General features: G+C 36.5%; 4 protein-coding genes and 2 long non-coding RNA genes across 7 annotated transcripts; 4 read left to right on the forward strand and 2 right to left on the reverse strand.

Annotated features, from left to right (window-relative positions):
- Positions 1–11644: 11644 nt before the first annotated feature.
- LOC145582075 (uncharacterized) lies at positions 11645–12659 on the reverse strand. The gene is made up of 2 exons (XR_014099744.1): positions 12445–12659; positions 11645–11998 (listed from the first exon to the last, which is right to left on the reverse strand). It is a non-coding gene; the product is annotated as an uncharacterized LOC145582075 (long non-coding RNA).
- Positions 12660–16812: 4153 nt separating this feature from the next.
- On the forward strand, positions 16813–18442 carry LOC145582076 (non-specific lipid transfer protein GPI-anchored 21-like). The gene is made up of 4 exons (XM_081639106.1): positions 16813–17237; positions 17721–17750; positions 17889–17948; positions 18029–18442. Exons 1-4 carry the CDS (start codon positions 16907–16909, stop codon positions 18265–18267), a joined length of 660 nt encoding a protein of 219 aa, XP_081495232.1. The 5' UTR covers positions 16813–16906; the 3' UTR covers positions 18268–18442.
- Positions 18443–39667: 21225 nt separating this feature from the next.
- LOC145582077 (proteasome subunit beta type-2-A-like) lies at positions 39668–45720 on the forward strand. Its single transcript, XM_081639107.1, has 3 exons — positions 39668–39974; positions 40085–40208; positions 45182–45720. Exons 1-3 carry the CDS (start codon positions 39817–39819, stop codon positions 45539–45541), a joined length of 642 nt encoding a protein of 213 aa, XP_081495233.1. The 5' UTR covers positions 39668–39816; the 3' UTR covers positions 45542–45720.
- Positions 45721–48921: 3201 nt separating this feature from the next.
- Positions 48922–50040, forward strand: LOC145580976 (F-box protein At5g07610-like). The gene has a single exon (XM_081638054.1). It carries the CDS (start codon positions 48922–48924, stop codon positions 50038–50040), a length of 1119 nt encoding a protein of 372 aa, XP_081494180.1.
- Positions 50041–54222: 4182 nt separating this feature from the next.
- On the reverse strand, positions 54223–60952 carry LOC145582078 (vicilin Cor a 11.0101-like). The gene is made up of 7 exons (XM_081639109.1): positions 60507–60952; positions 55773–56194; positions 55487–55662; positions 55315–55395; positions 54973–55230; positions 54602–54887; positions 54223–54526 (listed from the first exon to the last, which is right to left on the reverse strand). The coding sequence occupies exons 1-7, from the start codon at positions 60950–60952 to the stop codon at positions 54354–54356; spliced, it is 1842 nt and encodes a 613-aa protein (XP_081495235.1). The 3' UTR covers positions 54223–54353.
- Positions 60953–123217: 62265 nt separating this feature from the next.
- On the forward strand, positions 123218–125661 carry LOC145582079 (uncharacterized). 2 transcript variants are annotated; one of them, XR_014099746.1, is made up of 5 exons: positions 123218–123408; positions 123928–124039; positions 124732–124802; positions 124893–124951; positions 125430–125661. It is a non-coding gene; the product is annotated as an uncharacterized LOC145582079 (long non-coding RNA). The 2 variants fall into 2 exon arrangements; XR_014099745.1 differs by having other exon boundaries at positions 123928–124802.
- The last annotated feature ends 18518 nt before the right edge of the window (positions 125662–144179 follow it).

Here is a 144179-nt window from a genome sequence, read left to right on the forward strand (position 1 = left end):
AATTAAGCTAGGATAAACCCGGACCGGACCTAAAGAATCGGTCCAAAACCAGAACTGGACCGCTTTGGACCGATTTAAGAATTTTTTAAAAAAAAATTCTAATTTTTTACTCCCTCAGTCCCTATTTGATAGTCACTTATTCCATTTTTGGTGCTCCAAAATGTTTGTCACATTTACTTTTTCAAGTACCATTAATATTAATTTTCACCAAAATTCTCTCCAATTTGCAAAAATATTTGTGCAAATATAACTTTCCCATGTAAATTTTGCTTTCCCATGTACTTTAATTACTTTTTCTCTCTACTTTTTTGCATACCCAATGTAAATTTACTTTTTCAATGTACTTTTGCTACTTCTTATTCATGTTTATTAATTCTCGTGAAAATTACCCAAAAGTGACTATCAAATAGGGACGGAGGGAGTAATAATTTAATGGAAAACTCGAAAAAAGTAAAGGAAAATCTACACTTTAACGTCTTTTTTTTGTATATTTAGTACAAAAAATCTCATAAATTTAAAGTTTTCTAAGCTTATTAAGGATAATCAACCATTATTTAAGGTTTCACACATATTTTTAATAAAAAAATTAGTCCAGTCCAAGACCGGTTTTTACAGGGTTTTGGACCGAACCGGATCGAAGTTCGGGAAAATAAATTTCTAGACCCAAAGACCGGACCGATTAATTCGGTCTGGTTCGGGGTCGGTCCGAGGTGGTCCGATCCACTTTTTCGGACCGAACTGATTTATGAACACCCCTAGATACGAGTGTTATATGGGTCAATGTTATTCTTGCAGTTTCGATTTTGCATTGGTTGAATATAAAAAAAAATTTATGTACACCCTAATAGACGTGTCAATTCGGATAACCGAATGGAGTTTGGGTTGGGTCTATTCGGTCGGGTCAGTTCAGATCGGATATATTCGGTTCAAAGTTACCTTTTTAACCCGCTTTGGTCGGATCAGATCACTTTCGGGTCGTGTCAAATTTGGGTCAAGATCTGTCGAGTCCAGATCAGGTTTGGGTCGGGTCAATTTCAGTTCGATTCATATTCAGTTTGGATACAATCGGATCGGGTTCAAAATGGGTTTGATCGGGTAACTTGGTCGGATGACTTTAGATCAGGTTGGTTTCGGTTCGATTGATTTATAGTTCTGTTAAGTTTGGTTTGATTACTAAAATTAATTCAGTATTCAGTCAACTCTGATTTAATATTTTTTGTATTTGGATTAATTTTGGTTGGGTTGACCAAATTTATTATTCAAATAAGTACATTTTTAAAATTAGAGTAATTATTGAGTTTTTTTTGTTTTTTTTTTGTATTTTGTCTGGTTAATGAGTCAATATCAAGTTATTCATGTGTAATTTTTCCATATCGTGGCATTAATATATGTTTAAGTAAAAAAATAAGGTAAATGATAAGTTAGGTTCAAAATTATGGTTAGTTTGAAATCATATCAATTCAAAATCAAGTCGGGTTAAATTGGGTCGGGTTAATATTAGTTCGGATAAAAAAAATGGATCTGATTGAATCGGATGTTTGTCGAGTCAATTACGGTTCGGATTGAGTTCGAGTCGGGTCAAATTGGTTTTGTTTAAGTTCAATTCGGGTCAAATCGGTTTCGGGTTGAGTTCAAGTCGGGTCAAATCGGTGCCGGGTTAAGTTCAAATCGGGTCAAATTCGGATTCGGGTTGCGTTCAGTTCAGTTACTAATCGGGTTGAGTTCAGTTCGGTTACTAATCGGGTTTGGGCGTTCAATCTCTCATATCAAATCGGATCGGTTACAGTTCGAAACGGATAATTTTTTTTCGATTTGGTTCGGTTTTGACACCTCTACACCCCAACACGGCAACACCTATTGAATCAAGATGGTAGCTTGCAGTTTTCTGGGTTGTGTCAAAATGTGAGAACATATATTTATTTATTTATTATTTTACTTTTTTTCTGAAACCAATATATATTTATTTAATCAACAAGAATGAGAATGGGTACAAACTTTTACGAGAAACAATTAATTTTCCATAGTAACTAATTTTTTATATTACATTTGTGAAGTAATTTAATAACAGTTGCGGGGATAGCCCAGTTGGGAGAGCGTCAGACTGAAGATCTAAAGGTCGTGTCTCCGATCCACGCTCACCGCATTTTTAAATTCCTTTCATTTTGAGTGCATTGTTTTTAATCCATATTGCATTTTTAAAGCCTTTTATGAATAAAGGCTTTATGTATGTTTTACTTACGACAAAAAAAATTAAGTTTGAAACTAACTCTATTTTTTTATTAGCTGCAACTAAGAAATTTTTTATATCCCATAAATAATACCCCCTTGTTACAACTTGCAAGTAAAAGAAGCGGGGGTAATATTAAAAACAAATATGTTGAACATTAGTATGATTCATATAAATTTTAGAATATGTTCACTCAAGTACCTAGCCAACCCTAGTACATGCTACTCATCATGTCTTTTTTTTTTCAATAAAATTTCTATTTTTAGACCCCGCATGATACCCGTTTTGTATTACCTCGGGAATGAGAATGAACACACACACACATACACACACACACAAATATAGATTCACAATAATGACCAGGCCATGGGATTAAAAAATGACAATGCAAATAATATTTTACATTCCCGTCAAATGTAAAATAAAATTTTAAGTTATTCTCATTTCTAATTTATTTTCAATTAGCTCTAATTGTTCAAATTAATTATAAACACCCTAATAAAACATTTTTTTCCTTATGATAAAGGTTTTATATAGGTTTTACTGTACACAAAAATTTAAGTTTGACTTTTAAAAACTAATACTAAGGCCCTGTTCACTTCACCTTAAAAAAATAATATTAAGTAAAAATAATTTCAATTCAATAAAAATAAGTTCAATTTAGTAAAATTAATTTTAGTTCAGTAAAAATAATTTCTGTTCAGTAAAATTCAGTTATCTTAAAGAAGAATTATAGTAGAAATTTAGTAAAAATAATTTCAGTTCAGCAAAAATAATTTCAGTTCTGTAAAATTAATTTAAGTTCAGTAAAAATAATTTATGTTCAGCAAATATAATTTTGTTTCAGTAAAAATAATTTCAGTTCAGCTAAAATAAGGTGAAGTGAATGGGGCCTAACTCCGTTTTTTTATTAGTTGCAACTAAGAAATTTTTTTATATCCCATAAATAATATCCCTTTGTTGCAAGTAATATGAAGCAGGTATAGTATCTTTTAAAAAATATGTTGAACGTAGTATGTTCATATAAATTTTAGAATAGGTTCAGTCAAGTACAACCCTAGTACAGGGTACTCATCATGTCTATTTTTTCAAAAAATATCATTTTTAGACTCTGGATATATCTTTTATGCATTAGCCCCGGAACTACCCTAAAATAAACTAAAAAGACGAAGATAATGAAATAGAGTAATGATCAATTAAAAAGGTAAAAGTGAAAAAGATAAATGATTGCACAACGTGAATAAGTGTAGTATAATTGAGAAAAAGATTACATATAATGGCAAAGTTGATAACAAATATTATTATTCCCAAATTAATTATATATACTATGAAAAAAGATAATATGTATTATAGTTATAATAAAATTATATATATAATATACATATATATGTTAGATTTGAATCAATCATTTCAAAAAATTGTTTACATATTAGCATAAATTCAATAAATATAAGTTGCCATAAATTAAATTATTTCCAAATAGTTTAAATTCTATCAAATTTTATTAACAATATTCTGAATCAAAATGATTTATACAATAAATTTTAACCAAAATTATTGTTCTAAGATTTCTTTAAATTATTTTTTACCATTATAAGACAAGCAAGTCATAGAGCGACATGTGTCAACCTCATATATTGATTGATAGAGTTTACAAAAAAAAAAATTTAAAAAATTGTATAAACTTTATAATGTTCTTTGTACTTTCAAGACTTACAAAGAGGCTAGCCAGCCAAAACATAATGAAACAATACTATATATAAAGTATAAACAGGTAAGATTATCAAAATATAATGTGACAAAGTGTACATAAGAAATTTCCTGTAAAATCTAAAATGTGAAAAAGTAATACTTATGTTGTATACTTGTATGTACTTAATTAAATATGGAGTGTATATGATGCTACTAATGTGAAGAAGATAGCAAGCATCAATGGTATCTTTAGTATGGATCCTCCAGAGTATGCACCATTTCCACTATCACCCATATCTTGAGAGCCCAATCCTGCAAACAATTTATAAACTTTATTTGTTATTTTTTTTAATATATGAAAAGATAAATTAAAGTTATTACAATGTAAGAAAGATTAATGAATAAAAAAAACACACGCATTATAACCGTAAGTTATTTTTTTTATTTTTTTTAAGGAAAAAAGGTAGCCTGAGCATATTATTAAGGCAAATCGATTCCGTCTCTTAGGAAACAGCCTAGTATAAACAAGTTCATCAAAAACTGATTCGGTATCTCACCTTGTTATATGATGGGCAACCATATTATATGCTCGTCTAAAAAAATAAATAAACTCATACCTAGTATCTTCATAGATAGATAAAAGGAAATTGTGAGTTTTGCCACCACCAAAACAACCTCTATTGACTTTTGCTACATGTCTAAAATTTTATTTTATTTTGCTACCTTCAAAAGTCACATAATATAATTTTCGCCACCACTTAACAGAATTCGTTAAGAGTTCCATTAAGTGGGCCCAATATCTCATTAAATCATGACTTAATTTATTTAAAAAAAAAACTTTAAAAAAAAAAAAAATCTCAGCCACTTGCCATCCCGTCAGCCACCCCTCCCCCTCCCCATGCCGGCTGCCGGTGCCCAAACGAACCCCGGCGCCGGTAACCCCACCCCCTCCCTTTCCCACATCCCCTCTTAATTACTCCCTCTTGAATTAGGCGAACAAAGCTTCTTCTTATTGCTATTCTCATCCATCAAAATTTGAGAATTCACCCCCAAAAATGAATTGGAGTTATCATTGTTAACTGGTTTCTTAACATCACCTCCACCAAAACTCAAAATCTCTCCAGATTTGACCCACTTCCATTAAAACCACCGTACTCTGAAAAATTCAACTCTGGTAAAAAAAACCCAGGTTTCCGAAAGCCTCACCAGCGTTGTTGAGATTTTTGTTGTATCGTCGGCGGTAGTGGCGGCGGCGTAGGAGTTTTTCTCGTCTCCTTCACTTTCGGCGGGTTCGGGTCTTGATCCACATCGCAGTTAAATCACTGTCACCGGAAAGAGCAGGAGAAAAACCCAAAACAGAAACCAGAACAGGCCACGAACAACCTGGGTCGGGCAGCGTAGCTGGGGGAAGGGAGGGGGTGGGGTCACCGGCGCCGGGGGTTCATGTGGGCGCCGGTAGCCGACACGGGTGGCCGATGGATCGCTGACGGGATGGCAGATGGCTGGGATTTATTTTTATTTTTATAAAAGTTTTTTTTTTAATTTTTTTTAATAAATTAAATTATTATTTAATGTGATATTGTGCCCCATTTAACAGAACCCTAACGGATTCTGTTAAGTGATAACGAAAATTATATTTTATAAATTTTGGTGGGAGCAAAATAAAATAAAATTTTAGATGGGTAGCAAAAGTCAAAGTAGGGTGTTTTAGTGGTAGCAAAACACAAAATTTCCTAGATAAAATGATGTTTTTATGGGACTCGAGGAAATGAGAAATTACATAATATTCCACATATTTACCCTTAGCTACTAACCTTATATACTACTCCAAATATTGAAACATGTAAGGCCCTCAAAATAGGCTCGAGTAGAAAACTACTTCCTCTATTTTATTTTATTTTATCTTTTTTTTTTTGGGGGCAACACGATCTTTTAATTTGGACATGCTCTTTTAGGAGTTGATTAGTGTAGGTAAATGAGTGACTTCATAAAAAGAATTTTCTCACCAACAAAAGAGAAGGGTTAGGTACTACGTGCATAGATGTTGATTAATTTTTCTATTTACATCATCTAATCTATTCCTTAAAATGCATGGCATGAAGACATTTGCAAATAAAAGAAAACGAATAAAGTATAACCTAGTATAACAAACATTGTTATGAACTCAAATTTTATTGTAAATGAAAAATCATGCAAATAAAAATAGGGTTTTGTTATACATAGTTATAATACCCTGTATTTTTATACATATTTTATTTTAAATAAGTATTTTGTGGGGTATTTAAATAATTTGAAATGAATTATTTATGACATTTTAATAATTTATTTTAAATAAGTTTGAAAATACTTTATAAAAGGAAAGTTTTATTTAATAAATTATTTTATTAAGTTGGGATTTAATTTAGAAAAGTTTTATTTTAGTAAAGTTTAATTAGGAAAGGGATTAGGAAAGAGTAAAAAGGAAAAGTTTAGGTAAGAAGGGTTTCTAGAGAAAGGGGTATAAATATTCAACAGTTGGGCAAATTAAACTTTGTCCGGAGTGGAGAATACCCAAGGTAAACTTTCTCTCCTTTCTCCTTTATTTTTCTTTCTTTCTTTTTCCCCTTCCCCTTTTCGATTCACCACCGCCAGTCACCACCACCCTGGCAACCGGCTGCTGTCCGGCCACCCCCTTTTCGAAAAAAAAATTAATCTTTTTATTTTTCTTTTGTTTAAATCCTAGATCTAATTATAAATTATGAGTTTTGTGTTAATTTTATGATGATTGATATTAAGTATGGTGCAAATTAACTTTCAGATTTTAATTCTAATTAAAAAGCCCCAATTTTGAAACCTTAAATTCATAAATAATTGATTATTGAAGGAATATGATTTAGGGTGGTTTAAACCTTTAATTTAAGGGTTTTAAAGCATAATTACAGCAAGTTTTTATTAATATATATTGTTGGAATTTTCGGTAGTATGTTATAAATTAAGTTTCTTGAAAGAATTTTAGTTACCCATTAATTGGGATTAAAGTATGAGGTTTTAAATAAATTTTCAGCTTGTTTTAATTAAATTACGAGTGGTTCAATAAGAGTATATATTGCTGAAAATTTGTGTAGAGTGGATTTTAATGCCCTATTATGATTTTGGTTTGTAGAAGACTTTGAAGTAAGCGATTTCTATTAGTCGTGGCGATTTTAAGATCGTATTCAAGGTACGTTCGCGTACTTAGCATATTTTTGATGATGTAGTAGCATGCTAGACTTGATTAATTAATTCCAAGTAATATCATGCTAGATTTGTGATTGGAAATTGTGATTTGGTGGATATTGGTGATTGAATTATGAAGCATGATTTATTTGTGACGGATTAATGATTTGAAAATAATCGTTTGACATGTTGAATATGAACCACACTTTTATTTATGCCATGATAGATAGCATGTTTAATTAAACTAAATGTTTAATTTGGTCTGGAATATTAAAAGGGAATTTTATTATGGTTTATATAATTTTTATTGATGCTATAAGCATGGGAAAGGAGCTATGTAAGTGTCTATGTACATGAGGAATAAATTGTATGTTGGTGCCTTAGTGCACTTAAGGTGTTTCTAACACCCAGGGATAGGAATTTTGGCACATTATGCGTTTAAGGTGTCTTTGACACCGAGGTAGATTTTAAAAAGGTTCAACATTAAATATTATGTGGTCACTAATTATTCAAGAATTAATTGGAATGTTTGATTGTTTGAATAATTATTATGATTAATAATATGTAAATAATGTAAAGTGAAAGAGATTACGTACCAAAACTCTTGTAACGTATATACCTTGAGTATGAACATATGGGGGGAGTTATGGGGTTTTATATTTAACTAATAACTTCTACCGGGAGTACAGGACGCTGTATTTTCCTTTTATTATTATGCGCAGGAATTTCGCCACTTACGAGTGGTTCTTTTATATTGGCACGGTTAGCTCCCGTGTTAGTACCCCTTTATTGGGGTAGGTTAGGGGGAAAACCCGTTCGATGCGTAATCAATACTAAATAAATTATTTAGTTACTTAGTTGAAAAGTTTTGTCGTATGTTGCGTGATTATAAACAGGTGCAACGAGGTAAGTTGTGTGTTGATAGGTGGAAGCATGTTATTGTGTTTAAATACGCTTATATACTCAGCTTTGCTGATTATGTATTTGTGTGTTTGTTGGCCTTGTCTTTACCTTGACTCTATGGTGACCCATTTTTAATGGAGAGTAGTGGAAACAAGTGGAGTGAAGTTTTTCAGGTGATGAAGCATATTCATGATGGGCATGAGTGAAGAGCGAATCATGCTAGTTTCCATAAGTTTATGATATGTTATTCGCTTTAATTATTTTATGGTATTATTGCTTGTGAGACTAACACGAAGATTTTGAATTTGGTTCAGTTTTGTTAAGGGCTTACAATGGTTCCAAGTTATAGATTGACTTGTTTTACTTTGATTTGAATTTACTTTCGTTGGTTGACTTTTTAAGTCGAGTCGTTTTAAATATTTTAAAGGAGAGTCTTCCGCTGTGTGTCTTTGATAGTTACCTTAGCCGTTTTCAAGGTGGCGGTAATATCTTAGATTTTCCTATTTTGAGTTTTAAACAGAGCAAAACAGATATTTTAAAATAAAGGAATTTCTAGGGTGTTACAATAACCCTTAGGGTTATGCATAAAAAAAACAACAATTTCATGTTATTAATGTCTTTTTTCTTGTTTCAATGGAATCTAATTTATTATTGATTTAAAAAGCTTATTTAATTAAGGCATTACAATTAAGGCTATATAAAGACTTTAATGACAGCTTATAATTCTCTTATATTTTCTAGAAAACAAAGAATTAACTGATAAATTCACCCAGATATGTACAATTAATTCCTTCCACACCTATACTAGTAATTACCATGAGAATGCACTTTCCAAAGAAAAAAAAAAAAAGAAACTTAATTGTCATCTTCCAATTCATCTTCCCAAAAGTATAGAGCATAACATTCATTCTTCTAGGCAATAACATTTATTCAAGATATTACTTGCATAATTTTTTTTTTCTTCTTTTGCATGGTTGTTCAGATTCAATTATAGAATTCTTTTTAATGAGCATTATAATTTTAAAAATATATCCCAATGAATGATACTCACATGAATTTGGGATTCGATAACAAGTTATTGGTTTGGAGTTAAAATTGGGACGAAAATGGGACGAGATGGAGTTTTTGATTAGCTTCTGCTAAAATAAAAAGATACCAACATGATATCTCACATGAAATTGGGATGATATATTTTGGGTTTATTAATTTGGGTTGATTTATTTTTGGGTTCATTATATATATATATATATATATATATATATATATATATATATATATGCAGATGTTAATTAGCTCTAGATGCACAACTTTTGTTTGAAATGTTCTAATTTATATATGCAGTAGTTATGTTTTGTTTGTAAGACGCTAATAATTAATATGCAGTAAATTTTTGTTTTTAGATAGATTGTATTTTACCTTTTTTTTTTTTTTTTTTTTTTTTTTTTTTTTTTTTTTTTTACGTATTTTACCTATTAGTTCTACTGCGAAACAAAAGGTAATTTTAATATCCTAAAAAAAAATTGATGAAAAATTACTTCTTGTTGTATTGCCTGTGTGTCTGATAATGTGTAATTTTATCTACTTTAATGGGCTAATACAGTACAATAGTAGTTATAATGGACTGATAAATATGCACTTTGATGAAAAATTATCCCATCAGCAATGCTATATAATTAAATAAGCTTTTTAAATCAATAATAAATTAGATTGCTTTGAAACAAGAAAAAGGGCATTAATAACATGAAATTGTTGAACCCATAAAAATATACGGAGTACAAATTTAATTAGAATTTGATTAAAAAAATAGTAGTACTTACCATCACATTGACTCGTAGATTGAGTTTGCATATCGCAAGCGCTAGGAAGAGCATTAGCAAGTGTCCGATCAAGGAAACCTTCAAGTAACTCCCCACCAACACCATTAAGCACGTTACAAAGACACATTGGAGCCGTTTGAAGCATATTAGCAAGCTCCGAGCAACAAGAAGAAGACGGTGTAGATGAATTTCGGACGCTAAAGCTCAAGCAAGGAGTTAACGATGTTAACGCCGCAGGGCAGCTAGGTTGAGCACTAACCCCTGCCCAAAACATCGATACGATCAACATAATAACCATAGTCGTCATCCCCATCTTTCTCATCAAAGCCATTTAATTTTTGATACACAAACCTTATTTCGTTTTTGCAATTTTTTTGAGGTATCAAATATAAGAAGTGCATGTTATGTAGTTTTGGGCACGTACTAGGTGAACAAAGTAGGGGTTTATTTTGACTAGCAAGAACAAAAAATTAGAGAGCAGTTAACAACTTTAAAGAAAATTTTACACTTTTGGGTCATTTTCAGGTTAGTCCATCTATCTAAATTTGTGGTTTAAAATTGTCGTGCTTTGTGTTTATATATGAATTTAACTAATTGTACGACTTTTGTCATATGTTCAGTGCATGCAATACTTCGCATACAAGTATTATTTTTATCATAATATGTTAGCCGTTATAATACACCTGGCGAAGGATTAGCTGAATGATCATAAGATTCAGGTAATCAGGTTACCTAACATAAAAACTAATACCATAAGATATGATTTTGTTCAGGAAAATTTTGGCATGGTTGAGTGTAATCTTTGGACACTTAATTTTCGAACATTAACAACAATTATAACCTTTATGGTAAAAATAATACTATATGTTATTATTTTGGAAAAATTGAATTTATAAATCCCAATTTTAGGCGGTTTACTATGAAAAATCCTTAACTATGCGTTATCCCTCAAAAATCTCAACTTTGATACTCATCTTCTTTTAAAGATCCCAAATGACCGGTTACCTAAAGAGGAAGTTAACTTTTAAAAAAAAAAAAAAATTTGCCACTTGTCAGAATTTTAGTGGTCAAAAAAATAAAATTAATTATTTTTTTAAAATCTGATTTATTCAAAAATAAAAAAAAATAAAAAAAAAATAAAAAAAAAATAAAAATTAAATTTTATTTTTAAAAAACCAACCTAGCCCCCACCCTAACCCCCACCCCACCTTGCAGGAAAATCGCCCCCCCACCCTCGAAAACCCCTCTCCTATTGCCGCCGAAAAACGGCGCCCACCCCTCCCCTACCCTCGAAACCCACCCTTTTCCCTCCCCCCACCCTCGCAAAACCCTACCACCCTAAAACCCTACATCGGAAAACACCCCTCGGTAGCACATCTCTTGGGCGTGGGTCGAATTTAAGGGTGGGGGAAGGGAGCGGGGGCGATTTCGAGGGTGGGGGTTTTAGGAGGGTGTGTTTTCCGAATTAGGGTTTAGGGTGGAAGGGTTTCGTGAGGGTGGGGGAGGGTAGGGGTGAAAGTTCGGTGTTCGGTTTGGTTTTTGGCCCAAACCGAAACCGAACCACCTTAATTTGTTTTCTTGATTTTAGAAACCAAACCGCACCACTTTACTTTAGAAACCGAACCAAACCAAACCATATTTATTTCGGTTTCACAATCAAAAACCGAACCAAACCGAATTTTTTAGGCCTCTTTTATTTGGGCCAATAATCTGCAAATTGGGCCTCATTAATCAACACACTAAGTCACTAACATAGCAAGTGCAAATTAACAAAATAACAGTAAACAAATTTAGTCCAATTCATACAAAGTACAAACCAATCTAAATCATACAAACTTAAGTTTTCAGTTTAAACAACAAACTAACAAAGTATCAAATCAAACCAATCAATCCATACAAACTTAAATTAAACAAGTTTTAACATAACTACTTAAACATAACATGATCAACAACATTAGAAGCAGCAGGCAGCAGCTGAAGCAGATGAAGCTGGCAGCAGATGCAGCAGAACAGCAGAGCAGTAGCAGCAGAACAGCAAAGCAATAGCAGCAGAACAGCAACACTGAGCAGCAGATCAACAAAGCAGTAGCAGCACAGAGCAATCACTCGAGTATTTCGACCACTTCATCAATTTTAGCATCACCAATTGCCATATTCTTCATTTCTATCATAATTCAATAAAATTCACAAGATAAGGAACCAAAATAAATATATATACATAATGAAAAATAATTAACTTTGATTAAATGAACATGCAGTAGCAGGGAAAGTAAGCAAACTAAAATTCCCACAAATTAATTCCCACAAATTAGCACAAACTAAAATTCCCACAAATTAGCACAAACTAAAATTCCCACAAATTAATTCCCACAAATTCGCAATTCACAAATTAAAATCGCAGTAGCAACGATTTAAGCAAGTAAAATCGCAAGTTCAAATTGCAAATAACAATCGCAAGTTAAAATCGCAATTTAGCAAATCAGCAGAGCAAATCAGCAAATTAAAGTTGCAAATCAGCAGAGCAAATCGCATACATGCAGTAGCAACGATTAGCAATTAGCAAATAGCAGAGCAAATCAGCAAATTAAAATCGCAAGTAGTAGAGCATACCTTAATGTGGAGAGAGAGAAGCAGGTGGACCGTGGTCGGTGGTCGCCTGGTGTACTGGACGGTGGTCGGAGATAGGGTGAAAGTGAATGTGGAGATAGAGGAGACAGGAGGGGACGAAAGAGTGGAGAAAGAGACTGAGAGAAAGGCTGAGAGGAATTAGGGTTTTCATATTTTTCTTTATATACCTAGGGTAATTAGTTTTGGGCCAGGGGTTTTTTAGGATTGGGCTTATAATTCGGTTTGGTTCGGTTTTGTTCGGTTTTTCAAATTCCCGAACCGAAACCGAACCGAAAACCGAATTTCTTAAAATTTTGACACTGAAACCGAACCACCCTCCCAAAAAACCGAACCACATTCCTTATTCGGTTCGGTTTTTCGGTTCGGTTCGGTTTTACACCACTTCACTTTCACCCCTAGGGGAGGGAAAGGGGTGGGTTTCGAGGGAGAGGGAGAGGGAGGGTAGGTCATCGGATTCCAGCGGCGGGGGAGGGGTTCTCGGGGGTAGGGGGCGATAAGCCGACGGGGTTGAGGTGGGGGTAGGGTGTTTTCCAGGATGGGGGTGGGGGCTGCTTTTTTTTTTTTTTTTTTTTTTTTAATTTTTTAGTTTTTTTTTTTTAATTTTTTTTAAAAGTTTTTTATTTTTATTTTTATTTTTTGAATTATTGTTTAGACCAATCCCGTGTTGACACGTGGATTGTAATCTGAAGTAATAGGTTTGGTGACCTATTGGGATCTTTAAAAGAAGATGGGTATCAAAGTTAGGATTTTTGGGGGATAACGCATAGTTGGGATTTTTTATAGTAAACCGCCTAAAGTTGGGATTTATAAACTCAATTTTTCCTATTATTTTTTACGTTTCCTTACCTTTTTATGTGTTATTATTATTATTTTTTTTTTAAAGAAATTGATGTTCTAATTGTTTACTATAAGTCTATAAGTATGTAGTTATTGAAAATAGTTAATGGGTGTAATATAAATCTATAAAAAAAATATAGGATTTTTTTGTTAAAAATTACCTTATATACATCAAATTGTGTTTAAAATTACATAATAAAAAAATTGTTGTAAGAAACTATCTTATAAAAACAAAATGTTTACTTGATTTAACAATGAATAAACATCCCTTATTCACTGCAATGATTGGACAAAAGGTAGCTTCTTACAACATTAAATGTTTTATAAGGTGCTTTCTTACAACATCTAGTGTTTATAAGATAGTTTCTTACAACATGCCACAAATTTTAGAAAATTTGATTAGGTTTTAGGAGTTTTTCTTTTCTTTTTTTTTTTTTTTTTGTTTTTTTTTTTGTTTTTAATTTTTGTTGTTATTTTTATTTTTCATTTTTTTAAAACCAAAGACGTATTGACACGTGTCTATTGTGGGTCCCTTTAACGGATTCCATCCAAAAAATCGTTAGATGGTGGTGAAATCAAATTTTTTTGATTTTTTGTGGTCTTATAATTAAAGTTTTAGAAAATGTAGTGTTATAATCAAAATTTTCTAAAATTTGTGTTGATATTTTCAAAAAAAAACCCAACATTTATCTAGAAATATAGTTTATTTTACAAAAATTAAAATATATAAGGTAATTCGATCTTCACAAAAGTCCTAAAATATATTCTGTATAGAAAAAATGGTAGATTTGGTAATTTTTTTTTTTAGTTTTCTTTAATTTGATAGAAAACTTGATCGGACTTTTATAAAATAATATCCATTTCCGCCAAAGAAAAATTTGCGAAAAAGAACCAATTCAATACAAACATATGGAGTATGTTTGTATACTTGTATCTATACTGGACTCCCACCATGCCACCATGTGAGAGACCATATTACAACTTTACAAGTCCTAGCATGTGATATGTAACATATTTTAAGTAAAGTAAGAAATGGGGTAACAAAAGATAATTATGGTATAAGAAGGTAAGTTGGTACAGGTACTACAGGAGGGCAAGCTTAAAAATAAAAAAATTAAAAATTAAAACCAATACCGGGTAGAGCAAAAATTAAGAAGTACTCCGTACTTCGTACAGGCATTCAATTAAAGTTTAACTGTAATTGCATTTATATAGTAAGTAGAAGATGGAGTAACGATTAAAATTATAATGATGTACAAGTATGTTATAAAACGATCTGTTTTTTCTGCTATTTTATTGTATGTCAAGTACAGTTTTAGTGTTGCATTGACATTGTAAAATCACTATAACATTGAGTTAAAACAATTTGACTTAAATGACCAATATTTTGGATTGAAGTTGTCAATATTTTTATAAGCTTTTTGATTGGTTTCACATACTCGCATTCCGGATTGTGTTTTTTTGGATGGTTTCAAAATACTTCCTCTGTTTTTTTAGTTGACACATTTCTATCATCACGTTTGTCAACGTATATTTTTAGCGATTAATATCTCTAATTATCAACATTTTAAAATTATAAAAAGTGGATATTAATAAAATATACATTGAAATGCATGATTCAAACAAGATCCCCCATGAACATGTTTTATCGTATCTATAAACAACAAAAGCGAGTCAAAGCATATGTGTAAATAGTGTAAAAGTCAAACGGTGTCAATTAAAAAAACGGAGAAAGTAAATTTCATGTTTCTTAGACCTAGAAACCATTTTTATGAGGAGCGGTCACTCAGCTCTCTTTTCAAGTTCTCGGTCTTTCTTAGAATAAAACTTTGAATTGCGTATTTTCCAATGAAAGTTCATGTACAATAAAGTACTCCGGAATAACAATTGCAAATCATGTAGTGTTTTAAACTTTTAACTACCGTGAAAAACTCACAATATGAAACAGAAGTAGTAGTAAATGATATTTTCTTATATATTGGAACTTTAGAAGATCTTAATTCATGTAGTTTTACTTTCTAAGAAGTGGTAAAAGTCATTTGATTGAGTATCTGAAGTTTTTGTTCCAATTAAAAGTTTCACTTACCCATAATACCTCAAATAAGCAACTTATTTCTATACGAAATAGTCTTAAGATTGAAAGTACAACATTCTATATTATTATTGCAATATTGCCAGTTTGCCACCCATGTACTTCCCATAAATTATTGTACCAAAATTGCACGATTTGTGTTAATAAATACTTTCAAAATATAAAGTTTTTACGGACTGTAATTAGAGACATAATAGCATTGATTTGATATGCAATACAATCCTTTGAATACGACACAAACTTAAACATCCAAAAGAAAATTTTGCCAAGTATTTTGACCTTTGTTTTGCTTTGCTTTCTTTAAACTCTTCTTTTGCTGACTAACTAGATTAGGTCTTATGCCATGTACGGTAATTTTTACTATTTAATTAATTTAATATTATATTTATTTATAATAATTATCAAATTGTAAAATAAGATAAAAATTCGTTATTACAAAAATAAACAATTAATTATATCATACTAACAAAAATAGTGTGAGTATTACATGCAGGACTAATATAATAATAATGGATTACGTCACAAAGTTATATGTAGGAAAATATTACTCCATATTGATAAATAAACAAATAATATTTTGTTGTTATAAATGAAATATGATTACCAAATAGTAAGGATATTATTGCATGCATAATATAAAATATTGTCTAAGAAGAAGGTTTGGCAAAAAAAAAAAAAAAAAGGCGCGGAATTATTTATAAAAGAGATAATACATGTCATTCCCGATTTCACCTTCATTATAATACATAGTTATAGTTATAGAATTATATGCTAAAGTCAATATGATGCAATATAAAGTGTTTTTTTTTTTCATACTATAAATAAAATTCATGTGATTGTAATGTATAAGGAAAAAAAAATTGCATATAATATTAATATTAGTAATTAGAATATTTAATTTTGATTATAATATATAAATAAAATATATACATAGTATAATTTTATTAACTTAAATAAGTTGTCAATCAATAAGATATAAAAAGAAAAATGAAGTTAGAAAATATTTATTTTTAGAAAATGGTTTTTGGAGGGAAAAAACGACACCAGCAAGTGACATGTGTCATCCCGGTGTCTGTTTTAGTATTATGTTATTATTATTGATTCAATAGTTTAGGTTACTTTTAAAACCAAAAACAGTTATAAGTGTTCCAATTGATAATAACTGTGACTTAAGCTGATGACCAATCATTAAAATTAGTAAGATCCAAAGTCAGATGGCTAACCCCAAAAACAGGCCAAACCCACCTAACCCTAGTCCTATTTTAGTATTTATAAATTAGTTAAAAGTAGTTGAGCTCCTAACCCACTTTAAAACTACCAAATATTCCATATTTCAACTATTATTACCTCAATATTGTCTATAAATTGTTGCATACTAAACCTTCTCAAATCACCAACTTACCAATTCAATTATATATATTTCATTGCTACTTTAGAAAAAACACTCATTAATCAACAATTTTACCCTTGTTACTAACACCAAGCACTAAAGTTTGCAAAAAAATTAAACTCCTCATGGAAATGATGAAAGGTGTCATAGTATTAGCAATTTCTTTGATGGTGCTAGATTTAGGAGCTTATGCACAAGTTCCTACTTCCCCTTGCACATCCTCGATGCTTTCGAGCTTTACTCCTTGCGTAAACTACCTTACCAACAGCAGTGGCACCGGATCTTCACCAACAGCCGATTGTTGCAACTCATTAAGGAATCATATGAGCAATGGCACTGACTGTATTTGCCAAATTGTGACCGGGGGTGTTCCTTTCCGTCTTCCTATCAACCGGACCACGGCTATTTCCCTCCCTAGGGCCTGCAATCAACCTGGTGTTCCACTTCAGTGCAAAGGTGAAATCATTATAACAATTTAACCTCCTCTGCTTTATAGGTTTGTTAGTACCCTGTCAATCTGTCATGTTTTATTATGATAAATTTATCGCTCTTTGAATTTTCGTCCATAAATAATAAGCCACTTTCTAAATTTAGTAACATAAACATCGAAATACTTTATATTATTCATAATGATGTCATTGGCTAAAATACAAAAGATTGACTACACTGATAAGGTGAATATAATACTAATGGTATCCTTGTTTAATTTCTAACAATTATGTATGATCTGTGGTACGAAGTTATATTTAAGTATATACTTCATCATTTATATGTATACATTGTATTTCATAACTTATTAATCAAAGCTTGTAAACTTTGACTAAATTCAGAACTAAAAAAAAGAAAGGACTGTTTAAGTCATTTTATCATTTTTTTTGTTTTTTTTTTGTTTTCTTATCTTGTGCTTGATATTAAAGTTGTATTTTTCTCTGATTTCAGCTTCTCCTGGTGCTCCAGTTCCTGCTCCAGGTATAATTATATGTTTTCCTTTCTTTTTTCCAATAATTTTACCTCATTAATAAACCAAATTGATCAGAATTTCATTATATTAGTATCTGTTCTCGACATAGTAGTTATTAATTTGCTAATTTTTCTTGATACTTGCAGGTCCGGTTGCCTTTGGCCCATCTGCCTCCCCTGCATCATCCATCTCTCCTAGTCCCGTCGGTTAGTATAAATTTCATTACATGAGAAAGCTTATGAAAGTATTCAGACTGATTCTGATCTGTTATGTAACTATGCATCAGGTACAGTTCCAACATCTGATACACCAGCACTAGCTCCAGTTTCAGACGCGAATCCAACATTGACTCCACCAGCTACAGTAGAAGGTGGTTCTCTTCCACCAACATCGACAAGTACAGGAACAGGTTCGGGTTCAGGTTCTTCTCTCAATCCTTCGGATTCAGCTGCAATGCCTTCTCTGAGCATTTCACCTGCTGTCCTGCTTTCGGCAGTTGCTGTCATGATGATGAAGTACTTCTAGATTATTTTCTGATTTATCCACTGTTATGTAATATATGGATGATGATTATTCTTTTGAGAGTTGTGATTATTTGTTTCGGGTGTGTTTTCTTTTTCTTGTATTGTAAGGTTGATTGTTTATCAGGAAATATTTATGTACATGTTTTTGTGAAATAAAATTTTATTTTGTGTCCTTATACTGTGTAGAGTTTGATATCGAAATTATTTAATGATCTTGATTATTTAGATAATTTACACATATTTTAGGTGTGATCAGAATGCACATGAATGTTTATCAGTTCATAACCTAGTTTTCTTCCCTATTGCTCATACAGTCAATGCTTTGATTGTGGGATAAGTCATTCATCTAAAGCATCCCTCATAGTTGGTACCCTTCACATTTACATGATTTCGTTTACCATTCGTGTGACTCGTCTTAAATTACTGATCTGCCCCATCATTTTAATGAAACAATGAAATTTAGCATAACAAATTGATACAGAAAAGGGCAATTTTGGAATCATGAAAACAGAATGAGGAAGTACAAACTGCCCTCCAAAAGCTCTAAGCACATATATAGTTTAGACTGATCAACTCTAGGAAACTGCTGAAAACATAATGGTTTTGAGAGTCATGATTCGCGTAAAATTAGCTCTAGTAATAACCTTAATCTCGTGTGTTTTACCTCTTGGGATAGAATCTCAAAGCCCGGGTTGTTCGTTACAAGGCCTACAGCTTGATAAGTGCTTAAACCAAGAAGGACAATATATTTTCTTAGAGCCTTGTTGCAGAGCCCTTAACCAAGCTCTTCGAGTTGGGTTCCACTGTTTTTGCTCGGTTTTCATGACTGATGCTCCTCAATTAACCACCATTTTCTCTTTGTCCTTTTCAAGCTGCTACATTACTGTCCCTCCTTTCACCATGTGCCGAGGTAAATACATTCTAATCATATTCATACAATGATACAATACATTATTTACTCATAATCTTTGCTGAATATGAATGAGTTTCATTTATTGTTGAAGATTTAGGTGCAATGCCAATATCTCTTCCAATTCCTCCCAACAGTTCAGCCAAGGATATTCGGACTGCCCAACAAACTCCCCTACTGCCGCAACCTCCTCCTCCTCAGGCAATTGGCGGTCAATTAGGCCTTAGTACCACGACTGCCAATTCTACTGCGGTGGAGCAGCAGTCGCATCCAACCAAAATGCTACAAGTAGTAGAGAATGGAAGCAATGTACCTTCATCTGGTAGTAAAGAGGATTATATTTTCTGCTTCAACTGTTGGTTAATTTTTATAGCTCTTTATGCCTTGGTTTTTATATAGCCTAAATTTTCTATGTTGTGTTTTAATCCTTCTTATTGTAGATTTGTACTCCGACCATGAGAAAGTTAATTGAGCATTGATGGTTGCCTAAAAAGAGAATTTGTTTTATGAATTTGATGTTCATGTGACCAAGGAATTTGTCTTGGCGTCCAAGATTTAATTTAATACTAAACCTAACCTTTCTAGCTAGCTTAAAGTTACATTGGAAGACGGGAAGTATATGTTTAATTTTAGGAAAATTTGTTTAGAAAAGCCTTCAAGTGAACTTTTTGTTCATAAAAACCTTTTAAAATGTTTTTGGCTAGGAGAAATGTGTTATGAATTTTTTTTTTTTGAAGACAGCCAAGTGGGACTTTCCGACGCTAACTCTCATTTTCCCGGCGTTGACCACCGTTTTTCCCACATGTGCGTGTCATGTGCTTCCTAATTTTCTAATCACACCCCTCTTTTCCTAATTCCACTCTCTTTTCCCTCCAAATTAAACACTCTCTCTCCTACTCTCTCTCATCTCTGTGAACAAGCATCGAGGCAATTACTCTCTTCTATGCCATGGCTACAACATCATCAATGACGAATTGAACCTGCATTCAATTTACACCAACTCAACAATAGTAATTTACACCTGCTGGAACCATAATTGCTTCATATTTGAGAAAGTTTAAAAAGGGGGGAAAACCCCTATTTTCTAATCATCTTTCAAAAACTCGAGAGATGGACAAATTAAGCACTTACCTTTTGTTTCGGGGTTTTTTTATGTCTCTCGGGAGAGTTACAGCTCTAGACTGGATTCCACAAGGACGCCTGTACCTGCAAAGCAAACGGAGCACCGAATGATCGGTGGTCCGCCTCCAAAGATTAAGTTAGTACGGTATTCGGAGTAAAACATGCGGAAATTAAGTTATCTGCTCGGATTCCAAGCTCAGGTGCTGTCTGTTTCTTGAAAACGACAGCTCTGTAATTAATGTCAATGTAACCTCCCATCATAAATGAGGGAAGTGTCCATATTTATAGGGTCGTTGGGAAGTGTACCCTCCCTAGGGTTTGATGACCTAGGGATTTGGGCCTTGAAGGCCGTCTTTTCAGAAGAGATATCTGAGTGACACGTGTCACGCATCTGGAGAGGCGCTTTGGGGCACCTCCCAGGGCGACATGTGTCGCTCTCTCATTGGTCCACTTGGATTATTAAATACCCCAAATTAGGAGCTATATCTGCCTGAAACGTGTCACCATCTGGAAGGTCCAAGCTGGCGCCCCTTCCAGTGACACATGTCAGACTCTAGTTGGGCCACTTGGCAGGGTATAAAATACCCAAAACATTTGCCCCCCACAGGGGTCACGTGCTTGGCACATGACGCCTGTGACAGGTGTCAGGCTATGAATGGCCAAAAATTTACTTTTACTGTTCACTTAGTTCTAGGGTTTTACCCTGGAACATTTTACCCCCTCTATAAATAGAGGGGTTGACCTCCCTTGGATTCACATTTGCGTGAATCTTCGGGAGAATCTTTGAATTTTGACTTGCAAAGACTTTTGACTTCTTCAGCATCCGACAGTCGGCCAGCATAGTTCGCCTGCTCAAACAGACGCCCGAGACCGACGCCTCTTGTTACCTTCTTCTAAGGTAACCACCTGATACTTTCTTTACTTATTTCTTTGCATTTTTCTTTTATCAAAAATGGTTTCCCAAACGCACCCGGCACAGCCTGGGTTAGCGATCAACCGGTCACCAGGGACGGTTGAATCCAGAACTAGGAGTGTCGAATGCTCATTCGAGAACTTTCCTTTGAGTACATCTCCAAATCCGACAGTGTCTGTGCCCCTGTAGGACACGATGGCTAGAACAAAGCAGACGACGAGGAGATATAGGACGGATGGTTCTTGGTACCATTCGGAAAGTGAGACTGTTTTTTCAGACAGTTTCATTAGGGCGCCTGTCTCCGAAATTAGTAAGGAACCTCCTAGCAACGTCAGCACTCCTAGCGACTTATTTTTGGAGGAGTGTGATGAAGAATATGAGAACCCCGAGCCGAGTGGATCGGTGCCGGATTCTGAGTTGGGGGAGGACACTGCTGGCACCAGCCGGCAGGCCCCCGGCTCTGAAGAGAACTCTGATGATGACTCTGCGTCATCATCCTCCAACTGCGTCTCCGTTGACTCGGAGGAGGCGCAGTCAAATCTTAAGGCTGCCCGGGAGTCCTTCTCCGTTGAGAAAGGAGAGGGCTGGGAAGAGCCGTCTGCTTCCAAGCGGCATGAGCGTGCTCCTTATTATCTGCACGTTGCCGAAGGCAGGCGGAAGATCATGAAAGATGATCTTGGAAAGTTTCTTTCTACCCATGTCATGGGAAATGGGTTCATTTTGTCCGTGCCGGATGCTATAGACACGGTCACCTGGCCTGAGATGGCCTGCTATGGTGACTAATGCTTCGGCTGCTACGAGGCGGCCATCCAGGCAGGACTACGCTTCCCTCTCCATCCGGTTGTGGAGAGGATCTTGGACGGATACCAGCTGGGTATCTGGCAACTAGCCCCCAATTCTTGGGTCAACATTTTGGGCTACGTTGCCGCCTGTGAGATGCTGGAGGTGGAGCCCAGCTTCGAGGCGTTTGATCACATGCACTATATGAGCAGAACTCCAAATTCAAGCGGGATCGGCTGGTTTACTCTGACCAGCCATACCCGTTATATGATGACCCTGGGGAAGGAGAACAAATGGAAGGATTGGAGAACAAAGTTTTACATAGTCTCTTCCCCAAATTTCCAAAAGAACAAGAGATACAACCGCTGGACTCAGTATCCGCCCCTCCTGGCTGGGAAAAAAGCCCTTCCACCTGTTCCCAAGCGAGCCCAGGAGGAAATTTTTTATCAGGGCCTTTTTATTGTGGCCGTCCGAACGAATAATGAGACGGGGGTCAAGGAAGTTACCCCCCAAAGTTACATTCCCCGATTCGAGTGGCTCTCGGACGAGACGTACTTGGCCGCCTATGGCCTTAGTATAGAGAAGCCGAGAGGTAGATGGCCGCTTGAATTTATCAGCTTTGTTACTCGCATTGTTTTTATTTTTCATTTCATTGCTAACTCTTTTTGTCGTTTGTTGCAGACATAGCAATGGCCAAGCTTCCCTCTCATAAAAAGCCGGTTGCCTCTGCAGCCTTCTACCGCTCGAACCTCAAACGAGCGGATGAGCAGCCGCCAAGCGGAACTCCTCAGGTAACAAGCTGCTCAACCTTGAGATTTCTTTAATGTTACTTGGTGTAATTTTTCTCAGTCTCACATTAGAGTTTTTTGCAGGGTGGCTCATCAAAGCCTGCCCCCTCTTCTCAGCCGGATCCCAAACAGCGCAAGCAGTCGGCTGGCGACATTTCCCAGAGTCGCAGGAAACACATTGCCTCCAAGCCAAAGAAGGGAACGGGCGCCTCCTCCCCCACTCACACTACCACAAAGCCGGACGCTCAGTATCGAGCATCGAAGAGTGGCAAGCAGCCACTCACCACTGCTGGCGGCACAGCAGGCGGCAGCGAAGCCGGAGGGGGAGAAGGAGGTAAGCAATCCGACCATCCGACCACACGTTTCAAAAAATGCAACTATCTTTAAAAATCCCAACTTATTGTATTTGTATTGACAGATGCTCCAGTGAGGCCAACTATCCTTCATATGGCCAGGCGGATGCTCAGGACGCTTGATCCTGAGGATAAAGCTGCCGTCAAAGGAGTCGGCACCCTTGACCTCGACGCCATACTGGCGCTTCTTTGTGAGGTAAGACTTTATTTTATGACTTGGTTGATATTTTCTGCCGAATGGTTTATGATGAATTATCTTGCTTTGGACGACTGCAGGCTATGCTGCGAGTGAGTGGTCTTAAAGGGCCACTCAACGAAAAGACCAAGGAGGTAAAGGCAGCGAATGCTCGGGCCGCCTCTACCCTGGACAAAGCTCAGTTTGAGATTACCCAAAATGAGATTCTGGCACTTGATATGTTGTATTCCCAAGCGTCAGCAAATCTGCATGTCCAACAGAACTTGGACGCGGCAAAGCAACGGGTGCTGGAGCTCCAAGGCGAGGTCAAGGGCCTTAAGGAGAAGCTGGAGACCCTCTAGGAGGCGGAAACCAAGGCGACTAACCTTGGGGAGGCGGTCAAGAGACTCCGAGGGCGGCTGCAAAACCAAGAGAACCAACTCCAGACCAAGTATAGGTCCTTTATGGAGGAGGAAAAACAGGCCCTAGTCAAACAAATGATGGACGACAACGAGGCCATCATGCGTGCGGCCTAGGCAGCTGTGCAGCCGTCAGCCGATTATCAGACTTTGAAGGTCCAGTTTGATAAGGCAAATGACGAGTTCAATGACCGACTCCTTAGGGAAGCTCAAGAGGCGGCCGAGAAGGAGACGGCTGCCAAGGATGCCCCCGAGGAGTCCAGCTCGTTAGGCGACTCGTCTTCTAGGGACAAGGAGGATGATCAGGAGGAGAATGAGGAGTCTAAGGAGCATGCGCTAGAGAAGAGGGCGGATGCAGATGCTGAGAAGCTCCCCTGATCTTTAAGCAGACAGTCGTACTCATGTTGGAGCAGACGGTAGTTTAAATAATGTTCATCCGGCCATTGGCCTCACTTAACGAATAAATAGCCACCAAGTCATTGACTTAGCTTTAAATAAAGAATAATTAGCTGCCAAGTTATTAACTTGGCTCAAGGATAGGTTTTAGGACGACTGTTTTGGTGCAGTCGGGTCCTTTCTTGGGCGTCAGTTGTTGGGGAAAACGGTCCCTAGATTATATTAAGTTTAAAAGTGTGCTTAGCCGTCTGCATATTGTGCAAGCGGTAGCTCGTAAAATCTCGACGTTGGCTATCTGCATATTGTGCAGGCGATACTCCAACGTAGTCATTAGTAAAAAATTTAGTCCGCCTGCACGTTGTACAGGCGGTACCATAGAGGGTAAGTAGGATCTGCTAGCACATAGTGCAAGCAGCATCCTTCATTGCTATGAGCATGGTCTTTCTGCACTTCGTGCATTCGGTGCTCAAAATAAAGAAAATAAAGACAATTAGGAAATGAAGACAAAATTTCATTAACAAGTCAAAAAACTTTACAAAACTTCAGAAGTAATACTTCTTCAGGTTATCTACATTCCAAGTTCTGGGTAGCCTCCTGCCGTCTGGTGTTTCCAAGCGGTAGGTGCCGCCTCTTACTTCTTCATAGATTCGGTAGGGGCCTTCCCAATTTGGGGTAACTTCCCTTGCTCATTCGCCCTACCGACCGCCTCCATTTTCCGTAACACAAAGTCCCCAACTTTTAAAGGGCGCTTGTGTACTCTTTTATTGTAAGCTCGAGTCATTCTCAGGCGGTAGATCTCATGGCGCAAGGCAGCATTGCCCCTGCGCTCTGGGAGTGAGTCCAATGCCAGGCGCATGGCCTCCCACTTTGCATCTTCATCATATATCATAATCCGAAGAGTCGGCTCATAGTGTTCAATGGGCAAGACAGCTTCTGCCCCATACACCATGAGGAATGGGGTTTCTCCAGTTGCCCCTTTTGCTGTTGTTCTGATGGCCCATAGGACGTGTGGTAATTCATCCGCCCATAGACCGCCAGCTCTCTCAATTTTCTTTTTTATGCCGTCTGAGATTAACTTGTTGAAGGTTTCAACTTGGCCGTTTGCTTGGGGTCGGCCGACTGATGCGAAGTAATTGGAGATCCCTTGATCTCCCAACCAAGTCTTCAGGTGAGGGGTCTTAAATTGAGAACCATTGTCAAAAACCATAGACATAGGCACCCCAAAGCGGGTGATGATATTCTTCCAGATGAAGGAAATGACGTCCTTTGTCTTGATGTTTTTGACCGCCTCCGCTCTACCCATTTGGTAAAGTAATCCACAACCACTAAAATGTAACGCCTGCCACCTGGAGCAGTCGTATATGGGCCCGTGGATGGCCGTCAGGTCAGTGGCCGGACGATGGATTAGCTTGCCAAATTTTTGACACTTGTCACATTTTTTAACCATCTCCATAGCATCCGACTCCAAGGTAGGCCAAAAGTAATGTCGCCTGGCCCTGACAGCTAAGGATATGCCGCCTACATGAGAGGCACAGTATCCGGCATGCAATTCTTCAAGGATTTCTTGCCCCTTTTATGGGGTCACACACTTCAAAAGAGGCTTCAAAAAACCTGCTTTGAAGAGCTATCCTTGCCTTATCTCAAAGCTTGCAGCCCGTTTCTTCAGCACGGCCGCATCCTGAGGTGAATCTGGGAGGATGCCGTCTGTTAGGTATGCCCGGATGTCGTCCATCCAGGTAGAGTTTCGGTCAAGTATTCCAATGGGGTCTTCATCAGATATACTTCTTTTTTCCATGACTTCCCAAAAGACTGACCGAGGCGTTTCACAGGAGGCGGATGAGGCCAGTTTGGACAGAGCATCCGCCTGATTGTTTGCTGATTTGGGCACTTGGCTTAAATTAAAGTCTTCAAGTGTCCCAGCTTCATCTTTGACCGCCTGTAAGTATTTGATCATAACCGAATAGGTGGCTTCATAGACACCATTGTACTGCCTTACGGCCAATTGTGAGTCAGAGCAGGCGTCAATTCTCGTTTCCCCTGCCGCCTTGCACATCCGGATGCCGGCTAGCAGGGCTTCATACTCGGCCTCATTGTTTGAGGCCTGGAACTTGAACCGTAGTGCATATTCAAATTTGTCCCCCTCAGGAGACTGACAAATTACGCCTGCACCACAACCGTTCATCGTGGAGCTTCCGTCCACATACACTTTCCAAACCTGATTGATATAGTCCGGCTCAGCCGGCCTTGTCATTTCAACAATAAAGTCAGCGAATGCTTGCCCCTTTATTACCTTCCTTGGTTTGAAAGTGATTTCCAATCCTTGTAACTCAATAGCTCATTTGAGCATTCGAACAAAAGACTCCAGGGTTGTCATTGGCCGCTTGATCGGTTGGTCAGTGTAGACCGTGACCGGATGTGCCAAGAAGTAAGGTTTCAACCTCTTGACAGCCATGTAAAGGGCGAGACCAAATTTTTCAACCATGGGGTACCGAAGCTCTGCATTTCTAAGAACGTGGCTAATGAAGTAAACTGGGAGCTGGATGTCGTCTCTTTAAGCCAAGAGGACAGCACTGAGGGCATGATCTGAAATGGCGAGATACATATAGAGCACCTCTTTGGGCAAACGACTGACCAACCTTGGAAACGAGTGCATATGCGTTTTCATCTTTTGGAAGGCGGCCTCAGCATCATCCCCCCATTCAAATCTAGTCTTCTTCCTAATCGCCTGGAAGAAGTAGAGGCACTTGTCGCCTGACCGACTGAGAAATCTTCCCAGAGCTGCCAGACAACCAGTTAATTTTTGGACTTCCTTCACAGTACGGGGCGACTGCATGTCGATTACCGCCTGTATTTTTCAGGATTGGCCTCTATCCCCCTTTGGTCGATCAAGAATCCGAGAAACTTCCCAGACTCAACACCAAAGGCACACTTTTTTGGATTAAGCATGACCTTGTGCCGCCTGAGTGTGGCGAATGTTTCTCGGAGATCAGCAAGGTGATCCGCCTGTTGTTTGGATTTGACTATCATATCATCAATGTACGCCTCTACATTCCTCCCAATTTGATTAATGAAGATTGTATTAATCATGATTTGGAAAGTAGCAGGCGCATTCTTCAAACCAAACGACATCACATTATAACAGAATAACCCCTGATCAGTGACGAATGCCATCTTCTCTTGATCTTTTTTCCACAGGAGAATCTGATGAAAGCCTGAATAGGCGTCCATAAAGCTCATCAGGGCATGTCCGGCTATTGAGTCGACCAGGCTGTCGATCTCTGGAAGTGGATAACTATCCTTCGGACATGCTTTGTTTAAGTCAGTGTAATCTACACACATGCGCCAGGTACCATTCGGCTTCTTTACAAGCACAACATTTGCAACCCATTCAGGGAAGTTACATGACCGAATGAACCCAGTGTCTAACAGCTTTTTAACTTCGGCAGCTGCCGCTTAACTTCTTTCCTCGCCATGGTTTCTTTTCTTTTGTCGAATGGGCTTCTTTTTAGGATCCACGGCGAGTTTGTGGATAGCAAGATCCGGGCTGATGCCTGGCATCTCTTCCACTTCAAAGGCAAAAATGTCTTTGAATTCTTTCAGCAGTTGGTGCAAGCTTGCGCCCAACTTAGCAAAAGCATCCATCCCCACCTTAACAGTTCGCTCTGGGCGACTGTCGTCCAGAGGAATATCAATGTGCTCACCAGCCGGCTGGGGACGGAGGTCGTTTGACCGCTCTCCGGTCAGTGATTGCTATTGCTTTTTTTTACCACCACCAGCGGATTACGCTTTCTTTTCTTAACGACGGGTAGGGTCGGATGGTCATCCTTGATTTCATCAAGGTCTATTGGCTCTTTGTCCTGACCGGCTGCAGCAGCCGCAGGCTTGACGTCCAAGAGATAGCATTCTCGAGCCGTCTTCTGATCCCTGTTCAGGGAGCCAACTGTCCCATCATCCTTCTCATACTTGACAAGCATGAGAGCTGGAATGATGACTGCCTTGCACTCGTTAAGAGTGGGTCGGCCAAGGATGAGATTGTAGGCGGTCAGCTCCTCGACCACCAGGAATCGGATGGTCATGTGCCGACCGCTACCTTTTTCTCCCAGTCGGATGGGCAAATCAATGCGTCCGACTGGATGCACAACTCCTCCCCCAAAACCCACAAGGGGGTGGGAGACATCCATCATACTATCCAGCTTGTATTTAAGGTTGGATAGACATTTGTAGCTAATGATGTCTGAGGAGCTTCCTGTGTCAATTAAGATGCGACCAACCAATTGGTTGGCCACTTTGCATTCTATGACCACAGGGTCATCATGCGGCCGACGGACATTTCCTCTGTCCTTTTCGGTGATGATGACTTCATGGAAGGCAGATGTGATGGTCGCCTGTCCCTCATCAACAGAATGGACCATCTTTCTCAGATTGTCCTTGTTGCCCCGGATGGTTGGACCACCACCGGCGAATCCGCCTGCTATCGTATAAACCGGTTCCTCGTCCGTTTTAGAGCTGATAGCAGGCTGGGGAGTCTTTTTGCTCGACTTCTCAGGATTCGATTTTGAAGCCACTTTGGACTTCACATAGGATTTCAGCGCTCCTTTATCGGCCAGACGATCAAGCGCCCGCTTGAGGCTGAAGCAGTCGTTTGTGTCATGGCCGACATCCCTATGGTAGTGACAGTGCTTATTCTTGTTCCGATTTTCAGCGAAACCTTTCATAGGAGTCGGCTTCTCAAGAGTCAGCCGATCCTTAATCTCCATGAGGATGGAGTAGCTGTCCTTGTGGAACTCGTACCTTGGAACGTATGGCTTCCACTCTTTCTTTTTCTTCTGGGCCGGCTGATTGCAGTTATCAACCGCCCATATCTGTTTTTTCTTTTTGCTCTCTTCTAGTTTTAGAGACGGCTGAGCAGGCCGACTTTCCTTCTGTCGGTCAGACTTCTTAGAGTCCGACTGCTTATTAGAGGAGCAGAGCTCGGTCGCCTGGATATAAGCGTCCGCCTCCATCAGGGCTCCTTGGAGGGTGAAGATTTTCTTGCGGACGAGTTCGAACTTGAAAGTCGACCCATCCTTCAGACCTTTGAAAAAGTCTGTAAAAGCCACTTCGTCAGATAGTCCTTGGATATGGATTCTCACCAGATTGAATCGCCTGACATATGATCACAACCCTTCTCTATCTCCCTATTGCACATGGCCTAGATCAAGGCTCATTTTCTTTGCAGGGATGTTCATAGAGAAGTTAGAAGGAAACAAGAACGCAAGCGTCTTGAAGCTGTTTATGCAACCAGACGGCAGATTGTCGAACCACTGCTGGGCTATGCCCTTCAGGGTGGCTGGGAAGCAACGACACCAAGCGGCATCATCCAACCCCTGTAAGTACATGAGGTGGGTGTATGCCAAGAGGTGGTCTTTAGGGTTGGAAGTACCATCATAGGTTCCAACCATGACATTTTTTACCTTGGCCGGTTGTTCGGCCTCGGCTATTTCCCTGAAGAAGGCAGAGGGTTGCTCCCCAAGGTTTTGTAGCCGAAGCTGCCAGTCCAAAGGCTGATAGTTATATGTCGCCTGCCCTCCGAAGAAGGCGGGCTGGATGTAAGGCAAAGCAGGCGGTCTGTATAGTGGTTATGCCACATACTACGCCGAATTGATCACATGAGGCCCCGACTGTATGAGAGGGCCGCTTGCGAGAGTCCCCGGTATTGACGGAGAATTCCTCACCGAGGTATTCTGAAACCTGTCGTGATAAGTCGACGTAGAAGCCGACTCCGACTGCTGCTGATTCCTTAGCTGGTCGATGTACTGACGAGCATCAGGAAATGATTTTTTGCTACCATCCGGCTGTACATGCCGGATGGCCTTTCTTGTCACCGTTTTAGGGAGACGGAGTCTTGACAGATCAAACTGAGGCCGAGCCTTCTCCTTTGGAGTAGGGTGAGGAGTCGCTGTCGGTCCCGGACCAACTTCTGTTGTCTAAATTTGGCAGGCCTTGTGGCCGACTGTTCCCCTCTAGGGGCAGCCGTTCGCTTGTTGATTAGTCCCTTAATTTCACCCCTAAGGCTACTCATGAACTTCATGAGCTCGTCACAGGTGATTGGGGTTGATCCTGCCGCCTGGGAGGCATCAGTCGGCTACCCTGTGGGCTTACTTAAGGGTCCAGGGGGCCTACTAGTACCAGCCTGGTTAGCATTGCGCTCCCGCCTGTCTTTCTAACGTAGGCGCTTAGAGATGAGTGACCCGTTTGGGGCCACATAGGTTTCGACATCTGCGTCGTCACCTGAGTCATGGTCCGTCTGGACCTCTATTTCTTCCAGAGGCCAATTGGTCTCTGAAGGCGGCATAAGTTGTTCTTGGGAAGCCATCTTCGAGGTACTCCCCCCACAGACGGCGCCAAACGTGGTCGTGGGTTCGATCCCCACAGGCGGCGCCAAATGTTTCGGGGTTTTTATGTCCCTCGGGAGAGTTACAGCTCTAGCCTGGATTCTGCAAGGACGCCTGTACCTGAAAAGCAAATGGAGCACCGAATAGTCGGTGGTCCGCCTCCAAAGATTAAGTTAGTACGGTATTCGAAGTAAAACGTGCGAAAATTAAGTTATCTGCTCGGATTCCAAGCTCAGGTGCTGTCTGCTTCTTGAAAACGACAGCTCTGTAATTAATGCCAATGTAACCTCCCATCATAAATGAGGGAAGTGTCCCTATTTATAGGGTCATTGGGAAGTGTGCCCTCCCTAGGGTTTGATGACCTAGGGATTTGGGCACGCCGTTTTGCGGTGCCTCAAAGTTTGGGCCTTGAAGGCCGTCTTTTTCAGAAGGGATATCTGAGTGACACGTGTCACGCATCTGGAGAGACGCTTTGGGGCGCCTCCCAGGGCGACACGTGTCGCTCTCTCATTGGTCCACTTGGATTATTAAATACCCCAAATCAGGAGCTATATCTGCCTAACACGTGTCACCATCTGGAAGGTCCAAGCTGGCGCCCCTTCCAGTGACACATGTCAGACTCTGGTTGGGCCACTTGGTAGGGTATAAAATACCCAAAACACCTCTGGTCGAAGCTTGTTGGGAAAGCCTTCAATTGCTTCGAATTGACTGAACTCCAACAATGGCTTGTTTACAAAGAGGAGAGAGAGAAGGGGGGAGAGAGAGTATGTGTTTAATTTGAGGGAAAAGAGAGTGGAGTTAGCAAAAGGGGGTGTGATTAGAAAATTAAGAGTCACGTGACACGCACATGTGGGAAAAAGGGGTGGTCAATGTCGAAAAAACGCGAGTCAACGTCGGAAAGTCTCACTTGGCTGTCTTCAACAAATAAAATTTTATAATTGGTTTCTTCTACCCAAAAAATTTTTAAAAGGTATTTCAGAACAAAAGGTTCACTTTAAAAAGTTTTTTCTAAATAAATTTTCCTTAATTTTAAAATTCCTTCATTCTGTATTAAACCAATGTCAATATATCATTAATGATCCCAAATTAATAGTTCATGTCTTCATGATAAGATATTGGAAAAATAAAATGTACGGTTATCTACCATGCACATTTGAATTAGACAAATAATTAAACCGGATTACATAAATAACTAAACAAAATTGAATTAAAAACAAAATGAAATGAAAACTGAAATATAAATCCAAAAGAACATAGTTTTACTCCATGCCATAAAATTCTTCTCATTACCATTTGCGTGATTTTCAATGCACAGGCCTTAGGTCTAGCCATAGGGATGGCATGTGGGTATTGAAATGAGGGTCCCGTAGCGCACCCGGCCCAGTTGGAGCGGGTATGGGTCTAACTTTGGCGGGTAAGTAGGCGGGTATGGGTACAAAAGTCATACCCACCGTGGGTAGCGGGTAGGTGGTGGATTTGATGCCATACCCGCCTATTACCCGTCTACCCTAGTTACCCAACTATCCACCTAGTTACCCGCCAACTTATTACTACTTTTATTATTTATTTATTTTTTTTTATCACAAATTGATTACTACCTTGTATAATATGCTATTAAATTATGTATTTATATCAATTTAGATATGGAAAAATGACATTTATAGAAAATTTATAAAACAAATGTTGTTCGTTTGACGGGTAAAAAGTGGATAAAAGCGAGTGGTAGATATCCACATGGGTGGTGGATCTAGGTTTTTACTCGCTTAGGCGGGTGTGGATGTTAAAATTTTACCCGCCTCGAGTAGTGGGTTAGTGACATGTATAAAAAATTATAACAGGTGCTGGTATGGGGGATGGGTACCTGCACCGCCCAATTGTCATCCCTATCTAGCCATAAGATCATAATATACACATTACAGTTTCAAAAAATTGAAAATATAAATTGAGATTATTTCATCAACATTTTACTCATACATAACAACCTTTGATTTTTATATATTAATAAGAAAGTATGATATCAAATTATTCTTAGTAGTCAAGAATCAAGGTGCAACTAGAGGTGTCAAAACCTGACTCGACTGATCTAATTCAAAACAGACCCTCTAATAAAAATCAAAATTGGATTTTAACTTGTATGGAGACGATAATCAATTTGTCTTGCATGGACCCGGTCCACATAAAATTAATGTGGACCGAAGCCCATCACGCGACTATTAACCTAGCAAAAAAAGAAAAATAATTGCCGTACAAAATCATGCACAATCGTTGTTCTTCACTCTCCCCTAAAATTTAGGGAAAATTTCTCTCTCATCTCAAACAATTTTGGGGAATTCTCTCTCCTCTCAATAATATTTTTGCAAAAACCAGATCAAATTGATCTAAAATAGTATATGCATGAAGATGATAATCATTGTTCAACTTCGATTTGAACGAATTATATGCAATCAAAAGTAATTACGAAGGTAAACATCAATATATTTGTTAAAATTCATTCACATTATCCAAATTTTGTTAATTATTGTACTATTGTTTAATCTAGTTTTTGAATTCAACTAGAAGATGAATACAAGAAGAGGATGGGTACTAGCAGATGAGGTTGAGGAGGAAAATCAACCTATAATATTAGCTCAAGCGGAGATTTGTTATAATCAGTTTTTAATTGTTATAATCGACTTTGATTTGGCATAATCAGTTTTGTACCGGTATAATCAGTTTTGATTTGGTATAATCCGTTTTGTTTGGGTAAATTATCGCTTAATTTCGTATTATCTTATTTAATTTTACATTAAACTTATTTTTCTTAGATATAGTGAACAATGCTTCACATACAACCTAATCAGTTTGATATGATATAATCACTTTTTATTTCTTAAAATCACATTTGATTTTGATATAATCACTTCTCATTTTTTTATTATAATCATTTAGTTTGATACAATCACTTTTTATTTCTTATAATCACATTTAGCTTGATATAATCACTTTTCACTTAGTTTAATATGATCGTAATCCTCTTTGTTTACTCCAATTTGATGAAATTCCACCTCTAGTTTGATCGCCATTGTTGCTTTTGGTGAACTTACATCTTGTGTTCACTATAGTTGAAGACCTTGAAGTATTGTAGTATAGAGAAGGAGGAGAGAGAAAAAAATTAAAAAGCCAGAGAAAATAATATGGGAAGGAAAGAGAAAATCAAAAGGAAGAGAGAGAAAGAAGCGTGTAATAAAAGATTCTAAAAAAAAGGTGTGTGATAAAATAATCGCAAAACATATAGATAGAAATCACGTGATATATACTCGGTTCACATTAATATTAATGTAAACCGGGTTTATTATTGTGTTTGTATTGACCCAAATACTCGAATTGACACCATTAACAGAAAAGAACTAACGATGTCAATATAAGGGATTATAAGCAACTGTTTCCCGCCTTAAACAATATAAAGTGTCACGTTCCCCTCTATTTCTCTCTCTGAGCTTAGAGCAACTCAACAATGGCGGTCATCAACACTCCAATTTTCTCTCTCCTCACTCTCCTCCTCTCCACCAACTTCCTTCCTTCCTCCTCAACTTCAACCTCAACAATGGCGTCAGAACACTGCAGCAAAGAACTAGTCTCCTTCTCACCATGTCTTCCATACACTGCATCTCCACCAAGCAACTTTTCCTCCTCTGTTTCCGATGATTGTTGTCACAATTATAACGACATTCTCATTTCTGGGCGTGGATTCTGCTTGTGCTATCTTCTTCTTCAACCTCCCATTTTCAGCGCTCCGCTCGATTCCGATAAGATTCATTCTCTCTCCTCCATTTGTCCTCCTCCTCGCCAGAGTAACTTCGGTTCCTTAACTGATTTCTCTCTCAAATCTTTATGCTCAGGTTTGATTCGTTTGATTTTTCACCTCATTTGAATTATTTGATTTTTTGATAATCTGTATTTTGTGTTGTTGCTTTGATTTATTGCTCAATTTTGCGTTTGTTTGATTGCATTTTGCTCAACCCTAATTTGAGGAATTTTGATGAGTTTTCAATTATTTTTATTTTATTTTTTTCCGGAACCTGAAATGATCTAGTAAAAAATAAATCAAAAGAGGAAACCAAAAATAAAATTACTGTTCGAATTTATCTGATATAATTACTTAACAGTATTGTTATTCAAAGTTTGGGAAGAATTCTGACCTTGATTTTAATTTTAAGATGCTCGTAATTTCAATGTGGTCGATTTGTTAGCGTTTGCATTATTTTTAATTTGATTGAAAAGTGTTGAGGTATTCGTGATTAGGTAGTGGCAATTGCTCGGTTTATCGCACTCCATCTTGCACCCGGGTATATATAGAGCTAGGTTTACACGGATTTTGCTATGAGTAGGTTAGTTTGTAGATGTAATATAATCATGGAATATATGATTATTATCACTCTATGATGGTGGTTAGAAGGGCTTGTATTAGTACATAAGCATGGGAAATGAAGAATGTTAGCTTTATTATTGGTACTTTGGTGTTATGTGATGAGATGCATCTTCTACTCTATTGGTGTTCATATTTTAGCCGAGTTAGTCACAAGGGTTGTGGCGTAGGCAAGGGCTCAATCCTAGCCGGGTTTTGGTTACCATGTCCCTAGATATGTCTAGTATACATTGAAATTCTGGTTTAAGAGTTAAATGAATTGAGTGAGTCTACACTGCAATATCAATTATTATGAACAATGTATGATGATATTGAACTCAATTGTGGTTAGCCCTTCTAGCTGTAAATAATTTACGGATATTGTGAACTTCATTTTACGAAAATCTCCTATGTAATGAGCTTTAACTTCATTTAACACAAAGTAGAGGTGATGGAACAACTTTTGGTAAGTTAGCAGCTATAAATCTGTAATTAAGTAAAACCCTTAGTTAGGATGTGTAGCAGAATACAATACTACAACTATCAAATGAGTATTAACTATCCAATATTAATACTATCCCCATAACAATTGAGTATTAACTACGACATCGTCCTTATACATGTTTCTACAATCTCACTTTTAATAATTTAGTCTATTCCTCTGGACTAATAATTTTGTTTTTCTTATTTTTTTTCGTTGGTCAGATTCTGAGGCATCACCTCCTCTCCAAAGCGCAGGTACTACATTTGGTGTTGGATTAACTCGTTAATTGAGCTTTTAAAGTATTCAACCAAACAACTATCCGTAAATGATATAATTGTAATGCAATTCATGACAGCAGGTCCAGAGTCTGGAATAAATACTACTACTGAGCAATTCTCAGGTATTTATCTTTCCATTTGTCAAACAGGAGCATGTTGTAATCTCTATTCATGAGATTGGGTACTAAAATAATCTTGGTAATTTATTGCAGGTTCCCCAAATCTTCTTTCTCCAACTCCAGAAATGGACTTGACACCGACATCAACTGATAGTTTACAATCATCACCGCCACCACCAGGATTGCATACGGGCTCTTCTAAAGCTTCACCAGCAACAAGGATCAGCTTGAGTACTCCTTTAACTGTAATTCTCTCCAGGTATTTCTTTTATTCATTACGATATGAGACCATATTTGTTGATTATTCTCTTCTGCAATCTGTTTACCATGGGCTTGCAAAACTTTGCAGTTTACATATAATGCTCAACATGGCCAGATGGGGTTAGTGTGATTCTGTGAAAGCTACAGATTCGGAGTTGCTGAAGTTTGTTAACCCTGTTTTTAACTCATTCAGATATCTTCACCTCAGCTGTACGTACAGAATTCAGTGTATTAGCTGTGTATAGTACTATTTCTAATAAAAAACATCAGAGGAACTATTTGTAAAGATGTTAAGCATGTCAAGCCATATTCTTGTGAGATAGCTGCTCTACTGATCTTTTAGAGCAATTTTTACTGCAGCATTTATATTGCTCTTAATACTAATAGCACAAGCAATTTGTTGTCTTCTCTGAATGCTATTCGTATCAGATGCACACAATATATCGATTATAACATCAAAATCAAGTCATTTCAGGCTTTCAGCAATATTAGCTGACCAAAATATTCTGAGAATGTTTGATACAAATTATCCCTTCCAGACATTAGACCATTCATCTTCATATTTGACAGATGAAAATGTGTCATTTTCCGAGGATGGCTCTTGACCATACTCCTGCAGCCTAAAAAGCGTTATTATTATTATTATTATTTTATTTAGCTTTTAGGGGTAATTTATCTAGTTCAAAAGTTCGATAACAACTTTTCACTCTCGCCTCCTCCTTGCTTATATAATAGGCATCTAACTTTTCGGATGAAATTTAATTTGTGGGTTAGAAATTTAATGGATTGGACTTGATCGAAATAACATTAGAAAGGGTTTGAATAAAAAGGGTGGGCTTAGAAATAGAATAGCATAAGAAATGGGCTAGGCAAATTATATTAAGCTAGGGTTTCTAACTAAAACTTGAGTAGTCTTCAATCCAATACACAATCCGGACCAAATGACAGTGAATGGATTATTCATCATTGGGTTTTTGTTGGGGAAACACATTTAGGTGTTTATGACAGACTGTAAATCGTAAAAAGTCTTGAAACTATATTCACTGACTGCCAAGCTTTTGGTAAAGTTAAAGACCATCGTTAATTTTCGATTGCTTTGAAAACTCTAATTCTAAAATCATTAACGGTTAAAATTGGTGGTCGATAACTACAATTAGTGATTTAAGCAATAGTCAAAGAGACTTGACTTCAGTAGCAACATGTCTATTTCCCTCCTCAATGAATGATTTTGAGATTTTTTACTTCAGTATCAACAAGTCTCTTTTCCTCCAATAAAGTAGGCTAAGGGCCTGTTCACTTCAATTTAATTTCAGTTCAGTTCAATTCAGCTCCAATCAGTTTAGTAAGTTCAATTTAGTTCAGTTTCAGCTCCTAATTTCATTTTCTCATAAAATATTCATTTCAGCTCTTTTCAGTTTACTTCAGTTCAGTTTACTTCAGCTCCAATCAGTCCAGTTATCATTTCAGCTCAATCCAGTAAATGTGAACATGCCCTAAGTGCTTGTTAGAATGAGCTTAATTGTAGGTGACGAATTCAAAGAGTCTTAACTTCTTACTCCCTTTGTCCCTATTTTTTTTTTTTGCCCCATTTGACTATGCATGGTCTCCAACACACGTATTAAAACGTCTTTATATTTATTTCCATACGCGTAAAGTTATAAAAACGTGATATGAATAAAATACACAGTAAGACGAATCTAATAAGACCATTATACTATCTTTTATAGATTAACGGTAATTTATGGTCAAATTTTTCAAAATTTGACCCCAAAATAACAATGGGGCAAAAGGGACGGAGGGAGTATTTGATAAATCTCTTTTATTTATTTTTTCTTGTAAAAAATTATATTTGTTGACCCTCATGCTAATATTTAACCGCTAATGTTGTTAGATGTTTTAATACAAAGCCGCTAATGATGTTAGCGGTTTATGCCGAACCAAAATATAATAAATAAAAACCACCAAAACAAATCCTATTTGGACAGTAGTTAGGGATTTTGTTTTAAATCCAATGCACAAAAGGAGCTGATTTTCATTTCCACAATATTACGGAATAAGAGATTGTTCGCAATTAGCTTTACTAAGCTAGGTCAGGCTAATAAATTGCGTTATTTTATTATGGACGAGTAAAGTAAAAATAAAAAAAAATAAAAATAACAATGAGATTATGTAATATTGTACCACGTATCAAGAAAAAAAGATCCCGTCAAAAAAAAAAAAAAAAAAAAAAAGAAAAAAAGATAATGCAGAGAATAGTAGTTCCGTGGTAACCAATGGGCAGGTAGGTAGAACCGTAGAAGAGGTGCAGGCCGGTAACGTGAGCCAAGCCATAAGACGCCTGACATGATACAACGATAATGGTTCGCACCGATCAAACCTCTTGCACACGGCATTACCTGTGGGCTGATCCTATCTAGAGGTGTCAATTCGGATAACCGAATGGAGTTTGGGTCGGATCTATTCGGATCGGATCTGTTCGGGTCGGATATGTTCGGGTCAAAATTATTCTTATAATTCGGATCGGGTTGGGTCGGGTCAAATTCGGGTCGGATCACATTTGGCTCATGGTCTATCGAGTCCGGGTCGGATATGGGTCGGATCAACTCCAGATCGGTTCATGTTCGGTTCGGATAAATTCGGATCGGGTTCAAAACGGGTTTAACCGGGTTAATTTCAGGTCGGATGAATTTGGGTCGGGTTGATTTCGGTTCGGATGATTTCGGTTCGGTCAAGTTCTGTTTGATTAAGATAATGTTGATCCGTTGATTCATTAAATTGGTCAATTTCAATTCAATTCCTTTTTGTGTTTGGCTAGATTTTAATCGAGCTGACCCAATTCATATTTAAATAAGGTTATTTTTAAACTAGAGTTATTATTGAGTTTTTACCTTATTATTGGGTCAATATCAAGTCATTCATGTATCATACGGAGTATATTTTATCGAGTTAAAAGAAGAGGTTTTAATGTTCAAGTATTACAAACTATTTGTAGCAAATTTTAAATGAAATGAATATAAAGCTTAGAAAATAATTTTATATAATTGGTATATACATGAAGTAAACTTGTTACTCCGGATTATTTCTTTGTAGTAAAAAACGTAAATTTATTAATAATAACGGAGCAGTATAAGAACTTGAATAAAAATTAATTATGGCCTGGTTAAATTCGGATAGGATAAAAATCAAATTGAGTTAAAATCGGGTCGGGTTAATATCAGTTCGAGTCAAAACAGATCGGATTAGATCGGTTATTTGCCGGGTCAATTTCGGATTGGGTTCAGCTCGGGTCGGATCAAATCGGTTCAGTTAGAGTTCAGGTCGGGTCAAATTGGATTCGGGTTGAGTTCAGGTTGGATCAAATCGGTGCCGGGTTAAGTTCAGATCGGGTCGAATTCGGATTCGGGTTGAGTTCAGTTCGGTTACAGATCGGGTTTGGGTCTTGAATTTCTCGGATCAAATCGGATCGGTTACAGTTCGAAACGAATAATTTTTTTCGGATCGATTCAATTTTGACACCTCTAATCCTATCTAGCCCTCTCTCTGCTTTCACTTCTAGACTCTAGTCCACGTCCTCACCTGCCCAAGTAAGTTGCCCAAGTTCCCAACTTTGAGCAAACTTGTTCCTCAAGAAGCTTTTTCACCCAAATTAAAGAACAAATGAACAATTACAAAAGCATTCCTTTATTTCTTTCTCTCTCTTCTTCTCACTCAAATCACACTACAAGAACCTAATTCCCCAACTCCTCCTCTTTTTCCCCAAATCAAACTTCCCAAGATTCTAAGATCGAGCAAAAATGGAGTGTGTTTTCGGATTAGTTGGCAATGGATTCGCAATTATTGCAACAGATACATCGGCAGTCAACAGCATTTTGGTGCACAAAACCAACGAAGACAAGATCATGAAGCTTGATTCTCACAAGCTTTTGGGCGCCAGTGGTGAAGCCGGCGATAGGTTCAATCTCTTAATTTTCCCCCATTTTCGCAAACTAATTCGTTGATTTGTGATTTTTTGAGGTTTAATTTGAATTTTTTTGTTTGGGTTTTTGTTTAAATGGTTTTCAGAGTTCAATTTACGGAGTTTGTTCAGAAGAATGTTTCTTTGTATCAGTTCAGAAATGGCATCCCTTTGACTACTGCTGCTGCTGCTAATTTCACACGGGGTGAACTTGCTACTGCCTTAAGAAAGGTATTAGGGCTTAACATTATCTGGGTTTTCGTTGATTTGAATGTTTGTATGATGATTGCGTTTGAATTTTGGAATTTGAGGAGATGCTATTGAGGGTTAGTGTTGTTTAGTGATCCTGAATTTGTTATAGTAATGGTGACTTAGTTAGTGAATGTGGCCTATGTGGGTATTTGTCGGAGAAGGCGGTGTGGTGGAGGGGTTGAATATATTGTGGATTACATTGAATCGCTGTCCAAAGGTTTACCCGAAAAATTATAGGTCTGCATAAGGGTGATTAAGAACCTATCTTGGTTCATCAAGCTATATTTGGCTGGTACAGTTGTATGCAGTGAGTTGATGTAGACTATTATGCAAAGGAAGATTGACATATTTCCACAATTAAGGGTCATAACCTAAAGCAATCTAAGTCGAAACTAAGATTTTGTTAGTAGAGTAACCTGTTAGTTTTCCCTCATTTTTTTTTCACTTAACACCAAAACATTGATAAATTGCATTAGTTTTATGCTTGGTTGAACTTATTTTCATTTCTTGTGCATTTTATGCAGCTATAAATCACACTATTGATCAATACTTTACTTATAGGCTATGTTTTAGGTAGCTTTTCTATTCAATTGCTCAGGGTTTTGCCATAGGGTTTTGCAAAATGGTGTAAATAATGACTGGATTGTATGGATATATTAGGCTGACATGTCAATTCTTAATTTTTCTCTACTTTTGGGGCTCATTGCTCGTCATGCTTCAATACCTAGACGGATCTTTGAATATACTTGACATAAAGTTCCATCTTCTTGCTCTTTTATACATGCAATGTAAGCCTGAATTCACCTTGCATTTTTATTTATACCTCTCTTAGCTGAATACAATAATGGGTTAAATAGATGAGGATATTTTTGAAAAGTGAAAAATGCATCATAATTAATTATTTTGATATCCTACTACCTATTCTGTTTCTATACATAGAGAAGTTGTTTAAAAGTAAAGAGATTTTTAACTAGCTTCACTTCATGATCCTAGCAAATAGACTTAAAGAAAACCTGTTATCTTCTTTTTACGTGTGCAATTATGAGTAGCAAAAGTGTTGGGTTCGTATTGTTTCCAGAATACATCTTTAGTTTTTCTACATGCCATCTAGAGGGTGGATGTAGAATAGCTTCTAATAACAATTATAAGGGTTGGGAAATAAGGTTGTCATGACATGTGACTTTTTCCATAGGATGCTTAGTTTCATATGTAACATCTTTGTTTGGTTGAAAGGAAAATTTCACGAAAATAAGCATAAAACTATAACAGCCACTGCCGTTTGGAAGCTACTAACATGTACATACTTAGCTAACTTGCCATGCACGTCTATCTTCTTTACTTTTCCTTTTGGGCTGCTAATCTTGAGGGCAACTGAGTTTGATGTTGCAGCTTTGACCTTATTTAAAACCATTATAAAATTACAATTTCAACATGTGAATATATCAACTCAAAAGAGCCAAAGCTGCTACAGTGTACTGTCTTGACATCTTATCTTTTATCAAGATTACTTCAAGAGTAAAATTTGCCATATAATTTCTAGGCAATTGTGTTTATAGAAACTGCTCCACTATTGAAGAAAAAGAAAAGGACATTCATGTAATCATGTATTTAGTTAGCTTATTGTTGAATTAATGCTTGTCTGGTTAAAATTTAGTTGTTAAAAAGTGCTCCTTGGTTTATTCCCTTGTTAAGTTCTATGATATCACTAGGGGTAAACCTTGGAGCCAAGCCCGAATAGTGATAGGCTTGTTTTGAGCTCGTTTACCTCAAAGCACTCGAAGCTCGATGAGCTTTAAAAACATGGACTCGGCTTGAGCTCGTGAGTCTAGACAAACGTTCGGCTCGAGCTTCAAAAACATGGGCTCAATTTTGTGATTTTGTTGGTCTTTTAATTTACTCGACTTGGGTTCGAAACTTCGAATTCAAGCTTGGTTTGTGCTCAATTTCAAACTTGGTTTTGACTTTTGAGAGTTGAAGACGGTGACTATAGTGCTACGTTTTGAAAGTTTCCTTGAGTTTCCTTGTGTGATGGAGTTGTGTCCCTATGCACGTTTCTTGTCCCAAACAAAAATTAAAAAGATTAAAAAAGTGAGAGAGGTGAGGAAGTATAGCCATAAAATTACGGTAATAGAATATGAAACAATGAGGATAGAAGATATAGGATCAATTGCAGAGGTGTAGAATACAAGAGTACAAAAACAAGAGAAGAGATGAAGTAGAGGGAGGCGGAGAAAACTAAAGAGGGACAAATGGAACCAGGGAGAGAGAGATTGGGAGGTTTATTTTTTTTTTAATTTTATCTTAAGGATATTACTTAATCATTCTGTTTTATTATCAATGACATATGATTCAATTAATTTATAAATTTGTTTAGATATAAGAAGTATATTTTAAATGAGCTCATTCACGAGCTTTTTGAGCCAAGCTTGGGTTTGCTCGTCCTTGCTCGTTAAGTTTCCCAGCCGAACTCGAACTCAAGTCTAGCCTCATTGAACCAAGCTTTGACTGAATCAAGCTCTAATAGTTCACAAACAGGTGGGGCTCGTTGTCACCCTTAACTCATCACTGAGAAATGGGTTTCTGATTCTGCCACTTACAGTCATGGTTCTGATCTTCTGAATAGAGTTTTATGTTGATAGATTACAATATAATCAACCAAAGGCGACCTGAGAATTGGCATCTGAGCTGTTAAATCTGACACCTGCTGCTTGTAGTGTATTCTTTTATTTGAGGTAAATATCTTGAAAGCATCTGAAGGTTAAATGCTATTGAACACCCATTCATCCTCTTTGTTTATCTATCTGAAGCACTCAAAGTTTCTCTTTCATCCATTTCTTCTTTGCCCTTTTTAAACTTAATTCTTTTTAAATCTGTACATGCATTGCTGTGTTAAAACTTCCACAACCACTATTTGTCACTACCGTCAGAAGGCAATTCCACTTTTCCTTCTGAACATAGGACCAGACTAGATTTGTTTCCCTTTCAAAACTTATTCCTTGTTTATCTGTACATGCATTGCCATGTTGTAACTTCCATAACCGCTGTTTGTCACTACCGTCAGAAGGCAATTCCACTTTTTCTTCTTAACATAAAGCCAGACTAGATTTGTTTCTGATGCAATTAGAACATATATTGACCTTTTTCCCCCTTACCATTTTCCAGTGCTGACTCTGCTGAGTAAGCTTTATATCAAAAATCAAACTTTGATGAACAGGCATATTTTCCTATTGTGATTGTTCTAGTAAATTTTGTTTATTCCTTAAATTATGTTTCCAGCGGCATCAGTGTGCTCTGGTGGGCATTGGGGATGGTCGGATGGGAGGGGGGGGGGGGGGTATGTTTGAGTGGAGGGACAGGAATGTGATGGAGGTTTAGTAAAAGTTGATGGAGATGATTATTGCCTTACTGATGGTGTCAAGGTTACTTTGATTGTGATGAATGATCAAGAGTGTTACTACCATGTCAAATAAAGAAGGATGGAGGGAAGGAGAACAATAGAAATTATAAGAATCATCAACTATTAAGCCATGCTACCTACATATATCCTTTGGTTACCTACTTGATAAAAACGGTCTTCATGTAATGTGGGATCCACCTTTTCTTCATCACATTACCTTTTTCTCACATTTCCTGCTTTTCTTACTTCTACTGTCCTATAGCCATTTTTTATGACATTAATAATATTTGGTCCACTCCTACCTTTTCTATTAGAAGTGTGGTCCAAACTAAGATAAATCTTGGATGGACAGAGGATTTGTGTTCTAATGTTTTCTTAGATGTTCAAGTCAGTCAACACGCGTGGTCTCTGGTAACTGATTATTAAGACTCGATACTTGTATATGAGATTTGGGCCACTGTGGTTTTGCTGATAAGGGAGAAGCAGAATGTTCCCCAAAATTTTCTTCATCACCTTGACAAGGCTTTGCAAATGTGGAATTGGTTGATTGATTGATGTGAGCCTCTATCAAGGTGTCAAATATGCATATCCACGCTCTTAAACCTCTTTTGCTGGGAGTTTCTGTGAGTAGTTGTCTTGAAATGACTTGGGGTGTCAGATGGTACTGTTATGTTTGGAGATGGTACTCATAATAATGTTCCATATATCTTATTTGTCATTATGCTTGGTGGATGGGACGCCACATTGAATGCTTACAACTACTATTGGTAAAATATTGTCCATATATGCTACTTTGTATTTGATTATGTATACTTTGCTATAGCCAGTTACTTTTTTGTTAGAAGTTTCTGTTATTCATGCCTTTCAAATTCCACTGTCCACCAAGTTTGCTAAGTTCTATGCAATTCTATATTGTGCTTTGACTTTGTTTGATTGCTTCAATATTTAGGTTTAAGTTTAGTGCTGATGCACCACAGGTTCCTCTGAGCATCTACATTGCGTTATATGTGTTACACATTTAATTGAAAAGCTTTCGATTACTGAAATTGGAATTTTGTTTGTAATTTTGATAAGAATCATAATAACATACAGAGGAATCTGAATAGAAGAGAGTAGAACTCAATTTAAGGTTGTAAACTCTCATTTTTTTTTTTGTTTGTTTGTCGTAGTAGTAAAAGTAATAGTAGTAGTAAGGGATGCCCCTGTGAGCTTAAAAATAGGATTTCAGCTCTAGTATTGGGGATTTAGTCTGGCTTTCTTCCTTTCTCTCTAAATTAGGCTGTGTTTTGATCCTTTTTCCATAATGGTCTCATAATTTCTGGTGTAATCATTATTTTTAGAAGAGAATTTTCTAATATCCCTGAAATTGTTTATGCCTCTTCCATACAGCTCTTGTCTCTATTGTGTCATTCCCCTGATCAGATTTCCTCTATTCCCAACTACATCCTCCATAATGTTTCCTTCACTTTATTTGGCTTATTTGAACTTGCGAATTCCATTCAAGAACAATCTGATCACTTGTAGTCTCTTGACACCTATCGTTGTTTATTTGCAGAATCCATACTCAGTCAACATAATTCTAGCTGGTTTTGACCAAGACAGTGGACCATCACTATACTTTATTGACTACATAGCAACTCTTCACAAGGTAGATAAAGCAGCATTTGGCTATGGTTCCTACTTTGCCCTCTCCATGATGGACAGGCATTACCGTAGTGATATGTCAGTTGATGAGGCCATCAAACTAGTTGATGATTGCATAGTGGAGATCAGGACTAGGTTGGTTGTAGCTCCACCTAATTTCGTGATCAAAATCGTTGATAAGGATGGAGCTCGTGAATTCGCCTGGCGCGAATCCATTAAGGATCAGGCTGTTGCAGATGCAAATGCTGCTGCTGTTTCTGCTTCTGCCTGAGGGTATCTGGTTGTTCAGTAGTGAAAAATCGGTCTTATGTACTTTCTGAAGGTGGTAGTGTTGATGTAACAGGATGATTTTCTATGTTTAAAACTGTATGCCCTTATTTTAAAGTTGCCATCTTGAGATTTTACCCCACTGTTAATCATTAATGCTGAAACAATTATCAAATTGATTGATTTGATTCAATTATCACCATGATTATCTATATTTGTCTGAGAATCGTGGAAGGGTTGAGTGAACACCTCACCATCTCAATTCTACATATCCCTATTGCTTGGCCTTCCCACTCTACTTAGTTGGAATTCTGAGCCTAGCATTTTACGACTACGAAGTGCGTGTTGGCATGAGTAACGATAGGGAAATGGAATGTAAACAAACAAAGAGAAAGGGTATTATAAAGTGTTGCCATTATTTGTTGGTTGATATGCACTTGGAGGCTGGGGAAGGTAACAATTGAGAGTTAAATGGTTGCCCCTATGCCCTAGGAAATGGAGTGAGTTAAAACACCTCTTAATCCAAAACAATTGGTAAAAAAATGGTTAATTGATTCTATGACCACTACTAAAAAAAAAAAAAAAAGCAATACCAAATACGCCTTATTGCTAGTCTTGTAGTGGTAAATAAAATTTTACCAATTAGTATTATGTGCACTATGGATGCATCTAGAAATAGGTGTACCACGTCTATATTTTTGAACAATTAGTAAAAAAAAATTGAACATTTTACAAAAAAAATGAACATTTATTAAAAAAATATGAATATGTCACAAAAATTGAACATAAACATGCAATTTTTATGTTCATATTTTATTAAGAAATGTTCATTTTGTATACATTAAATGTTCAATTTATATTTTAAATTATTACGAGTCAGACAAACTTTTTTCAAAATTTGTCTGACTCGTAATAATTCAAAATTTGCGATTGTTCAGATTTTTTTACTAAATGTTCAAAATTTGTTATTGTTCATATTTTTTACTAAATGTTCAAAAGTATAGGCATGGTGCATGCGGATTGTTCAAAATTTTTTTACTAAATGCTCAAAATTTGCGATGTTCAGATTTTTTTACTAAATGTTCAAAATTCGCGATTGTTTAGATTTTTTTTACTAAATGTTCAAAAGTATAAGCGTGATGCATTGTGATTGTTCATTTTTTATCTAAATGTTCAAAATTTGTGATGATCAGATGTTTTTATTACATGTTCAAAATTTGCAATTGTTCAGATTTTTTTACAAAATGTTAAAAAATATAGGCACTAGGTGCACCAAGGTGCATCTTAAAATTTGCAAAAATTTTACATAAGTAAAATGTAACAACTTTAAGTTTGACGTACGTGCCTCGTTTTCACGGTAAAATATAGTTGCACACAAATTAATACATTTTTTTTTTTATACTTATAATGAATAACTTGCACTATGTTTTTGCTAATTTCAAACTCAATTCGGATCCTTAAGAGCTAAAAATGACCCTTAAAACCTTTGAGAAACTTTTTTCAGCACACAAATCGAGAAAAAAAATTGATTTAAGTGGCAAGTTGTTTTAGTTTTGGGCTGTAATTTGCAATTCTTTTTTTGTAAAAAAAAAAAAAATTGCTGGAATTTGCAAATTATTTTTTTTAAATGACTGCAATTTGCAAAATACAAATTTTAAATAGTTGCAATTGGCAAATTTTCCAAATAGAGAAGGAAAAACAAGAACATACACAACCTAACATAAATCTGTCAATTTTCGAACCGACCCGTTTTGTGGGTCTTGAACAAAGTTTTTTTGACCCGTAACACGATTTAACCTGATCTCGTTTAACCCATAAATTTGCGTGTCAAACCCGACCCGAAATCGACCCATTGATCAGAAATTTATGGTTTTTTTTTTTTTTTTTTTTTTTTTTTTTTTTTTAATAAATTCATTTATTGGAAAATTAATTGATTAAGTTTGATTGTTTGTCTACCATCGCACATTCATTATTTCATCACTTTCATTCTCATTTATCTATCTCATTCAACTCTTGCTCAAATCCACACCAATTACTTCCTACACCAATTATCGACCCACACTAATTGCATCCGTATAACCCACATCATAGTCATACCATCGATTAATTGATAGGTCTATTGATATTATGTCAAGAGATATTATAGTCCACATATATAACTATGTTGGTCTATTTCTTAAATATTGGGATGTTTAAAAGTTTTATTTTAACTAGGGATTCTTACACGCGCGATGCACGCAGATGGCTAGCTCTTTGAGGAGAATTATCACTAGTGGCCTTTAAGCCTGATGCATATTTGCATGATATTTCATTCTATCTATTTGCATGGTAATTTTTAAGTACTTATTGATACGAATTGAATAAAAAGAAGTCATCATACAATTACATACTTAATTTTTTGTACTCCATATTTATTAAAATCAATTTTGAATACTTTATATTAGATAGTGTTTATATTCCAAGTAGAAAAATAAAATAAAATGGAGAGTCTAAAGATGCTTTAAATATTGAAATAACACAAATAATTAATCAATTTTGGTGATTCAAGAAAAATTTTAAGGCTTTTGAATTCAATGGGGGCAAATATGTAAAAGAACATTTTTAGGGATATAAATGTCCATGCACTATTTATAAGAGTATTCTTAAACTTTTTATAAGGTAGGGAAGTTTGTTATCAATTTTTATCAGTTAGAAATCTTAGAATTCGATGTGTTTTGGTGAAATTTGATAATTTAAATTATGTAGTATATAATGGCTAAAAAACATGTGGTGATAATGCTCGATTAAAAAGTTAGAAAAAAAAAAAAAATAGCAAATTAAGCTTGAAAAATTAGAATTTTTTTAAAATAAGCCAAAAAAATAAAAAATATATAAAATTGTTCTAAACCCGTTGAGTTAACCCGAATGTAAAACTTTGGTTAGAGTTAAGCATCAAAACGACATAGAAAACAAAACCAAAAGAGGTAAGCACGAAAAGGGGATTAAACACCTAGAAAAGGTGAGCGCTGGTAACCAAAACACTTGGGAAACATAACAAAGAGCAGCAAAGGAAAGGGAACGGAACACTTAGAAGCGGAACTCTGCTACAGTGCGAACGACTGACTTCTCCGTTGGATCTCCCACATCAGCCGTACTTTGAAACAAACAGCTGCAGAGATTACAGCCTTCGCCGGCGACGGCTAGGAGAAGAAACCGGCAAGCAATTGGATGTTTGGCTAAGCAAGTTTGTTCACATCACTCCACCGTCTTTCCTTCTGCTTCTCAAGGTTGGATTGTTATTTTTATTTTATTTTATTATTATTATTATTGCAAATTCAAATCCTTCTCAATCTGCATAATTGTTTGTTATTGGATTTCTATTAGACGGAAAAGGAGGAGCTAGCTATGGATTCTACAGGCATAATACCATATAAAAAACAGAGACTTGGATCAAGAACAACAACAATAAGTACTAGTATTACAACAATTGAGGATCTGAAAGATGACGAAATGGTTGAGATTTTGGTTAGACTTCCATTAGAATGCGTCTTCCGTTGTAAGTGCATCTCCAAGCGATGGCTGGCTTTAATATCACATCCTTGCTTCATCACATCCTACATTGGACCACGCCAAGACTTGCCTTTACGTGATCATCTTATATTTTATCAGGTTTATTTTGAGCATGATTATATATCAGATCATTATGGTCATCTACCAATGCCCCTCGTATTTTATCCACCCAACATTAGTGATCAATATCCAATTTCTGATCCAACCGGTAGATTCTTTGATTTTACTTTCCGTTTCTTTCCGTTCAATTGGGGAGATCGTTTCACCAGCTTTGGAATAGCAAGGAATTCCTGTGGCTTATTATTATGCAAGGGAGAATTGATCAAGTCACGTACATCTCCACAGTCATCTCACCCTCAAAGTGAATGTCCGCTTACAAAACAATGGTTGAGAATTCCTATGTTGGATCGTCGAAGGAGTTTTAAAGTCGACTATGTTGGGTTCACTTGCTATGCCTTGGACACTCACCTTCCTCATAAGGTTGAGTTTGTTGTGTTGGAGGTTGAGAATAAAAGGTGGAAAAAAGATGACTTTTTCTACACTCGTGTTTTTTCCTCATTGACTGGCTGTTGGAGCGTATATTGTGTAGCTTGCCCGCCAGGTCCAAGTTGGCCATCGAGAGAATCGACAGGGATGTATGGTATTGATTATGATACTGATTTATATGATTATGGTACAATTGTAGTCTACCAAGGGATGTTCCATTGGAATGGTGGTTCATGCCTTATAGCATATGATCCGCTAAATGAACCCTACAAGTGTAGTTCAATTCCCACCCCTGAAGAATTAGCATATAATGGTAGTCGTGTTGAGCTAAGTGAAGGGCATATCCGAATGGCTACCTATAGTTTGAAGAACTCGAGCATTCCAAGAGGGACATATTCAGTTTATGAACTTACAGACTATGACATTAGCAAGTGGGATTTGAAGTTTCTTGAAAAAAACCCATTTTAACTATGCTTGTTAGCATCTCCAGCCAAACCAACGGAGAGATCATTTTTGTGAAATGGTTCAGCAGCAGTAGAACAAGGAAGTTTGTGCTCTATAATATGAAGAGTCAGTCAATTGTAGGTGATTTTGACATACCTGAACACCCCACATTTCCTCATCACTCTTTTTCAGCTGACTCTTTTGTGATGACTGCATGGCCTACTATAATTCCTCAAATTCCACACAATTTGTAACTATTCATCACAAAAGAGTCAATAATCTTGCTCATCATAAGTTTGTCCTATATGCTATGTAATTATTTATCACATGTATTTTTTTTTTTTTTAATTAGGAACTAAGCTCTTCAATTTGGTAGTGTATTTCTCTTATATGGTTATGAGGATTTTTAATAATTTTGCTATTTGCTTTCGTAAACATTGAGATTTCATAATAGGTTATCCCTAGCTCACAACTATTACACACCTTCTCAATTTCCCGACTTTCCTTAACTCACTTTATACATACCTTACTATTGTATTCTCTTTTATTTTTTATTTTCAAACAATTGAATGGGGAAGATCTAGTATCATTTTTATGATGAATGAAACTTGATATGGTATTCGTGTTTATGAAATATTGAGACTGATTTATATATGGGCCATCACTTATGAATTGTAGAACACTAGATGGAATTTGTCTGTTTGAAGGCCACTGTTTGCTTGACTACTATCATCTTCTCCCTCTTTTACTTATGATGTCATATGGCTGTTACACACTTATACTATATCAACTGTTCATATGTGATGTCATATACTTGTTCTTAGAATTTTGTGTCGGTCTCTTGTGCATAAACTGGTATGTCCACGTAGCATAGAAATTAGCCCTTGGTATGGATGGTGATCTAAAGTGTTATAGAACAATAGTTGAATGAAATTTTTATATACATTGCTTTTCCACAGTTTCTAGTATTGCAATATTGCTGCAGTCTTTAGTCTATTGTACAACTTCCTCTCTATCTGCACTGAAAGGGAAAGTCAAACGTTCTACTAGGGTTCAGGGAAATAATATAGAGACGATCCTTTTTTTTTTCAAATGATGAGCCTTTAGACATATCAAAAGTGTTCTTCATTTCTTGTTTCTCCCTTAACTCATGATGCCCTGCAATTCAAAGAACAGTTGGATCCTCAAAATCTTGCATTTTGTTACATACACAAGCCAAAGGGATGATATTTCCTGGTTGCATACCCAAGTCCCACTGCAAACAGTCGGAACCCCTAAAAGAAGATATTAATTTTCCTTCAATATTGCTGAAATTTTTCTTGGATGCCTAGAGTGATTTTCTTGTTAATTGGATTGGTCCATGTGTATTGTAGTGAATCCGACTGGATTATCTAGTTAATTATATAACATTGGACGTGGATTAGTTGACTTGTCTAGTTTAGGTCTCTAATGAATAAATACACTTTGAGTTAAGTACGAAGTATGTTTTTTTTCCCTTGGTGTATTTCCCGTGGGGTTGTTATTTCTGCTTAGATCATTATATTAGTTACATTTACAAGTCATTCATATACATATAAATTGGGCTTCTATATATTGGTTTAATATTCTTCCTAAAAGGGTGATGGATGGAGTGATTGCAACTTTTGAACTCAACCGGTAAATTTTGTCCTGCTTTTTATTCTATATATGTAGGAATTTTCCTTGGTTTGGAAACACAGTTTGTTTTAGGTCATCTCCAGTTGCTTGGGACATGGTTATACAAGTAAGAAGCAGGGAGATTTAGCCATTCATGATATCTACCTTTCGAACATTGCTGCAGTGGTAAGCATATCTATAATATTGCCCAAAAGCAAGACAACTTATGAATGAAATGGGCTGATCACATCCATGCAATATAAAAAAACAAGGATGGGAAGTTAGTTTATACTTGAATCGTGTGCTTCCCCATAAATCCTCCTTTTTTGGCCTCACAAAGTACCTGATTCGCCAACTCTTGGCACTTCCAAGCAAGTCTACATCTCTTCTCTTGCTCTTCTCAAGATGTTTAAGCATGGTAATTCCAATTTCCCCTCATTTTTGACTTCATGTTTTTGATTGACGCAATTTGGTAACCCATATTATATATTTTTTGGGGGAAATTTGCAGGAAAAGAAAGAGTTCCAATGAAGGTGATGGGGTTGATGTCGGGGGAGTTTGTGGATGAGTACGCTGTCATGGTTGATGTTTTCTCTATGCTGCAAAGTGGGACTAGTGTTAGTGTTTGAAGTTGTTGACCATGTTATACGGGGCCAAAAAAACAGCATATAAGCTCTGAGAGTTCCGGATATAATCTGGAGGCAGCATGATGCTAAACAAAAAGGTTATCATTTGCATATATATGTTGTTTCACTTGAAGTTCTGGTCACTCAATTTTCGCTTTCTAACAATGAATTTTCCCCCTTTTCTCTGCAGGGGTTGTTTGCTTGTTGTCAGCCGTTCTTCCATAGTGATCTAACAAACTTTGTTGATGTTGGAGGTGGTATTTTTAGGTTTGATAATGTACGATATTCTATTACATCCTGTCAAACGAAGAGGACAGACAATATAACACAGAGCAGTTTTTTAGGAAAGTTGTGAATTTACTTGTGTAGATGGATGTATTATAGCTAATTTTTAGCAAGTCTTTTAGCTGTTACTGTTACTTTGAGTTGAATTTCACAAATGGAGCAAGTCTTTTTGTTATTTTCACAAACCTTTTTCTTTGCTGCAGGTTTTGAGTTGAATTTCACAAATGGAGTAAGTCTTTCTGTTATTTTCACAAACCTTTTTTTGGTTTCAGGCTTTCCTTGAAGATTCAAAGCATAAATAAATAATGATAAATGTCAAGAGATTACAAGTTATCAGATTGTTCAAATAAGCCAAATAAAAGGAAGGAAGCATTATGGAGGATGGAGTTGGGAATAGAGGAAATCTAATCAGGGGAATGACAAAGTTGAGACAAGTGCTGTATGGAAAAGGCTTGTGAACTTGCCTGGCGTGATTCATTGAAGATCAGGCCATTGCAGATGCTAATGCTGCTGCTATTTCTGCTTCTGCCTGAGGGTATCTGGTTGCAGTAGTTAAAAATTTTATACTTTCTGAAGGTGGTAGCGTTGATGTAACAGGATGATTTACTATGTTAAAAACTGTATGCCTTTGGAGTTGTCGTATTGAGATTTTACCCCACTGTTGTTGATCTGGTTCAATTGTCACCATGCTAACCTTAATTTGTCTGAGAATCGTGGAAGGTTTAGTGAACATCTCACCATCTACATTCTACATATCCCTATTGCTTGGCCTTCCCACTCTACTTAGTTGGAATTCTGAGGCAGCAGCCTCACATTATACAAAGTGCACGAAAAGGAAATGGAATGTAAACAAATAAAGAGAGAGGGTATTATAAAGTGTCGCCATTATCTGCTGTTTGATATGCACCTTGGAGGCTGGGAGAGGTAACAATTGAAAGTCACTGGTTACCCCTAGGAAGTGGAGTGAATTACAATCTCTTAATCCAAACAATAGGTAGTGAAAATGGTTAATTGATTCTATGACCACTACTAAAAAAACCAATACCAAACATGCCTTATTGCTAGTCTTCTTGTGGTATATAAAATTTTGCATCAGTAGAATATAACAACATTTAGTTAAAATTAGGTAAAATTGGTATAAATCACTTTTTTTGTCCAACTTTTTTGAAAAAACCACCTTTTTTTTTTTACTAAACCACCTTTTAAGTACCTAATTTTTTTTTATTGCACCACCCCTATTTCAAAAATAACGGATTGCATCTCAACCATCCACTTCTAAATCAACAACTACAGCAAAACCTTCCCTTCCATCTCAACCATCCACTTCAATTACCTCAGTTTAGGGTTGAGAATGAACAAAGACTGCAATTTAATTTGTGTAGCAAAATTACGTTTGGTTTTTTAGAGCTTTACTCAATTTAGTCATGCATTTATATAGAGGAAAAGGTCGAATGTTTTCGGGAGGGAAAAAATAAATGATTTTGGAGGGAAAAGCACAAGTTGTAGGCCCCTTTGACGTATCAGTTAAAATTTTCGTCAAAATTTGAAATATAGGCGGTGCAATAAAAAACTTAGGTACTTAAAATGGTCAAAAAAGTAATTTATACCAATTTTGCCTTAAAATTAAAACTCAAGTTTGACTCTGCGATAAAAAACCTCGGAAACATGGGAAGACAAACATATGTAACCAGTGATATCCTATGATACATTATTATTTATTTAACAGTAGGGAAATTAAACCTTAACACTCTACTTATTTTACATTTTTCACATACTTATGTTAACCATGCTTTAGAGGCCGGCAAACTCCAAAAGTGAGATCAGGGAATTCTGCTGTCGTTTAGGCCCGGTCATAAAGTAAGATTTCTGCTGTTTCTGAAACATCTCTTCTACCTCTCTTGCTGGCATATTAAAAGACAACTCCATCGCCTCTTCATCTAACTGGTTTATGATGTTGTCTTGCCCTGCTCGAAGCAAAAATAATATTAAACATGCATCAACCTGAATAATTCTTATCAATAAGGTTATAACCAGTTTACCTGCTAGGAAGTTTCTTTGGTTGTCTTGGGCATTAATTCCAAACCCAATGGTTCTAAGGCTCTCATTCTCTGATGCAACTAAAGCAAGTGGGTGGCCAGCAGGAACAACGAATACATCGCCCTTAGACAAGGGGGATTTAATTTTCTCATACCTCTGGCTGCTACCTTGTTTCTTATTACTTTCATTTTCCGAGTGAGGGCGTGCAATTTCAAAGTATCCAGTCCCTTCCTCCACTAGCACAATATAGGTTGTCCGAGAATTATAGTGGGGTGCCATCATTGACCCCTAGTAATCAAATAAGCTTAGAGTTAGCTCATTATTATTTGAGTAATAAACATCAACATCAATCTGCAAGTACAGATATTTTTACCTGTTTGATGTCACAATAAGCAACCGAGACATCAAGATCTTCGAGTAGTTGATAATCATTTGGATTAACTTCATAGAACTCCCCATGTTCATTGGACATTTGTGGACGTCCATCTAACAAACTGAATGGGCCTTTGGATGCTCCAAATTGTCGTTTAGACATCCCGTGAGCCAACGCTCTCACTTGCTCTTGACTGGCTTTGACGATTGTACCTTTCTTCTGTTGTTTTAACAGCTGCTCAAGCTGGTCCCTTGGTATCTAGCCAAAAAGTTGAACCATTAAAGTTTTAATTAGGTAAAAAAAAAAATTAAAAATAGATGATATTAATGGTAAAGAACAAACATTCATAGCGGCTTGGAGGATTTCTGTACTGAAGCTGTTGAAGAACGATTTGGACTCTTCACCACCAATACCAAAAAATTGCTGCATTGAAAGGATTTATTAATTACACACCTCACCATATATTTGAATAAATCTAAACGTAGCAGCGATACAAAACACGTTTACTATGTACCTGATAACGACCAGGAGTATTAACTGGGCGTAATAGCTCAGCTATTTGCAGCTTCTCAGATTTATGTGTACTAGTTAAGTACGCTGTGGTGCCAGCAGGAATCATCAGCACATCCCCATGTTCAAGATTAAAGGTCTCGCGGTTCTTTTGCTTCAAAAATGTCACAATGGCCTTTCCTATAATTTCAGCCAAAACAGTAAGCATGTAAAAGTTTAGACAGGAATTACAAAATAAATCAGCCATAGATTATAAGATTTTGTTGCAAGGAATTTAATTAAGTATATACCTTTAATGATGAATAGAACCGAGTCAGCATCCCAATGGTGAGGAAGCATGAAAGTGTTGGGATTCGCCTCGTAGAAGCCAACCCTGAATTTGTCAATGCCGAGGAGGAGGTCTGACTTCTCTGAGAATCTTTGGAGTACCTTCATGTGTCCTTCTCCAGTTGCATAGCGAGACTCAAAGCTCTGAGAGTCAAAGTAGTAAGGGTTATCACTCCCTTTGGCTTTTTTGTTATTGTTGCTGTTGTTGTCAAGGCTATATAATCCTTTTTGATGGCCTCGTTCACCCTCACGACGCTTGTGCCTTCCCCTATGTTGATCAAATTTTTCTTCACAATGCAATTTGCATTGCCTTTGTCGTGGAAAGCCTTCCTCCCTGTCCTCACACTTTTTCAGACAATGTGTGTAATCATGTACTCGTGGGTGCCTATCCATCCATGAGTTCAAGCAAATTAAACATAGTCTTTGCAATCCATTGTACAAGCAAAATACGAGATTATATAATCTATATAAGCGGGGCTGGATCAACAGCCTGATGGTTATTAGATGTCAATTATGCAAAGCACATTATTCATGTAAAATCAAAGAAACAGAGAACAATGACATAACTCTTTCATTGATATAAACCTTTCATTATTTGGATAGTTTTCATTATGCCGAAGATTTTAGAGGTTACAAAATCCATTGCAGTAACACTCAAATGAATCTTTTTCACCATTAGTGTTTGTAAAGAGTTAGCAACATAATCATCGAGTTGGGTATGACAATTATTCAGAATGAAAGAAGGTAATCCACACTTAAAATCTTGTAAGTTAAAAGGTACTCAAGTTTGAGATACCAAAGCATGTAAATGCAACTTTGTAACATTAAAAAAAAAAAAAAAAAAACTAATCAATAAAAATAACACAAATATACGAAAATGTATTTCATGCATGGCTTTAATGATTAGCTACTGTGACGTGTGATTAAATTGGCATGCTACATAAAATTTTCAAATTATACCATTTTCAGGTTACAATATGCTCCAATAGTTTGCTAAGCCCTTCGTTTTTTTTAATAAGTGCTCCATTTTGATGGGCACACTTCCCAATTCATTACTTTGACCAATTACAAGCATCTGTTTATATATGTATATAGTACATACTAATTTTGGGTGGAAACATGAATAAACATAAACAATAAAAGAAAATGAAAAGATGAAAGAAAACAAAGGGAGTATACTATTTCCAAAATTGATCAAAATACATACTTTAATCATTTTTAAATACTAGGGCAGCACACGACTCGCGCGATAGCTAGCCGCCTAGCCATATCCTAAATTCTTCCGATTTAGCATTACATCACAAATTAATTTAGATATTAACAGTAATATTGAGAGAAAATATGTAAGCAAATATGTTTAGGGCTATTAATATCCCAGCTATCCACACACTATTCAAAAAAAAAAAAAAAAACATTTAAAAGAGTATAATCAATGAGGGTATAATTATCATTAATGAGGTTAAATAAGTAAATAAACATTTTAGAGGGTATAATTGTCCAAATACTATTGATTAAAACAAAATTGTACATATTAATGAGGGTATGTATGTAAACACACATTTTAAAGGGCATAATTGGTAGCACAATATTTATAAGAGTACTCTTGTACACTTTTTATACGGTAGGGATTTGTCCCACATTGTTGTACACTAATTAAATGTTGTACCTTTTGATATATGTAAAAACTAGTGTGTGTCCAGTGCCCTGGATTGCTAGTTTGTACTTTGTATTTCTTTAATTTGATAATTATGTTCAACGGTTTGTATAGCTAGTGTATGATCTAAGCGTTGTCTCAAATGATCTTTAATTTCTTCTAAGAGGTTCAGTGATGTTCCGACCTTTTTTTCCAAAAAAAAAAAAAAATTGTTGAAATAACATGGAGTACATAATAAGAAGTTGAATGTATGATATGGCGTAATAGAAAGTCTACGTCGCATATAAATGTTCTTTACAAATTCTTATATGTGCCTAGCCATATGGTGTGACCACTTCAAAAAATCACATAGACGACAATTAATTAAGTAAAATAAGGGTTACGGTGATGAGCAAATGGAGTTACCTTAACGTATGTAGGTTACTTAAATAAGAAAAAGGTGTTACTCTCTTAAATATGTGGAATTATTCTTTTATTTTTAAAACAAAAGAATAGGGGTTACTTGGATGAACAAGTGAGGTTACTTATTTCTAAATTACTCGATTTTACTTGTATAATGAATTTGGAGTTACTTTTATGGACAATATAGGGTTACTCTTATGAAAAAATGAAGTTACTCATACATATAAATAATGAAGATTACTCTTATAAACCAATGTTGTCACACCATGTGGCTAGCCACATATAAGACTTACCAATGTTCTTAAATATGTTTTATTTTATTTTATTTTATTTTATTTTATTTTATTTTATTTTATTTATTTTATTTTTTAATTAGATTAGTATAATTTTTTTCTTTTTTTTTTACAAAAAAATTTGTATAATAGATATTTATTTTAGGTTTTTTTTAGAAAATAACACCACAAAAAAAACACAAATTTTGATTATAACACCACAAAAACAAAAACTTTTATTATAACACCACAAAAAAACTCACAAATTTGATTTCACTACCAGTTAATGGATTTTTAGATGAAATCCGTTAGTAGGGCCCTTAGAAGACACATGTCAAGTGTTTATTGGTTTAAATGAATAAATTAATTTAAAAAAAGGAAAATTAAAAAAAAAAAAAAAACTAACCCCTAACTGCAACCCAGCCATCCCCGCCACCGGCACCATCTGCCCCAGTTGCCAGAACCTCCTACCCTACAAAAACTGGCGAACCAGCCAAACTACCACCCCTATAATCGCCTACTCCACCGCTTACCCCTTCCCCCTCCCCGAAAACCACCCCAAGCCCTTCAAACCACTGCAAAACCACCACAAAGGCCAACCTAGCGTTGTCCACTGCGAAAACCCCTTTTCCTCCACCCTTGAAACGGCCAAATAGGCCATGGAAATTGACCTTTCTGGGTTTCCATGGTCGATTTCAGCCGTTTGAGGGTGAAGGGTTCACTTCGTCGGTTTCCATAGTCGATTTCGGTGGTTTTCAATTGTTAATTTTCAGCTTCCATGGGTTTTAGCTCCAGTTTTGCGGTGGTGGCTGGGGCTGGTGTGTTTCAGGGACGACTTGCGATCGGGTGTTGGAGATTCCGGTGGTGGGGATGGGATGGGGATTGGGGTCGCTGGCGATGGTGGTTAGGCTGCGCTAGGGTTTAGTTTTTTTTTTTTAATTTTTTTTTTTACTTTTTTTAAACCAATCGATTATTGACACATGTATGTGGTGGGTCCCACTAACGGATTTCATCCAAAAATCCGTTAAATGGTGGTGAAATTTTTTTTTTTTTTTTGGTGTTATAATAAAAGTTTTTGATTTTGTGGTGTTATAATCAAATTTAGTGTTTTTTTTTGTGGTGTTATTTTCTAAAAAAAAACTTTATTTTATCCTTGTTTTTTTTATGAAACACATTTTTATTATTTTTTTAATTTTCCCAATACATATGTATAATTATCAATATTATTTTGGATTGGATAACTAACAATTAATAAAAAGTATAAAATTAAAATTTGTTATATGAATGTCATTATGAATTAAAACAAATTTAATAGTAGTTAATGTAGAGTAACATTTCTTTAACAAAAAACCACCATCACTAGACATGTATAGCTAGTATTCTCCCCATGTCTCAATAAGTGTATCAATTTGACTTTTATTTACTATTAAAATACCAACTTTGACTTATTTTTAAACTATTATACAAAGGATACTCCTTTCGTATTTTTATAAGTGTTACACTTACCATATCCGGCTTGTTTTAATAAGTGTTATACTTTTTTCTTTTCTTTTTTTTTTATTTTTTTTTTTGGCAAAAAGGTACCTTTAAATATTATATCTCTCTTCTCTCATGGTTCCCGCCCAAACCTACTACTATTTTTTTTATTATATAATTCCTCTCACATTCATTACTTTTCAATAAACTATTACCTCTTATTTTATTTAAGTCAATTAAATTGCTTAAAACTATGTGTTAGTCAAAGTGTAACACTTATTAAAACACAGAGGGAGTAGATGTTATTATAATATGCTTGATCAGTCGGTATGTATATCAATATATGTCCATAGCATCAACTTTTATTTAATTTTGCTAATAGATAATTAAATATGATAGTGGTTAGAGTTACACATTGACAAGTTATATTAGTGTGTAAGCTAAACTGATAAATATTTATTCGGTTACTCTCTCTGTCTCATAATATAGGTCATGTTTTCCTATTTTGGAGATTCAAAATATTATTCCTGTTTTTATTTCTGGATAGTATGTAAAGACCATTATACCATCACTTTTTTTTACTTTATTCATTATACTTCTTAATTTACCCTTAAATTTGTACATATCTGGTACTTTTTTTCACTTTCTCTCTAATTTTTGTCTACATTTATACTTTTTAATTTTATTAATATAGTTCATTCACTTTCTCCTCCTATTTCTTAAATATCGAGAAAAAACACAAACATGAATTATATTATAAGACGGAGGGAGTATAAGGTGAGTACAGTACTCGGTATGTGATAGTGTAAACATAGAAGTGTTTCTAAATTGGAGGAATTGAAATTCTAGTAAATCAAAAGCAAGAAAAATAAAAATGATGGAATTGTTCATACCGTTCATGATCTCCTTTCCCGCCATGGCGATCATGCTCCGGCTGTTCCGGACGTTCATCCTCCGGCTCTCTTTCCCGTTCCCTTTCCCTTTCTCTCTTCGAAGCGGCCTCATAATCATCTTGACATCTCGTTTGGCATTGCCATTGCTTCTTACCCGACCCACGGGCACGACACTCTTCTTGACATCGCTCATACTCCCTTTCTACATCTCTTTGATTCGCTGTCATTCCGGTGTTTCCTTCTATCTCCACCCTATCCTGCTGGCATCTTTGCCTGCATAGGTGCTCTTCGAAATACGGCTCTTGCCGTTGGTACTGATGCTCGCACCGCCTCACGGCTCGCGTCGGGTCCCGGCTTAGCTCGTCGGAGGCCCTTAAGACGGAAGCGAATGCAAGTAGGACTGCAATAGCTAGTAAAATTGCAAGAATGTTAGTTTGTACCTTCATCTTAGTGTCTCTGATAGTTTAGCGTTTAGTTTTTGATGGGTTTTTTTCATAGAGAAAAGTACTTCTTATAGAATGGAATTGAAGAAATGAGATAAGATCTAATACAAAGATAGTCTTCAGATTTGTGGATATGTTTCCTGTTGTTGTATATTTGAAGTATAGTGGCAATTTAACTAGCATTTTCATTGGAAGCATGCATGATGACGGGTGTGTCTAAGAATTGAAGAGTTTATGCCACGTTATGAACATGCTATATACGTTTGGGTGCTAGTCATGTTTTTTTTCTTTATTATTTATCTGGAGGCCAATTGACTGAATTAGTAAAAAAATTAAAAAAAACTTAGTGATAATTTGGTAAAAAAAAAAAAAAAAAAAAAACACTTTTCATCGACAATTTAGTATTAAAAAAGTTAATTCAAACAACAATTTAGTAAAAATAAAAATAAACTCAAGCGACAATGGACAAAAAGAAAAAATAAAAAAAAATAAAAAAATAAAAAAATCCGCAATTACTTATGAATAATTAAATTCATTTTCATGGGTTTTTTTTTTATTTTTTTATTTCTCCCGTTTATTTTTCCCTTTTTTTTGTCTATCATTTTTAGAAAAATAAAAAATTAAAGGAAAAAGTTTAGGGTCCGTTTGGCATCGCTGTGGTTTTCTGTTTTTTGGTTTTTTGTTTTTTAAAAGTATATTACATATGTTACATAATGGATCAAAAAATATTTAGACTTATTAAAATCATGATAATTTTGAAAACTGACAACAAAAAAGTGAAAACACCTTTTTCTTGTTTCCTGTTTTTGGTTTTTAGTTTTCAAAAAAACAGGAAATTGAAAACCAAAAATGATGCCAAACAAGCCCTTAAATATTCACTTAATTTTCCAAGCCCTTATTAAGGACATTACAATTGAAAGTTAAAATAAAATTTGTAATTTGGGATTTAGTACAATAAAAATGTATAAAATTAATCTGATAGTTTAAATGGGAAAATAAATTAAAAATAAACACAAAAACTATTAATTTTAATGAGTTCGTCGGAAATAATAAAATGAATTTTTAGTCTAAATGTCGCTCGAGGTTTTTTTATTATTATTTTTTTTACCAATTGTCTCTGTTATTAATCTGAACCATCTATTGAAATAATAGACTTGTTCGAAGGACACTACTCCTTCAATCTCCCACTTGTCCTTCCAAACAAGTGTGCGTTCTGTGCGTTGCTCTTTTCTATATCACTTAATGCTTCATCTTAAACTATAAGGAAAGATTAATCGTCATCCTTATTGCGTTCAAGAGTGTTTTTCGAATTCATAAGTTTGACTGTCAAGTACATATGATTATACCATATTCCATTCATCGAGCTCAGCCATGCATTTTTCACAGTTCCCTCTTCGAGAGGCCTTGTTAGCAAAAATACATATATCCCATCTTTAATTGAAAGACATTTCTATTATTGTATTACTAAGCTTCACTTACCATGAGACATATTTGTCTAAGTATTTTATAATCCCTTTTTACGGTTGACGTTTGATCAGACAACATCAAAAGAAACCAGGTCTCAAACAAATAAACTTAAAATACTCTTGTTTGAGGAAAAAGTACCAATAGCTTCAATGAAATAAATACTTATGACATCTTGAATCTCTTAAAGTATTCTCATGAGAAAAAAGTACTCATGTTTAAGAATGAAACTATTAAGCACGACCACTTCACTTAATTCATCATCAACCTCATTCACTACAAGAAAGAAGCTTATTTTCAGTAATGTTTTTTTTTTTCATCGAAAATCCATCAAAATACATCAGAAACTTCATTTTCGACAGCTTTCCATCGGAAATACCTTTGTCGGAAAATCCAACTTTTTCGATGGAATAACCATAGGAAATAAAGTTTTCGATGGATTTTTAGATGGATATTAGACCCACGGAGTTTGATGATTTCCGATGGCTTAAAGCCATAGGAAATTTCCTATGGCTTAATTTACACTATAGGAAATTTCCTATGGCTCACGGCTGTAGGAAATTTTCTATGGCTTAAACCGTTGGAAAATTAATTTTTTCGATGGCTTTTGAGCCATAGGAAATTTCCTATGGTTATGAAACTATCGGAAATTATTCACATTTTTTATGGCTTAAAGCCATCTGAAATTTCCTTTGGCTAAATGCCATAGGAAAATTCTTGTAATTCCAATAGCTCAGACCTGGGCCGCAATCTGCTCTTGCACTTGAGACTCGACCCGGGACTTAATCTCGGCCTCCATTTCAATTCGCATGTTTTGTACCCTCTGTTCAAAATTGTTCCTGCATCTGAGTGACAATGGACGGCGTGTACGATAATTACGATATTAGAAGAGGGAAATGAAATACATGAACGAGATATTTATTTCAACTTAAGCTTTATTATAATGAACTAAGCACATATAAATTAGTTACATATATATATGTGTATAAGAACTAAACTAAATACATATAGAATGAAATTAATAACGTATAAAAATTAAACTACTATATATAACAACATATTTAAACTAAACAAATTACTAACATATAATGGAACTAAACAAACATATAATAAAACTAAACCAACATTTATGAACCAAACTATCATATATAGTCACTAACATATAATAGAAGTAACATAAACTAAACTAAACTTTTTTTGAATGAGATTTGATACTAATAACTAACATATATATAAAACAATAAGAGCATTGGAAAAACTAGCAACTAACCTTTGAATTTGAACTCTTTTTTGTGGAGCAAACAAACTAAATCTACGATTTCCTACAAATGATTGAATAAAAAAATTAAAATAAAAAAACTTTGGGTTCATGGTTAATTAATTGAAACTAAATTAAGAAAAAAAAAATAGGTGGAAGGCGTACCTGCTAGTCGGTGGGTGGTCTGACTCGTTGGGTGGCCGGCGGTGGGTGGTCTGTGGCGGTGGATCTAGGCAGCTTAGCAATTGAGGGTTAGGGTTAGCAATGTAGGATCAAAAACGGAAAAAAAAAAACACAACCATTACCTGGTGGTCGGTGGTCGACGCACGAAGGACGACTGGAGGGGGACGTTGGGTGGCCGGCGGTGGGTAGTCTGAGGCGGTTGATCTAGGAGGCTGAGCAATTAAAGGTTAGGTTAGCAATGTAGGATCTAAAACGATAAAAAAAAGAACCATTACCAGGTGGTCGGTGGCCAACGCATGAAGGACGGCTAGAAGGGGGCCGGAGGGTGGCCGGCGGAGGGTGCGGCGGAAGCTGAGCTTCTCTCTCCTTCTCCTTCTCTTTCTCCCTCCTTCTCTCTCCTTCTCTCTCGACAAAATAAGGAAATGAAACCTGATTTTTTTTTTCTTTTTTTTTAAATTAAACAGGTTTCCGATGGCTTTTCTTATGGATTTAAGCTACCGAAAATATATTTCTGATGGAATTCCCATTTGATATAGCGATCGAAAATTTCCTATAGCTAAATAACTATCGGAAATCTTTTTTTTTTCAGAGTTTAAATTTCAAAAAATTAATTTTCGATGGTTTTACAAAAACATCAGAAAATTTAAGAACCATTAGAAAATTACGAGGGTTTTTTAAACCCTCGGATTTTAAAAAATTTTCGGCGGTAATATAGGCCATCGGAAAATACCTATTTTCTTATAGTGACTTTTGAATGAATACATATGAACATATTTATAGTACATAACTCAAAAGTTTTTTTTTCCTGGAAAGATAAGTTCTATCAAATGATAAAGTTAAAATAAAGATATTTTCTAAAGATAAGTTTTTCGAAAATATATATTCTCGTTAAGAATAAAATCTGTCAATCATGATAAGATATAATTAATACTAAATCAGATTTTATTCAAAACTTATCTTTTTAGTTAAAATACTTTCTTATCTTTTTAAACAAACTTATCTTTTTCTAAAAGAAATTTATGAGAAAATTAATATCTTTATAAAGTAAAGTCGATTCCTTAAAAAATATGCACCTTCTAAGTGAGATATATATCATGAAAACCGAATTTTATTAAAAGACATGCAGACTTAAGTTTCTATCAGGTTCGAAACTCTAACAGTCTCTAAGCTCTTGACAGTTAAGTATCTCTAATTTCATTGACTGTCTAGTATTCCAACTTGGTTCCATAGAGTTGTTCCAAATAGAATTTCATGCACAACATACTTACATGAAATCTAGAGAAATATACTTCTATTTCTCTATACAGTTGTTTTTATGAAGATCTTGTTCTGGAACCTTGTACTCTTGATGTATTCTGGAACTTGGGGCAATGTACCACTTCTGGAACAGTAGGCCAAGCTCCTAATTAGAACGCTTGCTGTAACACTTGTTTGTTCCTTGCTGGAATTCGCATACCAAGTTCCTTTATTGTTGTCACTAACACTCTTGTAAGGAAGATTTCCACCGTGTAGTTGTTAGGGAACACCTTATGAACCTGTTAGGGAACATGCTCTGGCTCTCGTGGGAAAGTCTGCTGAAAGTTTCTTCTAGGTCTCGTTGGAGAATACCTTCAAGTTCCTTTGTGGTTTGGTTCTCACGGGAGAACCTACTTTAGGTTCATTCATTCTCTCTTATTCCTCTTGAAGTCTTCTATGTTCTAAACTTCTAACCCTTTGCCTTCACCTAAGTAAGTACATGTCTTCACATAAACATTTAAGAAAACATTAGATTGAAGTTTGTTTGTCTTAAACAAACTTCAAGTGAGAGAATTAATTAAACTTAAAGCCACATATATAAGCCTACACATCCACGACTCATGTATACATAGGAAACACATAGTTACCTTCATGTGTTCCTTAGTCATCATCAAGCTTATCAAGCATCGCTCATCAGTGTTCTTGTTTCTTCTATTACTTATCATATATTGCTCATGTTCCTTCTATAATGTAATACCTTGTATTTTAATACGTTTCTTTTTAAAATAAGTATTTTGTGAAGTATTTAAATAATTTGAAATGTTTTATTTATTGTATTTTAATTATTTATTTTAATAAGTTTGGAAATATTTTATAAAAGGAAAGTTTGTTTAATTAATTATTTTATTTAAGTTGGGGATTAATTTAAGAAAGTTTTAATTTAGTAAAGTTTTATTAGGAAAGGGATTAGGAAAGATTAAAAATGGAAAGTTTAGGAAGAAGGGTTTCTAGAGAAGGGGTATAAATATTCAACACTTGGGGCAAATCAAACTTTGCCCAGAGTGGAGAAAACGCAAAGTTAATTTTTTCTCCCTTCTCCTTTATTTTTCTTTTCTTTTTCTTTCCTTTTCCCCTTCCCCTTTTTCGGCCTCACCACCGCCGGCCACCACCACCACCGGTGGGCCGTCGTCCACCAGCAGCACCAGCCGGCAGCAGTGGCAGCCACCGACGCTGGCAGCAACCGGCAGTGGCGCGCGGCCTGCTGTTCTGCTGCTCTTCTTCGAACAAAAAAAAAAAATCTTTGTTTTAAAAATTGATTTAATCCTAGATGTAATTATTAAATATGAGTTTTGTGATTAATATTATGATGTTTGATTACAAGTAGTATATAATTTAATTTTTAGATTTTTATTCTAATTAAAAAGCCCCAATTTTGAAACCCTAAATTCATAAATTATTAATTATTGAAGGATTATGATATAGGATGGTTTAAACCTTTGATTTAAGTGTTTTAAAGGTTAATTACAGCACGTTTTCATTAAAATATAATGCTGGAATTTTTGGTAGTGCATTAAAAATCAAGTTTCTTTAAGGAATTTTTATTTATCCCTTTAATTGGAATTAAAGTATGATGTTTTAAATATAATTTCAGCTTATTTTAATTAAATTATGAGGGATTAATAATAGTATATATTGCTGGAAATTTGTGTAGAGAGGATTTTAATACTCTTCTATGATTTTAAATTGTAGGAGACTTCGAAGTGAGTGATTTCTATTAGTCGTGGCGATATTAAGATCGTATTCAAGGTACGTTTGCATACTTAACATATTTTTGATGATGAAGTAGCATGCTAGATGTGATTAATTAATTCCAAGTAGTATTATGCTAGATTTGGAATGGAAATTGTGATTTGGTTGTTATTGGTGATTGAATTATGAAGCATGATGTATTTGTGATGGATTAATGGTTGGAAAATAATAGTTTGGAATGTTGAATATGAACCACACTTTTATTTATGGCATGATAGAAAGCATGTTTAATTAAACTATATGTTTAATTTGGTTTGGAATATTAAAAGAGAATTTTATTATGCTTCATATAATTTTTATTAATGCTTTAAGCATGAGAAAGGAGCTAGGCAAGTGTCTATGTACATGAGGAATAAATTGTATGTTGGTGCCTGAGTGCACTTAAGGTGTTTTTAACACCGAGGGATAGGATTTTTGGTGCATTAAGCGTTTAAGGTGTCTTTGGCACCGATGTAGATTTAAAAAGAATTCAACATTAAATATTATGTGGTCACTAATTATTCAAAAATTAAATTAAAGTGTTTAATTGTTTGAATAATCATGATGTTTGATGTTGTTATGATTTGAGAGTCATCACCAAGTTAATAAATGGTAAAGAACGTAAAGTGAAAGAGATTACGCACCAAAACTCTTGGAACGTATATACCTTGAGTATGAACATATGGGGGGAATTATGCGACTTTATATTTGACCATAACTTCTACGGGGAGTACAGGACGCTATATTTTCCTTTTATTATCATGCGCAGGAATTCCATCACTTACGAGTGATTTTTTTATATTGGCACGGTTAGCTCTCGTGTTAGTACCCCTTTATTGGGGCAGGTTAGGGGGGAAACCTGTTCGATGCGTAATCAAAACTAAATAAATTATTTAGTTACTTAGTTAAGAAGTTTTGTTGAATGTTGTATGCTTGAAAAACAGGTGCAACAAGGTAAGTTGTGTGTTGATAGGTAAATGCATGTTAGTGTGTTTAATTACGCTTATGTACTCAGCTTTGCTGATTGTGTGTTTGTTGGTCTTGTCTTTACCTTGGCCCTATGATGACTTTTAATGGAGACTAGTGGAAACATGTAGAAAGAAGCTTTTCAGGTGATGAACATATTCATGATGGGCATGAGTGAAGAGCGAATCATGCTAGTTTCCATAAGTAATCGTTGTGTTATTGCTTTTATTTATTTTATGATATTTCTATTGCGAGACTAACGTAAAGGTTTTAAATTGAATTGGTTTGTTAAGGGCCTACAATGGTTCCAAGTTGTAGGTTTGACTTTGTTTTACTTTTGTTTGACTTTATTTTCGCGAGTTGACTTTTAAGTTGATTTGTTTTAAAATATTTTTAAGGAGAGTCTTCCGCTGTGTGTCTTTGATAGTTTCCTTAGCCGTTTTCATGGTAGCGGTAATATCTTAGATGTTCCTATTTAAAGTTTTAAACAGGACAAAACAGGTATTTTAAAAAAAGGAATTTCTAGGGTGTTACATATACAATCTTGTCAAAGTTTAGGTTCCTTGTATCTTGTTCCAAGCATAACTTGTCATTTCTATGCACAACTTATCAAACATGTTAGATATATAATCATCATTAGTTTACAATCATCAAAACCTAATTACTTAACAACAAGACAAAATGAGGTTTCATCCCAAAACTATATATGGCAATAATAGGAATAGTCCCTTAGCCTTGTAAAGTGTTTAACTCTCTCTTATTTTCTCGATATGGAACATTTACAAGTGTTGTTTGGGAAATTTACATTTCAACGCCTCTCTTGTAGTAGTTTGTCTCAACTAACAAAGGGCGAGATGACTAGCTAGTTGTTGGTTTTCGGTTACATGTGATTCTCAACTTATTGTTTTCATGCTTTGTATGTCTTAGCTAGCTAGCAAAGACCGAATTTTGTACGTGGAGCGTATGAACATAATTCAATGAAGCCTAGTAGATATTCTTTGAGTTTAAACGGAAATGCATGATAAATAAATACAGTAGGTAGCAAACTTGGTAGCCTCAAGTATACAGCCATTCATGTTTATTAAGTATAAAAGTGCAAAAATGTATAGAAGACAGACTTGGGTCCAAGGCGAAGAAGGCTTGGGCTAAACATCATTTTAAGAAATTGTGTTTGTACTTTGTAGCATTATTGGAGTAGGTGTTAGAACAACATGCTAGCAAATATATGCAACTGGTGATGATGTTGCACTAGCGGATCAATGTGTATCTGGCACCGGAGATAGATGGTGCAATCAAGTGCGTGTTTCTACTTTGATCTGAACGAGTTTCCAATTTCCATTGTTGAAGAGATTGAATGATTTGTATGAAATTGGATTGTAGCTAGCATGTTTCAAATTAAGATTTTGAAGTTACATACATTCATCTTTATCAATTGGTTTTGTGATCAAACCTTATTGTGCTTGTATTATTTGATTGCTGTACTCTAACCACCCATTAAAGTTTACTTTTCATTTTCACTAAGCTAGTGGTATTAATTTTCAATTGATGCTCACCACTTTGACACTTACAAATTTATTACTACCTCAATTTCATATTATTTGCAATTTTGAGCTATTATTTGTGAGATATAAAATATTTCAAAGTTGCAAATAATATGAAACAAGCTAATACGTAACTATAATAGTTGTCTATATATAATAACAATAATAATAACAATAATCAAAAGAAAATATATTATAGAATTCATCTTTGTACATTTATAATTTTTTAGGGGCATCTCAAATTATTAGAGCAATGTAACCGATAAACTTAATTATGACGACACTCCTTGTAAGGGAGTAATAAAAACAAAACTTACAAAAAATATAAGGGGTTAGAGGTGATGTTAAGGGAAATAAAAAGTTTGACAAATGAAACAAGAGAATAATACATAAGAAAAGAAACAGATGAAAAACTATTTTAGCCTCATAATAACAAGAAAATTAGTTATCAATCGAATATTATACTTCGTATATTTCTCTCAAATGAGGGTAGTAATTATTCTTTTTCTTCACGGTGAGAGGTGGATCGGGTGGAGCTTAATCCACCTCCATCCGCCAACGATCCATCCGTCATCCAATCCATCCATCACCATTTAATTTTTCATCCACATCCAATCCATCTATCATCCGCTGATGAATCGGGTGGATCGGGTAAAATAAAATACACCATCCTTTAGTCATAATACTAATATACATAAACTAATAATTTGATATATAGTTGACAAAATTTTTAAATTTTCCAACATTCACACTATTATACAAAGTTTAACTTATATTACTAGTATATATGAAATATATACTTATGTAGTATTACAAATAGGTAAAAAAATATTTGAAATTTTGTAAAAATATAAGCGGATGGATGGATGGGTCGGGTGATGGATGGATGAAGCTCCACCCGAATCCGACCCGATCCATCCATCATCCATATAAAATTCGTGTTTTGTTGAGTTTTCATTCATTTTATCGGATTGGGTGATTCGGTTATCCATGAATTCGGGTAAAATTGTCAGCCCTACTCTCACCACACGGCCACACCATCACTACGTACGTAATTCCCTTTACAAATTACAATACCCCATTAACTCATTAAGCATGCAAGCCCTTATTTGAAATTTGACATATACCATGATGAACTAACCCCCTACCACAAAATATATTCGTTATTTTTTTTTTTAGCACAACATATACACCCCTATTTCACAAATGTGGTTATCCTTTACTTTTCATTGTTTATATATTATAACATTGAGGATTAGTATAAATAATTATTGTATATTGTAATAAAAACAAAAATATTTTTGCCTTGTGTGTAAATTACAAATAATAATAAGGAAAATTTGCAAAGAATAAGGAAACTTTTGCTCGGTCTTTCCAAAATAAGCAAATCTTTGCATTAACCCAGAGTAAGTTGACTATTATGGGATATTTTCTCAAAACAAGTCATGATCAGTTTGTTTTAAGTGTAACTGGTTGTTTGGCTTGCTTATGCCACATATCATTGTGTGGTTGGTCAATTTTTAAAAATTTAATTAAAATTCATTATTTTAATTAATTTTTAAAATTTTGTAAAAAAATAATTTTAAAAAATACTTTTTCAAGATTAAAAAAATACCCTTAATTTTTTAGATACCCCCGCTACAGCTAGAACCCTCCCCGCTCTTGCCCCGTCGGCCACCATCGATACCACCCAGAGCATCGAAATACCTCCACGGCTCTACCTCCCATCCCCACCACCAATATCGCCATCCCTCCTACTTCCACCCTCAAAATCCCCACCGAATCCACTATCCCTTGCCTTCCCCACCACTAAAAATCGCATCACATCCCCATAATCGAAGTCGCAAATCTGCATAACAACAATGACGACGACATGGGTGTTGGGTTTCGAGGTGGGTTTGGTTGGGTTTCAAGGTCGATATGGTAATATTCTGGTGGTTAGGGTAGGGAATCGAGGTATGTGGTGGTTTTCGAAAGAGAATCTGTACAATGGAGTTTCAAGGTGGGGTCGTTCAGGTGGGTTTTAGGCTTTCTACATGGGTTAGGATGGGTCACCGGCACTCAAGGAGGGGAACAAAGGGGTTAGGGACCCGAGGAGGCTGAAGGGGGAAGTGATTTGTTTGGTGGTTGGCAGGGATGGGGGCGGAGCGCTAGTATGTGGTGGGTTTTTTTTTTTTTTTTCTTTTAAAAAAAAAAAACTACCTTCATTTTGTTTTTAGTTGACACCGTTTAACTTTGACACCATTCACACACTACACTTTGACTCGATTTTGTGATTTATAGATACAATAAAATATAATCATGTGAGATCTTGTTTGTATCGTATCGATGTATAGTTTACTAATATTCACTTTTTATGATTTTACAATGTTGATAATTAGAGATATTAAGCTTTAAAAACATGCGTTGGCAAGCGTGATAATAGAAAGGTGTCAACTAAATAACAACAAAGGCAGTACAATTTCATTAATTATCAATTATAAAATAAGAAAAAAAAATTCATTAGAATTAGGAAAAAAGTGACCTATTTGGTACAGTAGATTGTAGGCTATCTGACTTATTTAAAGAAAATACACCATAAAGATCAACTTACTATGGATTAATCAAAATGTTTGCTTATTTTGAAAAGATAGAGCAAAGATTTGGTTATTTTTAACAAATTTTCCTAATAATAAAACGTACCTCATAATTTTTTTTAAATAGTGTTAAATTTCAAAATGCCCGTAATAGTATATATGTTGGTTAATCAAATGATCAAGTATTACACTAATAAACTTATAAGAGCACCCACAATGGGTGACTCAAGACCCTCCCCATAATATTCTCTCTCCTATTTTGAGCTAGCTCACTATTGTGAAAGGTGACTCATGGGGTGAGGCTCCTCCTTATTCCAAGTCACTGACAGCCTCGGCACATGAGCCAAGTGATAAAGAAGAAGATGACAAGTGGCAAATTTTTACATTTTCAATTAATTTTTACATTTTCAATTAATTTTCTTGCCCAAAATTAACATAAAACAATTTTTTTTTATTGTAGTGAACTAGCTCATCATTGTGAGAAAAATAAACGAGTGACTTATAATAGTGACTCACTTTAGTGAAATATGATGTTCAAGAATTAAAATTAGAGAGAGATATTGTGAGCTATTATACCAATATGGGCTCCAACAATCTCAAGTTGTATTCAATTACGAGATGCCACACACTCACACGCATATCAGATGACAGGTGCCAACCTTTTTAGTAGCAAAAATGCAAAATACAATCCTTTCCTTCAATTCACTACTGCCAAAATAAAGAAATCAATGCAACACTTCCACTAAAAAAATCACTACTATTGTCACTATCCCAAAATTCCCAATTCTTGAATCCTATGCCCCACTCAAGCAATACGCGGCGTGCGAGCTCGTGATCAGCTCTAGCGACATACATATTGCTGTCCTGCATTTCTTTCTAGATTCGACACCTCAATTTTACCCCCTCAAACACTCGTCAATTTGCATGCTAACTCTTGCACCAAGTGTTATTACTATTTTTGTAAGTTTGTAACTTCATGTTCTCTATAAATTTGGAGTGATTTTACACTTCAATTTCATCCATCACAAAATCAAACAATCAGTAATATATACAACCTGAGTTCATCATCATGAATTTCAAGTCCAAAACACCTTTGTTTTTCCTTTTCCTTTCGGTTCTCCTAACTTCAACGTTAGCTATCCGATTGCCTAACCCCCACCATGAGCGCGACCCACGGCATGAGCTGAGGGAGTGCATGCAGCACTGCCAGAGGCAGCAACACGGCCGTGAGCAGCGCGAGTGTATCCAGGAATGTCACGAGGATTACAGGGAGAGGCAGCAGGGGGAGAGAGGTCAATGGGGTAGTAGTTACGATGAGGAGTTGCTTGATGCAATGATTAATCCTCGTCGTGGCGACCCTCAGGAGTACTTGCAAGAGTGCCAGAGAGAATGCAGGGGCGAATCTAAGCGCGGTGGTGTTGAAAGGGAGTGGGAGTGTGAGAAGAGGTGTGTTGATGAGAAGATTAGGCGTAGGGAGAGGCAGCAAAGAGGTAGGCAGTCTGATGATGAGGGTGATAACGATTTCGACTCCGAAGATAGGGAGGATCGTAGGAGCTACCGTGAGTGCCAACAAAGGTGTGAGAGGCAGAGGGGTAGTCAGAAATTTGAGTGTCAAAGGAAGTGTCAGCAGCAAAGAAGGGGAAGCCGCGACAGCGAAGAGGAATTTGATAACCCCCACCGTGGACAGGCACAACAGCGACTCAGGGAATGCCAGAGGAGATGCCAGAGGCAACAGGAAGGGTTTGAATGCCAGGAGAGATGCCAAAGGGAGTTCCAAAGGCAGCAAGAGAGACGCCAAGGAGGGCGTGATGATGATGTTGAGGAGACCGATGAGAACCGATATGACCGTGATCAGCCACAACAACGCCTTAGGGAATGCCAGCAGAGATGCCAGAGGCAACAGGAAGGGTTTCAATGCCAGGAGAGGTGCCAGAGGGAGTTCCAAAGGCAGCAACAGAGAGGCCAAGGAAGGCAATACGAAGACGATATAGAGGAGACCGAGAACAGGCGTGATCGTGAACACCCACAAGAACGCCTCAGGGAATGCCAGCAGAGGTGCCAGAGACAACAACAAGGACACCAATGCCAGGAGAGGTGCCAAAGGGAGTTCGAGAGGCAGCAACAAAGAGGCCAAGGAAGACGCTACCAAGACGAAGACAACGAGGAATTTGACAATCCTCACCGTGATCAGCCACAACAACGCCTTAGGGAGTGCCAGCAGAGATGCCAGAGACAACAGCAAGGACACGAATGCCAGCAGAGGTGCCAAAGAGAGTTCCGAAGGCAGCAAGAGGGAGGCCAAGGCAGACACTACGAAGATGAAGATGAGAATCCTCGCCGTCACGACCAGCAACAACAACGCCGTTTCCGTGAATGCCAGCAGCGATGCGAGAGGCAAGGACAAGGTTTCGAATGCGAAAAGAGGTGTGAAAGACAGTTCCGAAGGCACCCTATGTTGGCTTCCTTCATGGAGTTCACTGGATGGTTTTAAGCTGAAAAAAACAATCAATAAAAAAAGTGATCAGAGTACGTAGTAGTATGCATGGTAGCTTCAAAACGGCTATAGATGTTGGATGAATAAAATGTAACAGTAGTAAGAAGAGTGATGTTGACTTTCACTCTTCATCTTTTCGTTTAATCGATCTGTAGTTTCTATGTATGTACATGGTGTTTAAGGGTGTGTTTAATTACCACTCTTTAGCATATGTACGTTTTTATAATATAAATAAACACTTGTTTCTGTGACATAATCTTGCTTAGGCTTTAATGAGTTAAGATTTTTAATTGGTAGAAATTATTTGGTCATTTTAAAATCTATACCATCAATGGATTAGGGAAGTACGTTATTGTAATGTTCAAAAAGTTTTAAAAGGAGTAGTAAATTTGAATTCGAGCAATTAAGCCACAAATAATAATCTATAGTCATGTGCCCATGTGGGTCAAACTTCACATTATATAAGGTTTACTCGGTGCAATTTATATAAGAATAAGTCTTGTGTAAAGGTGGGTTGTTGAAGCTTAAAGGTTTTGATGATGATGAACTCGAACTAAGCAAACTTTAAATTAATAAGAGTTCTTTAAGTGTTGTGACTAGAACAGGTGAAGTTGATTTTGGATGTGGAAGAGTAACTGAGCTATAAAGACTCGTAGAGATCTCAAGGAAAGTTAAGGAAGATAGGAGAAGATCCCTCACAGAAACTAACAGAGTTTCCTAACAGGAACTTGAAGACAACAAGTTAAAGTGTTGACTGGTCTGCGTTAAAGACAACAAGTTTTGGAAAAACTTGGCCTGCGAAGTTCCAGTTCAGAACGGGAGTGCAAGTGACAGCAGGAACTTAGTCTTGGACTGCGTGAAGCCTAAGTATCCTACATTACAGAATATTGGCGTAGCAAATTAGTTTTGTTAAGTTTTTATCTCTTAGATTTGCTATAAATATGATTGTTAGGTTTACGCGTGAGACTTATTAGAAGCGTGACAAAAAGCTTGGCAAGCTTTCACTACTAAAATTCGATCAAATTGCGACCGTTTTTTTTACGACCGTCATTAAAACGGTTGCAAAAGTTGAAATCTGCGACCGATTATTAAGCGGTCGCAAAATTGCTGCCGTTTTCAAAACGATCGCAGATTTGAGACAGTTTTTAGGGTATTAAACGGTCGTAAAAGTATTTAAACATTTTTTTAAAATAAAATACTTGTGAAAAATAATTCAAAATTAAATTAATTCTTTTGCGACCGCTTGTAACGATCGCAAATTGTGCAAATTGCGACCGTTTCTTTAACGGTTGTAATTGGTGACGGCTAAAAGTGGTCGCAAAAATGTTATTTTTTTTCAAAAAAATTAACAAGTATAAAACGGGTGCACCCTAACCCTATTTTCTTGAAGCGCCGTTCCTCTTCCTTTCTCTCTCTTCTCATGTTTCTCTTCTCTTTCTCTTTCATCACTTTCTCTTTCCTCTTCCCCTGAATTTTCCTTTTTCCTCTTCCCCGATCTGTCCTTCTTATTCTTCTCCTTCTTTTTTTTTCTTTACTCTTCTCCTTCTTTTTTTCTTTACTCTTCTCCTTCTCTTTCACCTTCTCCGGCCACTTCGGTGGTTTTGACGAGATCGACACCATTGGTGGTGTTGCGAGTCCGGCAACTTCTCCTTCACGGTCCCTTTCTCTTGGTTCAGTGCTTAGCGTTAAACAAGTTCATGGTTTTTAAGGTCGAATTCGACCATGAAAAATTTAGATCTAGACTTTTCATGGTCGAATTTGACATTATTAAACAAAATTCGAGATGACATTCGAAGTTAATTCGGGGTTTGAGGTATGTTTTTGTGTTTATATTAAGAGTTCGAAATTTGGTTGGTTTTTTGTTCAAATTTTCTCGTTTGACAATTGGTACTTTATTGGCTGATTTCGGTGGTTTTTGTTTGATTTATGTGGTTTTTGTTTGATCTATGGGGGTTTTGTTTGATTTATGTGGTTTTTTGTTTGATCTCTATTAGTTTTGTTTGATTTATGTGGTTTTTGTTTGATCTTTGACTCTCTATGGGTTTTGTGTTTATGTTTTGTGGATTTGATTTCATGGTCTGAGTTTCCTTGTTTGAATTTTTCTGGTTTAGATTTCCTTGTTTGAATTTTTTTTTGTTTAATTTTTGTGGGTTTGATTTTCTGCTTTAAATTTCTTTGTTCGAATTTTTTTTTCTAGTATGATTTTTTTGGTTGATTTCAGTTGGTTTGATTTTCAGATTTGAATTTCCTTGTTCGAATTATTTCTGGTTTGATTTTGAGTTCGTTTTTGTGGTTGGATTTTTTTTCTTATATGCTGGGTTTTGTTTGATTTCGAGTTTGTTTTGTGGTTTTTATTAATTTCTGCATTCTTGTTTGTGGTTGATTTTTGCTGGGTTTCGTTTGTTTTTTTATTTTTCTAAAATATTTAGCGACCGCTTAAAGCCATCGCAAATGGTAATATTTGCGTCCGTTACTTTACCAGTCGCAATTAATAAGATTTGCGACCGTTTTAATACCGGTCGTTGAAAATAAAGAAAACGGTCGTAAATTTATTGCGACCGTCATTCGGTCGTAATTATGAGTTTTTGCGACCAAGTGAATAACGACCACCCCGTTACGACCGTTGGCGGTCGCAATTATTGTTAGTGACCGTTTTAGCTATTTTCAGCGACTGTTTGCGACGGTCGCAAAAACCTTAATTTTTAGTAGTGTTTTTAAAATAAGAAAGTTTAAAAAGATAAGTTTTTAGAAAAAGATTTTCTAAATGATTTACTTCTTAAAAATCGATTATTAAAAAGATATTATTCTTTTTGATAATTCATCTTTGATAAGTTTTCTAAAAGATTTTCTTTAAAATAGATTTACTTAAAAACCGTGTTTTGGGATTTTGTTAATTTAACATATTTATCTTTTGAAAACCCTACTTTCTATACGAGCAAGTCTTGTATAAATTGTATAAATCCCACTTCATTGTCTTCTGTGAGTTTATGCGTGAAGAAATCGAAGTGTGCTTAATTGTGTAAGTTTGCCAAGTCCATAACTTTGTCATATTAGTTTCGGGTTTCATGCGTAGCTTACCTCTCATATACTAAGAGTCTATATTTTGTATTGATTGGGTTCTTGGGTGTGTGTGTGTGTAATTTATCTTTGCATACAGTGTTGTAGGCTTCTAGGTTGAAGCTGAGGGTGTAGTGCTAAGGGAGTACGAGTGAATCTAAGTTAGGGACTTAGGTTGGGTAGGATAGGGTCCTACTGTGTATCAAGTTCAGTCTGGAACTTGTGAGTAAAGGTCTGATTATAATAGGTTGTAACTTATTTGTTTGCCCTATTATAGTGAATTGGTTTGGCTTTGGAAATCTCTAAGAAGGGTCGAGGTTTTACTTCCAGTTGGGCCCTGGAAGGTTTCCTCGTAAAATATTATGTGCATTGCAAGTTCCTTTACATTCCGCAAAAGTAGTCACTAGGAACTCACATACAATTCACCTCTTATAGTGTTCGTCTCAACTAACCAATTGGTATCAGAGCATGGTTCTCACGTGCAAGAAGATAACTTTGCTGAGTAAGTTTCTGAGGAGAGATGAATTACAAAGAGAAACTTGAAGAAGGGTATTCTACCCAACGACCACCTATGTTCAATGGTAAGTTTTATACCTACTGGAAGAACAGGATGGAAATAATCATGAAGGCTGAAAATTACCAGGTTTGGCGTGTAATTGAATCTGGTGACTTTGAGGTAACCGCAACAAATGACAAAAATGAGGTAGTTCCTAAACTTATTTCTGATTTTGATAAAGAAGATTATCAGAAACTTGAGTTAAATTCTTTAGCTATCAAATATTTGCACTGTGGTCTTGGACCCCATGAACATAACCGAATCATGGGATGCAAGACTGCTAAACAGATCTGGGATCTACTAGAAGTTACCCATGAAGGTACAAACGAGGTAAAACGTTCCAAAATTGATTTATTAATGTCAAGATATGAGAGGTTTGAAATGCAATCTAAGGAAAACATAGAGGAAATGTTTACTAGGTTTAATGATATAATTAATGAACTGAGTTCTCTTGGCAGGCACATTCCTATAGATGAACAAGCTAGAAATATCTTAAGGAGTCTACCACAAGATGAACGATGGAGATCCAAGGTTACTGCAATGCAGGAATCCAAGGACTTTACAAATTTGAACATGGAACAGCTGGCAGGATCATTGATGACTCATAAACTTCACTTGAGTTCCAATGCTGAAAGTTCCAAGAACAAGAGTCTTGCTCTTAAAGCACAAGACTCAGATGAATCTGAATTTGATGAGGAAGAGATGGAGATGCTAGTAAGAAAGTTCAAGAAGATGATGAACAACAGGAAGTTTAATAGGAACAAGAAGGTTGCAAGTTCCAAAGTACCTGTTTCAAGTATGGCTCAAAAGATCACTTCATAAGAGACTTCCCTCTAAAGGAAAATGACAAAGGGAAGTTTAAAGGAAAGGATCAAGCCAAGGAGTCCAAAGTCTATAAGCCTTACTTCACAAAGGAAAACATGAAGAAGGTTATGATGGCAGCACGGGGAGACTCAGATTTAGAAGAAGAAGAAGATCAACCATCAAAAGAAATGGCTCATCTATATCTTATGGGTAAGACTGATGAAAAGGCCAAATTACAAGAATATGAGGATGAGGTATGGTACTCTTCTAATGAATTAAGACATTTCTCTAAAGAAAATTTGATACATACTGTGTTAGATATTCAGGAAGATTTAAAGGAATTCCGTAGGGCTAAAGCACAAAGTGACAAGACACTTGACACTTACAAAGAACACAATGAATGGATGGACAATATGAAATTTGATATTCAAAATAGGTTCTTTAGTCTTTTTGATGACATATAAATCTGAAAGAAAATCTTAAAAGACTAAAACATGATAATACCCTTCTGAATGTGGATTTGTCTTTGTTAAAAATTGGTGAAGCAGTTCCTAACTCTGAAGTTCCTCTTTGTGATTAGTATCCAAACTTTAAAAAGTTAAAATCTGATTTAGAAGAATTAAAAATGGATAAAGAAAATCTTGAGGGTTAACTTGAAAGAGTTAGGAAGGGTAAAAACCTATTGAATACAATGTACCTGAATGGATTGTTAATGCCCAAACCAAGAGAACTGAAGGATTAGGTTATAAGAAGAAGTTCCAGAAAGAAAAGAAGTATGTTAACTTACCTAGTAATATTGTCTGTTATTTCTGTGGTAAAACAGGACATAAGCAAGCTAAATGTCCTAAGAAAGAAAAGAGCACTTTAAAGAATGAAAATCATGTTAAATAGATATGGGTTAGGAAATCTGATTCAACATCTATTACATAGGAACCCAAGGAAACCTGGGTTCTTGACACTAACGTTTGATTCTTCATGCAGTTTCCAGTGAGGGGGAACAACACTTGGTACCTCAACAGTGGTTATTCTAAGCACATAACTGGAGATAAATCTAGATTTCTCTCACTAGATGCCTACTATGGTGGAACTGTGACCTTTGGTGATAATATGAAAGGTGATATAATTGCTATTAAAAAGGTAGGAAGGTCAAGTTCACATGCTATTGATAATGTATTTTTAGTCGAGGGTCTCAAACACAATTTGTTAAGTATTTCATAGTTTTGTGACAAAGGTAACTCTATTAGCTTTACTTCTAATAAATGCAAAATCGCAAAATCATCCACAATGACACTGGGAACATTATATTAGAAGGAACTCGTAAAGGGAACGCATATATTGTGGATCTCAACGAGGTTCCTAACAATAGTTTGACATGTCTTAGTGTTATTAAGGATGACCCTCTTTTGTGGCACAAAAGATTTGGTCATGCAAGTTTTACCTTACTTGACAAGCTTAGATCCAAGGAATTAGTAGAAGGGCTTCCTTGTATTAAGTTCCTATATGATAAAGTATGTCATGCATGTGTCAGAGGTAAACAAACTCAAGTTTCTTTCAAGTCAAAGAAAATGGTAAGCACTAATAGACCTTTGGAACTTGTTCATATGGATCTTTGTGGTCCAATGAAGATCCAAAGTAGAAGTGGTAAGAGATATGTAATGGTTATTGTTGATGATTACTCAAGGTTCACTTGGGTGTTCTTTCTTGTTAGCAAAGATGAAATGTTTGATGAGTTTTTTGCTTTGTGAAGAAGGAACAGAGAAGAACAGGTAATCCCTTGGTGCATTTAAGGTCAGATCATGGAACAGAATTTGAAAACTCCAAGTTTGATGAATTTTGCACAGAACATGGAATGGATCACAACTTCTCTGCCCCAAGAACTCCACAACAAAATGGAGTAATTGAACGCAAGAACAGAACCCTTGAGGTCATGGCTAGAACCATGCTAATCTCAAGTGGTCTACCTAGGAACTTCTGGGCAGAAGCAATGAATACAGCTTGTTACATCTTAAATAGAGTGTTAGTTAGAGCCATCACCAACAAGACTCCCTATGAACTCATCAAAGGGAGAAAGCCTAATATTTCTTACTTTAGATCTTTTGGTTGTAGATGTTTTGTTCATAACAATGGTAAAAAAAACATGGGAAAGTTTAATGAATGTAGTGATGAAGCAGTGTTCCTAGGATATGCCTCAAACAGTAAAGCTTATAGAGTTTATAATAAGAGAACAATGTGTGTTGAGGAGTCTGTACATGTAATTTTTAATGATACTGATCATTTGACTAATGTACAGGATGATGATGATGATTTCAAAATAGGACTTTTAAGGAAGAATGATCAAGATGAAGAATCACCATCATTAGAGAAGCAGCACGTTGAAAATAAGGGTGAGCAGAACATTGAAGCAAATGATGAGCAAACAACAGAGGATGCACAAGGAACACCAACTCAAAATCAAGACTAAGAGCAACCGGAAGTTCCAGAAGAAGTTCAAGTTGAATCACAAGACGAAGTTCCAACAGAAGTACCAGTCAACAACAATCAAGAAAGGTTGTATCCAATCAAGGACTTTGCACCAAAGTCCTAGAAGTATCAGAACTTCCAACGATGCAATCATGAGCGATATCACTAAAGGAACTCAAACCAAATCTCAGCATAGGAACTTTTGTGCATTCCTTTCCTCCGTCGAACCTAAGAACTATGTTGAAGCTTTAACTGACGCTGATTGGGTTAATGCTATGCAAGCTAAGTTGAATGAATTTGAAAGAAATAAAGTTTGGCATCTGGAACCTAGACCAAGTGATCAAAAGACAATTGGATTAAAATGGGTATTCAGAAACAAACTACATGAGCATGGTATTATTGTTAGGAACAAAGCTAGATTGGTTGTATAAGGTTTCAATCAACAGGAAGGAATAGACTATGAAGAAACATTTGCTCCAGTAGCCAGGTTAGAGGCTATTCACTTACTCATTTCTTTTGCTGCTTATATGGAATTTAGGTTGTACTAAATGGACGTAAAATGTGCATTTATAAATGGTTTATTGAAAGAAGACATCTATGTGGAACAACCTCCTAGATTTGAAAATCCAGAGTTTCCAAACCATGTTTACAAGCTTGACAAAGCCCTTTATGGACTTAAACAAGCTCCTAGAAAATGGTATGAAAGACTTTCTAAGTTCCTTCCGGAAAATGGTTTTAAACGTGGTAAAATTGATAAAACATTGTTTTTAAAATCAAATGGAACTGATATTTTAGTTGTACAAATTTATGTTGATGATATAATTTTTGGTGCAACTAATGAATCTTTTTGCAAGTACTTTGCTGACCTTATGAGTGGGGAATTTGAGATGAGCATGATGGGAGTGTTAAACTTCTTTCTTGGTTTGCAAATTAAGCAAACTGAGGAAGGCATTATGATCCATCAACAAAAGTTCATTAAGGAACTGGTCAAGAAATACAAGCTTGATAAAGCAAAACCAAATAGAACTCCTATGGGTATAGCTACAAGATTGGATGAAGATCCATCTAGAACATGCATAGATCAAACTATGTATAGAGGTATGATTCGATCTTTACTTTACTTAACAGCTAGTAGACCTAACATATCTTTTAGTGTAGGTTTATGTGCCAGGTTCCAAGCTAATCCAAAGGAGTCTCACCTAAAAGCAGTAAAGAGAATCCTTTGTTACTTGAAAGGAACTGATGATTTGGGTCTCTTCTATCCTAGAAGTGATTCATTTGATTTAAATGGCTTAATTGAAGCTGACTATGCAAGTGATTTAGTTAATAGAAAAAGCACCTCAGGTACGACACAATTTCTAGGACCTTGTTTGGTCTCTTGGGTTCCAAGAAGCAAAACATAGTAGCTTTATCTACAACTGTGGCTGAATATGTAGCTGCAGCAGCTTGTTGTTCTCAAATGTTATGGATAAAGCAACAGGTCAGAGATCTTGGTATTTTATTTGAATGTGTTCCTATTTATTGTGATAATACTTGGGCTATATGTATTTCTAGAGATCCAGTTCAACATTCAAAGGTCAAACACATCCACATTGGGCATCAATTTCTAAAAGATAATGTGGAGCAAGGGTACATTAAGTTAGAATTTTGCCCTACTGAAAATCAAATTACAGATATTCTAACAAAGCCCTTGAACAGAGAAAGATTTGAGAAATTGAGATTGGAACTTGGGATGATCAAGCTGACCTGATTTCTTCTGAAGTTCCAAGATATGGCAAAATAAAAAATAATGTAAAAAGAGCAAAAAGAAAATCTAGCACAATTATGGTGTGCTAAACATAGCTGAAGTGTCACCGTTGGTGAAATCCTAGAGGTTAGTTCACAAACACTCTATTGCGTGTGTTAATAGTAATGTACATTGCATATGTGTAGAAAGCGTGTTCCAAATACGTGTTTTTATTTTTGGTAATTAAAATCTTTTGGAAATTAATTGAATTTAGAAATAAAAGTATTTTTGGAAACAATCCTGTTTAACTTTTGAAATTAATTGAACTTGTTCATTTAATGACTAAACGGAACAAAACCTTTTATTTCTCTCACACTACTTCATTTAATATAAAAGGCATCTTCACCCACCTCTTTTACTCCACTGTCAAATCAAAATTACTCACTATCAAAATTCTCAAAGCTTCTTTATATCCCTTAACCTTGAAAGTTACGACCATAATCACTATACCCTATCATAAATCTAGCCTATCTCAGCCTATCCTAGCCTTAATTTCATCTTTTCTTTTTGCTGTTTTAGTCATGAACAATTTCAGTTTTATTTTGTGAAAATTTGAAAAATATTTTGGTTTGTAATCGGATTAAGCAAGATTATCTTTTTTTAAATGAATGTTTAGAACTTTAGCCTATACATGTGTGTTGTGTATGTTATGAAAGCATGTGTAGGAAAGCGGAACTAAATGAAGGGGATTTAGTAGCGCTGCCTTTAGTTTCCCACACTCGATGAATTGCTTATGGGGTTGTGGCTAGATGTTCAATAACTTGAAGTACAAAACTTTTTGATAATGCCAAAAGGGGGAAAAGAAGAAGCAAACTTGAGGGTTGAAGTTGTTTTGGGTTCCAGTTGATAAAGTATCAGAAGTTTCTCTGATGCTGCTGTGTTTTAGTTTAGCTTAAAGTTTTTGATTGTTCTGCTTTAGTTTTGTCTGTTCTGTTTGTTCTATTTTTTTTTGTGTTTTATTTAATTTTTAATTTTTGCTTATGTTTAGTTTTCAGTCAATAAATTAAAAAATACAAAAATATGTCCTTCTATATTATTTAACTTTCCTTAGAAGTTTGCTAAAGTTTGTCATCATCAAAAAAGGGGGAAATTGTTGAAGCTTAAAGGTTTTGATGATGATGAACTCGAACTAAGCAAACTTCAAACTAATAAGAGTTATCTAAGTGTTGTGACTAGAATAGGTGAAATTGACTTTGGAAGTGGAAGAGTAACCGAGCTATGAAGACTCATAAAGATCTGAAGGAAAGTTAAGGAAGATAGGAGAAGAGTTCCCTCACAGGAATTAACAAAGTTCCCTAACAGGAACTTGAAGACAACAAGTTAAAGTGTTGACTTGGTCTGCGTTGAAGACAGCAAGTTCTGGAAGAACTTGGCCTGCGAAGTTCCAGTTCAGAATTGGAGTGCAAGTGACAGCAGGAACTTAGTCCTGGACTGCGTGAAGCCCAAGTATCCTACATTACAGAATATTAGCGTAGCAAATTAGTTATGTTAAGTTTTTATCTTTTAGATTTGCTGTAAATATGATTGTTAGGTTTACGCGTGAGACTTATTAGAAACATGACAAAAAGCTTGGCAAGCTTCTTAAAATAAGAAAGTTTAAAAAGATAAGTTTTTAGGAAAAGATTTTCTAAATTATTTACTTCTTAAAAACCGATTATCAAAAAGATATTATTCTTTTTGATGATTTATCTTTGATAAGTTTTCTAAAAGATTTTCTTTAAAATAGATTTACTTAAAAACCGTGTTTTGGGATTTTGTTAATTTAACATATTTATCTTTTGAAAACCCTACTTGCTATACAAGCAAGTCTTGTATAAATTGTAGAAATCCCACTTCATTGACTTCTGTGAGTTTATGCGTGAAGAAATCGAAGTGTGCTTAACTGTGTAAGTTTTGCAAGTCCATAACTTTGTCATATTAGTTTCGGGTTTCATGCGTAGCTTACCTCTCATATACTAAGAGTTTATATTTTGTATTGGTTGGGTTCTTGGGTGTGTGTGTGTGTAATTTATCTTTGCATACAGTGTTGTAGGCTTCTAGGTTGAAGCTGAGTGTGTAGTGCTCAGGGAGTACGAGTGAATCTAAGTCAGGGACTTAGGTTGGGTAGGATAGGATCCTACTGTGTATCAAGTTCAGTCTGGAACTTGTGAGTAAAGGTCTGATTATAATAGGTTGTAACTTGTGTGTTTGCCCTATTATAGTGAATTGGTTTGGCTTTGGAAATCCCTTAGAAGGGTCGAGGTTTTACTTCCAGTTGGGCCCTGGAAGGTTTCCTCGTAAAATATTGTGTGCATTGCAAGTTCCTTTACATTCTGTTTTACATTCCGCAAAAGTAGGCACTAGGAACTCACACACAATTCACCCTCCCTCTTGTAGTGTTCGTCTCAACTAACATGGGTATACGTTAATTTTATTTTACGACAATCAGTTTAAAGGTAATATTAATTGGTTTTATAGTAACTTTAATCACTTGGATAACTTTTAATTTGTCGTTGATTTAAATTTTATTTTAATTTGTAATTTCTTATCTATTCATTTTTTGAACGAAATTTCTTATATATTCATAATTACATAATACAAAGCAGGTTAATATGATTTATCTAATACTTTATAAGTTTTTTGTTAGATAAAATTTAATATTAGAAAAAAATAAAAACTTTTGTAGTATAAAGGGTTAATATTTTGATGATAACTTTAACCCATCTTACCATAAATTATTATACACCCGCCTTTTCGGAGATTTTGTGTTTATATAAAGTTCACTTTCACATTGTATATATTTATCTATGGATTTTTTGACTTTTACCACCAAAAGAAATCACAAAATTGTTTTTTACTACCAAAAATTTTAAAAGTTTTATTTTACCACAAAAAATTTTTTTTTTTACCACCCACCGTCAAAAACCTAATGGAATATTTTAAATTCTTCGGTTTTCGTGCCAAACACATCATCTTTAGGGGTCTTGGGGGGCATTTTGGGCCTTTGGTACCAATTTGAGGTCAGAATTGACAAAAATTGATCAGAAATGCTTCCTTTTGCGTGTTTAAAAATTACCCGATTTGCGTGAAACACGCAAAACGAGGCAATTTCGATCGTTTTTTGTAAATTCTAACTTCAAATAGGATCTGTAGGGACAAAGTGCCCCCTTAAACCTATGAACAACATGTTTTGCGCATGAAAATTGAAGAATTTTTTTTAACTGTTAAATTTAACGATTTTCTTGACGGTAGGTGGTAAAAAAAAAAATTTAGAAATTTTTTTGGTGGTAAAATAAAACTTTTAATATTTTTGGTAGTAAAAAACAATTTCGTGATTTTTTTGGTTGTAAAAGTAAGAAAATCCTTTATCTATTACTTCCTTTGATAAAGGCGTGTAAATCTTGAACGTCCGACTTGGACAATAATCACAAATATCTTTTCACAATATCTCATATGATATTGTTCTTATAATATCATATCATAGTAAATTCTTATCTCAATACCCTCCCTCAATTCGGAGGTATAGATCTCGGACGTCCGATTTGGACAATAAAATAAAATCTGCGTCTTGTTATCATCAAGATGCAATATGTAATCATCAAACGATCCGTCAAAAAATACAAAAGAAACAAATGTTCTTGAACTTGAATACTTGATCAAGCCACGTTCTTCCTCTTCGGTAAAATCATCAAAATTCACCATGATCAACATAGTCTAAAAAATGTCGATTTTTCATAAAATAATAAAAAATTAATTTGTGAACTCTCATGATAATTCTCACACTATTATACGTTAATTATGAATATGTTGTATAAAATAAACAAAATCTTCAAAATCGCACTCTATTATACGTAATATATGAATATACGTATAATTCAATTCTAAAAAAAAAATGTGAACTCTACAATCACTCTGTATTGGACGCAATTAATGAAAAATACATACAATTGATCACTCATCTTACACAAAATCTCGTGTTTAAGTTTTTTTTCTTCCTTAATGGTAACGTCATTTTTTTCGAACCCATGAATGAGCAATTAAACAGGAATGTCATTCCTTTCGAACCTACAAATACATCAATACAACGAGAATGTCTTTCTTTTCAAACCCCTGTCTTCATATTCTTTCTTCTCTTCTCACACAATCTCCCATGCTTAAGGTTTTTCTCATTCTCTCACATGAACTCTAGTGTAATACTTTGTACTTTTAAAATATTTATATATATATAAATTACTTATTATATTTATTTTATAAATTAAAATGATTCATTATATGAAATAATAAAGGCGAGCAATTGAGAATTTATCTTAACATGGTATCAGAGCCCAGGTTGGGTTGTGTTGTGATCTGGGCCAGTATTAAAGACAACTCACTTGTGAGTGGGAGCGTTGAGCCCATGAGGAAATCCACATGTGAGTGAAAGTGTTGTCCCACGTGAAAGTATAAAAAGTGAAGAGGAATATTGGATGTGTATCCCACATTGAAGAAAAGAGAAAATTGTGTCCACTTTATAAGGCTAAGGGGCTACTCCCCTCCTTGCCATAGGGTTTTGAGGTGGAACCTCCTTGGACTTGTAAAGTGGACACTCGTAATGGGTGTGGCCCAGACCCGTTTATCAGTTTTATTGTGCGTCAGAACATCTAATCGTCTTTGGCTTTCTATTGTCCCCTTGTTAAAGGTATGTACTTTATTTGTTTTAGTCTGCTGCTGGAGTAAAATCCTCCAAACTGTATTTGTATATTCTTAGGGGGGTCACTCCGGATTCAGTTTAGTTCAATCCACCTTCCTATTAAGTATGGTTTAATAACTCTTTCCCAATTTCTGCTTTGCACCCGAGAACAAGAGGAAATTCTTTCAAGTCAGTTTTTGCTTAAGGTAGTGGCGGAGCCAGGATTTTAACAATGGTAGGGCACCATAATACTTTTATTATGGTCTTAATTTTTTTTTAATAAAAAATCAAGACACATTCACATACCGCAATAGGACATTAAGGGTAAAATGAAAAGAAATTTAAAAAAAAAAATTAAGCCAAAAAATGAATGTTGGCTACGTACTGCAATAGGACATTAAGTGAAAAAAAAAGAAATTTTAAAAAATAAGGAGATTAAGCAAAAAAAAAAATGAATGTTGGCTACATACTGCAATAGGACATTAAGCGAAAAAAATAAGGACATTAAGCCAAAAAAAAAAAGAGAAAAAAAAATGAATGTTGGGAAAGGGATTAGAATCCTTGATCTTTGATAGACAAGTTAATGTTCCAACCACTAAGCTACTAGTAAGTTTGAGCAATGTAATTCACTTTGTATTCTATTTAAATAAATTTTAACTAACTTTAAAATTATATATACAAAAAAAAAATCCGGTAGGGTATGTGTCCTACCAGGACATACAGTGGCTCCGCCACTGGCTCAAGGTACTTAGTAAATTTCAAATAAGAATAAAGCTCTGTTAATTTTTTATACAATCATTTAAGTGTGAATGAATTAGAGATTGCAATGTCAGTTTGAATATTCAGTGCTTAGTATGCTTAGTTATTGTTCATTTGTTATATGATTGCCTTCTACATGATTTTAGGGAGTGTTTGCCACTTTATTATATTTTATTTATTTTAGGTGCGATCTTATTTTTAAATGATCAGTTATATAATATCAAATGTACAATCTTTTTTTTTTTTTTCCTAGTTTCATAGTCTCTTTATTTAATTGTATTATAAATGTTCATTTTTATACATTACAATGTTCAGAAACAAAATGTTCATTTTTTCTAGTAAATGTTCATTTGTGTTGTGCGACTCCAGCCAGAGCTAGCTAGGTGCGACTCTAGCTAGAAATTTGTGTTATACATTAAGCATCCACTATATAAAGAGCTCCTCCCCTTCATATTCTTTCCTCGTGGAAGTTAATTAGGATGCACTCTCTTAACATTTAGGAATCAATAAATCTCTACAAAAGTACAAAGGGAGCCCTAATTTGCAAACATTTCTTCTCCTATGCTTTTAGTATGTCTAGCACTTTACTTCTCCGTGTTATTTTGGGAAAAAATCCTTCTATCCTAAATTTTGTGTCTCATATGTATGCCGCTTATATTGACTCTAATTTTTGAGTAGCCACAATAAAACTGTGACCATTGTATTAAATTAAATCATAGACATTTATTTCTATTGACTAATGTGAATCGTTGACATGATTTAATTTTTATCTTTTTAATTTAATTAAAAAATAAAATTAAACAAAAATTAATCATCACGCTCTTATATATATCAGTTTTTAGCTTTAGTTTCTTCTTTGTTTATTAATTTTTTTTTCTCTTTTCTCTTTAATCTTTCTTCTTTGTTTTGAAATGGATTATATTGCAAAAAATCCGGCCACGCAACACTATTTGAATGTCATATCTAATGCCACAACAATATAGCATAGCACTATGCGCAAAAAACACTAGAAAATAGATGGAACTTCACAATTGCCAATATGTAAATGTTATTATTTGAAATCAATTTTTTAACTTCCATCTATTTAGCCCCAAATAAAACCATAAAAAGCTAAAGACATATGGAGTAAAGAAAAGGATGAATTCAAGAAAAAAATACAGTGAAGATGACTATAATGGTTGGATAGCCAATCAGTATACATGAATCACGGAATCAAGAACAAAGATTGAAGAGAAGTAAAGGTGGAAATGTAATAAAGAAGAAACTGATAAAAACGTGATTTTTTTTTATTCAATTTAAAAAAAAAAAAATCAAAACAACGGTTTACATTAGTCAAAGGAAATGAAAGATTGTGATTTGATATAATACAATGGCCACAATTTATTATGGCCATTTGACCCTTTAATTATATATTTTAAATTTTCAAATGTTAAAAGGTGTTTATTATATTTTTATCAACCAACTAAGTTATGTTGTATACATATGGGTAGCACTGTCAAAACGGTTTGACAGTTCGGTTTCGGTTCGGTTTGAAATCGGTTCGGTATATAATCGGGTCGGTTTGGAATCGGTTTAATTGTCACACGGGTCGGTTTTGGTTCGGTTTAAATAGTTATCGGTTCGATTCGGTTTCAATTTATTCTTAAGCGGTTTTAATTCGGTTCGGGTTGTAAACAGTCCGGGTAGTAAACGGTTCGGTGCAGACGGGTTGCGGTTTGTTAACGGTGCGGTGTAAACGGTTTTTATCCCGGTTCAAACAGTTTCAGGTTGGAAACGGTTTCGGGTTAGAAACAGTTCGGTTCTTTTTTGGTTCAGTTTATAACTGGTTCGGTTGTTTTTCGGTTCAGTTTTTAACTGGTTCGGTTGTTTTTCGGTTCAGTTTATAACTGGTTCGGTTCTTCGATGGTTTAACCACTTTAACGTTATTCATATCGGTTCCATTTCAAGTTTACTAAATTATGGTTCGGGTCAGTTTTCGGTTTCAAAAAATAAATTGTTTATCGAGTTGTTTGGATTCGGGCAGTTAAATGTTTTTGATTTGAAATTTGATAGTACTTGCTATCCTTTTGCGTTCACAAGTTTTACATAAAGTCGGCAAGTCGCGAATCATTTCATATTTAGGCATCATATTATAAACAAATTCTCATTGATTTTTATAAATACATATTATGTTCTGTTTCAAGTTTAGTCATACTGATCTTACTAGTTTATTACGAAGTAGATTATAAGAGTTAGTGTATTAATGTATTATTGTTTTACAATTAGGTTATTATATGCTTCTTATTTAATCATTTATATACTACGCGTCTACGCATAGTATCATAATCATGATTTGATGAGTTCTTGTGAAATGGAAATTTGCAATTTGGTAATTCGATACTTGATTAGTCAACAAGACTGCTAATTATGACTCGTTTATCATTATATATTTTCATGAAATTATGAAGATATTACAAAGTGCTTTGATTTGTATAATGAAAGAAAACACTAATGACTAATTAACAAGGTAATATTGATTAGTTCAATCGATCATATGTACACATTATTAACACATGACATCTAACCATCTCATAGTTAAATATTCGTATCATCGTTATTCGTATGTATTAGTACATAGTTATATACTCATTAGTGATCTTTTTAAATTTATCTATTTATATATTTTATTAATATAACGTTTTTATAATTTTTACGTGTATGAAAATAAAGATATACTAGTAGATGTTTTAATACGTGTCTTGGGCACTGATCCCGATCAAATGGGGCAAAAAAATACTAAAGAATTGAGGGAATAATATTTTTGTAGATGAATGTACAACACACAAACACACATGGATTACCACTCTCAACCATAGATTAAAAAATCAATGGTTAGATTCTTTCTCCCACAACACACACGGATCACCACTCTCAACCATAGATTAAAAAAATTAATGGTTAGATTCTTTCTCCCACAACACACACAGATCATCAATCTGAACCATAGATTAAAAAATCAATGGTTAGATTTACATGAAACCCTTTTGAAACCCTTTCACTCTCACTCTCACTCTCACTTTACCACTCTCACTGTACCACTCACAGCGCCTCTCATTCTCACGGCACCTCTCATTCTCACGGCACCTCTCATCCTCATGGTCTCATCGCCTCTCCGTCTCATTGCCTCTCCGTCTCACGGCGCCTCTCATTCTCACATACATTCATTCACGGTTCGCATCACAAACCAATGGAGCTTCTGAAGTACCTTTAACGGCGTTCGAGCTTCTTTTCTCGATTTTCTGAGTCGTCTTCAAGAAAGAATGGACCGTCAAGGAAGATAATCTGCCATTTAGTGGCTTCACGAACGCAATTTCGATGTATATCATTGTTTACCACTAAGAACAGGTTTTTTTTTTTCAAAAACAATCGTTTAATTTTATTACCTCAATCGTTTTTTCATACCCTTAATTTTGATTTATTTTTTATTTTAGATCTCGCTAAAATGAAGTAAAAATTGCAGATTTATGGGTCAAGGGAGGGTTGATTCTCATTTTGCCATATTATTAGCCTATCTCAATGCTTTAATTTAATGGGTATTGGGTTCATGTTATTACTGTTAATGATTATTTTAGTCGTTGTGATTGTGAGTGGGTTTGTCTAGTTGCTCGATTTCTTGGTTTCAAGGTTGGCCTTGTACAGCGTATGTACTACTCCTTTTTGTCAAATTGATCTATTGTCCATATCTATTAAATATTGCTATTTTTTTATGAGTTTTAGGTTGTCAGTTCTTAAGATTTAGCAATTACTCCGTAAATAGTTTGTTGTAATTTGAATAATTCTTCTTTGGTTAATCATTTAATGTACAATTTGCTAGATTTTTTTGGTTTACTGGACTATGTCTGTGAGGAGATAGTTCATAGTTATTGGTTGTAATTTGAGCGTTTTTTTTCACTTGCTTTGTGAGGAGATAGTTATTGGTTGTAATCTTGTACACACACATTGATTATAGTACGAAGTACGAGTATTAAGAATCAATACTTTCAGCAGCATTACCTCTTTCAGGACTATGCTCAATTGTATTTATCGTGGAATATTTTCAATAGTCAAATTATAGTTGAATCTGAATTAAAACATAGCCTAATAGTATATTCATGTCACTAGCACACTCCCATCTTTATTTCATTATTACTCACAGAATCAATGTAATCATATGCTTAATAGTCTCTGTGAATTAATTTTATTTATTACGCCTTCAGCCAAGCCTTGGTACTTAATATTACAAGCTTTTTGTTCATTTGGTTTCATCACCTAAAATGTATACATGACTAGAGGCAGTAGTGTTGCTAATAGTTTGAGGCAGGGCCTGAGGCTTGTTTTGCTCTTGTTTGTGAACACTGATTATCCTTAAGACCTTAATGAATGATTTGCATTGCTATTTTAAAAAAAACTATTCTAAGATTTCTAATATTTAATCCATTTAATTATATTCCCGTCAAAAAAAAAAATCCATTTAATTATATAAAAAAGTTTGTAAACGGTTCAATTTAGAAGCGGTTTGGTTCATAAACGGTTCGGTTTATAACCAGTTCGGTTTACAATCAGTTCGGTTTTTAAATGGTTCAGTGCAAACGGGTAACAGTTTGCTAACGGTCCGGCGTAAACGGTTTTTTCGCCAGTTTAAACGGTTTCGGGTTGGAATCGGTTTCGGGTTGGATACGGTTCGGTTCTTTTTCGGTTCGGTTCTTTTTTGGTTCGGTTTTCTTTCAGTTCGGTTTATATTTGGTTCGGTTTGTTAATGGGTTCGGTTCTTATACGGTTTAACATTATTCGGGTCGATTCGGTTTCGGGTTTACTTAAATACAGTTCAGGTCGGTTTTCGGTTTCAACAAAATCGATTTTTAATCGGTTCGGTTCTCATTTGGGTCGGTCGGTTTCGGACGGTTAAACGGTTTCGGTTTGAAATTTGACAGCACTACATATGGGACATGTAAAGTGGGATAGAATCATTGAACCCATTCTCTTAATATTTAGTTCCCGTGATTTCCTAAGTTTCATCAAATATATTTCCTTCATCATGTAAGTCCCGTGTAATTTCCCTATTTGAACGTTCTATAATGTTTTGTGCATTATGATTTATTCTATTTCGGAGCACTCTTTTACTACTTTTAAAATGTTCAAATAGGGAAATTACATAGGACATTACAGCAGGATGAAGAGAATTATACTCCCTCCGTTTTCAACTACTTACTCTACTTTTTATTTTCGGCTGTTTTTAAAAAAAATTTCATTTCCTTAATTAGAAAGCTTTTATAATATTTAATTCATTTCTCTCAACTAATGGACCCAACATAAATCATATTTTATTAATTTAATATTCTCTCTTCCAATTCTCTCAAGAGCTTAGGGAGATCATGGGATGAAAAACACGAGAGTTCATGTGAGAGCATGAAAAACACGAGAGATTGTGTTGGAGAATGTGTGAAGCTTAATCAAGAGAGTTCATGTGAGAGGAGAGAATGGAAAAAAACCCTTAATTATGAGATTTCTTGTTAGAGGAGAGGATGAAAACACGAGATGTAATATCCTGGAAATTTATCCCTGTTAAAAAAAATACTCTTTTACTCTAAATAAACCCCTTTTTAGGAAATAACCAAAATATTACAACACCGTGATAACGGTTAAGGCTATTTTCAAAGTCACACAATGGAAGTCTTAAAACATAAATCAAGTTTTCAAAAAAACTTGAGTTCACAACCTCAAAACAAAAGTACATTAAATTGTTCACAAGTTGGAACCAAGCAAAACATGGTCCTTTTTAAAAACCAACTTAAAAATAAACATAGTAATGTTAGTTTATAATCAATAATACAATAATTCAAAATATAAAACTAAGAAAGCATAACAATGAACTATCCGCACTCATTCTATTCATGCTCTTCATGCTTCAAGTACCTGCCACTTTCCCTTTATTTTAACCCACTACTCACCATATAAATGGGTCATAGTAGGGCATGTAGGACTTTAGATACTCTAAGCGGAATTGCATGAATCATATTCATAAGTATCTAATAACCAAGATAATTGCATAACACATAAAGAACACATAATTGTACCTTTGAAGCAAGATTCCACGTGCGATTGAGCAAGAACAATAGGAGATAAAGAACTTCAAGCGTGATTCCTCTACTTGGTCCAAGGGCACATATTAAACCTCTACTAATGCTAGTTAGTCGTGATTGAACCCTTCAATCAACCTTCTACGGAGAATAGAGACAAACTAACCACGAACCACCACGAAAACACCACGAGCCACCTAGTAGGGTGGCCGGCCGTACGGATGTGAGAGAAAAATGGAGGGTCGTGAGTGGGAGAGAGAAAAGGGAGTTTATGGTTTTGGGAAAGCTAATTGCCTTATTTCACAATTCACTGATTGTTAATTGTGACTTGTGTTGGGTTTCGACGAGTCTGACTCACTGCGGAAGAAAACCCAAGTCAAGACCACACTCACAATAATTATAACCATAAAGCATAATTAACTTAAACAACAAGATTAAGAGAGAGATTAATACCTTTGGCGCATGCTTCGCTCACTATAAGAGCTCTTACTTCGAAAGCTCTAAGCCTTGCTCGCACGAGGACCTCCAATGAAGTCCACCCGCAACTCGAGCACCAAAAATGGTCCAATGCTTAGGAGTTAGCTAAGCTCGACCTAAACCCAAGTAATTATATGTGTTCAAAGGTTTTCTCAATAGAGATGCCTTTTTCAACACCTTACTCAAGTGATTTTCCCAATACCCCAACTTGGGTATTTATAGGAAAAAACAAGAGTGAGATTTGCTCTTCCATCAATGTGGGAGAATTGATTTTTCCATTTTATTTTTAAATCAAAAATAAAATTAATTATCAAGCTACTAATAAATCAACAAGTGACATATTCATGAGAGTTTTTAGGTGAGGACCATTTGGAGGGAGGGGGGGACCAAACTTGCTCCCCACTCCTCTCCCATAGCCGGCCACCTCAAGCTTCAAGCAACGAATCCTCGCACCCCACGTGGCACCCACACTTGGGCACCAAGGCACCCAAAGTGTGGGCTGCTTGCTGCCGCGGCACACTTGGCCCAGCAGGCCATGCACATATGTGCAGGCTGCTTGGCCGTGGCCTGCTGCTAGCAAGCCACGCACATATGTGCGGGCTACTGGCCGTGGCCTGCTAGCATGCCTCGCACATTTGTGTGGGCTGCTGGCCAGACCTGCTGCTAGCAAGCCACGCACATATGTGCGGGCTGCTGGCCGAGGCTGTTAGCACGCCACGCACATTTGTGCAGGCTGCTGGCCAAGGCCTGCTAGCATACCATGCACATATGTGCGGGCTGTTGGCTAGCCTAGCTAGCCAAGGTGCGCTAGCACGCACCAACCATCCTAGGCTCGGCTTAGTGCGCTTGCTAGCCACCTTGTTAGGCCATGTACCTAGCACTCGGTTTGCTTGGGGAATTCCGATGCTAGGGGTATTTTGGTAATTTTGTTGATTAATTAGTAATTTTTTCGTCTCGTCTTTTATTATTTTCGACTCGACTTCTGACGCTCCAAGCTTGAATTTCCGACATTTAAATATTAATTACTCGGGTGACTCATTAATTTCTTCCGAATTAATTCGTCGCGTTGGTTCGTTAGTTGTTTGGGAGTGACCCGGAGGGTTCAGTTAAGATTAAGCTGTTATACTAATTATGCGTTAATATTACTGATTGGAAGCGACCTCCACCCAAAAATTCCGATCACTTGACCTCACTGAATAATTAGCTTTCTAATAATTCCGAACCTTCTATCGGAATAATACATTTGTTCGAAGGACACCATTCATTTCAATCTCTCACTTGTCCTTCCGGACAAGTGCGCTTTTAGTGTATAACCTTTTTCCTATGTCACTTAATGTCTCTTCATGAACTATAAGGTAAGATTTATTCGTCATCCTTATTATGTTCAGAAGTGTTTCTCGATCTCGAGTCCGACTGTCAATAAACAAATGATTTCTAAAATGCATCTGAGCACGGCCATACATTTTATAGTCTTGCTCTTCGAGAGGGCTTTTAAATAACAAAGACATCTTCCCTATTTTAGTAGGGGGACATTCCCAGTCTTGTAATGTAGCTTCTCTTACTGAGAGGACCTAGCCGCCCGAGTGTTGCCATTATAATCCCCTTTTACGGCAGACGTTTGACAACATCAAAGCGGACTAGTACTCAAACAAGTGAACTCACAATACTCATGGTCGAGAAAATAGGTTCCAATAGCCATAATGAGAAGTATACTTATGACGATTTTTAATCTCTTAAAGTATTCTCATAGGTCGATCCAGTATGGTTCTAAACCAATACCTGTGCAAATGATTTATGACAATCATGTCCTTGTAGCATAAGAAACGATGCTATAAATCAAACTACACACTAATCTCAAGTGGTCATTAATCGTCCATTGTTTAAATGACCTTGATTAGGGATAATTCTCGATTATAATATTCAATGTTTACTTAATAGGTGTTTCCTTACCAAGACTGGTCTTGATACCCTATTTTGAATGTTCTTAGAATCGAATGGACTCATTATTTAATCCTAAACCACAATTAAATAGCAAATAGAGTTATAAAATTGCATGAAATTTAAATTACTCCAAAACTTAAATGGTTTTACTAAGTGTCTTACATTAAAATGTTCAAAAATTAACTAAAACACTAAACAGGGAAATCAAAGCCAGTCTCTAACATGCCTGATTCCCATTGTCTTAACGTGCTTGTTGTGCTTCACTTGAGGCAAAGGTTTAGTAAGTGGATCGGCTACATTGTCATCCGTTCCAAATTTGCAACTTCTAATTTCACCTTCCGATTTCCATTCTCGAATCATGTGAAACCGTCGCTTGACATGTTTGACATTATGATGTTCCCTTGGCTCTTTGGCCTGAGCAATATCTCCATTGTTGTCACAATAGAGGGCTATTGGACCCTTGATGGAGGATACAACATCAAGTTCACCAACGAACTTACGAATCCAAACAGCCTCCTTAGCCGCTTCAGCACCTGCCAAGTATTCGGCTTTAGTTGTAGAATCTGCAGTTGTGCTCTGCTTGGCACTCTTCCAACTAAACGCTCTTCCATTAAGACAGAACACATATCCAGATTGCGATTTGAAATTGTCTCTGTATGTCTGGAAACTTGCGTCGGTATAACCTTAAACAACTAATTCCTCTGAACCACCATACACCAGGAATTTATCCTTGTTCCTTTTCAGGTACTTTAGGATATTCTTGGCTGCAGCCCAATGGACCTCTCCTGGGTCTGATTGGTAACGGTTCGTAGCACTCAAGGCATACGATACATCAGGCCTAGTACATATCATGGCATACATGATCGATTCAATTAGCGAAGCATATGAAATCTGATTCATCCTTTTCCGCTTATCAGGTGTCTGTGGACACTGCTTCTTGCTTAGGGTTATGCCATGTGACATGGGTAGGTGACCTATCTTGGCCTCCTCCATGCCGAATTGAGCCTGTACCTTATCAATATAAGTACTTTGGCTCAATCCAAGCATCCTTTTCAATCTATCCCTATAGATCTTGATGTCTAATATGTACTAAGCCTCTCCCAAGTCTTTCATTGAAAAACACTTTTCGAGCCAGGCCTTTACAGACTCTAACAACGAAATGCTGTTTCTAATGAGCAATATGTCATCGACATATAAGACTAGAAAGGCGATGTCTCTCCCACTGACCTTCTTGTAAACACAAGATTCATCTGGATTCTTGATAAAACCAAACTTACTGATGGCTTCATTGAATCGCAGATTCCAACTCCTGCTAGCTTGCTTTAGCCCATAAATGGACTTTTTAAGCTTACAAATCTTCCCAGCATTGTTTTGGTCGACAAAACCTTCAGGTTATGTCATATACACAGTTTCTTCCAAAATACCATTGAGGAAGGCGATTTTGACGTCCATCTGCCATATTTCATAATTGTAATATGCAGCAATCGCTAGGAGGATCCAAACGGATTTAAGCATTGCGACTGGAGAAAAGATTTCGTCGTAATCAATACCATGAACTTGTCTGTAACCTTTTGCTACCAATCTAGCTTTGTAAATGAATACATTTCCATATTTGTCGGTTTTCAACTTGAAAATCCACTTACATCCGATGGGTGTGTAACCCTCGGGTAAGTCAACCAAGTCCCAGACTTGATTTTCAAACATGGAATCCATTTCAGATCTCATGGCCTCTTGCCATTTAGCAGAGTTGGTGCTTACCATCGCTTGCTTGTAGGTTGCCGGTTCATCTCCATCCATAATTAGGATGTCCTGATTCTCGGTTAATATTATACCAAGATATTTATCAGGTTGAGATCTCGGCCTCTGAGACCTACGTAGAGTAACAGACTGAGCATTTGCATTATCGGTTTGACTTTGCCCATTTTGACCATTTTGACCAGCGTCAACAGATGCTGTTTGAGCACTTTGACTGTCAATCTGATTTTGTTGCTCGTCCTCTTGAACTTCATCGAGTTTGATTTTCCTCCCACTTGTCATTTTGGAAAGGTGCTCCTTCTCCAAAAAAACACCATCGCGAGCAACAAACACTTTGTTCTCGGATTTATTGTAGAAGTAATACCCTTTGGTTTCGTTTAGGTAGCCCATAAAGTAAACCTTGTTAGATTTGGGATGAAGTTTGTCAAAAATCAATTTCTTGACATATGCTTCGCATCCCCATATCTTTAGAAAAGACAACCTAGGAGGTTTCTTCGTCCATAACTCGTATGAAGTCTTTTCTACAGCATTTGATGGAGCACGGTTCAGTGTTAGTGCCGTAGTTAGAAGTGCGTGTCCCTAGAAAGAGATAGGAAGATCACTAAGACCCATTGTAGATCGTACCATATCTAACAAGGTTCGATTTCTCCTTTTGGATACTCCATTCCTTTGTGGAGTACCTGGAGGTGTCAATTATGGAATTATACCCTTTTTCTTTTAGATGGTCATCGAATTCTTGGCTCAAGTATTCACCAGCTCAATTCGATCGAAGGGATTTGATTTCTTGTCAAGCCGATTTTCAACTTCACTCTGAAATTCTTTGAATTTTTCAAACGATTCAGACTTGTGCGGCATGAGGTAGACATAACCATATCTACTATAGTTGTCTTTAAAGGTGATAACATATGGATATCCATTCCTTGTGGCGGAGCTCATTGGTCTACATACATCGGTGTGTATTAGACCCAACAAGTCTCCTTCCCTTTCTCCCAACTTGGAGAATGGATGCTTAATCATCTTGCCTAATAAACATCCTTCGCAATTCTCAAACGATTCTAAATCGAAAGAGTCAAGAACACCTTCTTGTAGAAGTTTCTTGATGCGTTTGATGTTAATGTGGCCAAGACAACAATGCCACAAGTACGATTGACCCTTAGCTTTGGTATCATTATAAATATGTTTGTCTAAACACACATAAACGTTTCATTCCATAAATATAACCAAGACATAAAATATAAGTCTTGTGATTAAAATCAAAATGACGTCCAACACCAAGAGATCAAAATATGGTTGATAAAACTAAACAAGTTTTAATTCTAGACAAGACATGCGATTACAAGCTTTCTTTGGACAAATTATCTTCATCTTCCACTTGTGTACTCAAATCCACTTGAAAAGCATCGCTCACTTTGTTCCTGAAATAGGAGTATATAGTGAGCTAATTTTCCGATATCTAATACCTTATAAATTGCTTATATTCAAGTTTAAAGATGATACCTGAGATCGAGGCTTTTTTTCCTCTCGCCTCATCTTCCAGATACATGCTACATTCTCTCTTGTAGTGTGCCTCCACCACCCTACGTAACACTAGCTAGGCCGAGCCTAGTAGTGTTTGCTACGGGTTATCTGGTGCTAGGCACACGCACTAACGCTACTTGCCCCTTTGCACAAAGCACCAAGCAACGCACACACCCGCTCAAGCTTGCACCAGCCACGACCAGCCACACGCATCACAGTAGCACGCACGGTGCCCGCGCACAGCACGATGCTGCTGCCGCACCATGCTGTTGCTTGTTGCTGGCTGGCGCGCCATGATGCTGGCAGCAAGTAGCAGCCATGCACATGGCCGCACACAAGCTTGGGGCAGCCTACTTGGCAGCCAAATAGCAGCCCTGCTAGCCAAGTGAGGCTTTTGCCTCGATTTGCGTGCCATAGCCTCGGGTTTCCAACCTGAATTTTGCGTGACATATAATTAATTCTAAATTGATTTTAGAACTAATTCAATGAGCAAAATGAAAAATTAAACAAGTCCAACTTAAATTAAAAAATTCATTAAGGTGCATGTAACCAAAATTATTTCCAAGAACCATTCTTTAATAAAATTGGTTTAACTTGGTGCAATAAAATAAATAAGGGCAATAACTCATTATTAATTTAATTTTAAATTAATCATGAGATTTTGACAAAATAAAAGGGAGATGGAAATATGAACACAAAAGTTCAAATAAAGATTCCAACTTTAATACTTGTGAATCCTTGAAAAAATTTTATCTTCCAATATGAAGATAAATGAAATTTCTATCACAAGATTCAAAATTTATGATTCCAATTAACTTAATACATGATTAAATCAAAATTTCAACCAAAAAATTCATGGAATTTAGTAACTCAAAGTTTCAATCACTTAAAATAATTAAAGATTGAATCTTTAGTACTTAAAAGCATCAAAGAACAAATTTTTCACACTTAATGCAATGGATTTGCAATTATGTGAAAATAAAAAAACAAACTTTCAAGCACCAATTACTACCAAGTAACCATGCTTAAAGAGGTTTAAAATTGCATATAAATTAAGGAAAAAACTAAATACATAATCACCATAAATATGTCATTAAGATTCAAGGTTAGAAAGACTTAAAATTTTTCGTTAAACGAAAAATCCCTCAAAAAGGCATTTCTGGTCTTTTGTTTTGGCTAAAAACACAGTTCTATAAGGGTAAAACCATTTCTAGAACCTTTTCCACCCAAAATTCACTATTTTTGGGCGAAAATTTGGGTTCTAGGCTAAAGACAGCTATAATATGAGCTTAAAATTAATAAAACCGAGCTACTAATCTAATTAGCAACATAAAACCAGAAAAATTAAGCCATAAAAACACCTTGAAAAATATGATTAAAAAAATAAATGAGCAAGGCTCCGATACCGCTGTTGGGTTTCGATGAGTCCGACTCACCGCAAAAGAAAACCCGAGCCAAGACCACACTCACAATAATTATAACCATAAAGCATAATTAACTTAAACAACAAGATTAAGAGAGAAATTAATACCTTTGGCGCGTACTTCGTTCACTATAAGAGCTCTTACTTCGAAAGCTCTAAGCCTCACTCACACGAGGACCTCCAACGAAGTCCACCCGCAACCTGAGTACCGAAAATGGTCCAATGCTTAGGAGTTAGCTAAGCCCAACCTAAACCCGAGTAATTATATGTGTTCCAACGAAGTCCACCCGCAACCTGAGTATCGAAAATGGTCCAATGCTTATGAGTTAGCTAAGCCCAACCTAAACCCGAGTAATTATATGTGTTCAAAGGTTTTCTCAACGGAGATGCCTTTTTCAACACTTTACTCAAGTGATTTTCCTAATACCCCAACTTGGGTATTTATAGGGAAAAACAAGAGTGAATTTTCTCTTCCATCAATGTGGGAGAATTGATTTTTCCATTGTATTTTTAAATCAAAAATAAAATTAATTATCAAGCTACTAATAAGTTAACAAGTGGCATATTCATGAGAGAGGTTAGGTAAGGACCATTTCGAAAGGGGGGGGGGGACCAAACTTGTTCCCCACTCTTCTCCCATGGGCGGCCACCTCAAGCTTAAAGCGACGAATCTTCGCGCGCCACGTGACACCCACACTTGGGCACCAAGGCACCCCAAGTGTGGGCTGCTTGATGCTGCGGCACACTCGGCCCAGCAGGCCATGCACATATGTGCGGGCTGCTTTGCCGTGGCTTGTTGCTAGCAAGCCACGCACATATGTGCGGGTTGCTGGCCGTGGCCTGGTAGCATGCCTTGCGCATTTCTGTGGGCTGCTTGCCATACCTGCTGCTAGCAAGCTATGCACATATGTGCGGGCTGCTGGCCAAGGCTGCTAGCACGCCACGCACATTTGTGCGGGCTACTGGCCAAGGCTTGCTAGCACGCCACGCACATATGTGCGGGCTGCTGGCCAGTCTAGCTAGCCAAGGTGCGCTAGCACGCACCAGCCAGCCTAGGCTCGGCTTGGTGCGCTTGCTAGCCACCTTGCTAGGCCATATGCCCATAGCACTCGGTTTGCTTGGGGCATTCCGATGCTAGGGGTATTTTGGTATTTTGGTAATTTTCTTGTCTCTTCTTTTATTATTTTCGACTCGACTTCCGACGCTCCAAGCTTGAATTTCCGACGTCTAAATATTAATTACTCGGGCGACTCATTAATTCCTTCTGAATTAATTCATCACGTTGGTTCGTTAGTTGCTTGGGTGTGCCCGAAGATTTCAATCAAGATTAAGCTGTAATGCTAATTATACGTTAATATTACTGATCGGAAGCGGCCTCCACCAGGGAATTCCAATCACTTGACCTCACTGAATAATTAGATTTCTAATAATTCTGAACCCTCTATCGGAATAATACACTTGTTCGAAGGACACCATTCCTTTCAACTTGTTCAACCTTAGTCATGGATCTTATTTATAGATCATATCTCTAAATAAGAGTCCATGTCAAGCCGAAATACCTAATCCTAATCAAAATACTCTAGCCCAACACTCTTCATGGTATTTCATAATCTCATGAGGCCCATTATTGGGCCTCTTACTTATTTAACCCAATACCCTTGTTTTCTAACCTCATAGGATCCATTCTATTGGGCTTTGGACTATTTGACTTGTCCAATGATCATTTATCATATCTAACAACAGACAATGATGACCCAAAAGAACGAACTTATTATTTCCATACTAGTGATCTTTGATACATCTAATAATTGCATATCGAAGACATAATTCCTTCAAGGCCAACCAAAGGAAAAGCAAACACAAACACAAAAGTACGAATCAACAAAGCTGAGTACATATGCACCACACTAACATGAATATCCTATATCAATGAAAATAATTAAAACATGCTCGTCATACAATCACAAATCAACTTACCTTTGACTCATAACTAGCAATATTAATTATTAAATAATAGATTTGGATTACCCATCGAACGAGTTTCCTTCCTTCAAAATAGCCCATTAAAAGTGGAGCTTCTAATCAAGAAGATACCTCAATTGGCACCTACTATGTCACACTTGGTGACGGCATTTGAGCGCATCAATAATAAAAGAAAGTACAGCGTCCTGTACCCCTAGTTATAGAAGGTATGGTTAAATATAAAACCCCATAACTCCCCCCATATGTTCATACTCAAGGTATATACGTTCCAAGAGTTTTGGTGTGTATGCTCTTACACTTTATGCGATTTACCAATTTAACTTGTGATGAATCCAACCAATCAATCAAGAATAAGCATAAAATCATTCAATACATACTTCCAAATCTTCATGAATTAATTAGTAAGCACATACTATTTATTTTAATTAAGGTTCCTTGCCTAGTTTTGTGCACAAAATTGCACAATTACTACCTTGGTGCATAAAATACACTACTATCCTTCCTTGACTCAAACTTACTTACTTGAGCGAGTAAATAAATAAACTAGCTTCTTGACTCAACACCAATAATTAATGGGTGAGAATTAAATTCATGAATCATGCTCAATAATTCTAACTTTAGCTATTTTAATCATATGTAAGCCATGCTTATTAATTCCATGCTTCCTTGATACTTGAAAATAAAACATACTTCCATGATTCATACATATTCAACTTGTACCATGGCTCAAATAACATATTCACATGCTTACATAATAATTCATGTTAATCCAACATTAATTCCAAGCATATAATCGACCAAACATGCTATTAATTCATCACTAAAATCATACTTCACAATCCTAGCATGATATTACGCATACACAAATACCCTTGTACACATACGTACCTTGAAATCAATGTGGCAATTAATTGTGTTTTGTTTATTGATAAATTACTTACCTTTTCTAAATGTAAAAAATTATGTGCATACATCGAATGCAAGTTGGTAATGGAGACATTTGTGCAAAGTGAAAGATACATTTTAAAGTGGGTACATTAATAATAGATGGTTATTTTGGCACGTGGTTGAAAGGTCATTTGCATGAGGTTGAGTGGAGTGATTGGCTTTGGATAAGGTTTAGATCCCTAAGACTAATGTTATTTGTTTGCTTTTTATGTGGTGAAGACTTTAGACAAAGGAGTATTGTTTGGGAGTCATGTTCTAGCTGGAACTGTTGTCAGGAACCCCTGTTATAACCTTGGAGTACAATGGGATATTGCAACATCTCTGCAGTGTCTCCTATCTTTTGTTGGGCATAATGTGATGCTAGCACTCTTCTAATGGCTCTGCTCAATTGGTCAGCTGTTGTTGTGGTAGTTCCTACTCTCATGTTGCTAAATGCTACTGAGTCCAGTAGGGAGTGTGTTAAGTGATGCTTTATTTTGAATGCATGCATAAAAGTGTTCAAGTTTGGTATTAGTAGAAAGCTAGGGTAATGACAGAAGTTAGAGAGTTGAATCATTGACTTGAGTTTTATATATAGTTTATAATTTTGCTATTTTAGCTAGGTTTGTATAGTGTTGTCTTTCCAGTTGTTAGTGATGATGCAACATATGCTAACTTGTTTATTTACTCATTCAGGAGATCATGCACTACAAAATTAAGTCAATATAGCAACATCTAAAATTTGTTGCTATTCACCAAAAAATCGTTGCCAACTCTAGTTAGCAACGGATTGGAAACAAAAATTTGTTGTTGCTAAAAGGCTTGTTGCTATGGGATTTTGGCTACTAGTTGCAAAATAATTTTGTTGCAATATTGCATGCATTCAAATATAGGTTCCATGATGGTTGTTGTTCTTGGTGCCTGCGTTGCTAACTTTGGCAACATAACACCATTGGTTGTTGCTAAAAATAGCAACAAATTAATGTTAGTTCCTAAAAATAGCAACATTATAAATGTTGGTTCCTAAAAATAGTAACAGATTATAGATTTTGGTTCCTAAAAATAGCAACAAATTATTAATATTGGTTGTTATCAACACAACAAGATAGAATCCCGATCCCTATTAGCTATTCGGTTAAACCGATCAATTTACCAATCTAAAATCTCACTCGAGTCAACTCGGCTCGGCTTTTCATGTAAGGATCTTTGAATCCCCAGTCTTAAGAATTGTAGTTGGTATGAGTCAAACCTATGACCTCAAAGTCACAAGGTGAAACTCTTACCAACTGTACCAAGTACTATTTGTTTACATCTATGCACATAATTGATAATAATGAACGAAATATTAGAGACGGAATTGAAAAATATGTCTCTAAATTAGGGATAAAATAAAAAATCCGTCTCTAAATTAGAGATGAAATTGAAATCCGTCTCTATTTGATGTCATTATAGCAACAAGTGATAAGAAAGTGTCTCCCAATAATATTATACTTAATAGCTAAAACTGGCCTACGTATTGTAGGCGTCGTTTGAAGCGCGCCTACGTTAAGCATGTGTGAATATGCTTAGCACTCATAGGAAGTGAGAATTGACATATATGATTAGGGACAAGGAAAGTAGGGAGCCGCCAACAAGTTTTTAAGGAACTTGTAAACCGTTCACGGATCATTTAAGACAACCACGATAAAGGGACAACGATAGGCAACAACGATTGACCCGTGAAGGTTACTCCCCATTCATAATCCATGAGATTACTAAATCCATATGGTTCAGAACCACGAAAGGAGGATCGGGGATGATGGTACGAAGTGAGTCATGGAGTCACATTCACCCGTATTGGCCTCTACTCGATTCTTATTGTGAAAAGTGATTCCTGGCATCTCAAAGGCATGCAAACAAAGATTCAATTTCCTCCAAACTATTATTAGGCTAAATTTTTTGAATATTAATGCAACACATAATTCTAAAATATCGTGATCACTTGATTAAACAACAAGATTAAAAAGGAACCTAAACCGGTCGTCCAAATTATCTTATTAGGCGTGATTTTCGATTACATATTCCCTTGAAACATGCAATATAGTGATCAACAAATATTGTAAAAATCAACATTAATATTAGAAGCAATTCAACAATAAATTGTTAGTCAAATTAAATCATAATAAACCTAATCATGATACTAACAAAAAGAACAAAAATAAGAGTAATTAAGTGATTAATTACTCATTTTCCGCATTTCCTTGAATTGCTACATCATGAATAAACTGTTAGTGACTTCAATAAATATATTAATCAAATTGAAACAGTTAAATTGAATAAAAATTAGAGTTTATTTGGTCCAAATCCTCAGTTAATTATACCTTTCACGCCTTGGTTTAAGTATAGAACTTCGGGTATTTTATGGACTCTTTGGAGTGTTTAGGGGAAGTATTATGGAAGAATAGGGAGGCTAGTGTTTAGGATAAAGTGGGAGAAGAGAATGATTTTGTGATCAAGATTGTTGATGATTGAAAAAGGGGTGATATGTCTTCTATTTATAAAGAAAAAAGAAGGGTCGAAGAATTAAAATAAAAACCGAATTCGAATCGGAATAAAACTCTTCCGATAGGCAGCATTTTTTACGGTTTTTATTTTAATATTATATTTTGATCCAGAAATTGGAAAAAGATAAATAATATGTTGTTGGAAATATCTTGAAGTCTACTTTCTAATCCAATTGGAATCATATTAAAATAGTTTTTAGAATAAAAGATATGGCTGTAATAGTAGGACGGTGTTAGTTTTGGATAGAGTTTCATATTTCTTTTATATCTTTTTCGTTATAGCTCGCAATTAATATTATAATATATCATTGAAAAGGTAATTTCAAGGGATATACAACCATTTAAGATTTAGATAAAAATTATGAGGCACGAAAATCATATCTGACTATCTTTGAACGTCTTTTAATTCGAATAGAATTAGGACCTTCAAAAACAGGAGTTTCATTCAATTTCAAACTCTTTAATCTTATCTTTTCAAAAAGGATAATTAAGATCTTTTAGAAACTAATAGAAGCTTCCAATTAATCCTAATTGGTTTAGGAATGGGATTAAATCCTTTGGACCCTCCACATGGTCATTGGGTTGTAGGTAAGATGGGCTTAGGTTCGGTTTGGGCTCAGTTTAGAACTTTGGCCATAACTTATTCGATATAACTCGGATTTGGGCTTATAATATATATTGTTTGAAAGCTCGTTTCAAGCTCTATACAACTATTCAATCATTGGACCCAGATTATGGACCAAATCAAACTGGTATAAACGTTTTGCTAAAAGGACACAAAATGAATGATTTTAAAGGATACGAAATGAATTATCTTGGGTTTAAAGGCATGAAAATAGGAAAATAAGTTATTGTTTGGGGAAATGGGATAGGAATTGGGTTGGTTTATGAAATGTATTGGGATTGAATATGGATTTAAGTACTCCAAGATTAAATACTCAACCCAACCAATAATGGCGGTGAAAGGTTGTTCATCATCGGGTTTGGTTTTTAGGAGACATTTTTAGGTGTCTACACGTATAAATTAACAACAAACTGTAACACAATTTGTTTCCAATGGCAATAAACTAAAATTTGATGTCATTATAGCAACAAATAATAAGAAGAGTATCTCCAATGGCAACAAATAAAATTTCGTTGTCATTTACTGACGTTGGTAAATGGCAACAAATAAAAAATATGTTATCATCTAGCAACAATAGTTTAGACGACTAGTTTCTAATGGCAACAATTCAAAAAATTTATTGCTCTTGTTTGTGTCTAAATAAATACAAATAAGATATCAATTGCCATAGTTTGTTGCTATATGACAACAAGACAAAAATATGATGTCATCTAGTAACAACTAATAAGACAATTTGTTTTAAACAACAACAAATCAAAAACACGTAGTCATTAATATTTTAATTCTAAAGCATAAAATGTCGCTTTTAATTTGGCAATGAAAAAAATTATTTTCGATCATATTTAGCAATGTTTTAAAAATCTATTACCAAAATTAGTTGGTAAAAAACCTTTATTCTTGTAGTGATGGAGGAAACCAAGTTTATCTGATGTTATTGCAGACTTAACATAATATAGACGGTCCTAAAATTAAAGTCATGAATTCTGCTTCAGTTGCATCCACTATGCTTAGGAAGATGATCATTAAAATACAATTGAGAGGAATGAGATATGGTAACTCTTTTTAATTCTATGTTTACTAAAAATGTATATGAATCTCTTTTTCATGTGATAATATTTAACTTCATTGTTCATTATTTTAATTTTGCTGTCTTCAATTTCATTCGACATGGCCACTCAAACCATTATGAATTCTTTCTTGGGCAAGAAAGATCATACAATGATGAGTTCATGTACCAAAAATTTTGGTTTGAACTCCATCACTTGGAGGCCAGGCTATAAAGCAATTGTCGTATTTGTACTGAAATGTTATAATCAAGTTTCTTAAAGAACAAGTTGAGAACATTATTTTACTATTAGAGTTTAGAGACATTCAATTATGGTAAAATTTGATTAATTAATTTAAATTCATGTTTTTTTTAAGTAAGATAATTGTGTTTAGAATCTTGTAAGGTAGTATTATATTTTATAAATTAGGTGAGTGGAAGTAGTAGTGGGTTAAAAATGTAAGGGCTTTATTGCATGGGGTTAATTGCTTACAAATGCATGGTAAGTTATATTTATAATAGTATATGTCGATTATATATACTTGCTTCCACCAACACACCTAACTTTCTAGCTTGCTCTAGATTACTCTTTAACTTAATTTCTTACATAGACTAGATTTCTCAACATATTCGTGACACTAGGCTTATCCTAGAATTATCTAGCTAATTGTAGATATTCACTTAGATTTTTTTAAGTTACACTTTTGAACACTCCCCCTTAATCTGAAAAATCTTGTACTCTAAAATGTCTTCTTAAAGTATTCTTTCAGTTTTTGTTGATGTTCTTGTCACCAATGGCCTCTGATGTTATTTCTTCTTCTTATCACCGACAACCTCTAATCTTGACTCTTCTTCTTGTCTTTGTGTTGGTACTCATGTTACCAACCTTAATTTGTTGTCTTTCTTTTTGATAATTTTTTTGTTTATGTTACCATTTTTCTAACCGATGGTTGTGTCACTAGGTATCTCCCTAATTTTTATTTTCGAATCTATCTCTTTTTTTCCTTCAAATTTCGGTGCTCATAACACCAAATATTTCTGCTAATGCACTTTTTTATTAGCAAATTCTTAATTTTCTTCTTCAAAACAAGCTTTCTTCATTATCTTCCTTGCCAAAGTTAGCAATTTCTACATCGGCTTTCTTGAACATGCAATTCTTTCCTACATGGCCGAATTTTTGTATATCTAATATTTCGATTACCCTTTGAAGTAGCAATTTTCCCTGTCATGGTTAGTTCTCTTACAAATTTTACAAAATTATCTATTCACCGTATCTTTGCATTTTAGTGAATCTTTTTCATCTTCACCCTCGGCTTTCTTCATGGACCCATTTCTCTTGAATTTTTCTTGGGGTTTAAGGGAAGATTTTGCTGCAAGCGCGGTCTCCATCATATCTTCATTACTTTGATGAGTTTTTTCTTTATTTATGGAACTCCAGAGATCCCATAAGTTTGTTCAACAGTAAAGTTGGATAAATCTTTTGCTTCTTCAATTATTGTAACTATATTATCAAATTTGTCATTTAATGATACTAAAATTTTCTTCATAATTTTTTCATCCAAAATTCATCTCCATATGATTTTATTTGACTAATAATCTCAATAATATTTGAAAAATAATCTTTAATGAACTTGTAGGGAATATTTCAAGCATCCCACACTTGAGCCCTACTATGATCATACACTTAACTATGGTGGCATCCAAAGGGAAGGAAGCTAGAGCAAAAGAGTCGCCAACATGTTTTAGGAACTTGTAAACCGTTCACAGGGTGAAGGTTACACCCCTTCACGATCCATGAGATCGCTAACTCCATAGTGGTCCAGAACAATGACTGGATATTTGGGGATGAAGGTATAAATCCAACCTAAAAGAGATTGAACGTGCCCTAAAAATAGGCCTCTACTTTATTCTTCTCATATTCATGTGCGCTTTCCGACTAACATACAATCAATATATTAATCCTAAACCTGTTTAATCTATGTTGGTTGAATATTAATGCACAAACAAATCTATTATTGGCGATCACTTGAATTAAAATCATATTAGCCTAAATAAAATTATTAATTATCTTATTAAGTGTGATTTCAAGTACAAATTCCCTTTAATCCTGCAAGAGAGAGCGTGATCAAGCAATAACAATAATATCAAGCAACGTAATAATATTGATACAACAAATCATCATCATCATCAAAATAATCTCAATCTCATGAAAGCATAATATTATTAGCAAAATCTTAGGCATGATACTAACATGATTAATAACAAATCCTAGCATGTCACTAAACTTTAAAGATCAAAGCTTGAATCCTAACATGGTACTAGCATGATAGAAGAAATAAAAAGCAACCTAAGCATGGTACCAGAAACATACATGATATTAGAAATATTTGTTATTACCCTAAACATGATATTAGGAATCATAAAAACATCCTAACATGATACTAGAATTAAAATAATCTAAGCATGATTCCTAAAGAAATATAACAAGAAAATTACTCACTTTGTTGCCTCATATCTCTTTCTATCAAAACAATACACACGTTAGTAACTTCAATGAAAATATTAAATCAAACAATTAATTTAAATAATTGTAATAGGGATTTGGGACCAAACCCTAAGAAATTTTCAACCTTTCACGTCTAGGGCGAAGGCAACTTTGAACTTGGCTAGGTGTGTCTAGAACTCGTGAATACGGAATTGTGTTTGAAAAGGGCTAGGCTTAGAAAGAGGGAGAAAGAATAAGCTTCTAGCTTTGAGAGAGATTAGAATAGAAAGATGATTGTTGATGATTGAAAACGGGGAAATGCGACCCTATTTATGGAGAAAAACATCCGAAAACGATTAAAAAAGAGTTAGAATTCGAATCGGAATAAAATTCCAATCTACGCGGCAAGATAAAAAGTATCGCGGCGCGATAGGACCATCGCAGCGCAATAAAAACAGTTTTTTATGGATTTTGTTTTTATCATATCTGTTGATCTAGAAGTTGAAATAAGTCGTATAATATGTCGTTCAAAAGCTCTCGAAGTCTAATTTTAAACACAATTAAAATCAGATTAAAATATTTGGTATAATAAAATATATGGCCGAAATAGTTAATGGGTGTCAGTTTTGGATAATGTTTCGTATTTCTTTCATATCTTTTTCGTTATAGCTCGGCATTAATATTATAATATATCATTGCAAAGATAATTTCAAGGGATATCCAAAAATATAAGGTTTGGATAAAATTTATGAGGCACAAAAATGATATATGACTGTCTTAGAACGTCTTTCATTTCGAATTGAATTAGGACTTTCAAAAAGAGAAGTTTTATTCCATTTCAAATTCTTTGATCTTATCTTTTCAAAAAGGATAATTAAGATCTTTTAGAAACTCATTGAATCTTCTAATTAATCCTAATTTTTTAAGAAATATAATTAAGATTAATGGACCCTCCACATGATCATTGGGTCACACATCAAACTCGTTTAGACCTAGTTTAGTATTGTTACCATAACTTCCTTATTATTCATCGGAATTGGGCTTATAATATATCGTTGGAAAGGTCTCTTCAAGCCCCATCCAACTAAACAATTATTAGACCCATATTTTTGACCAAAATAAACCGGATTGAACGTTTTTAATAGATAGGATACAAAATGAATTATTTTGAAAACAGAAATGAATTAATTTTTATTAAAACATTTTAGAAAACAGAAGAATTCACGAGACTCTTCAATATTTCACGTTACTCGATATTAATGACGTGAAAGTACTCATCACTGAGTTTGGTTTTTGGGGAAACACAATTTGGTGTCTACAGAAGCCCCCACTTTGACTAAGTTTGGAGAAACATAAGTTTCGAAAACAAAAGTCAAAGTAGCGATAGGGACAGAGAATGAGTCAGAATGTTTTGCGATCCTAAATCATTCTTGTAATGCCAATTCCTGCAAACTAGCGTTAGTTATACAGATAAGAGAGTTAGAAACGCGTATCTTGCACCGCCGAGTACACGTCTCTGGAGTAACCGATTTGTTTGTTGCTGCATTTTGTTGTGACTATCTCCACAAGCTAGGGAACATCGCCGAAGGCTGCTGCTGATAGCTATCTTCAATTTTGCGGTGACAATCTTCCTTAAGCTAGGGAAAATCGTCAAAGATCGCTGCTTGTAGCCATCTTCCGAATCTTGTTTGTGCTGCGACTTGATCATTTGATTGACAACTTTCACATCCTAGTGAAAGTCGTTGAAGACCTCGATACCTTGTGATCCTCAGTTTGCTGATGCTCGTTTTGTTGAATGCATACTTTGGGGGTGGTGACAATCCTCTTTTTCTTTAGGAACAGTTGCCAACACAACTCTTGAATGATGAGCGACAATTCGGTTTAGGAAAAGTTGTCAATGCCGCGTAACAACTCATGTTGTCACGATGAAATGACAATTTGTATCTCGGAAAATTTGCTAAAATCCAATTTGGGAAAAGTTGCCAATGCTTCGTAACGATCTGTCATAAGAACTTTGCTACGATCGACAATCCACGCCTTAGAACATAACTCTTGAAAGCAATCCATCTTGGAATTTTGCCAATGCTATGCGACAATCCTTTTAGGAGAATATTGCCACAACTGACAATCTATGTCTTGGGACATTTGCAAAAAAAGAGTCGATCGACAATCCACTTCGGGAAAATTTGCCACTATTGAAATGAATGACAATCCACGTTTGAGGAACCTTTGCCGAAATGTTAAGATGAATAGAGACCTACGACAATTCTTTAGGAAATTTATCCATAGGAAACTTGGTGCATGACAATCCAATCTCGGAAATATTTCAAAGGATTTGATGACTGTAGACACCTACTTTTGGCCTCCTTTCCCGACAGGAAGTGCGATAACGATAAATAAAACGATCTTTGTGGTGGATCAACGTGAAGAATGCTTATGGACAACTGATTAAATCACGAGAATGTAAAATGACTAGCCTAACCCAAAACAAAATGAATTAAGGTCCAAAATAACTAAGCCCGATCATAATAGACTTAAGCCCGAGGTTAAAACTTAATTATGACGGATTTAGAGGCACCAAGGTTAAAAATCAATGTTGCCGCAGAGAAATTGCGGAACATACCATTCCCTTAAACCTTACTTCTAAACCAGTAAAACAAAAACTTCGACGAATGAAACCTGATGTCGCTTTGAAAATAAAAGAAAAAGTACAAAAGCAATTAGACGCAGGCTTCATTCGTGTATGTAATTACCCGGAATGGGTAACAAACATCGTCCCAGTCCCTAAAAAGGATAGACGAGTTCGCATGTGTGTCGACTTTAGGGACCTCAACAAGGCTAGCCATAAAGACGATTTTCCTCTACCTCATATTGACATATTGGTAGATAACACGGCTGAACATGCGATGTTATCCTTTATGGATGGATACGCAGGTTACAACCAAATTCTAATGGCAAAAGAAGATGAAGAAAAGACATGCTTTACTACCCCTTGGGGTACATATTGCTATACAGTCATGTCGTTTGGTCTAAAAAATGCAGGAGCTACGTATCAAAAAATGGCTACGACTCTCTTGCATGAGATGATGCATAAAGAAATAGAAGTGTATGTGGATGATATGATCGTGAAGTCCAAAGAGAGAATAGGACACATAAAAGCTTTACGCAAATTCTTCACTCACATAAAAGAATATAAAATGCGATTGAATCCACAAAAATGTGCCTTCGGAGCAACTTCTGGCAAGTTACTCTGATACGTAGTAAGCACACGTGGTATTGAGATCAATCCCTCTAAAATAAAGGCAATTGTTGATATGCCTCCCCCTCAAACAGAAAAAGAAATTAGGGGGTTCCTTGGTAAACTACAACACATTAGTCGATTTATCAATAAGTTGACAATGACTTGTGAGCCAATATTTAAAAAGATGAAAAAAGAGGAAAAAACATGAATGGGACGATCAATGCAAAGAGGCCTTTGAGAAAATATGGAGTTTCTCTTAGCTTGTTATAAAGTAAAACATCATCACTAATCTCCATACAGACCTCAAATGAACGGAGTTGTAGAATCGACAAATAAAAACATAAGAGTAATCATTAAGAAAATGGCAGAAAATTATAAGGACTGGCCGAATAAACTACACTTCGCCCTATGAGGTTATAAAACATCCATATGAACATCAATAGGAGTAACTCCATACTCCTTAGTTTTCGGAATGAACGCAGTTCAACCAGTTGAACTAGAAATACCATCCCTACGCATCGTACTCGAAAGTAAGCTACTAGAAGCTGAATGGGTAAGAGCGAGGTATGAAGAGCTTTTATTTCTCGACGAACGACGATTAAAAGCTTTGCATCATGTACAAGTCAACCAACGATGCATTGCGCGACACTTTAACAAAAGGGTACGACCCTGAAATATTAAAGAAGGTGACTTTGTATTAAAAGAGGTTAGGGGTCCACCAACTGATCCAAGATGGAAATTCAAACCTTATTGGATAGAACCATACCGCGTAATTGAAATTCTATCAAGAGGAGATGTTAGATTAATGGATATTGGTGGTGATGAAATCCGCCAATTAATAAACATTGATCGAATTAAAAAATATTACATATGAAAAACCGGATAAACTCGTTCATTCATAAACAATCATGTCTCTTAGCATTCAAATAAAGATTTTAAGTGTTATGCGCTTTATCGAATCACACGGTAAAGCTCATAATGCTTGGGGGGCTAATAAAAAAATAATAAATAAAAAAAACAAACACATACCGTTCAAAGTGTTTAGATTTTTCGAACATTATGAAAAACTCTTCACACTGGGGGGGGGGTGTAATAATACGATTAGTTTTCTTTTAAAATACTCGTAGCACAGGTGTCGCACAACAAATTAGTTGCGCGTGGATGTCACGCGCAACAGGCATGTGCAACCTTGGACATTGCGCGCGCCACCTTATGACGAACTACGAACTCATCTCAAACAACATAAAAAAGAAAATTAAAAGAGCCGCTGGCTTATGGGCTGAAGAATTGATTCATGTCCTATGGGCCATTTGGTCAACATAAAAACGGGAAACCGGTGAAACCCCATTTCTCATGGTTTAAGGAGCTGAAGCCGTCTTGCCCATCTAGCACTATGAGCCGACTCTACGAGTTATGCTATAAATGAAAAGGCAAACTCGGAGGCCATGCGACTAGCATTGGACACACTCCCGGAGCGCAGGGGAAATGCCGCCTTGCGCCATGAGATTTATCGTCTGAGAATGACCCGTGCCTACAACAAAAGAGTGCACAAAGGGCCCTTGAAAGTTGGGGACTTTGTGTTACAGAAAATGGAGGCAACCGGTAAGGCTAATGAGCAGGGAAAACTAACTCCTTATTGGGAAGTCCCTTACCGAATCTATAAGGAAATAAGAAACGGCACCTACCGCCTAGAAACTCCAAATGCCAAGTGGCTGTCAAGAACTTGGAATATAGACAACTTGAAAAAGTACTTCTTTTGAGATTTGTAAATTTTTTGTAAATGGAAAGCTCATCAATGAAAAAGTTGCTTTTTGTTTTCAATTATGTTATTTAACTCATTTATATACATGCGTGGTGTTAAAATGCCGCCTGAGCAATACGCAGACAGTTAGATAAATGAACTAAACTAAATTAAAAACTTAGTGGGTAAATTAATATTCAAACTATGAGGCCAATGGCTGGATGATAGTCTATTTTATAAATTCGTCTGCTCCAACATGAGTAAGGCGTCCGGCGACGCCCATCCTGGTGGAATCGTCGCAGAGAGTACCTCCCATCCAGGTAACCAAGTGCTCTACACATACTCATGCAGACGACAAAGATTGAACGGCCTATTTGGTCAATCTCATAGCCGTCTGACTAAAATAATCTAAAGAATGATTAAGCTCAAAAGTCGGATGTCTAGTGACATCAGCCGGTTGCCGACTGAAGTTCTAACTTAGATTATTCAACAAAATTATACAAGCTCCCCCAATGGGGCAAAGGGACTTTGAGTATAATGGATTGCAGATACCCCAGGCGGAGGAGATGATGCGCAACTCATCAGTTCCACCGCCTGGCATAACGGCTGCCCGCTTGAGTATTTGGACGGTTATGCGATTGATTTGGGGCAATCACTACTATGATTGATTGACTTAGGAACTTTACATACTCTTTAAAGTATTAAAAGTTACTCAGCCAATCAATCGACAAGGTACTGAAACCAACCACACAGCCGCCCAGGGGCAAGTACAGCCGGGTTACTACCTGCCGCATGCTCTTATTGAGTTAGGCATATATATAAGCAAAATTTAAGTGCAAATAGAAATTCAAAAATGCAAAACCGACTCAGTCGGTACTTTCATAGAATAAACCCGGTCACAAAGGGGGGAACTGTTGAACCAGATTATCATCCGGAAAGGATAAGACTTAAAATTTTTTTGATCAAAACATTCAAATACACGGCTCATAGGCCAGAAGAAATAAATTTGGCATACTGCCGCTAAAAACTACTTCTTCCTGGGGTGGTCCGCATGCTCTTCGTTCTCCTCTTCAGAATGGAGCTCAGCCGCCTCACCGGGTGTAGAAAGCTTCTTAGCAGGCTCCTCAAGCTCAGCATTCGCCCAGGCTTCGAATGACTCAGGCTCTAGCAGTCCTTGCTCTCTCTTGTACGCAACATCCTCTGCGTATAGGAAAGCTAGTGCCCAAATGCCATACTCCTTCCCCGCATAGAGCGCATCCCATGTAATCTTCATCCATGTGTCTGAGTCGGCCTCATTCTAAGCAATAAGGCAGTCTTTCTCCGCCTCAATGTTAGCCTTAATGTTCATCTAGACCTGCTCGGCATCCTTCTTCAGACGCTAAACGTCTGCCTTGATATCAGTATTATTCTAGGCAACACCCTGTAGAGCCTTGAGGTCATCCTGAGCCTTCTTGAGGAAGGTTTCAGCATTACTGGCCTTCTCCTTGGCAGCCTCCAAAGCTGCAGACAGGCTCTTGATTTGCTCCGCCTATTTTAGTTCCACGACTTTAGATTCAAGTTCATTTATTGTACATTGATATTGTGCAACGTCCTTAGAATCACCAGCCGATTTATTAGCTCTTTTTACCTCCTCTCTCTTTCGAGTGTACGGCCGCTTGAGCCCATCAACCCTTAGCATAACCTGCAGACACAAATGGTGTGAAAAATACAGGTGAAAGTATATTTACGAGAAGATATTCATACCTCAGATAGCAGGGTCAAGATGCGTTCCAGGTTGAACATCTCTATATCCGGAATAGCGTCCTTCTCCTTCTTGGAGACGGCTGCAAGCATGGCCTTGGCATGCGCCTGCACGTTTGGCCATCAGGGGGATTGATCTGCACCATATGTAATAGTGGTGAGTGAGCTATATAGGCGGCACCAGCTTGCTGCCGGCTGTCCGATAAAGAGGTCTGTTGAGAGTGAGATTTCAGTCGCAGGGGCCAGCCAAGTTCAGGCGTGTTTCGAAAGGATTATATATACCTTTAGAAGCCTGCAGGTTTGCATCACCTACAGGTGCAGAGAGGCTGGATGGAATCAAAGCACCCCTGTCCAAGTCGAGGCCAAGTCTGAAGCCTCCAAGTGTGACGTTTTTTCCCCCCGATGCGTAGGCGGATTTTTCCAGACGAAGCATCTGGAGCCGTCTAGGCGGACAAAGTCTGTAAAGACTTAACAGGAGTGGAGGCAGTGTCGTCTCGTCCCTGCTTGAACAGCTTGCTGAGAGATCTGGGAACCTCTGCACCCTGCAAATGAAATCGCTTATTAAGCACGCAATCGACAAATATGCTCTAGTGAATGTCGAAGCAAAGAGCCAGGCGGGTTCTTACCTTGGCTTTTATTTCAGCGGCTTTAGCCTCCACCAGATTCTTGCGAATTTGGGCGGAGGACCGTTTGGGGTCTTGTCTTCGGGGAGCATCCTCAAAGCCTCTTTTACAAAAAATAAACTAACAGAATCAGTTGAATAGGATAATTAACTGGCAAAGCAAAAGTACACACGACAGATTGCCGGATGCGCAGTAAACGTACGCTTTATGAACATTATGCTCAACTCGCAGGCGGACAAGAACACCTCGTCCCTCAGCCATGCACTCATGGGTATTCAATTCCTTAGAACCTTTATTATGTCCCCGGTTGAGAGGGTCTCAGTGTCAAGTTCAAAAAACCCCGGTTTTATGATTCTCTCATAATCATCCTCTAGAATCTGGGAGAGGGCACATTTCTAACCAAGAAGGTCATGCTTCTTATTATACAGGCCAAGTTCAAAATTTTCACGCCGGGTGAGGGCAGATGGTAGATAGAACCGGTGCTTCTAGTTTCATACTTGGATACCTTGTCCAAGATCATTTGATATTTGGGTTAAGTGGTCAGAGTGTACCATGCCCTCCAACCGCCTGGGATGCGGCTAAGGTAGTGCATGTGTGCAAAAGCCTCCCAGTCGGGATTCAGACCCTGCATCTTGCAGGCGACGACGTATCTGAGGATGTTGGCCCACGAGTTTGGGGTTAACTGCCAGACGCCTAGGCCATAGCCTCCCAAGATGGCCTTCAAAGCATCATGAAAGGGGAACCGGAGGCTAGCAAGAAATGCTGCCTCATAACAGCAAAAGTAGGCATTGGCGTTCTCCTGATCGTCCTTCCAAGAGACGGTGCCTTATTCAGGGAGCACCCGGATTGTATATCTTTCCCCTAAGGGCCGTTTGAGTTTAAAATCTTTAAGCCCCTTCACCATGCTTTCTCTCTCTTTGGCAGAGACGTGAATTTCGAAGGGGTCTGCCTTCTTTTCCCATTTCTTCCTCTCCTCAACCTCACTATCCTCAAGCGGGGATAAAGGTGAATCACCGCTATCCTCAGAGCTACACCCTGAGGCGGAGTTTCCCCCGTCTCTCTCCTGAGAGACTTCTTCACCGTCTGACCCCGAGTCAGAAGCAGATCCCTCCCTATCTCTATCTTCGGGGCCAACCTCCTCTAGTTCAACTTGGGATTCAGCTTCCTCGCCATCTCTACCCTCAGCTTCACCTAAAATTGTATCAGTAGGGGTCCTAGGGATCCCAGATGGGGAGTACTCTCCCGAATCATCTTGCATCTCTTCCCCCTCAACCGGAGTCACTTCATCAGACGACACTTCCTATGTACCGTCTCTTCTCCGTCGTCTGGTGGCTGTTTGCTTAGTTCTAGCCATTGTGTCCTGCACAGACACAGAGACGGTCGATTGGGGGGATGTACAGAATTGCTCCATGCACCCAGAGTCGGCACTCCCCATCCTAGACTCAGCAGTACCAAGAGACCAACTAACTACTGACCTAGGTCGTGCTATGTGTGTTGGTGATGAATCCATTTATTGAATAAAAGTATACAAATGAAAAAGAACGAGCTGAAGGGGATAGAGATGGTACCTTTAGAATCTAACTCTGAAAGGGGACAAGCGTTGACCGGCTGCAGTAGCCTTGCTGAAAGAGACCTTGCTTTAGCATAAGTGGTTGCAAAACTGGCTGGTGCAGGTGGAAAAGAAACGACGATTGTTTGTTAACACAGACGGTGGTCAGAGCTTCTCTCTTTAGAATGCTTTGACTTTCTTTCTCAAAAAAGTTTTGGAAACATCTAAAATAGGGAGGGTAAAAGTCGTATTTATAGAGGGGTAAATACAGGGTAATTCTTGTAATTTCTCCGAAATTTGAAAGGTTAAAATTTTAAAGTAAATACAGTGGCTGAGTGACACGTGTCATAGATGCCACGTGGCGTGCCACGTCACATCTATGAGGGGAAAATGTTTTGGGTAATTTTACCCATGCCACGTGGTCCAGCTAGGTGGTGACTCGTTTCAACACCAGATTTGTCTAAATTGGACCAATCTCCCTTTGACATGTGTCATTCCCAGAATTGGGGAGAAAAGGCGGCCTTCAAGGGCCCAAATCCCAAGAAAGCCGTAATTCGGCGTAGCTCAACAGAATTAAGTCAGAGTGACCTAATCAAGGGCACATTTACCAATGACACTATAAATAGGGAGATTTTCCCCCATTTTGGGGACACCTACAATTTATTACAGCATACCCTACATTCTCTTACATCAGAGAAAAACACTTGATCTTGGAATTCGAGAAGATCTCACTTTACTTTCCGCACCTTTTTCACATTCTCCAACGCGTTCTAACTTTATCGTCGGAGGCGGAGCTCCAACCAACCGGAGTCTCCGTTGCTTTGTAGGTACAGGTGCTGCCGGACCAGTCTTCGAGCTGTAACTCTCCTGAGGGACAAAAATACCCAAAACATCCTCAATCGTCACAGTTGATGAAGGAGTAGTTTCCATCGCAGTACTTTCAGCAGCATTAGAGCTTTCCCCTTCGCCCTTTTTCTTGACCCAAACATTATTTTTCAACTTAGGAATTGGGGCCTTTTCAACTCTCTTTCCTTTGTCCTTAGCATTTGTTGGAGCCTTTTTCGAGTATTTGATGAAGGTTCCTTAATCTTCACACCTTGTTGCGCAGGTTTAGGAGGAGCCTTCCTTTTTGGTTCCTTTGAACGAGCCTTAGGTGATGAGGAGAAGTCTAATTTTCTTCTCACTCCTTTGTTTTGGGCATTAGGAGTAGTAGTGGCCGAATGCATTGAATGCTTGGGCGGATTACGAGTCAAGGCGGCTTGATTTTGTGATCGAGCCTTATTTAACTCTCCTTTGTCCGCCGCATTCATCCAAGCTTTAGAAAAGGAAGATAGTACTATGCTCGCCATAGGATTTTGCACTACCCACCTAGGAAGACTTGACCAATATTCCATCCAACGGGGAATTCGTTCAGGTTTAAAGACCACATCCTTAGGGGTATCACAATCTTGTGGGGAAATAACTTGTTTCATCTCATATTGTCTCATCACCCTACAAGGAAAGATGTAAGTGATACTAGAAAGGCCTAAAAGCCTAATGTAGGGACAATTAAAACTATTCCCAATCATACTACTTATGTTCCACCAAGGAATCAAGAAGCGTATGTTAGGAACCCCATGACAGAAAAAAGACGTCCATTGTTCTTCATTCTTATGTTTGTAAAGAATGCGACGACCAGGGAACATTCTTACTCTGTTAGCCTCAAGATTTTGTGGCTGATCGACAATTTGCAAGCGCTCCATGAGCCAAATCTGAAAAAAGGGGAAAAATTAAATTGCGATATTACACCAACAGGTGGCACGCGCATCACAATCAGTCGCGCGCGCCACTCACGCGCATCTCAAATGATTGCGCTGATGTACAACGTAAAAAAAATGTACGTGTAATAGGAGATGGTAAATAACTTCAAACACTAACGCCAGTCCCACTTTGTCGCATAGAGAAAACATCAATTAGTAGAAAAAATGCTATTTGTAATGCCCTATTAGTAACTGGCGTATGTTATGGTAGTTACGAAAACATCTATAGTAACCGACTAAGATAATGCCAGTTACAAATTTCATGATATTAGTAACCGGTGTATTAAATGTCAGTTACTAATATGTGGTTTATCATTGTTTGAATTTTTGTTAGTACCTGACTAAATAAATGTCAGTTACAATTAAGTCAAAGAAACTTTGACAAAAAAGTTTGTAACTAACTTACAAACGTCAGTAACAAATATTAAGTCAAAGAAACTTTGACCAAAGCGTTTGTAACTAGCTTAAAAACGTCAGTTACAAATATTAAGTCAAAGAAACTTTAACCAAAAAGTTTGTAACTATCTTACAAATGCCAGTTATAAATATTAATTTACTACTTCCTATTAATTTTATTTAATTTTCATTTAATTTTTATTGAAGTTAGAGGAAACAATTTCTCGTTGCAAACAAACAAAGGATTTAAACCTTTTATTTTTTTCACTTTCGCTCCAACTTCTCGTGCTACTGGTTAAAATTCCTTCTTCCTCCTACAGTTTCTTCTTCACTCCATTCAATATTGTTTTAGTTTTTCGAATTTGGGTTCAGCTTTAGTGGTTCTATATCAAGGTTTTAAGATATGTAATTTTTTGAATTAGGGTTCTTGTAATTTTCCCTTTCTTAATTTAATAATAGCCCTAAAATTCATATTAAATTTTGTTGTTGATAAGTTAGCTAAGTAACACTACTACAAACACTAGAATAAGAATCGCAAAATACAAAACGGTTAGCAAAGACAGACGTTCTCTACAATTATATAGAACGTATTTCTACTGTAGGCGTTTTATGGGTTTATAAATAAAGAACGATTACTTATGATAACCGTTTTCTATTGTTTATTACCCAAAATAAAATAAAAAAAATCAATTAATTACTGGTATATTTTTCTTGAGTTTTTTTTTTTTTTTTTTTTTTTTTTAGATATTAGAATTACTTTTCCCTCAAATTAATCTATTCATGAAAGAGAAATATATCCCACGCTAATTTTCACTTTCACCTCATTCACTCTGAAAGAAGCGTCAATCGTTGCACCGCCGAACCCACTACCGCACCCACTGATGCACGCTCGTAGTCATCGGCACAATGGCGCACCGCCGCACCCATCGAAGCACCACTGCACTGCTGCATCGTTGCGCCACCACTGCACTAACTAAGTGAGTTTCGAATTATTCCTCTTCTGTAGGAATTTAATTCGAATTTGTTAATATAATTGCAGTATATATTCATTATTCGAATTATACAATTAAATTGTGGTAATAATTCAATCATATATTCCTCGAATTTCAGTATTTTGATTCGAAATTTAGTTAGATTAAAAGAAACTTCAAAGTTCTAATTTTAGGGCAAATTATTCAATCAACTTTTTTAGCGCAATTAATTCTATCGAATTTCAGCAATTTCAATCAAATTACACTTGATTTATTCGAATTACATTTATTTTATTGTCAATCAAAATGATTTTCGCCAAATTAATCTTATGGTGGTCAAATTACAACCTTAATTTGATAGAAATTCGAGGTTAAGGTTTCTGGGTTATTTAGCTATGCGTTATTGGATGGTATTGGTATAAACCTAGAGGTTGCTAATGTATTGAGTATCATTCTGTTTTTGGTGTTTCTAAGTATTGAAATATGACTGTATCTTAAATACATGTCTTCTTTCTTGTTTTGCAGAAATTTGCCCTGTTCCTCACATGGACAATCCGGTAAACATATACAATTATATGGAAGTTGCATCAGGGGTTGCTCTCTGTCTCTCAAAGTGTACCCTCGAGCAAATTAGCAGGTAGCAAAGTATCTTTGTCCATATATATACAGGATTTCAATTAGCAGTTGTGAAAACATTGCCCACTTGGGCCTTATTTTTTAAACCTCGGCTATTGTTGTGACTGAATTTGTTTGAAGATTTTAGCTTATCATGTTTAATTAGTTCTTTTCTTTTACTTGCATGGCTTAATTGAATTATTGATCCCTTAATTGAGCTGCTCATAAACTTTACACGAGTGGGATCACTATCCGATGGTTGTTGTGTCATATGGAGTTATATTTTTTCTCGTAGTAGTGATAAATTGATAATATGATGTAGAATTTAAGGCATGAATTGATTAAGTAGTCACTTGATTCTAAATTGACTCCCTAATTTAATTACTTGGCTTATTGAGTAACCTTGTGTTATGATCTTGTTTTATTATCACTTGTTTAACTGTTTTGCTAGTTAATAAGCCCATGATTTTATCATTAGTATAAATAAATGTCTAATTTCATTCAAGGGCTAGAGAGTTGATACAATAATAAGATAAAAAAAATTGTTAGTGAATTATATTCGAGTGTTTGGAGTTAGCATTCAAACCTTTAATGTTTTATTCAAGATTGAATTAGGATAAATGCTTGATTGCTTAGATTAGAAGTCTGTGTGGAACTTAAAATCCAGATCCAATCAAATCATCAAGTGTGAGAGTTTGATTAATTTTCTATCAGGAGTGATATCATGCATAATGCTAGTCATCAGATGGTAGTCTTTTGGGAGTTTTATATCTATCAAAACGCTGGTCAGGCCCTCTTCTCTGTTTTTTTTGTTTTTTTTTTGTTTTTTTTTAATGCTACTAATAATGGTTTAAAGAAATCTTTTTTTTTTTCAGTTTAAATGACAATGAAGCTTCTTCTCGTCTTTTGGTTTGCTTTCTCAATTAGTGTAGAGGTAAATTTCTTTTGATTGAGTTGCTTGATTTAGTTTCAGTTATTTAGGGATTTTTTTTTTTTTTTTTTTTTTTTTTATTTTATTTATTTATTTTTTTTTTTTTATAGTCTTGTTCAATGTAGATCAAAATTCACATTGGCAAATTTTTGGCTAAGGAATTTGTTGGGTTCAATGAATCAGATTTAAGGCGGCTCAATAATACTTTTCATAAAATAAAATTAGTAAAAATCTCTTGCATTACTTACATTTTTTAAAAGTCAACATGTTATAGGCTTTCTTATGGGCAATATAATGTTATAGGCTTTTAGTAAAAATTCTCTTGAAAATATAAAACTCTTTAAAAAACATCGATGATTATTTTATCAATATTATAGTCAATAGTCACTGCCAATCTTTCAATTACTTCACTTTTTTTTTTTTTTTTTTTTTTTTGACAAGAATTACTTCATTACTATAATTTGTAAATTCTCATTTTCAGGATGTGAAATGTCAAATCGAGCTCAAGAAGCTAGTTGATGGAGCTGGTGCATGACTTCTAGTAAGTTTCCGATCAGCTCTGATTTTTCGTGTACTTGAAAATTCATACAGAGAGAATAGTCAAATTTGTGAAGCAGACACAGACAAAATCGTCAAAATTTGAAGGATGACGATTGTATTGTTTAACTAACTAGCTTTTTTAGTAATACAGTTTTATTTATTGTTAATTGGGAGAGACATGTTTGTAATTTACAAGTACATATCAATTTAATATTATTGTAGATGATGATGTATATAAATGTAGAGGTCGCTTAAAATTGGCCTTACATTAGTTAGATTGATAATTATTTTATTTTATAAAAGTTTATTAATAACTTATGGTCTTTACATTTAAAAAAATATATAGTGTACAGGTTGGTGGCAGTAGAAGAATTTGCTATTGCTTCCATTTTATTTATTTTTTTTAAAAAAATACTATTCGTAACTGGCGTTAGGCTATGCCAGTTACAAATGATACCCTAATTGTAACTGGCGTAATTTAACGTCAGTTACGAATAGTATGCGTTCTACCTTGGAAAATAGACTTTTTTAACTGGCGTTAGGTTAAGCCAGTTACGAATAGTATATTATTTGTAACTAACATTAGCCGGCTATGAATAATATTTACTAGTTGTAACGGTGGCATTCGCAGCCAACAATACTAGTTACAAAAAGTCAATTTCACCAGTTTCAAATAGCATTTTTTCTAATAGTTAAAAACTGTGACAACATACTCATGCACAAACTCCCCCAATATCAACCCCCTCACCTTCATTGGAACTCTTTCTCTTCCTTCAAATTACCCTCAAAAAATATATAATATGGGTTACCAAATTACGTCAATAAAAAACGTGAAGTCACAAATAAGAAGAGATGTAGACTTGCTTGGAAGTGCTAAGAATTGGTGAATCAGGTGGTGGGTACCTTTCTCACTTTGTGTGGCCAAACATGAGGATTTATGGGGAAGCACACAATTCAAATAAAAACTAACGCGTACTTCCCATCCTTGTTTTTTTTTATAATGCATGGATGTGATCAACTTATAGTGTCATTTATGGCACTCATATGATAACATTTTAGGATGTTTTCCTTCTATTTTATAGCTTTTCTCTTTAAATAATGCTTTAGTTTCGTTCATTTATGCTTTATTTTCTTCGTTTCTCTTATTTTGTGCTTTCTTGTGAAATAAGGGTATTTTCGTCTTTTCTACTTTACTCGCTTTACTTTCTTTTATTGTAGGCTTTATTCGGGTCTCGGGATCTACTTTGGAAGGTTCTCCAAGTCTTTTGGATGCTCGGGACAAGACCACATATTATTTGGTTGGCTAGAGTTCAAGATAAGAAGCAAGCTCCTATTCTTGGCATTAGCGCTCTCGTGCATCACCATCATCGCATGTCTTGATCATGAACACGCAAAAATAAAGATTTAAAGTCTTCCTTCTTCGTGAGCATCATACGAGAGCGTCGATGAGGAGCACGCTTGTGAGCGCTAGAACTAAAGCAAGAGGTCGAGTGCACGACCATCACTATGGTGCGTGAACGCCAGCAGGGGGCATGACTGGCACACCATGTGGTGCACGGGCGCACACCCTTCTGTGCGTGCGCACCATAGGTTGGTGCTCGCGCGCACACCCTCTTGTGCGTGCGCACCATAGGTTGATCGAGCCTAATTTGCTCCCTTGCTGTATATACTTGAGACCTTTCTTTTTTTTGAAGAACTTTAGACTAGCTTAGAATTTCTCTCTCATATTTTAACTTAGCTTGAGAGCTTCTCTCTCTAGAGCTAGGGTTAGTTTTAGGAGTATATTTAGAGAGAAAAAGTGAGGGATTTCATTCAGGATTTGAGAGATTGAAGATTCAAGGTGACAATTGTATTGAAGATCTCCATAATCAATTAATGAGGTTTCAAACTCTATCTCATTTTATTGCTTGTTTAATTTCATGCTTGTTTGGTTTGATTTTGATGTTTGATCTTGATTAGTGTAATTGTTCTTCATATTTTGTTGATTCTTGATTTCTTTACTTACTTGTTGATTAGATGATGGTTCTTGAGTAGTTGTTTGGCTAGGGATTGGGTGAAACTTGTATGATTGATTGATTGTGATTAATTTGGGAATTATGTTGATTGATTGTTGAGATTAAAGTGAATAATGTAAGTTTGAATGTGTGTAATTGTAGACACCCAAATGTGTCTCCCCAAAACCAAACCCAGTGATGAATATCTTTTGCGTCAAATGATTATCGAATAAGGTGAAAGTGTGAAAGGTCGGGTGTTGCGGTTAGTTTTTATTAAATTCTATCTTTCTGTTTTCGAAAACAACTCTATTTTATGAAACAGCCAATCCAGTTTAGTTTGGTCCACGACAAGGGTCCAATAATAGTGTAATTGGATAGGGCTTGCAAAGAGCTTTCCAACGATATATTATAAGCCCAATTCCGATGAATAATGAGGAAGTTATGACCAAAATACTAAACTGGGCCCGGTTTGATCTTTACATGCGGCCCAATGATCTAGGGGAGGGCCCAATGTTAATTATTATTCCTAAAGTTATTAGAATTGATTATAGTCTTCTAGAATTCTCTAGAAGGTTCTTTTTAATCCTAATAAGATTAGAAGTAATAATTATATTTTGATAAAGTTTTATTTGGAATAAAATATTATTATTTGAAAAATACGATTTCAGTTTCATACGGATTTTACAAATCGATTTTGATTCATATGTGGACTCCGTGTTGAAAGCGCGTAGAAATCCAGACCTGTCGCCACGCGATAAGCCTTGTCGCCACGCGACAGACCCTGTTGCCTAGCGATAAGGTCGGTTTTGCAGCGACAGCGTGGAGTTTTATTCCTTATCAAATTCTACCTATTTCCGGACTGTTTTCTTATAAATAGGATCCTGAACCTCCGTTTTTAATCATCAACAATTATCAACAATCTTTCTCTCTCTCTTTTTCTAAACCTTCCCTCTTATAAAATTCCGCATTCACAAGATCTAGAAACACCTAGCCGAGTTCGAAGTTGCCTTCGCCCTAGACGTGAAAGGTTATAATTTCTGAGGTTTGGTCCCTAATCTCTATTTCAATTATTTGATTTAATTCTTTGAATTTATATTTTCCTTGAAGTTACTAACGCGTGTATTTTGTTATTAGAAAGAGGTACGAGGCATCAAAGTATGTAATCTTATTGCTCTATTCTTGTAGAAAACATGTTTAGATTTGTTTAATTCCTAGTATCATGTTAGGATGTTATTATTGCTTTCTAGTATCATGTTTAGGGAAAAGGTTATAATATCAAATATGCTTATTATGATTCCTGCGATGTTATTATTGCTTTCTAATATCATATCAATATCATGTTAGTATCATGTTAGGTTTAAAGCTTTGATTTTTATTGTTTAGTGACATGCTAGGGTTTGTTATTAATCTTGTTAGTATCATGCCTAGGATCTTGCTATTATTATGCTTTAGCTTTAACATGATTGATTATAATGATGATTATGATGATTATTATGTTGCTTGATATATATTATTGTTATTGCTTGATCACGCCTCTCTTGTAATCACGCTTAATAAGATAATTAATAATCTTGTTTAGGGCTAATATGATTATAATTCAAGTGATCGCCAATAATAGTTTTATTTGTGCATTAAATTCAACCAACATAGTTAAACAGGTTTAGGGTTAATCTGTTGATTGCATGTTAGTCAGAAAGCGCACATGAATATGAGAATAATGAAGTAGAGGCCTATTTAGGGCAGGTTCAATCTCTTTTAGGTTGGATTTGTACCCTCATCCCTGAACCCTATTTGGTTCAAGACCTTTTGGAGTTGACGATCTCATGGATCGTTAAGGGGTGTAACCTTCACCCTATGAACGGTTTACAAGTTCCTAAAACTTGTTGGCAACTCTTTTGCTCTAGCTTCCTTCCCTTTGGACGCCACCATGCTTAAGTGTATGATCACAGTGGGGTTCAAGCTTGGGGTTAATGGCTTGAAATATTCCCTACAGTTTTTGGCGACTCCACTGGGGAGGATTTCTATTTTAATTCCTGAAATTTATTTCGGCAATGATTAGCATTATTGTCATATGATTAGCATTTTAATTCCCTTTGGATGAGAGTCGAAAAGTTCTAAGTATTTCATGTGCGTAATTTTGATTAGCATTATTGTCATATGCATAAAAAAGGTCCTCATTGGATAGAACATCCGAAATGAGTAAAAAACATAGGATTTTTACACGTAGGAAATTTGAGAAATATCTTTCACAACTAGAATTTAAATAACGCTGCGAAATCTGGAAAATTCTAAGAACGTAGATACCTGCTGAGGCATGTAGGAACTAGCGTCTAGAAAACAGGATTGTCGCATGTAAAGTGCTTCTGTCTCCTGGCGACTGTTTTGTCGCTTGGCGACAGAGGTGCTTTTGCGGCGACAGTCCCTGTAGTCTGGCGCCAAGTTCTTCCAATACTGAGCCAGAACTCTGCCTTCTTGTTTTGACCATTTCTAGCACTGTTGGCTCGATTCTACTTCCTGATTAAGTTTTTCTCACTTTTGTGAAACCCATATGTGCTCTACATATGAAAATAACCCCCTGGGGGTTCACGCTCCATCTACCCAATCGAACGCTCCTGGCAACGATGGGTACATCCGAGTTTGTGAATCCACCAAACCATGGAAGCAAGTTTTTTAACTTGCGGGGTCCCATCCACTCGCGCCAACCCTTCCAAAGGTAAGGCTTCCGCGCGGTGCATCCGGACTCATAACCATGGACCCTATTTGACTAACCCATATCCCAAACTTTAGAAAACTAGAGCCCTGGTTAGGTTGCAAACTCATTGCATTATGTTGTGACTACTTGACTATTTGTGCATTCTTTGCTTGTGCATACTTTATATGTGCTAACCGTTTGTTTGACTTGTGTTTAAGTCTAATAAACCAATTAATGACTAAAAAGGACTTTGTCTAATTAATGAATTAATTAATTTGACTAATTAAATAATTAATCTGACTTAGTACGACTTTAGGCATGTCCCCTTAGAGTACAATCACTAGAAACAGTCCCAGATTAATGTTCTAGAAATGGCGCAGGAGTTTTGGGCTGTGGCGCCGCAGCTTACTGTTTGTCGACTGGCGACAAGCTTTAAATTGTGGCGACAGTTCTGTTGTTCCGGCGACAGTCCAGATTTTTACTCGAGTCATCACGACGAGTTTATTTAACAGTCTGCTAATCAGTTTAATCAATTTGTCAAGTCCTTAATTGATTCTAGGCACCTAGTCCCATGGTCATACACAAGAGTCAAAACATGTCACTTGCACTCACTTATAAAACACACACTTAATATGTATGTCACACCTTGATCATGTTTAGAGAGTCTTGAATGCGTGTTTTCCGTCATTTTTTTAGGGGGGTAAGTCGGATATTAATCCTCCAATTGAACCACTTGTTTGAACCCATACCCAAAAATATACCAAAAATATACACCCTATTTTTGTTTTTTATACCCATAAAGTCAAAATCAATTTGAGTCAAGTCATTAAAACAAATATGGTTTAATCTACAGCGCGTGGTTAAAAAAGGAAGGGCGTTTAATCGAGGACAACACTTTTGTTCAAGTCTCACTTTTTGATAAGCCAATCAATCGAAGAAGGAAAGCTAAGAAGACAATGGCAAGTTAGGAAGAAGTCAACGAACTCAAGGGACAAGTGGCTAACATGGCTGAAATGTTGAAGAATCTGACTCTCCAAATCAATGACCCTGTGAGACAACAACAAATGGAGCTCATCCAGGAAAGTTTGAGCAGATTATCTAATGACTATAGATTGCAAGGCATTAGCTCACAAGGGGTCTCGGTGGACAAGGATCTTCTTCCGCAGAAGTTCAATGCCAACGACATCCCGAAATTCAAAGCAATGGATAACCTTTATTTTCATTTAAGAGCTTTTGAAACTGTAATGAATATTAAGGGAATAGACAAAAAATCTTTTCATTCTGTATTTTCTCTATCTTTAGAAACCGTTTGTCAGCAATTGTATTTCTCCCTCGATAAAGAGAAAACCTCCAGTTGGGAGTCAATTGTAAAAGCTTTCATCGATAGATATAAATGCAATATTCAAGTTGAAACTGATCATAGGGAACTTGAAATACTCAAGCAGAAAGAGAATGAAGGCTTTACTTCCTTCTTTAATAAATGGAGGGAAACTTCTGCCAAGATGGTTGAGGTGCCTAGTGAGAAAGAATCTGTGAGGATGTTTATCAAGAACCTCCAAGAAAAATATTCCAAGCATCTCAAATACTAAAATAACTTGCACACCTTTAAGGCCGTCTATGACATTGGTATCAATATTGAAGACGACCTAGCTAAACAGAAAGCTGCTAACAGTACCTCTAGTAGTGGCTTGAAAGGCAAGAAGAACGATAATCCTTCTTCTTCCAAAACCACCCACTCAAATAATGTTAGCACCTTTAATTTGAGTGAAGTCCTCACCATGAATAATCAAGGACAAAAGAAACCACTTAGAAGGAACTTTACTCCTATTGGTATGAGTTATGACACCGCATTTGATCGCTTACATGCAAAAGGTTTTATAACTCCCATAGGACCGTTTGGGGACCCACCTGTCGAGAAGAGAATGGCTAGCTGGAACCCCAATGCACATTGCAAATATCATCAGGGCAGGGGCCATCTCACAGAAAATTGTTGGAAGCTAAAAGAAGCAATCCAGGATTTAATTGATAACAACAAACTTGCCTTGCCCCCTGCAAGCAAGAAGCCAAGTATCAATAGCGCACCACTGTCAGATTCCTTGGCCATTTCCGACGAGGAAAATCAGGTTGACCCCTCAAACCTCATCAAACCGGTCGAAGCTATTGAAGAAGAGGAGGAAATCTTCGAAGATGCCGAGTATCATTTTCCTTGTGGACAAGAACCTGCGACAAAACAAGAAGTGTGTATCCTTATTCAGGTTGTGTTGGAAGCAAGAGAATTACTACGCGAGGCCATGGAAGTGGTAAAAGAACTAAATGAACTACTCAAAAGTAGACCTCTGCCTAAAGGAAAGAAATCATTCTCCCTCCAAGTAATTGACACACCCAAAAGGAGCAATAGGCCATACACTCCAATTGGAACTTCTTATGCAAACATGTTCAAAATGCTCTCCGAGAATGGTAAAATTCAACCTCTCGAACCGAGCCCATTTGAATCACTAAAAAGAACAGATAGGTACTATTGCCCATATCATCAATCGGGAGGACATACTATAGAAAATTGTTTTAAGTTCAAAGACTTGGTCCAAAGATTGATTGATAACAAGAAGCTAGTTCAAATCCCACAAGAACGAGATGCTACCATTAATGGGGTTTAAGATAGTGATGATGAGGATGTCTACCTCAAGGACGTCGAAGAAACTCCACTCTCGACAATATACCCAGTAGGTGACATTTGGAATGAAGAGGATTCACTAATAGATGTCCTCACAAGGTCTGGGAGAATGCAACCTCCCATTACTACACAACCTATTCCCACTACTCAACAAGTTCCCATACCAATCATAGAAGACAACGATGTTGTCAAACAATTAAAAAAGACTAAAGTCGAAATGAACGTATGGAAACTTCTAGCTACATCCCGAGAACATAGAATCGCAGTCATGGATGCCTTAGCTAAAGTAGGGATAAAATCGGTTAATACTCCTGAGGGGTTGGCTAATTTCCTCACAAGTGACCTCCCAAGTCCTACTCATTTGATCACTTTTTCCGACAAAGATCTACCGCCGGAAGGTGATAAACACAACAAAGCTCTCAATCTCACAGTAATTTGCAAGAGAATGAACGTCCCTATGACTCTTGTAGATAATGGATCGGCAACTAATGTTTGCCCACTTAGGACTGCAAGGATGTTGGGGATAAGGGATGGAGATTTTTCTCCATCAACACAAGGGATAAGAGCTTACGATAACTCACGTCGCCAAGCATTGGGCACAATTACCATGAACATAACGACGGGAGTAATTGTGCATGCCACCACATTCCAAGTGGTAGATATTAAGGCTTCGTTCAAATTACTGTTGGGACGCCCTTGGCTTCATGACCTCAAGGCCATCCCTTCATCTCTTCACCAACAAGTGAAATCCATAGTTGGAGGAGTACCAATTACAATCGATGCTTCACCTATGAGGATCAAAACAGTAGAAAACCCACTAATCAATGTGGAGCACGATGAGAATGACGAAGATCTGTGGGGCTTTAATGAAGAGGTCTCCTTGATCGAGGAAGATGAAAGGACCCCTCTTCACTATGACCTCCACTCAAACATGATAACCAATGCTATCCTGAGAAAACAAGGACACTTCCCTGGAATGACCCTAGGAAAGAAGAAAGGGATAGCAAAACAGATGGGACTACCTGGCCTCCCTAAATTAGATACTTTCGAACTTGGTTTCGAACCGAATCTCGAAGATCTAAAGAGAGCCCAGGAAAAATCAAAAGCACGTAGAAATGCTCGCGCACAAAAGAAAGCAATCCCAATGGATCAATACCCTCTTACCTTAAATGGACAGTTCATAAGAGAGAGAGAAGATTATCCATGTTACGAATTTCCAGAACCCTTCGTTGTAAACGGCATAAGACAGCCTGCGTTCGAAATATTTCTGGATTATTGCTTTCTAGATGAGATTCCAACTCCCATACATAAAGAAAAAAAGCACCCCCATGCTTTGACTTTAATGTCATGGGATTTCTCTTTGGGCAAGAAAAGAATGAGCCAAGATACATAGAGGATAACTCTTCACTCATTCAAACAGTCCTACAAAGCGAGAATTTTGATCCCTCCAAGCTCATCACTTCGGCAGAGGACTTAGTGCGAGGATGGCGCAAGACAGTGAAAGTGACTACTGCAAACGGAAAGAAGATCTCAATAACTACAGGACAAAGGCCACTGTTCGAAGAATCGTCTGAGTTAGAGTCTGAGTCTGAGTCTTCCCCTATCAAGTCCTCTAAGTCTCTAGTTGTAGCACCTCCCTCTAATTCTTCTATTTTATCATCTACTCCTAGGATAGTTAGTAATCAAGTCCCAACGGACATTTCTTTATTAGATGTAATGATTTTTGAGTTTAATAATATGTCTTCTTCCCCTTATTCCTCGTGTTTCTCTTTAGCTCCAAATGACGAGTATTGCTTAACTAACGATGAAAATGACAAAGAAATCATTAAAGCAATGGAAACACTTGAAAATAAAACACCAATAATTGAGGACACTGAAATGGTTGATATCTCAAAAGATCCAACCATCAAAAGAGAAGTTAAAATCGGACTCACGTTAAACAAAGATGAAAGAACCGATTTAATTAACCTACTTAAAGAATTCATCGATGTATTCGCATGGTCATATGAAGATATGCCAGGCATTAATAGAGAAATAGCTCAACACACTATACCACTAATCCCAGGAATGAAACCTGTAAAACAAAAGTTACGTCAAATGAAACCCGACGTAGCTCTTAAAATAAAAGAAGAAGTACAAAAGCAAATAACTGCAGGTTTTATCAGGGTATCCAAATACCCTAAATGGGTTGCAAATGTAGTCCCAGTTTCAAAAAAGGATGGTAGGGTTCGAATGTGTGTCGACTATTGAGATCTAAATAAGGCAAGTCCAAAGGACGACTTCCCTTTACCACACATCGATATTTTGGTAGATAATACAGCGAATCACGCACTTCTCTCATTTATGGACGGATACACAGGGTACAACCAGATCCTCAGGGCCGAGGAAGACATGGAGAAAACAACATTTATAACACCTTGGGGTACTTACTATTACATAGAAATGCCATTCGGGTTGAAAAACGCGGGTGCCACTTACCAACGAGCAGCAACTACCTTACTCCACGACATGATGCACAAAGAAGTCGAAATATACGTGAACGACATGATTGTGAAATCTAGAGATCATCCAGGACATCAAGAGGCCTTAAGAAAATTCTTCGAGAGGCTAAGAAAATACAACATGAGGTTGAATCCATCCAAGTGTGCTTTTGGAGTAACCTCAGGCAAACTCTTGGAATACGTCATAAGCTCTAGAGGAATAGAGATAGACCCAACCAAGATCAAAGCAATCATGTCAATGCCACCGCCCAAAACCAAGAAGCAAATTCGAGGATTTATTGGCCGGTTGCAATACATAAGTAGGTTCATATCTAAGCTAACGACAATATGCGAACCAATATTCAAGACGCTTAAGAAAAATGTGCCAGTAATATGGGACGACGAGTGTCAAAAAGCCTTTGAGAAGATCAAAGCCTATCTCGCCAATCCTCCCGTATTAGCCCCAGCGCTTCCAGGAATTCCTCTAAGGCTGTACTTAACAGTCACCAAAGAAACAATGGGAGCTATGCTCGCACAAGAAGTAGAAGGAAAAGAAAACGCCATCTACTACCTAAGCAAAAAGATGCTCGAATATGAAGCACGCTATACACCACTCGAGAAATTGTGCCTCGCATTGTGTGGGCCACAACCAAGTTAAGACATTACATGCTTGTTCACACAGTCTTTGTAGTGTCACGAATGGATCCTCTCAGGTACTTATTCGAGAAATCCACGCTTAACGGACGCATCACAAGGTGGATAGTCAACCTAGCCCAGTTTGATGTAAGGTTCATGCCTCAAAAGGCTATTAAAGGATCTGTAGTCTCGGACTTCTTAGCGGACTTTCCAATAGAAGATCCGACACCAATACACGACAATGAATTTCCAGATGAAGACTTAATGGTCACGGAAGATGATACTTGGACTTTATACTTCGATGGAGCCTCAAACCAAAAGGGATGTGGCGTATCCTACTAGTATCACCTAAAGAGGAGCATGTTCCAATCTCAATAAAGTTAGATTTCGACGTTACCAACAATGCTGCAGAGTACGAAGCATGTGTGGTAGGCCTCGAAACAGCTTTAGCATTGGGTGTCAAGAAACTCCGAATATTCGGAGATTCTTCCTTGAACATCAACCAAATATCCAAAAGATGGAAAGTAAGGAGCGAAAGCTTAGCCCCTTACCAAACCTATCTGGAAACTCTCACCGATCAATTGGAAAAGGTGGAATACACATATCTACCTAGAGAAGAAAATCAATTTGCCGATGCCTTGGCAAGATTAGCCTTAATGGTTAGGATTCCTAAGGAAATTGAGCAAATGCCTCTAACAATAGAGAAAAGACACAAACCAGCATATATTCAAGCTATAGAGGATGATGAAACAATCCAAGAAGAAGAAGAAGAAGAAGAAGAACCATGGTATGCCGACATACTCAATTATGTCACCAAAGGAGAATACCCTCCTCATGCTGACAAAAGAGTAAAACGAGCTTTGAGACTTTTGGCTTCCCAATACGTACTCATAAATGATGAGCTACACAAAAGGGTACCTAAAGGTCGAGCCCTATTATGTGTAGGCATGAAAGACGCTCAAAGGACTATGAGAATAGTCCACGAAGGAGTATGTGGAACACATGTTAATGGTAAAATGCTAGTCCAAAAGATAATGCAAGAAGGATATTATTGGACTACCATGAATAGGGATTGTCATCAATATGTAAAAAGATGCCCTAAGTGCCAAATTTATGCAAACTTGCAACATATTCCTCCATCCCTTCTCTACACTTACACCTCACCATGGCCATTCTCAACATGGGGAATCGATATAATCGGAAAGATGACACCTCTTGGACAAGGAGGTCATGAATACATCTTGGTAGCAATCGATTACTTCACAAAGTGGGTAGAAGCACAATCATATGCTAAACTCACTGCAAAACATGTAGCACTCTTTATCGAAAGGAACATAATTTGTCGATATGGAGTCCCACATGAGATGATAACCGACAATGGAACTCACTTTCACGCCGAATGTGAAGAATTGTTACAAAAGTATGGTATTAAACATCACCATTCTTCCCCTTATAGACCTCAAGCAAATGGAGCAGTTGAAGCAGCTAACAAAAATTTAAAAACTATCATCGAGAAAATGACAGAAAATTACAAGGATTGGCCTGAAAAACTCCATTTTGCACTTTGGGGTTATCGCACGTTAATTCGAACATCAACAGGAAACACGCCATTCGCTTTAGTCTATGGAATGGATGCCGTACACCCTGTAGAACTAGAAATACCTTCTCTACGCATTGCGTTAGAAAGTAAACTCGATGAAGTTGAATGGACTAGAGCACGGTATGAAGAGTTAATTCTACTTGATGAAAAACGACTAGAAGCTCTACATCATACCCAATGCTACCAAACTCGTATGGCTAGACACTTCAACAAGAAGGTCAAGACAAGAAACATCAAGGTTGGAGATTTGGTACTAAAAGCACTAAAGAAAAATGTGTTGGATCCAAGAGGCAAATTCAGGCCCAATTGGTCCAGACCATACATTGTCAAAACAATCCTATCAAGAGGCGCAACTCAGTTAACCGACATGGACGACAATGAATTCTCAAACATGACCAATCTTGACTAACTCAAGAAGTACTACCCATAATTACTTAAGTAGGACACTCAAGAGAGCTACGTTTGGCCTGATTCCTTAAGAAAGGATACGTAGGCAACCCTCTAAAGGGTGCGGCCACATTAATTATCAAACATTCCGTGTCTCAGTAAAAAAAAAAAAATAAATAAAAAATAAATAAAAAAAATTGTCACCAGACGACAACCGTGTCGCCAGGCGACAAGGCGAAAATCTTGGTGACAGACTCGCATGAGCGACGCCAATTTTCTGCGTATAACTGGACAACTTCGGTGCATTCTGGAAATTTTTTCGACTTCCGTACTTGAAGAAATTTTTCGGAAAAAATATTTTAAGTTGTTTTCATATGAAAAAATGTAAAGTTAATTTAATCAAAAAGCTGAAATTGCATTAATAAGTAAAAAAAATTACATCATTGATGGAATTTAAATAAAGCTTAAAAAATTAAAATTAACTTAACATGTTTAATAAATCGAAGGAAAAGCAATACTCTAATCTTTCTTTTCTTTCTTCATTCTTTTCCAATTTTTGTCAGATGCTTCTTCTTCATCCATCACTTTTTCCAAGAGACATCCATCAGAGCTCTACATTCGATTTTAGTATAGATAGTCTCTCCCACAGCTAAAACTCCATGCTTCTTCTCTACCCAAACCTTATTTTTTGAAGAGTCCACCTTTCTTTTCCCTTTGTCTTTCTTAGCACTCTTCTTTTTAGGCGTCACAGGAGTCTTAAACTCAACTCTTTCACCTAGGCGTTCCTTAGCAGGCATTTTCTTGTCACCAAGGCGAGTCTTCACATTGGTTTTCTCCATTTTGGTTCGGTCCTTTTGAGATCTACCAGTCAACCATTGCTTCACATTATTGGACAAAGAAGGTGGAGCCTTGTAGGAAATCACTTTCCATAAAGGCCTACCACACCAATACCCGTCAAATCGCTCAACTTCCTGTGAAACCGGGAATTCATAAGGGCAACGAAGATTTCTCGTAGGAATGGGGCTATTTATAAACAAATTTTTTGGCAGATTTCGAATTCTGTAAGGATTTGGAAAACCAAGTCTGTCGCCAAACGACACGTTTGTCGCCTGACGACAACGTCTGTCGCTTGGCGACAAAACCTGTTGCCTGGTGACAAAAGTACACGCGTGGCGAAAACGCATCTGAGCAAGCGACAATTACGCGCTATGCAACCTGCGTTCTTCTGACTTCGATTCGACTTTGATTTTGCATATTACACCCTGTTATTCAATACTCTCATACAAATCCATTCCATATTACCTTTCTTCCTTTTCGATTAAATTGAGCTTAGGCTTATTTTTGGTCGATATCATTTTATTTTTCATTTTTTTTCTTTTGGGGGAGAAAGTCGGATACCCTCCATTGATAATAAAAATGACGGAAAATTTTGCGCAAAAATTAAAGTCACAGATGCACATACTCACACTCACATGCACATAAAATGAAAAATAAAATAAAAAAGGCTTAATATAAAAAGTTTGTATATGAGACTAAATCCTATGAAGTCAAAAATAAGTACAGGTACAAACTATGGCGCCGGAGGTCGTAAATGATGAGGTACGCCCATCATATCAAAGAACGCTGTAGTCCGGGGAGTATGCTCCTCACCATCTCCTGATCCGTCAGTCGGCGGAAATCTTAGCTCAGGGCCAGTCCACCTAGGCTCACCCATCGACAACGGTTGAGGCTGCAAGGGCTGCTGCGACGACGAGCCGACCTCGTACGTCCCACCACCCATCAAAGGAGTCGATGTCGCACCTCCTTGGCCCGTCGGCCCAGCAAAGACATCCTCAGGTGAAGAAGCCGAGCCCTCGGTCGGAGTAGCCTCAAACCGACCACCTCGGCCGCTATCAGAAGTGCGGCGACGCCTCGAGCCAGATCTACTCGGCTCTCTCCTAGCCTCGGGTCTCGACCGAGTGCGGGGTGAAGGAATAGGCTGTCCCTGCAAAGGCAAATCAAGTCAGACACTAAGGAAAGAATATAATGAAAAAGAAAGATAAGAGAGATACCTCCTCAACGTCGTTCCTTCGACAGGAAGCTCGGTCCCGTAACCTCACGAGCTGGCTACGAAAGGCGTCTATACACCTCGCCATAGCAGTCACCACCTCGCGAGAAAACTGTCAAGGGAATAATGTCAATGATAATACAGAACAAATACAAAAGCAAGAAAATAAGATAAGCTTACCCGAGTCTGGTGACGAGGAATGGAGCACTCCACAAAACGCTGATCCTCGGGGGCTAGAGGAATCATCTCCTCGATCGGTCCGAACGTGCCCTAGTAATAGATAGACATCCTCGGAGGGACGAACTCCCTAGGCCCAGCCTCATAAAATAAAATTCAAAAGATAAGAATTCACTTGGGGGCTACCTAAAGAGAAATAAAAGCCAAAGCATATCGCTGCCTCCTCAGACAAAACAGGAGCCAGCGCTAGCAAGGGCAGCAAGTCATCCTAGTAGCTCTGCCCTGAATGGACATGAGACCACCAGGGAGTGCCAGGAGACGATCGACTCGCACAGTCACGCATCAACGCCTCATGAAACATATGTTGAGGCGGGCAAGCGGGGACAACGAAAACATCCGAGGAGTGCTGGTTAGCTACCCTCTCGCCAAGATACACTGTAGCGTCATACGTCCCCTGAAAGTAACGACGCTCGGCAATATATCGCGCAGCCAGCGCAGGTATAGCTAAATCAGCCCACGGTCGGTATACCACGTCAAGCTCCTACAAAACAGCTATGTAAGATCAATGCACTCGAAAAAAAAAAGTAATATAAAAAAACAAATGTTCATGAGAACCTACCGAGAGGATTAGATCTCAAATGCGTGCAGTCTCGACCTGGCCAGCACGACCTCCCCAACCAGCGCCAACGGGAAGCTCGCGAGGTAAAGGTCTCACCAGTGCAAGCGAGGGGAAGTACTCGTAGAACCAAATATACATGGATGAGGAAAAGTCAACAAATGCTTGCACAAGTCTAGAGCTAATTTCAAAAGGATGGAAATATACTTCTACGACCCTCCAGAAACTGGAAAGTGCGACCTCTCCAGACAAGGCCCTATGACGGCAGGAACGTCGCAGGCCCAGAAGAAAGTCAGCATAGGCCAAGCTGGCCCAGTCATACGTCCCGACCAGAGAAAGGTCGCGAACAACTCGTAGGTAGTAGAGAAGTACTCGACTACCCTTGTCAGGAAAAAAGGTCCCTGACAGCAAAATAAGAACAAAGATGCGCACCCCTTGCTCGCGAGTGGTCGCATCATCCTCAAAAGACGCTACTAGGGTAGAACGGCGGATGCAACAGGAACTAAGCTGTCCCGGCTGAGCCTCGGCATGGGCCTGAACAGCAATCGAACCCAATAAATCCAAAACCATCGGTGAGTAGACAGTAATATCACTATCAAAAGGCAGCGGGGAAAAACGAAACTCCAAACCTGTGATGAGACTGAAGTCGGCAGGAGTAACCGTCATCTCACCCCAGGGAAAGTGAAAGGTGTTGGTGGTGTCCCAAAAGAACTCCACCAAAGCTCGGACAACGAGGTTACCCCCATCATAAGAGTACATGGCCTGAGTGGCCCGAAAGAGGGGAGTCAACCCACAGGACTCCCAAAGCTGTCGCAACACCTCGTCTCTACTGAAATACGCTTTATATAGCGTACCGATGACGCTGTTGCCTGAACCATGACTACGAGTCCTCCCGCTGATGAGCCCGAGTCGCACCCGCTCGGAAATATGGTGCTCGGGAGAAAAGAAAAGAGTGTGCTCATCCCACTCTGGAAGAGGTCCAAGTCTAGTAGAGAGGTCCTCACCCTCGCCGACGGGCTCGTCCTCCTGGCGTGCATCCCTCGACTGAGAACCAGAGCCGCGTTGCCTAACCATGCTATATTATGCAAATAATAAAGAATGAGGCTCTATGGTATCTAAGGTTTGCCTAGCCGCATGATACTATGTTCGCAAAAATGGAGTACGTAGTACAAAAACAGAGCACAAATTCAACATGAGCTTAATTAGCATTTTCAAGTAATCAAACAATTTCTTGCAATACTATGACAAATATTGTGACAAATTGTACAAGAAGAACTAGTAAAAACATCAAGAATGGATCACATTGTTCTTCACGACCTCAAGAGGTCCAACAATGGTGAATCGCTCATTTCTCCACCAAATTGAGTCAAACAAGTCTCAAAACACTCCCAAGGCAATGCATAAACATAATCAATCAATTTCAAGGCATAAAATTCAGCAAAAGAAGCGAATTAAGCAAAAACATGTTCGAATTTCCAGAAAATTCGTGAACAAAGAACGCACAATTCAGAAAAAACCAAGTCGAGTTTAAATTAACTTACATGGATCGGGAAAATAGATGGAATAAGCTTTAATTTGCAAGAAGTTTGAGCGAATTCGGTTGAGAATTGAACGAAAACGTGAAGATCGAAGTTCTTGAGCGAATGCGAAAAACAGAACAGCAGCGACGGAAAATGAAGAAGAAAGGGAGGGTATTTAAAAAACCCGACTCTGTCGTCAAACGACAAGTTTGTCGCCTGGCGACAAGAACGAAAAGCGGGGACAATCAGTTCCGGCTAGCGCTGGAGCGGCGCCAGAATACTAGGCTCCATAATATGGTTATGTGAACCTCGTGCAGCAATTTCGGGTTCCTTGGTACGCTAGTTAGCCCCTCTAAGCAACTTGACATGATTTAAATGATCGGCTCGATCACGATTAAATCAAGTGATCGACCTGATAAAGGATCGTCTCACTTAGCTTAAAGAGCCTAAACATTGGCTCATTACAAGGCACCGACATAATGGTTCATAAACAGCAGAGGCACTGACATAATGGTTCATAAACAGTAGAGGCACCGACATAATGGTTCATAAACAGCAAAGGCACCGACGTAATGGTTCATAAGCAGCAGAAGCGCCGACGTACTGGCATAGCGGAAGCAAAGTTCAAGCGAGCTTTAAAAGATCAACAGGCATTGGTCTTCGGTGATATTCTTCGGAGTATTGTCGCAAAAAATGAAGATGGCTACAAGAAGAGTTATCTTCGATCGTGTTCCCTAGGTTGTGGAAGATGGTCACAAAAAACTGAAGATGGCTACAAGCAGAGTTATCTTCGATCGTGTTCCCTAGGATGTGGAAGATGGTCACAAAAAACTGAAGATGGCTACAGGTAGAGTTATCTTCGATAGTATTCCCTGGCTTGCGGAAGATTATCACAGCAGAAGTTGGAGGCAGTTACAAGCGTAGCAGTCTTCAGGCGGGATGACGTTCTCTAGCTTGTGGAAGGTCGTCAAAACAAAATGCAACAAATCGGTTACCTTCAGAGACGTGTGCTCGACGGTGCAAGATACGCGTTTCTTAATTCTCTTATCTGTTTAATTAACGCTAGTTTGCAGGTATCGGCGTTACAAGAATGATTTAGGATCGCAGAACGTTCTGAATCATTCACTATCCCTATCGCTACTTTGACTTTCGTTTTCGAAACTTGTGTTTCTCCAAACTCAGTCAAAGTGGGGGCTTCTGTAGACACCCAAATGTGTCTCCCCAAAACCAAACCCAGTGATGAATACCTTTTGCGTCGAATGATTATCGAATAAGGTGAAAGTGTGAAAGGTCAGGTGTTGCGGTTAGTTTTTATTAAATCTTTCTTTCTCTTTTCAAAAACAACTCTATTTTATGAAAACAGCCAATCCATTTTAGTTTGGTCCACGAAAAGGGTCCAATAATAGTGTAGTTGGATGGGGCTTGCAAAGAGCTTTCCAACGATATATTATAAGCCCAATTTCGATGAATAATGAGGAAGTTATGGCCAAAATACTAAACTGGGCCCGGTTTGATCTTTACATGCGGCCCAATGATCTATGGGAGGGCCCAATGTTAATTATTATTCCTAAAGTTATTAGAATTGATTATAGTCTTCTAGAATTCTCTAGAAGGTTCTTTTTAATCCTAATAATATTAGAATTAATAATTATATTTTGATAAAGTTTTATTTGGAATAAAATATTATTGTTTGAAAAATACGATTTCAGTTTCATACGGATTTTACAAATCGATTTTGATTCATATGTCGACTCCGTGTTGAAAGCGCGTAGAAATCCAAGCTGTCGCCACGCGACAGACCCTGTCGCCTAGCAACAAGGTCGGTTTTGCAGCGACAGCGTGGAGTTTTATTCCTTATCAAATTCTACCTA

This window comes from Chenopodium album, chromosome 15 (genome assembly GCF_948465745.1).
Source record: "Chenopodium album chromosome 15, dcCheAlbu1.1, whole genome shotgun sequence".
NCBI classification, from domain to species: Eukaryota; Viridiplantae; Streptophyta; class Magnoliopsida; order Caryophyllales; family Amaranthaceae; genus Chenopodium; species Chenopodium album.

Bases quoted from the DNA above. Each gene is read 5' to 3' on its own strand.
- LOC145582076 (XM_081639106.1), top strand. From the start codon at position 16,907: ATGGAAATGATGAAAGGTGTCATAGTATTAGCAATTTCTTTGATGGTG. The intron at 17,238-17,720 runs GTGAAATCATTA...CTCTGATTTCAG, and splicing joins TGTTCCACTTCAGTGCAAAG to CTTCTCCTGGTGCTCCAGTT. The intron at 17,751-17,888 runs GTATAATTATAT...TGATACTTGCAG, and splicing joins TGCTCCAGTTCCTGCTCCAG to GTCCGGTTGCCTTTGGCCCA.
- LOC145582077 (XM_081639107.1), top strand. From the start codon at position 39,817: ATGGAGTGTGTTTTCGGATTAGTTGGCAATGGATTCGCAATTATTGCA. The intron at 39,975-40,084 runs GTTCAATCTCTT...AATGGTTTTCAG, and splicing joins AGTGGTGAAGCCGGCGATAG to AGTTCAATTTACGGAGTTTG. The intron at 40,209-45,181 runs GTATTAGGGCTT...GTTTATTTGCAG, and splicing joins TTGCTACTGCCTTAAGAAAG to AATCCATACTCAGTCAACAT.
- LOC145580976 (XM_081638054.1), top strand. From the start codon at position 48,922: ATGGATTCTACAGGCATAATACCATATAAAAAACAGAGACTTGGATCA.
- LOC145582078 (XM_081639109.1), bottom strand. From the start codon at position 60,952: ATGAAGGTACAAACTAACATTCTTGCAATTTTACTAGCTATTGCAGTC. The intron at 55,231-55,314 runs GTTTGTTCTTTA...CTTTTTGGCTAG, and splicing joins TCCTCCAAGCCGCTATGAAT to ATACCAAGGGACCAGCTTGA. The intron at 54,888-54,972 runs GTAAAAATATCT...TTTGATTACTAG, and splicing joins CTTATTGTGACATCAAACAG to GGGTCAATGATGGCACCCCA.